This window comes from Bos indicus, chromosome X (genome assembly GCF_029378745.1).
Source record: "Bos indicus isolate NIAB-ARS_2022 breed Sahiwal x Tharparkar chromosome X, NIAB-ARS_B.indTharparkar_mat_pri_1.0, whole genome shotgun sequence".
Taxonomy (NCBI): Eukaryota; Metazoa; Chordata; class Mammalia; order Artiodactyla; family Bovidae; genus Bos; species Bos indicus.
In genome coordinates, this window is record NC_091789.1 from 13,497,398 (window position 1) to 13,630,073 (window position 132,676).

The 132,676-nt window shown below is 38.3% G+C and overlaps 1 protein-coding gene and 1 non-coding gene across 7 annotated transcripts; one reads left to right on the forward strand and one right to left on the reverse strand.

Moving 5' to 3' along the window:
- Positions 1-41,584: 41,584 nt before the first annotated feature.
- Positions 41,585-114,783, reverse strand: SMARCA1 (SNF2 related chromatin remodeling ATPase 1). Of its 6 annotated transcripts, none has more exons than XM_019955985.2 (25): positions 114,451-114,783; positions 109,726-109,812; positions 107,606-107,772; positions 107,197-107,297; positions 106,989-107,089; positions 103,894-104,073; positions 94,837-94,992; positions 93,582-93,713; positions 92,181-92,249; positions 88,515-88,624; positions 86,959-87,185; positions 85,721-85,842; positions 83,123-83,158; positions 82,040-82,192; positions 79,727-79,859; positions 78,814-78,962; positions 77,247-77,366; positions 71,124-71,234; positions 70,754-70,867; positions 62,116-62,238; positions 59,330-59,462; positions 56,793-56,911; positions 56,456-56,668; positions 43,427-43,537; positions 41,585-42,319 (listed from the first exon to the last, which is right to left on the reverse strand). In XM_019955985.2, the coding sequence occupies exons 1-25, from the start codon at positions 114,631-114,633 to the stop codon at positions 42,248-42,250; spliced, it is 3,222 nt and encodes a 1,073-aa protein (XP_019811544.2). In that variant the 5' UTR covers positions 114,634-114,783; the 3' UTR covers positions 41,585-42,247. The 6 variants fall into 6 exon arrangements, with proteins under 6 accessions (XP_019811544.2, XP_070639977.1, XP_070639976.1 ...); XM_070783876.1 differs by having other exon boundaries at positions 41,585-42,388; XM_070783875.1 differs by having other exon boundaries at positions 43,396-43,537.
- Positions 109,926-109,996, forward strand: LOC139181821 (small nucleolar RNA SNORD112). The gene has a single exon (XR_011565559.1). It is a non-coding gene; the product is annotated as a small nucleolar RNA SNORD112 (small nucleolar RNA).
- Positions 114,784-132,676: the final 17,893 nt, after the last annotated feature.

A 132,676-nucleotide genomic window follows, 5' to 3' on the forward strand; every position in this document is an offset into this window, starting at 1 on the left:
GCAGCATGTAGGATCTTCCCGGACCAGGGATCAAATCAGTGTCCCTTGCATTGGAAGGCAGATTCTTAAGCACTAGACCACCTGGGAAGCCCTACAACATATATCTTAACATAGTAAAATCTACTTACAGATTTTTAATAACTTAAATCTAGTAAAATATAGAAACTTTGCTCCAATAAGCTCACTTCTTCCCCACCTTTGTACCATTACTATTATATATTGTATATCTATACATGTTATGAACACAAAAATATTGAGTAATAATTATTTCTATATAAATATTTTTAAATAATTTAAGAGAATACAGGATAAAAATACAGAATCTTTTATATTCACCTTCCTATTTACCATTTCTAGCATTCTTCATTTCTTCTTACAGAAATGAGTTATTTATCTGGTGTCATTCCCCTGCCTCAGAATAGATCTACTCCTTCTCCCTTGCTTTGTGCTATTGTTGTTATATATGTTGCATCTTTATATAATTCAAACAATATTATTTTTAATTGGTATTTTATGCAATGATTTTTTTAAATCAGTTAAGAGAAAAAAAGAGAATATATGTTGGCCAATCCCATATTTATGGAGCCAGACTTCCTGGGTTTAAATCTCTCCTCTGCCACTTACTGGGGCTTTCTAGGTGGCACAGAAGTAAAGAATCCACCTGCCAATACAGGAAACGCAGGAGATGCAGGTTTGATCCCAGGTTTGGGAAGATTCTCCAGAGTAGGAAATGGCAACCCACGTCAGTATTCTTGCCTGGAAAATTCCATGGACAGAGGAGCCTGGTGGGCTACAGTCCATGCGATTGCAGAGTCGGACACTAATGAGCACAAGCAAACAACAGCCACTTATTAGCTGTGTGACCTTGGGCAAATTACATAGTTTATCTGTGCCTCAGTTCTTTTATCTGGAAAAAAAAAGATACAATAGTAGTACCTACTATATAAGGTTTCTCTGTTGGTATGAAATTAGTTATTTTTTTAAGTGTTTGGAAGGGGGCCTGACACCAAGTATCTACTATATATGTTTGTTAGACACATAAATTGCCAGCTGGGAAACTTACTAGCCATGTGATCTTAGGCATGGATGTGTTCATCTTGAATATAAGGACAGCAGTACCTACAAAATGTGGTTAAACTTATACATTCATGGTAGAAGTACAAATTGTAGCTAGGCTTTTGGAAAACAATTTGTCTCTATGTATAAAAATCTTTAACTTTTAAAATTGAACAACTAAGCAAATAAATTTCTATAGCACTAGAAGTAATCTGAAATATGGTGGTAGAGGGGTATTTTTCCCATGAGTGAAGTCATTGTGAAAGAATTTATAATAACAGAAAGATGGAAGCAACAAGAGAGGAACTGTTAAATAACTTATTGTACATTCATTCGGAAGAATATTTTACAACCATTAAAATGACAGTAATAAAGTGTTATTATAACATGGAAAAATGCTTATATAGCTATAACCAGATAATAAGCTATACATACAATATTATTCTAATTATGTTAGAAAATGATATTCCTGTTTTTTAAAAACGTACCAAAATTATAAGAATGATTGCGACAACCAAACTAAATTCTTCTTCTTCTCTAATTTCCAAGCTGTCTTTTATTTTTTTCAATGTAGGTTTAAATCATACTAACTTCTGCCTTGTCTTCATAACAGACTTCAGGTGAGGATTGAATGAGACACTGATAGGTATGAAAGTGCTTTGTAAACTCTCACATAACAATCTTATGTAAGGTGTTATTATTTCATAAAGAGTTACGTGCAATCTGAACAGACACACATCTGCACTCAATGGCATTTCTGGGCAGTGCTTTGCACATTTTCACATCAGGACACACATAGAACATGAACATGTTTGTTGGCATACTGAGGAGAATGGACCAGGTTGCTTGCAACCAGAGCAAGTGGTCAGGCTTCTGGCCAACGCTAACCCCACCTGAGGGTGAGAGGACCAACACCAGATGGAAATCTCTGCTCTGATGGCCTTACCCTTTTTTTAAGAGAGGCTAAGAATTGTAGAGTCCAAAGGTCCAACACTTTGCGCTCTTGCACACTTCACTTTACCTCTCCTTTACAAACAGAGATATCAATGTTCCTTTCCTTCCCAGTCTCAGAGGCTAAAGTGAGTATCGAGGGAGGTGGTGGATGTCAATGTGCTTTGTTTGAAAATAAAAAGGACAGGGACTTCCCTGGCAATCCAGTGACTAAGATTCCGTGCTCCCAATGCAGGGGGCCCAGGTTTGATCCCTGGTCAGGGTGCTAGATGCCGCAACGAAGACTTTGCATGCCACAACTAAAAGATCCCACACACCACACAAAGATTGAAGATCCCGCATACCATAACTAAGCCCCAGTGCAGCCTAAATAAATAATAATAATGTTTTTTTAAAAAGAGAGGACATGTGGTGGGCGCTATTATTCTTTCACATTTAAACCCCAGGGAGGGCTTCAACACTAGGGAGGCCAGTGTGTTTTTAAATGAGACACATACATTGCTCATTTATTCTACGAGTGCTCCCTGTTTGCAAAACACTGCGCTAGGTACTGAGAATCAAAATTCCCCATTCTCTTAAGAAAACACTGATTTGTTCTTTGGCCACAGCAACAAGGAACCCTTAGAGCCAGTTTTAAACCCATTTCTTTGGTCAGTGACATGGGGTACCAATAGTCAGGCTTCTGAAAGCCAACTGGTCAGTGATAAACCCATGCTTGAGAAAGTCAGCCAGCCCACAGCAGACACACTCCAGTTACCACATTGCTGCTGCTGCTACTGCTAAGTCACTTCAGTCGTGTCCGACTCTGTGTGACCCCATAGACGGCAGCCCACCAGGCCCCTCCGTCCATGGGATTTTCCAGGCAAGAGTACTGGAGTGGGTTGCCATTGCCTTCTCCGAGTTACTATGTTACTATAGCTAAAGATGCCAAGTTCCTAAGTATTCTTGCTTCTGAAGTCCACCAGTCCCTGAATTCTGTGCTTTCCAAAACTCTATACGAGGTAAACTCGCTGCTTCTCTTAGAGTATCTACACCTTACAAGTGAAGCTCTCCCTTAGTTAAGCAAGCAATAGACTCAGCTTTTGCTTTCAGTCTGAGTATTAGCCTTCAACATTACCAAAAGTACTAAAAGATGTTGTATAAATGATCCCAAAGTGGTCTCTATATATTAGCCCTATGATGTTGACTTCTTCATAGCAGGCTGGGATCTTTCGGTTCAAAAGCCAATAGGCATGGTGGGGGTGGGGGGATAAATTAGAAGTTTGGGATTAACATAAACATTACTATATATAAGATACACAACCAACAAGAACCTACTGTATAACACAGGAAACTCTACTCAATAGTTTGTAATAGCCTATAAAGGAAAAGAATATGTACATATAACTGAACCACTTTGCTATACACCTGAAATTAACACCATATTGTAAACCAAGTATACTTCAAAAAAAGCCAATAGGTAGAAAACTCAAAATTTTACACATCCAACTGTTTCAAATATAGCCCAAACAGGTAGATACTTAGCTATTTAGAGCCTACTTGCTTTGCATACCCTACAAAACCACACCTAACATCTGCTCCCACAAGTCAGATAAACCTTATCGCTATAAAAGACCACAAGCCACTGACCTGTTAAGAGCTCTCTGACTCAGAGGCTTCCCAGCAACATCACCTAGATCCCTTCAGGCTCCTCTGTTTATGGGATTTCCCAGGCAAGAATACTGGAGTGGATTGCCATTTCCTTCTCCAAGGGATCTCTGACCCAGGGATTGAACCTGAATCTCCTGGATTACAGGTGGATTGTTTACCCTCTGAGCCATCAGGGACCTCTACCATTTAAAGCTGTCAAATTAGCACCCAAATCAATCTCATTGTGTGTTACTGCCACCTTATGGTCATCCATTTTTCCTTAATCAGCCCAGACAGGCTCTCAAGCTCACTACAAGGAAACATCAGGCTGGCTTGGCTTTTTGCCCTCCAGGAGTTCTCAGGTTGATGGAGGAGTTATGACAAATCCATTCAGAAAGCTATAACAAACCTAGACAGCATATTAAAATGTAGAGACATCACTTTGTGATGAAGGTCCATCTAGTCAAAGCTATGGTTTTTCCAGTAGTCATGTACAGATGTGAGAGTTGGACCATAAAGAAGGCTGAGCACCAAAGAATTGATACTTTCAAACTGTGGTGCTGGAGAACACTCTTGAGAGTCCTTTGGACTATAAGGAGATCAAACCAAACAATCCTAAGGGAAATCAGCCCTGAATATCCATTGGAAGGACTAATGGTGAAGCTGAAGCTCCAATACTTTGGCCACCTGCTGCAAAGAGCTGAGTCATTAGAAAAGACCCTGATGGTGGGAAAGATTGAAGGCAGGAGGAGAAGGGGGCAACAGAGGATGAGATGGTCGGATGGTATCATAGACTCAATAGACATGAGTTTTAGCAAACTCCGGGAGGTAATAAAGGACAGGGAAGCCTGGTGTGCTGCATTCCATGGGGTAACAAAGAGTCAGATACAACTTAGCAACTGAACAACAACAAAGGTCAAACACAGCTAGTAAGTTTCCCAGCTGGCAATTTATGAGTCTAACAAACATAGATGGTAGATACTAGGTGCCAGGCCCTCTTCCAAACACCGTGGCCAACTGATGGATATAAACTATTGGTGATCAGATTTGGGAGGGGGAAAGAGGTCACCTAGGGCAGGAATGTGTCAGGACTGGCTTTCTGAAAGAGGCGGAAAAGGAATTGGACAGCACGATGACTAAGTAGAGAGAAAGTTTCTAGAAACCAAGGAAAAACAGGTCAAACCACTCATCAATGAGGCGATGTTCTAAAATTCTAAATCGTCTTGAAAGGCCTAGTAGACCTAGATTCCCTGCTGCTGCTAAGTCGCTTCAGTCCTGTCTGACTCTGTGTGACCCCATAGACGGCAGCCCACCAGCCTCCCCCATCCCTGGGACTCTCCAGGAAAGAACACTGGAGTGGGTTGCCATTTCCCTCTCCAAGGCATGAAATTGAAAAGTGAAAGTGAAGTCACTCAGTTGTGTCTGACCCTTCTCGACCCCATGGACTGCAGCCTACCAGGCTCTTCCTTCCATGAGATTTTCCAGGCAAGAGTACTGGGGGCCAAATACTGAAAGCTAGTTTCTACCAAGTGGATCTGTGTCTAAGTAGTATCTCAAAGGTTTTTTCCCCTCCAATGATCACTAGAGTACCCTGGTAGCTAGCTGGTAAAGTGAAAATGCTGCACATGAAAATGATCACAGGCTAAGTAATGTGTGGATCGTGATATAGAACAGCTTGATGACCCATCTGTCTTCCTGGGTCTAAGTAACCCCAGAGAGAAATAACCTTTATAAACATAGAAGAAAGATTACATCCCACCATGGCTTTTCAAACACAAAAGAAATGCTCATAAATATTCTTTGATTTCACTGGTAACAGCAGTTGCTCACAGGAAAATAAAACCGTCCTTCCCCTGCTGTCCCCAGTCTTCCAAAGGCATCCCACTGCCCTGATCAGGTTATCCTCCTTGAAACAAAGTAACTTTTAATAAAGTGGGTTGCTGGCAGGGAGAACCTGATATGATCACACACCTGTTATAATAGGATTTAATTCTGCTTCAGATGTGCTAGTTTTAATAAAAAGGGATTGAGCACATCGAAAATAAATTACATTGAAAGGTCAAGCTTATTGCTTGTACAGTTATGTTAACTCCCTCACCAACACTTTTAGAGACTATTTATGAGACCTTTTGATTTGGGAAAGAGCGGTATAAAATACATCTACAATTTCCCCATTATTTCCAGCAGTATTTCATTTTCAAGCATCAATTCCAAGCACTTAAGTATGGCATTCTTTAAAGGGAGTAAATCTAAAAAGTATGAGTTGTTTACAGAATGCTATTATTCAATATATTTAATAAAAAAAGCTTTCCTATCCAGTGGAAAGTTAGAAAAATCTTTCCAGAGTTTATGCAGCATGCTAATTCACTTGCGCACATGTGGAGTATTTATTAAGAATGTGTTGGCTCCCGATTTGAATGAATATATTCCTGTGACATAGTATCTCCTCTGCCAGAGGGAAGCCTGATTGATTTACTAACTAGGGATGATTTACTAACTAGGGACCAATGATCCACCCAAGATTGTTTTCCTGATCTTTTTAATGGGACATTCAAGTAGATATAGTGAATTTGTTTCTTTGCTCAGCTTCAGTTAAGCTATAATTGTTTCCATATGTGATTCCAAATGTCCTTCCCTGTTCCTAGGTTGATTTCATAATCCACCTATCAACCATAACAGAATGTTGAAAGGGACTTCTCCTAGTGCCCCCAAACTGGTGACTATTGTCCAAAACTGAAGATAAGTAATAAATAATAATAATAGCAAGTTTGCATGACATTTATTATGTACCAGGCACTGTGTACTAAGCAGTTTACAAAGCTTGATCCAATTAGTCCTCACAATGACCATAAGATATCTATAATATTATCTCATCATTATCCCCATTTTAGAGAAGAGGAAACTGAGGCACAGAAAATTTAAATAAGCTGCCCAGGGATACAGTTTGTAAATAGAAAATTCAGGATTTGAACTCAGGAGCTCTAGCTCCAGACTTGCAGTGCCTTGTAGCCTAGATTGTCTCAAAATCTAAAGAGAGCCACCAATAAATGAGGCCAGATATTTTCCCCAGAGCTTACTGGACATACTGTCATCTTCTATCCTCTACCACTCTCCACCTCCAGTCTACTCCCCTGAGGCCTGGAGAAAGCGAGAGAGCAATTTATTAGAGTTTTCAGCTTGGTGGAAAAGGAGAAAAGGTTTTTCTCTTCCCACCACCAAAACAAGTGAAATAGGGCATGGACCCCAAGAGCAGCTTTCATAGATTTGAGGAGAACCTGTAAGAACAGGAGACTGGGATCTTCAGACTGGTATCATCCAACAGGATGCTTGAAGAGTGATGGTAGACCCTGCATACTTACTCTTATACCTTTGGGTGCAACAGGGTGAGAATCCTTAAGATAGCGTGATATAGATTCTCTAAAGAAAGAAGTTGTGTGTGAATGTTGAGGCTAGCTCTGTTACTCACCTGGAGATTTCTGAAGGCAGGTGACTTGCTGGAATACTCCATCCCAGTAGGACATGAAAGGATTGCAGTGTAATGTAACTTGGAGGAGAACAAGATGATGCTCTGACCCCCAGATCTCCACTGTGCGTGAAAGTCACAGAAAAGGACCACAGTAGTTATGTGACTCCACCCGAAGGAGCCTGGAGTAGAAGAGAAGGAGCCTGAGTGCTACCCAGACAGCTTCAGGGCCATCAGTCATGGCAACCTATCTAGTGAAGGGGTTGGGCACATTTGCTTCTGGGAATGACTGTGAGAGACAAACTGCCCCTCTCTAAGTGAGTTCTTAGTCACAGAGGACACTTCAATAGAGCTAGCCACCCCTCCCATGGAAGTCACATATGCTGCCTCTGTTCACAGATGGTAGCCCAGCAGAGGAAGCTACCCACAAGAGCTAGAAGAAAATCTAACCAGGGTGAGGCCAGGGGCATCACCTCATGCCAACAAACAGCTAAAATAGAAAGCAAGAGCAAAGGAGCCAAAGGACAAACAGGAAGGGGAAGGAGACAGAGGAGGGAGACAAATAGCACCCCCTGCATCTACTCCTAGTTCTCCTATCCACCCATCTAGACAAAAATGTGGTAGAAACAGGGTATCTCTGATTCAGATATGAGATAGGAATTTTTAATAGACTAAATTTTACTCACTGACAAGGACTAGAAGATTATGAAATAAAAAAGGAAATCAACAGGGACTTCCATGATGGTCCAGTGGTTAAGACTCCACACTTCCAACACACAGGGCACAGGTTCAATCCCTGCTTGGGGAACTACGATCCCACATGCTGCATGACCAAATAAATATTATAAATGTTTTTTTAAAAGGAATGATAAGTAGCTATATAACACAGGGAGCCCAGCCTGGCACTCTGTGATAATCTAGAGGGGGTGGGGAGGGGAGGGAGACTTAACAGGGAAGGGATATATGTTTAATTATGGCTGATTTGCATTATTATACAGCAGAAAATCAACATAACATTATAAAGCAATTCTTCCCCAATTAAAAAATAAACTTTAAAAAAGGAACTCAACAAAGCAAGGTTGGAGTCAATGTTCAGCAAACTTGAAAACTTTACATGTTAATATTCTACTAACTTAATATTCCTGAGTGAACCAGTTACATCAGAATTGCATTGTGGGGGTGGACAGAAGAACGGGTGCCCCTTCCACAGGCTACTGTAGGAGTGTGGAAATTACTCTCCCAGCCCTTCACCTCAAAGATTACAGGTCTATGTAAACATTGTGACCTCCTGGGGTTCATTTTCAGTCTCCTGCTCCTGGATTTATGAGCAACAGGTGTTGTCCAGACCATCAACCTAGTGGAGAATACAGTCACCCAGAAAGCAACAGGAACAAATTCATCTGTCTCTGACTCAGTCCCTACTTGCAGAATTGGAGGAACTCTAGCCCCATCCACTACTTCCTTCTGGCTCAAGTTAGCTATGGTGAAGAACAGAAGAGGAAGCATCCTTGGAGTGTTTTGCAACTTCCACCTTAGACTGTATTTCCACATATTCCTGGAGACCAGGTCCCGAGCACTCTTTCTGGAACCTACCACGTGGTCACTGCCCAAAGAGCCTACTGCTATTTGCTATTTCAGTACTCCCCTCCATGGTACCGCTAGCGTCCTTGTCAGCACTGTGGCAGGGCTCTTCTGTATTGGCACTCTTAATCTCGCACAGAAACACTACACCAGAATGTGCTGCTACATTCCAGATACGATGTGGGAGCCCTCTCTCCTCAGACTCTGACATTAGTCCCAAAGGAATGTGCCAGCAGTTCATATGAGTGTCAGCCTACCATGATGCTCTTGCTAATCCCTCTCCACACCACAGCATTTTCCCCGCATTGTGTTTTATTCTGTTACTGAGGTGAGCTCCTAATAATATTACATATGTATTTAGCAAGTGCTCTGTGGTCAAATGCTGTGATAACTCTATTATCACACTCAATCCTCAAAACCACTCTATTATGCAATTCCTGGTTGGGATTAGTTTTGCCCAGAAAAAAAAAAAAAAAAAACAGAAATAAAAGGGAAGTAATAATGGTTTAAATAGCATGGTGCTTCATTTCCTCTCACATCCAGGTAAGACTGGTATGATACCCCCTGTGTCAGAGGCCTGGAATACCATTGCTCCATCTTGAGTCTTGCTTCCAGTTCCACTGTCATTTCACAGTCCTAGCTGGCTACTGAGACTTTAACTGTGATGATCCCATTCCATCCAACAGAAAGTGGAAAAGTAATGGGAAGCGTTTGCCCCTTCCCTTTAAGGACATTTCCTACAAGTTGCACATACTGGTTACAATGCATTGGCTAGAACTTACTCACATGGCCACACCAAACTGCAAGAGTCGCTGGAAAATGTAGTCCTCAGTCTTGATGACTATGTGACCAGCTAAAGAAGTGGGGTTCTATTGCTGATGCAGAAAGGGGAACATATTGGGGGAACAATTAAAAATATCTACCATAGGTAGGTACAAGTTTCCCACATATGATTGTGCACTTTGTGGATTTAGAAAAGCAGAAAGATGGGAGATGAAATTTAGCCAGTGCCCACTAACAAAATCAGGGAGCCATAGGTCAAGGTTCAGTGAATCTAGAAGGAGTGCCTTTTGTATTAGTTTAAGCCATATGAAATTATCATTCTCATAGATCAAAAACAATGGAGTAACAGCAATTTCATATAGTTCAACCTAATAATATAATCATACCACTGTTCTGCCTAATGGGGAAGGAGTCCTTATATCCCAATGGCTAATGGCTAAATGTTTTAGCAATCAGCTCTCTGGGGGCAAAAGCCCTTATTTGTAATATTTGCTGATTTCCATGAATAAAATATACTCCCATCTCAGTCAATCTCAAACCTCCAACTTGACATCACTGAAAACAGTCAGGAAGATATATGCAATAACACAAAATTATATAGCTATTTCCATATACAAATATGGAATATAATCTCAAGAGCATATAGAAGTAAAATGTAGTAAAACAATTAGGAATTGATGACTTTTGCATATTTGTTTTCAATTCAGTTTTTAATAAGTTGATATAATTTAATTTTTAGCAATGTGTATGTGCTCAGTCTCTCAGTAGTGTCTGAGTCTTTATGACCCCATAAACTGTAGCCCACCAGGCTCCACTGTCCATGGAATTTTCAAGGCAAGAATACTGGAGTGGGTTGCCATTTCCTACTCCAGGAGATCTTCCCAACCCAGAGATCAAACCTGAGTCTCTTGTGTCTCCTGCATTGGCAGGCAGATTCTTTACCACTGTGCCACCTGGAGAGCCCAATTTTCACCAATGGCTATGTTTAAAAATTGGCTTGCAAAATTTCCTGAAAAGTTAACATTGGTTCTTGTGAGCCAGAATGAGCCGGCTCCAGCATACACCCTTGACCAAAGATCATAGTCCAATCATTCAGTCATTTGACCTGCCCAGAAAATTCCTTGCTTTCTTCTGTGAACCAATACTAAGTCATCCACCCCTCCAGACTTCCAGACGTAGATGAGTTAACTGAATATTTATTGCTTGCCCTATACCCTGAGATCTCTGTCCATATATCAGCACTTATTTAACCTCTTTTATTTATCTTTTCAGCCTATATATCCCTTGGAGTACTAAAATCTGTTTTTCTCTATGTGGCTACAGGTTTTATGCAACATTGAAGTTTTCAGAACTATCTCTAAGCTTTAAATAAATGATTATACTTGCTTTAGTTTTAAATGATATTATGCCTCGATGGGTATAGCAGTGACTTTAATATAGTTTGAGATGCTTGAAGTTGAGCCTAGTGAATTTTTAATTAGGTATCAATCAAATAGAGAGACTGGTTATAAAGCATTATTTTCCAGTAAAGTCAGCAACATGGTAAATGATTTTATTGGTAAACCATGAGCTTTCTTTACATATTTATTATTATTATGTCAATACAGTTTTCCTCTATCTGCATATGTATAGCAGTTGACAGTATCAGCCACATTATTAGTTTGGTTTCCTCTGTTTAGCTAGCTTTGCAGTTGTGGTAAGTGAAGTCTGCATTCCCTATCTCAGCACTTTTGAAGAAGTGGCAGTTACAGTAAAACTTATATTAACTTGCACCCAAATAACAAGCCCTCTGTTAATTGAAAATTTTCTGCACTTTGCTCTTATGAAAAAAAAAAGAAGCAATTATGTAAGGATGGACTGACAAACATTTTCCCCCCAGAAATGTCTGGCACTAGTCTATTCAGTCCAATTTCCTGTACTATCTATTTCCATCTTGAGTTGCAGGAAGTAATGGGTGATCAGCACCTTGGCCCTTACAAAAAGCCTAGCTCTCTAGGTTCTGTGGGGTTTGAAAGAGGCCGGAAGAAATTGACATTTATTCAATGATCTCTGTGAGCATCCTTGGAAAAATCATCAAGAAACTGGTAACTATGATTCTCCTGGGAGGGAAACTGAGTCATGGCAGGGGTGGGGGACAGTAATAAAAGAAGGCTTATTTTGCACTATAGCCCCTTGTGTATGTTTTGAAATTTTGATCATGTACCCATATTACCTAATTGAAGAAATTAAACATTGTTTTAAATGTCCATCATGTTATTTGCATGATCTAATAAATTCCCATAATGAGCCTTTGAGATACGAATTGTTATCTCTATTTTTAGAGAGAGAAAACTAGAGCTCTGAGAATTTAGGTCACTTGCCTCAGCTCACACTAGTTAAGTAAGAGAACCAGAATCTGAACAAGGTTCGTGTTGCTGTTGTTCAGTTACTAAATTGTGTCTGGCTCTTTACAACCCCATGGACTGCAGCATCCCAGGCTCTCCTGTCCTTCACTGCCTCTCAGAGTATGCTCAGATTCATGTCCATTGAGTCAGTGATGCTATCTAACCATCTCATCCTCTGCCACCCGCTTCCCTTTTCGCCTTCAGTCTTTCCCAGGATCAGGGTCTTTTCCATTGAGTCAGCTCTTCTCATCAGGTGGCCAAAGTATTGGAGCTTCAGCTTCAACATCAGTCCTTCCAAAGAATATTCAGGGTCAATTTCCTGAACAAGGTTTTTATGTACGCTCAGTTGCTCAGTTGTATCAGACGTTTTGTGGCCCCATGGACTGCAACCTGCTAGGCTCCTCTGCCCATGGAATTTTCCAGGCAAGAATACTTGAGTGGGTTGCCATTTCCTACTCCAGGGAATCTTCCCAACCCAGGGATTAAACCCATGTCTCTTGAGTCTCCTGCATTGGCAAGCGGATTCTTTATCACTAGCGCCACTTGGGAAGCCACATGCCTCACTCCAAAACTGTTCCCCAAAGAAGATGAAAACCCAGTATTTATATTGAAGGACAATCTTGTTGGATAACTAATACATAAAACTCTGAAGAATTCATTACTGTATTTCATTGATTCTAAGAAATACATTTTTAATGTTCTGAAATTATTAAGATGTGTCTTCCAATGGATGGCATGCTGTCGTATATTTAGTGGTGTTTTATTTTTCTTAATGATTCAGTAGATAATGGCGTGTTTTTTCCACCAGTGGTATCTTGGAGTCAATGAAATATGGTTCCAATAGAATGTAGAGAATGAAAAAGTCAGTGGCTCCAAATGACAGCCGTTCCTCATGCCCAACTCCCTCCAAGTCCAGAGAGAGGTCCCCACCTCAGCAGATAAACTTTCGAAAGGACATGTGAATAACCTCCACTGGGATTCCAATTTGCACCCTAATAACATTTGCATAAATTTCTTCCCTGTGATATTGGTGGATAATTAACCACCTTGAGCTCTGAATCCACACTGAGGATATCCACAGCACTGAGAATTTTTCTTTTGAAAACAAAAGGGAAATCAATTTCAGCCAATTCAGTTGTTGCCATTTTATGAAGCTAAGGTGCTCAATGTAAATTAATGTTTTGAATGTATGCCTTTGATCAATAGGTGTAATTATCGATTGGAATCACACAGAGCCAAAAGAAAACCAATCATTGCTGGCACTGTAGGCTTTATACCATGCAGATAAATCCCAAACACATCGACTCTGAGCTTGAAGCTTAGTGCCCCCCCACCAACGGCCGCACAACATTACAAGTCAACTCTTAAAAAGAATGCAAACATGTTCACTCTTGGCCTCCCTTCCTATGCAAACTCTTCTGGATTTTTAATTAAAAGAATCCATATACCAGAGTGAGGCAGTTGTTCCTGACTGGTCACTTGTCCCGAAAGTGACTAATATAGTTCCTCATGCTTAGTAATGATATGGCTGCCAGGAAGTATATATTAAGCAGAATATATTGATGTAGAGCCCTCAGGCAAAGCTAGCCTGATTTTATTATTCTTGGAGGACCACGACTAAACAAAAACCAACTGCAGCCCCTACCCCCAATCAAAAAGATTAGCCTATGAGCTTATTATTTGTCATTGTCAGAGTACACAGAGGTCTTTTCCTTGTTAAGTCCCAGAATCCATTCTAAGTCCCAGGCCAGTTTTCCATGCTCTCAAGACGCTTTGCAACCCCATGAACTATCTCCATTTACAGATGAGGAAACTGAAGTCCAGAGGCGATACATAACCAGTCCAAGGTCACAAAGCTAGAAAGTGGTGACCAGTGTTCGAACCCAGATCACTGATTCCAGTGCCTATAGAAGTAAGATCTCTTTATTTTCTTTGCCACATATCTTAGGTGCCATGCTCTTATCCTCCCCAAATGTCACCTTCCATTCTCTTTCATGGAGTTCTTCTAACTCCTCAAGCCCAGCTGCTAGGTTGACACAAATACCTAGTTTCTTCCATCCAGAAGACCTCAAACAACCAGAAACAAATGATCATGGTGGGAAATTAAAACTGGATCATCTGGTAATAAAGGTACAGGATCCATGATTTCAAGATGTAAGACCTAATATTTGCAGCAATCTCTCAATCCAACACCAATACCATTGAAATATAGAGGAATCAAATTCATGTCCTTGAAAGACATGAAGCAGGTGGGATGGTGTTAGTGAAACCACAGCTCACGACACAGGCAATAAAACTCTGCTGTGGCAGATAAGAGCAGAGCAAAGGATGCTTCATGCACTCAGGTGGTGGAGTCAGGAAGGGCCGTCCCACCTTCTCCTTCCACAGGCCAGGTAGTAGGAACAGTAGTGTCTGTATCCAGGTGGGATCCATGAGTATGGGAGCTAGAATCCAAGAGACATCAATGCTTTAGGTATAAGATTGTCAGATGAATTACAGGACACCCAGTTCAATTTGAATTTCAGATAAGCAATGAACTTTCCCCCCCATAACTATGCCCCATAAATTGCATGGGACATACTTATACTAAAAAAGGTTCAGTATTTGTCTGAAATTCAGATTTAAAGTAAAAAATTCTAACATTATAAGATTTTAGCATGCAATATATGCATGCATGCATGCTCAGTCGCTCAGTCATGTCTAACTTTTTGAGACCCCATGGACTGTAGCCTGCCAGTCTCTTCTGTCCATGGAATTTCCCAGGCAGGAATACAGGAGTGGGTTTCCATGCTCTCCTCCAGTAAATCTTCCTGACCCAGGGATCAAACCCACATCTCTTATGTTTCCTGCATTGGCAGGTGGATTCTTTACCACTGAAGCCTGTACAAAAACATGATGCCCTGTAGGCCATGTTGATTATTCTCAATGCAATAAAATTGGACATCAGCTACAAAAAGATAGTTCCTTAAAATCTTTTACCTGGAAATTTTTAAAAAGCACAGTTTGAAATAACTCTTAGACTAAAATATCAGTAAAATGGCATTTATATTTAGAGTAGAACTAATCTCAAAACATTAGGAATGGGTGCTCAACTTCATTACTCATCATGGAAACACAAATCGTAACAATAACCATTATATAACCATATAAATATTCACCAGAATGGCCAAAGTGAAAAAAGAAAAACACCAAGTGAGTTATGCAGAGCAAATGAAAATCTCACATACTGCTAAAAGGAGTATAAATATTTAGTAAAATTGGAAATAAACACCTGAATACATACATACATACCCTAGGATCCAGCAATTCCACTCCTATTGTATATACCCAATGCATATGTTTACCTAAACACATATACGAGATGGTTCAGACCAGCTTTATTTGTTATTGCTAAAAACTGGATGGAAAAAATCCAAATATCATGAATAATAGAATCGAGTAAACTAATGTATTTGTACTCAGTCACTCAATCATGTCTGACTCTTTGCAGCCCCATGGACTGTAGCCCACCAGGCTTCTCTATCAATGGCATTATCCAGGCAAGAATACTGGAGTGAGTTGCCAAATGTAAATGGAGCTATGGACAGTAGAGGGCATGATAAGGCTCTTGGGTTCCTGGAAGACTCAGAATGTCTACTAAAAAGCAGGCCTCATTATTGTTGTTGTTCAGTTGCCCAATCATGTCTGACTCTTTACGACTCCATGCAGTGCAGCACACCAGGCCTGTCTGTTCCTCACCATTTCCCAAAGTTTGCCCGGGTTCATCGGTGATGCCATCCAGCCATCTCATCCTCTGACGCCCTCTTCTCCTTCTGCCCTCAATTTTTCTCAGCATCAGGGACTTTTCCAATGAAAAAGCAGGCCTGCTTACTGCCATTTTCCTTGTGCTTCCAACGATATTTTTTCTGGGTCTATCTGATGACTCCCTGGTGCCACATGATATATAACTTCTTCCTTTTTTGTGGTATTTTTTTGCTCATCTAAAGAGATCTCTTGGGAGTGGATAGGTGCCTAAGGAAAAGGAAGGCAGGTGCTCTCATTTGTAAGCACTCCAGTTTGGCATCATGAAGCACTACCTAGTGTTCAGCTCACATGTTGCTTAATAGGAGGCTGACTTTTGTCTTTTAAATTGGAGAAGGAAATGGCAACCCACTCCAGTATTCTTGCCTGGAGAATCCCAGGGACAGAGGAGCCTGATGAGCTGCAGTCCATGGGGTCGCGAAGAGTCAGACACGACTGAGCGACTTCACTTTCACTTTCATGCATTGGAGAAGGAAATGGCAACCCACTCCAGTGTTCTTGCCTGGAGAATCCCAGGGACGGGGGAGTCTGGTGGACTGCCGTCTATGGGGTCACACAGATTCAGACACGACTGAAGAGACTTAGCAGCAGCACCAGCAGGCTACCCCGAGTATTGGGTAGAAGCTTTGAAAACATGGCATTTGGAATGAGTTGGGATATTCAATCTGCCTTTCCCAGAAGGCTGGCAGCGGGGCCCACTTCTCTGTCAACCATGGTGTGATTTCCTTACTATAGACCTCAGGCTCAGAAATCCAGGAAGATCTTTGAGCCAGCAGCTGTTGTCAAAGAGCTGGAACTAAAACCACAGAGGCCTGACTAGAAAGCTACCTTGTAACCCTGCTGACCTGCCTAGTGGTTAAAAAGACAGGACTCTTTCTCCAGATCTTGAAATTGACATCCCCTTCTCATTAAAAATGAAATTCACAGAATTTTGAAGTTCATGAGGTTGGAATGTTCACTTGCTGAAACTGGCTCTTAATGTTCTCTCACTTCTCATCTGTGTCATCCTGTGTTCCAGCCTCCTGCCAGAGTGCCCATAATGCAAAAATAATAGCCCCTTCTCAGCAAAATATCTTGAGGTTCATGAATGACAAATAGCTGAAATAGGAGAGAACCCATATCTTAGTTGACTATGTAAGTTTAAAATGTGTCATCTTTTATTTTTAATTATCTTCTCTCTTTTAATTTCCCTAGTGGATTTTGCAGAATTTAGGTAACCATAATTAGAAATCAAAGGGAAGGTCTTCCCTAAAGAATAATTGGCAAGCTTTTCAACCATAATCATCTTGACCAACATCTAATCATCATAAATAATCATACCCTTGGCATTTGTAAAGATTTTCCAAGATCTAAAGGTATATCTCTTTAAGAAGACATTAAATAAAAATGTAAAATGAAGGAATTATGGCAAAGTTTTGCATTGACAGTATATTTTGTTAAGCCTTTTGAAACAGTATAAGCTCTGATGTATGGTATGATTCATTCACTTATGTATTCATTCAGCAGATTTTTTTAAAGAACTTACTAAATTTCAGGCAGCAGGTTACACACTGTGGTAGGCAAAATGGGCTCTGTCTGCACTGAGCTTATGGGTTAATTATGAAGATATATTAATACAACTAAAGCAGCAATTGCAATAATATGTGATGCATTCTGTAAAATGTTAACCCCTCAAGGAGCTGTGAGACTATGATAGAGGGACATTTCTCCTGGACTTGGGAGTAGGAATGGAGTTAGGAAGACTTCCCGGTAGTGGGGAAATTTCAGCTGAGACTAGAAGGATGAGTTAGTCTGGCAGTATATGGACAGATGGGAGTTCCAGTCTGTAAGAACCCATACAACAGGCTAAAGCTGTGAGGCTTTGAGTAGGGTATGTACCGGGAACTGAATTAAATTTGTTATGGTCGTTATTAGTGTAAAAGAGAGAGTGGTCTGATTTAAGCAAATGATGTTAAGTAAGCGGACAGAGACCTGGTCATGAAAGATTTTCTAAAATGTGTTAAGAATTTTAGACATTTTCTTTAGGCAATGGGAGAGCCACTGAAGGCTTTTGAGCAGGGAAGTGACATGATCAGATTTATGCTTTAAAAAGCATGCTCCAGCTTCAGTGTAGAGAACTGACTGGAGTGGGGGGAAAGAGTAGAGGCAGGAGACCAATGAAGGAATTGCAGTAGTCCAACAGAGAAAAGGCAGAGGGGAATGGTAGTCTATGGTACAGTGGTGGAAATGGAGAATAGTGGAGAGATTCAAGAGATATTTGGAAGATAAGATTGAATGAGTATGGAAGAGAGGAAAAAAGGTGTCAAGGATGAGTCCTTGATTTAGGGCACAGAACTCTGGGTGGTTGATGATGTCATTCACTGAGATACAGAACATAGGACAAGGTGTGAACTTGAAGGGCTATGGGGAGGTGAAGGAGATGAGTTTAGTACTGGGAATTCTGAGTTTTGCAGCACCAGTGGCATATCCAGATGGAGATGCCTAATCAGTAATAGAGGAGAGGCTTGGGCTAGAAATAAAACTTGAGAGTCACCATTATTTATATTATACTTGAAGTCATCAGATAAGATTGCCTGGGCAGGGAATGTAGAGCACCAAGTAAAAAGGGTTGAGGCTCAAGTCCTGAGATATCCAACATTTAAAAGTCTAGGTGTAGGAGAATGAGCACCCAAATGAGACTGAGAGGGAGAGTCCAGGAAGAGGAAAATTAGAAGAGCTGTATCATAGAAGACATAGGAAAGGAATGTGTTTAGCAAAAGCGAGTAGTGAACAATGTAGTAAGCTGCTGAGAAGCCAAGCAAGATGGGGACTAAGAAGTGTTCATTAGATTTAATGACAAGGAGATAATTACCTGCCCCCATATCTCAGGTGGGTTCATCTTGATCTTGCCTAAATTCAACCAAAGTATTTTCCCTCTTGTTTGCTTTACATACTGGGCTTCTTTACATAAGATTCCATTTTAAGAAAAAATTCCATGGATTTAAAAAAAAATCTAATGGAAACAACAGGAAGTAGACACTGGACTAGGAGCTCCAGGTTAAGCAGAAATATTAGCAATGCCTTTCCAACTCTAATATTCTGTGATTCTATCCTCTCAAGATACATTTCAGTCTAGACTTATCCTATTTCACTAACATTATCTTCAAAGAGTTCCTGGGCCTTTGACCCTATTAATCAGTCTCCTTTTATTGTCAACATCTTTTTTCTCTTCTCTGACAACCAAAATTCTTCCAAGTCAAACTCTTTCAAAGGTGAAAAAGTTCACCTTCTCTGTAAGGCCTTCCTTGACTTCAAGTGACACTGATGGTATGTTCCTCTGCCCTCACTTTAGCAATTACCACATACTACTTCTACCTAAACAGTTCTCTGTTTGAGATATGTCAGTCTTATCACCCTAGTAAGACTATAAATTCTTTTAGAGCAGCAACTATGTATTTACTTGCCTATCCACTCCTACATGCCAGACACAGGCTATGTGCTCACCAAGTACCTAATAAAAACTATTTTCTCCTGAAACTGGTATTCAGCCTTCCTTTTTAGCTATTAAGGCCATAAGACTAAGCCCCACTCTCTTATTGGTGGTATGCTTATTGCAAAGGATCTTCATTCCATGGCATTTCCCATAGTTAATGGGGTGAGGCAGGAAGATGTCAATACTTCAGTTGCAGTAAAGCACAAAAAACAGACAAATGCCATGGGGAAAAAACAACAGCAGATACTGTGCTCAGAAATCTGGGACCCTTATCAGACACACTCAAACCCCAGCATGGGCCTGGCCTTGAGAGTGAACATTTCTCACTGAGAGACACTGATTTTTAAAGGAGGTCATCTTTGAGGTCATAGCTACTGGACTTTGGCCCCATATTGCTTTAATGGGGCCAATATAAAAATCATACATTTTTTAAACAAGGGCTGTAGGAATAACTTTGCCTTGGTTTATGATGCATTTACTCTGGAAGAGAAGCAGGTAAATATGGTTGAGATTTTCATTAAGCTATAAAAATTGATGGAGCCAATTATCTCCCTCTAAAACTCAGCCAATATAAGGAGGAGAAGAGAGAGGCCTTGAAAATGGAAATGGGACACGGATAGAGCGATGAGTGGTACCAGGCAGCTCTGATCTTCCAAATGGCTCACAAAAAGAGGGGGTCCTTCTGAGAGAACTAAATTGGACTGAAGTCAGCTTTTACTAAGCATCTTTGGGCCCTAGAGGTCTTTGTGTCTAGTCCTTTGGGGATAATATTAAAATACAGCATTCTTGTTCCTTCCTCTGTAGAATGCTATAGTATAGTTGGTGGAGCCAAGATAAAGATAACTCAAATAACAAAAGAAAATTTACAAAGTGTTATTAGTGGAATCAAAATATAAATTAGCTTCAAGAACCTAGGAAATGGGGTCTCGAGGAATTACATGATGTGTGTGTGTCCAATGTGTTCCCTCTTGTGCCTGTTGGGGAGGTAGTAGTGTCATAGTCTTGGGAAATGGAGCTTCATCTTGAGGAAGTGCGTGAACTAGAATGTGGAGGAAATGGAGCATTTGCTGTAACTATATGAGCAGTGGGCACAAAGGCAAAAAATAAAATAGGGCATGTAAAGAAAAGGATTTTAAAAGTCAGGCTATTTAGACCAGTGGGTCTTTGTGAGCAAGGCTGGAACTGGGGAGTTGGGCAAATCGGCATGCAAAGGTTGATAGTGGGGGGAAATGTTGGATTGATCAGTTGAGACTAATGGAAGGAGAGCTTCAGAACTCATGGTTAACATCATCATAGTGAGAGACTGAAAGCTTTTCCTCTCAGGTCAGGAATGAGACAATGATGCTAACCAGCACCAATTCTATTCAACATTGTCCTGGTGGCTCTAACCCAGTCGATCAAGCAAGAAATAAAAGGCATCCAGATTGGAAAGAAGTAAAACTATTTCTAATTTAAGATGACATGATCTTCTACATAGAAAACACTAAAGAATCTACTAAAAAATCTATTATAACTAATAAACAAGTTCAGCAAGGCTGCAGGATGCAAGATGAATATACAAAACTCAACTGTATCTTGATGAACAAAGAATGAAATTAAGAAAATAGTTATATTTACAATAGCATAAAAAACAATAAAATATTTGGGAATAAATTTTGAAAGAAGTATACTCCAAAAACTACAAAGCATTGTTGTTGAAGGATATTAGAGATCTAAATAAATGGAAAAATATTCCATGTTCATGGATTGGAAGATTTCAGACTGTTAAGGTGTCAATATTCCACAAATTAATCTACATATTCAACAAAATTCCTATCAGAATCCAAGATGATTTCTTTATAGAAGTGTAAAAAATGATTCTAATATTAATGTATTAGAATTATAGTAAGGAATTGCAAACTTCCCAGAACAGCCAAAACAACCTTGAAAAGCAAGGACAAAGGAGGAGGAGTCAAACTTTCTGATTTCAAAACTTACTAAAAAATAATGGTAATCAGGACAGTCTGGTACAATATAGACATATTGGGCAACAACCACAATAAAATAGATAATTTGGACTTCATCAAAATTTAAAACATTTGTGCTTCTAAAGATGCCATGAAAAAAATGAACAGAGAATCAACAGAATGGGAGAAAATATTTGCAAATCATGTATCTGATAAGGAATTTGTATCCAGACTATTTAAAAACTCTTATACCTCAACAATAAAAAGTCAAAATAACTCAATTTAAAATATAGTCAAATGATCTGAATAGACTTTTCTCCAAAGAAGATATAAAATGGCCAATTAGCATATGAAAAAACACTCAACATCATTAGTCATTAGGGAAATGCAAATTAAAACCACAATATTAAAACCATTTCATACCCCTTAGGATATAATAAAAAAGATATAAACACTAACAAATGCTGGGAAAAATACAGAGAAATTGGAACCCTCATACTTTCTGGTGGGAATGTAAAATGGTACAGCCACTATGAAAAACCATCTGCCAATTCCTCAAATAGCTAAATATAGTTGTCATATGACCCAGCAATTCCACTCCTAATTATACATATCTAAGAGGAACCAAAACATATCTCCACACAAAAGTTTGAAGACAAATGTTCACAGAAGCATTATCCATATAACCCCAAAATGAAGTGAAAACTCAAATGTCCATCAACTGATGAATGGATAGATATCCATTCATCCATAATATCGTACAAAGGATATTATGCAGCTATAAAAAATAATGGAGTACTGATACATGGATCAACCTTGAAAACATTTTTCTAAGTGAAAGAACAGTAACATCAGACTACATATTTTATGACTCCTTTTACATGAAATGTCCAGAGGAGGCATATTTAGAGAGACAAAAGCAGATTAGTGAATGCTTAGGGATAGGGCAGGGAGAGGGAAAGTAGGGAATGGTCCCTAATGGGTATGGAGTTTCTTTTAGGGGGAATGGAAATTCTAAAATTAGATTGTGGTGATAATTACACAACTCCAAATATACTAACAACCATAGATTGTACACTTCAATTGGTGAATTATAAGACATGTGAGTGATATCTCAATAAAACTGATATTATGAGTTGAATTGTCTCTCGAAAAAGACATGATAAAATACTAAGCACTGGCACTTGTGAATATGACCTTATTTATACATAGGGTCTTCGCAGATTTAATCAAGTTAAGATGAAGTCATGGGGCTTTCCTGGTGGCTTCAGATCAGATCAGTCGCTCAGTCGTGTCCGACTCTTTGTGACCCCATGAATCGCAGCACGCCAGGCCTCCCTGTCCATCACCAACTCCCGGAGTTCACTCAGACTCACGTCCATCGAGTCAGTGATGCCATCCAGCCATCTCATCCTCTGTCTTCCCCTTCTCCTCCTGCCCCCAATCCCTCCCAGCATCAGAGTCTTTTCCAATGAGTCAACTCTTTGCATGAGGTGGCCAAAGTACTGGAGTTTCAGCTTTAGCATCATTCCTTCCAAAGAAATCCCAGGGCTGATCTCCTTCAGAATGGACTGGTTGGATCTCCTTGCAGTCCAAGGGACTCTCAAGTGGTAAAGAATCTGCCTGCCAGTGCAGGAGACATGGGTTCAATGCCTAATCTGGGAAGATCCCACATGATGCAGAGCAACAAAGCCCGTTTGTCACAACTACTGAGTCTGTGCTCTAGAGCCTGGGAGCTGCAACTGCTGAAGCCCAAGTGTCCTAGAGTGCATGCTTTGCAACAAGAGAAACCACCGCAATGAGAAGCCCGTGCACCACAATGAAGAGCAGCCCCAGCTTGCCCGTGCAGCAACAAAGACCCAGCACAACAAAAATAAAGTAAATAATTAAATCATTTAAAAAAAAAAGGTGACATCATTAGGTTGGTCCCTAATTCAACATGACTGGTATCCTTAAAAGAAGAAGGAAACCTGGACAAAGATAGATACATAGGGAAAATGCCACCTATGCCAAAGGTACAGATTGGAGTGACATAGCAGCCAGCCAAGGAACACCAAGGGTTGATGGCCACTACCAGAAGCTAGGAAGAGACAAAGGGTGATTCTACCTACAATCTCACAGGAAGCATGGCCTTGCTGACACCTTGACGTCAGGCTTCTAGCCTCCATAAATGAGAGACAATCAATTTCTGTCATTTTAAGCCATCTAGTTTGTGGTACTTTGTTCTAATAGTCCTAGCAAAATAATACAGCTATTTAGAGCATAAATAAATAAAATAACACAGAGTTTCAACTAGTATGGGATGAGAAATAATATTGGAGGAGTTCCCTGGTGGTCCAGTGGTTAGGATTCAGTGCTTTAACTGTTGTGACCTGGGTTCAAACCCTGGTTGGTGAGGTGTGAAAGAAAGAAGGGAAGGAAGGAAGAGAAGGAGGGAGGCAGGGAGTGAGGAAGGGAGAAATAACACTGGACTAAGAGTTGACCTCAGTTTTTGTCCCAGTTCTCTCCTGACTCACTCTGTGACATTAGGCAAGTCACTAACTCTGTGAGCATAAGTTTTCCCATTTATAAAATTCAGGGATTGGGCTGCATAACCATTAAGGTCCCCTTAAGGATGACATTCCCCACTATTAATAGAACTCATTCATTTTACAATTCCAAAAATGTTGGCATGAGGCTCCAAATTCATTTGAAACCAATAAAAAGTAGTGACATATTTTATAATCAAATTAACTCCTTCCATCTTGAAGCTCTTTTGCTCATCTTGAGATCTCACCAAAACTAAAATCACCCCCATTTTTTCATAGCTCCTACGGGATAATGAAATCATTCCCCAACCCTTGAGAGACATAATATATTAATAGTTTCTGAGACACAATTTAGTTGTAAATTAAACTCCATTTGTCCTTGTAAAGTTAGAACTTCCCTTCCAGCATTGTGTTTATATAAAACCTATGTGATACCCATAACTAAGCCTCATTTAACCAAAGAAAGAAAAGCAGCATTGTCCTAGTTCCTGTTCACCCTGTATTCAAAGGCACTTTATGTATTTTCTAAACCATTGGTTTTGATATACATTAAATAAATCTTGAGCTGATCTGCCTTTCATTATTAAAAATGTACAGAGTACTGTAGCACAGCATAGCATGTGTTCAAAATGACTTCTCCCTCACTTTTCTATATTTTAAAGGCTTGGAACATAATACTCCTTCCTTTACGTTTCCTTATAACTTCCTTTTATCTCTCCTGTGGTCTTTTCTCTTTGCAAAAAAAAAGTCTCTTGATACTCTTGACACTGGCAAATTCCACTGTAGCTCAAGAAATGGAGAATGCATCAGTTGCTGAATTGTCCACATGCCATAAAAATGTCTTTTCTTTAATACGTAGCTGCATGTGAAGTTTAAACTAACTTCCAAGATCACCACAAACCAGCAGAATGTTTTTTTCAGACTGAATATTCAGGAAGCAGTTTTATATTTCGCTTCAAAATAATGAACTCTAAGTGCCAATCACTGGTATTTTGACAACTCATGATGGTTTCTATTTAATATTTTGCCTGTTGCACTTATGATTACAACTTACTGTTGTTAAATTTGTATCAAAATCTTTTATCCTGCAGGTATTTATAAAATGGTATTTTCAATTTCATGCTACAGTAGTTTTGCATTCATTCATTCAGTCATTCAATCATTCAGTAAGTATTTGTTGGTTATGATGTGAAGTGTCACACAGATTGACCTTTTACAAATTAAAACTCATTTCAATACAATATACAAATGGCTATTTAGAAGAAATCCAGAGTGGATCCTTCTGTAAATAATCATTTGGTAAATGTGAGGTCAAGTGGGCTTTAGAAATCATCATTACAAACAAAGCTAGTGGAGGTGATGGAATTCCAGTTGAGCTATTTCAAATCCTAGAAGATGATGCTGTGAAAGTGCTGCACTCAATATGCCAGCAAATTTGGAAAACTCAGCAGTGGCCACAGGACTGGAAAAGGTCAGTTTTCATTCCAATCCCTAAGAAAGGCAATGCCAAAGAATGCTCCAATTACTGCACAATTGCACTCATCTCACATGTAATGTTCAAAATTCTCCAAGCCAGGCTTCAGCAGTACGTGAACTGTGAACTTCTACATGTTCAAGCTGGTTTGAGAAAAGGCAGAGGAACCAGAGATCAAATTGCCAACATTCACTGGATCATGGAAAAAGGAAGAGAGTTCCAGAGAACATCTATTTCTGCTTTATTGACTATGCCAAAGCCTTTGACTGTGTGGATCACAATAAACTGTGGAAAATTCTGAAATAGATGGGAATACCAGACCACCTGACCTGCCTCTTGAGAAACCTATATGCAGGTCAGGAAGCAACAGTTAGAACTGGACATGGAACAACAGATTGGTTCCAAATAGGAAAAGGAGTACGTCAAGGCTGTATATTGTCACCCTGCTTATTTAACTTATATGCAGAGTACATCATGAGAAACGCTGGGCTGGATGAAGCACAAGCTGGAATCAAGATTGCCAGGAGAAATATCAATAACCTCAGATATGCAGATAACACCACCCTTATGGCAGAAAGTGAAGAGGAACTAAAAAGCTTCTTGATGAAAGTGAAAAAGTTGGCTTAAAGCTCAACATTCAGAAAACTAAGATCATGGCATCTTGTCCAATCACTTCATGGGAAATAGATGGGGAAACAGTGGAAACAGTGGCTGACTTTATTTTGGGGGGCTCCAAAATCACTGCAGATGGTGACTGCAGTCATGAAATTAAAAGATTCTTGCTCCTTGGAAGAAAAGTTATGACCAACCTAGACAGCATACTAAAAAGCAAAGACATTACTTTGCCAACAAAGGTCCATCTAGTCAAGGCTGTTTTTCCAGTAGTCATGTATGGATGTGAGAGTTGGACTATAAAGAAAGCTGAGTGCCGAAGAATTGATGCTTTTGAACTGTGGTGTTGGAGAAGAGTCTTGAGAGTCCCTTGGACTGCAAGGAGATCAAACCAGTCCATCCTAAAGGAAATCAGTCCTGAATATTCATTGAAAGGACCGATGTTGAAGCGGAAACTCCAATACTTTGGCCACCTGATGTGAAGAAATGACTCACTGAAAAACCCTGTTGCTAGAAAAGATCGAAGGCAGGAGAAGAAGGGGACGACAGAGGATGAGATTTTTGGATGGCATCACCAACTCGATGGACATGAGTTTGTGTATACTCCAGGAGTTGGTGATGGACAACAGGGAGGCCTGGCATGCTGCAGTCCATGGGGTCTCAGAGTCGAACACGACTGAGTGACTGAACTGACTGACTGAACTGATTACATTAAATATCACCATATTGATCAAAATTAACCAGGATGCTGTGTACCATCTGAAAATCAACTTTGCCAGTCAATACTCTGTATTCAAAATGTTCATCAGTGCCTGCCAGGCCCGAGGCCCGTTGTGCAACTGCCCTATCCTTAGCCTCTGCTGCCCACACAGCCATGTTCTACACGATATTTCTCTGCTCTGCACTGGCCACAGTCAACAGGACTCAGGATGGACTCACAATCCAAAGGCTGAAAAATCCCTAGGCCAGCCAGCAACCCTTTTTGGCCTGACACAAAAAGATAACCTGGCCAGCCAATCCAATTCCTAGTATTAGCAATTGGAGTTAGGAAACACAAGTAGCTGTTGGTCCTTTCCTGGCAGGAATGGAGAATGGGAAAGGTGATAAGAAAAGGATCATGAAATACACAAGTGTCTGCAGTTCATCACAGAACTACATGTGGACATCACAACAGCCAGGTGCCAGGAGGGATGGGACACAGGGAGACCTCTGTTTGGAAATGACAAATATAGAGGTTCCCAGGCACACAAGTAACAGAAGACCTAGAGAAATTCTCCTGGATTGAGACTACCACCAAAACCCCACTTCTTTTTTTTTTTTTTAATTTTTACTATTTGGAAAAACAAAACCCACTTCTACTTGACCACCAGAGGCCTGATTCAAGCACCCTAAAATGGCGGGTTTCAAAGTGTGATTCCCCGACCAGCAGAATCATCATCACCTGAGAACTTATTAGAATGCACATTCCCATGAAAGCAAGAACTCTGAGGGTGAAGCTCAGCTATCTATGGTTTATAAGCCCTGCAGGTGATTCCAATCCAAGCTCCAGTTTGAGAGCCCAGCCCTCAAACTGCTTGGCCAAGAGTGCCAGCATTACCTGCAAATGCACTGCAGCTGCCCTCAGGGCATCTCAGGGGTAAGCCTCCCAGAGGCAGGTCTCCAGTGGGTCAGATTTGCTCATCAAGGAAGTCACTTCTTTGCAGTACATGTATGCCTACCAGTCCCAGTGTAAAACCCACCACTCCCAAGCACCTGCTGGATGCAGTATATACTCTGAACCAGGAGCCACAGACAGGCCCAGGAATTGAAGATTTGAAGATGTCACCTAAGAGTTCTAGACACTGAGTCTGATGAGCAGCTTTTAATGTGTTCTTTTCATATTGTGTGCGTGTGTGCTGAGTCACTTCAGTCATGTCTGACTCTTTATGACCGCATGGACTATAGCCTGCCAGGCTCCTCTGTCCATGGGATTCTCCAGGCAAGAATACTGGAGTGGGTTGCCATGCCCTCCTCTAGGGGATCTTCCTGACCCAGGAATAGAACTCGCATCTCTTGCATTGTCTCTTGCATTGCAGGCAGAGTCTTTACCACTGAGCCACTGGGGAAGCCTTTATTTCTAGATAAAATTGGGTTGTCTTTCTCCTGGAAGTGGGGGGAGCAGGTGTTTGTGGCTGAGGTGTGATAGGGAGACCCTTCTATGCAGAGAAACTTGGGTCCTGCATATAGGAGAAAGGTTGGTGGACCAACCACGCAGAAACCAACCAGAGGGACATGCCTGTTAGCCACAGCCTGCCTTTACTGTCTGCTGCTCGTGCCACCAAGTTTTTAATATCACGTGACCTTGTCCTCTAGCCACAGGGTATACCCCCGACCTGGGTGCAATCAGGTCAATCAAAACACTTACCTACAATGTGACCTGATGTAGAAGAGGATCAGTATACCTACTAGTCTCCCACTCAGAAATGTGAAGGCTGAAACAGTTAGAAATGACAGCTGAAGCTTCCCGAAAAGGCCCTGAAGAGAAGAATCTATGAAGAGTCACAGCAAGGCAAACCAACAACAAACACAGAACACTCCACATAGCACGGGCTTCTAAGACCTAAAATCTTAGTTGGCCATCCATTAAGGCATAATCACAGAAAGAAGCAGATACTGAGAATGACAGTACAGACATCATGGAGTCCTGGAGAGAGATGGAAAGCAGAAGTACCTGGATTCCTGATGGCTTGTGTCCTTACGATAGCCACCTTTTCATGGTGAGGTGGTCAGAATTACTGGAATGCCTGAGGAGGGGGAGGGCTGTTTAAATGAATTTGAGTGTAAAAGCAGGTGAAGGCAATTAACGGGATGGGCGAGACCCAGAGTCTATTAGAAAGACAAAGAAAATGAAAGAAAGAAACAAAGAAATACCTGCAGACCATCAGAGACAAAGTGCCTACAGATGCAAACCTTGAAAGGCTTTCTGTTGAGATCCTCATGGCCACAACCCCTTCTCCCAGGAGGTTAACCCGAACTCCAATTAAATGAAGAATGAATAAATGAATGTACCAATGAATAAATAATAGATAAACACATTTTAAATGAATGTGTAGGTAATGACATTTGTCAGGATAGAGAGAGAGGACTCTGGCCAAGGTCCAGTGACAGAAAGAGCAACAAAGCTTCTAAGATCAAATCACAATGAGAGTACAAAGAGCACTGTGGGTCAGACCTTGTCCAATAGAATCAAAGAGGATCTTCTGGCATCTTGAAGAAGAGTTAGTTAACGTTTTAAAGAGCTCATGTTCGGATTTCACATCATTTTTGACCTTTCCTCAGGAGTGGCCTGGGTGGGGATCTCGCTCGGGGCCCCTGGAAGTGATGGAGTGGGGACGTTCTGCCCTGGACACATCAGTTCAGTTATCACACTGAACAGTCCAGCACCAGCCATGGCCTCTGGGGCAATGAAGGAATCACAAACCTTGCCAAATTCAGTGGCTGCAAAAGTGGCATGGAAAAAAAAAGGAAAAAAAAAGTGGCATGGAAAGCCTGTTCTGAAGGAAACAATTTAGGGTAACAAAGGCGGAGGTTTCCAACCTCGAAAGGGTTTATGCAAATCTTGGCCTAGTTCCAAGGGACAGGCAGGAGACCAGACAGAGACCTTGGGAAACCCTGTGGGCCCTTGGGGCATTCCCAGATAGTGCAGGACATTTGCTCTGAAGGCCTCTATTCTGACCCTGCCATTTTTGACCCCCAGAACACTTTTGTTCTGAATTTTGTTCTTTCATCCACCCAGAATATGGACCATTCCGGTGAGAGGAATTCAATTTTACTAGGAGTTTAATACCTCTATTTCAACTTTTTTCCTTCTTAGAATGTACAAATAGGGCTTTAATGCCTTGAAATCAGCTGAGCCCAGGAGAGGTGTGCTAATCTTCCCACGAATAGAGGTGGCACATGTTGCATTAGGGTTTCTTCTCAGAGTACTCCTGCTTTACCAGTTTATAGCCATGATAACCTCAAGCGCAGTGACTGAGAAAGGAGAATAAAAAAAAAGACAGCCTCTGAAATCCAAAAGCTGATGGCCTGGTGCTCACAGTTAGGCCATGTTCTTCTTCCACTGGACATTTTAATAAGTTCACATAAAACTTCAAACAAGTATTGTTTGAATGAGAAACAAAGAAAGGACACTTCATAATTTTGTCTTAAGCACAAGGTCAAGGTCACTGTGCTCCAAACAAACTACCAAACACCGCTCCCTCTTAGCTAAATGAGGAACTGCTATTTCTCTACCAGTTAGACGTAGTGGTCCCCAATCTTTTTGGCACCAGGGACTGGCTTCATGCAAGACGATTTTTCCATGGACCAGAGTTGTGGGATGGTTTCGGGATGATTCAACATTACATTACTGCGCACTTTATTTCTACTATTATTACATCAATTCCACCTCAGATCATCAGGCGTTAGATCCTGGAAGTTGGGGACCCCTGATTAGAGCTTTATCCTTTCTCTAGCCTGCCCTCCCTGTAAGAAAGATTTCAATGAGATACCCAGTCATAGAATCGTCTCTGATTCCTGACAGCATCAATCTAGAAAGAACCTCCACTTCCTCAGACCCTTCCCCTACTTAACCAAAGCCCAAATCCTTTAATAAGTAGGTTCTTTCTACTTTCCTTTCACTGAGACCCCATGGCTTCCCAGGGTGTGCATTCAGCTTCTCTGTAGCAAGTAGTAAACCCAACTGGACCAACTACAGATGTGTTCCTGGTGGGCTTTAGCTGAAGGGCATTGCCTTGCCCCTAACATGCATTCTTTTAATTGATTTGTTTTTATTGCTTGTTTATGAGTGTGTGTGTGTCTGTGTGTGAATTTTGCACAGAAGGTGGAAAGACAGAAAGTTTCAGTATTATATTTATGATTTTGTAGAGGTAACAGAGTTGCATATTGAGTGTAAACTATGTACCAAAAGTTTAAGAAGAACAAATAACCAGTCATAATTATATTTGGAGGAACTGCCTGTTACGTGTTGTACTACGTATGATAAGTCATGTTACTTATAAACCACGTGAGTCCATTTTAATGATATTTTGGTGGTATTTTAACAAAATGGCTGTCAAGGTGGGGGCTCAGGGATGCATAACATTTTTTCCCACTTTAAGTAATGGTAATTGCAACTTTGATTCAGTAGCATTTGCACCAAAGGAGCAGAGAAGGCAGTGGCACCCCACTCCAGTACTCTTGCCTGGAAAATCCCATGGACGGAGGAGCCTGGTAGGCTGTAGTCTATGGGATCGCTAAGAATTAGACACGACGGAGAGACTTCACTTTCACTTTTCACCTTCATGCATTGGAGAAGGAAATGGCAATCCACTCCAGTATTCTTGCCTGGAGAATCTCAGGGATGGTGGAGCCTGGTGGGCTGCTGTCTATGGGGTCACACAGAGTCAGACATGACTTAGCAGCAGCAGCACCAAAGGAGAGTGCCAGGAACAAATCATGAGGAGAAAGATTGTATTCACAAGCCTTGATGTGCAATACCAGAGATCCATCCTTAAGAATGGGGAAATTCTGGGACACCTGAGGGGAGTTGCACACAATTTCCTTGTGGGATCACCAAGAAATTATCAATTTCCGAGTCTTAATAATAAATATAACTGGTAGAACTAACTAATCAACACAAAATAAAACGGTCAGTGTCTAAGACAGCACATGCTAAGATGTATTAGAAACAAAAAACTGAAAAAAATACATGTCATTTGTAATACTGGAAACTGAAAACTGACCTGAGAAAGTTTAGACTTGGTGGAAATAACCACCATAGAAAAACATGGCAACTTGTAAAACTGCACAAGATAAAATTTGTTATTTAATATAATTTTACAAATAAAAATTACAGGTTCTTAAAATTTTTTGACATGTAAACTTTGACCCAAGGAAACAGACTGATAAAAAATAACATCCACAGATTATAATTTACAAAGCAAATTTTACTATGAAAAATAGTTTATTGATAAAGCAAATCCTTACTGTGAACTTAAAATGAAACTAATGAATCCCAAAGAAAATATTGATACTTTCAGTAGAATAAAAATACAAATGGAAAAAAAAATCGGTACAGTTTAGAAAATCGATTAAGGACTTTAGTTGGCTTAAGGGAATTTGTTTCAATAAGAATTTGCTCAATTTAAAAAAATCTATGTTGGGGTATTAGTTAGGATATAGATACCTATGACAGTCCAGATACCAATGACAACAAAAATCAAAAAGAGTGGCTTAAACAGATGGAAAACTATTTCTCTCTCAAGATACAGTCTGGAAGTGGAAGCACCCAGTGGCTAGTTATGCAGTTCCACGGTCATCAGGGACCCAGGCTCCTTGTATCCAGCTGCTACACCATCCTTGACATGCCTCCACATCACTCAAGGTGGTTACTCAAACTTCAGCCATAATAGGCACATTCTAACCAGCAGGAAAGAGGAAAAGAGGAAGAAAACCTCTTCTTTTAAGGACACTTTCCAGGAGTTGTGATGTCACTTCTGTTTACATTTCACTGGCCAAACTTTAGTATGCAGCTATACCCAGCCACAAAGGGAACGGGCTAATGAAGTCTTTTAGACAACTGGCAATGTGAACAGCTGAAAATATAGTCTTATTACTAAGCAAGAAGTAAGAGATGTATGTGCTGTGTGTGCTCAGTTGCTAAGTCGTGTCTGACTCTTTGTGACCCTTTGGACTGTAGCCCACCAGTCTTCTCTGTCCATGGGATACTTCAGGCAAGAGTGGCTTGCCATTTCCTCCTCCACGGTATCTACCCAATCCAAGGACTGAACCAGCATCTCCTGTGTCTCCTGCATTACAGGCAGATTCTTTACCCACTGAGCCATTGCAGAAAGCCCCTTAAGAAATATATAGGGAAGCAATTAGCTTCCTATATGGTGACATATATACATCCTTGTACTCAGAAATGGGGGGTCCAAATGTTCTTGTAGCCAAATAGATAAGGGATCCAAACTAGGGGCTCAAAAAGACTACTAGTTCAAACGGCATAGTAAACAGGCAGGTGCAAAATATCTTGATGCCCTTCATGGACACATCAGGAAGGAAGGTTCTAAGTGATAGACTCTGGACTTTCCACTGAGCTGTGTGCAAGGGGATCCCATGTTATAATTTGGGATACTCCTAGAGGACTGTTTTTCGCACACTAACTATAAATCAGGACACCTCAACAGAAGCTTGTGGTAGATTCTTGTCCACCCACATCTTGTATTTAGACCTTTGGCCACGTAACTTTGCAGCACCTCTTATCAAGAAGTGGAGTCGTTTTCAGTATCCTGTAAATTTGGTCCGGCCTTGTGATATGCTTTGACCAGTAGTATCTAGTGTGGAATCCAAGACTGGGCCTCAAGAAAGCCTTCTAAACTCCTGCTCTTTCTTTTGGATCCCTGCCAAGCTGCCATGTGAACAAGCCCCAGCTAACCTACTGGATGATAAAGCTACCCCCATTGCCCAAGCTTAAAATCAGTCAATTCCCACAACCAGAGCTATTTAGCCAGTAGCTGACATAGATATGTGAGTGAACAGAGCCAAGACCAAAAGAACCACCCATCTGAGCCCAACCCAAACTGCCAACCGACAGAATTTTGAGTTCAAGGAATGGTTATTTTAAGCCATTAAGTTTTAAGAGTGGCTGGTAGGAAAAGCTAACTGATGCAGTGCCTAACTAAAGTAAAGCTAAACCAAGCTCAGTTACCCTCAAAGCCTGAAGCTAATTCTGAATATTCTTCTTAATGTATTAAGTCCAAATGCCTGCACCCTGGGAGGTACAGCCACTAGTTAGCAGGTCCAGGAGGCTCAGGAATCTTGCCATGTATCTTGCCATGTAGTAGTAGTATATCTTGCCATGCTCCAGCACCTAGCATTGTGGAAGATCTCCACATGAAGAAAATTACAGCATGCAAGTTATTCACACACAGTTTATCTTGCTTTTTTAACCATAAAAGTGAATCTTTCAAAAACCACAGTGTGTCCGTATTTAAATTTTAGCAGTAAATGTGCATTTATAATAGCATATTAAAGCAACACTTTTTTCTCCTACTATCATGACTGGCAACAGTTGCCATCTCCCAGAAGAGAAGACTCAAAATACTGTGATACTGTCACATCATGGGCCATTGTTCTCAAGGACTCAAGTTCACTGACAAACTGTCTCACCAATAATCACAAAATATGGTAAATAAGAAATCCCACTTAGGTGATATGATTCTCAAGAGAAGTTGTCAGGTTTGCATTCTGTAATGGTATTTCTTGTGACATTTTGTGGTTGTCAGTGTTCCAGCCATATATCAACATTCAATCAACCACAGACTATAGAAACAGACCTGGCTACAGAAACTGGGTATCTAAGCAGTGTCCATATTGGCCTCCAGGGGAAGGGGTTCAAGGCTCCTCTCTGATCCTCTTCCTATCCTCTTACACAAGTCATGGCAGAGTGTTCAACTGATGGGTTCAGTTCAGTTCAGTTCAGTCGCTCAGTCGTGTCCAACTCTTTGTGACACCATGAACCACAGCATGCCAGGCCTCCCTGTCCATCACCAACTTCCAGAGTTTACCCAAACTCATATCACTGAGTCGGTGATCCCATCTAACCATCTCATCCTCTGTCGTCCCCTTCTCCTCCTGCCCTCAATCTTTCTCAACATTAGGGTCTTTTCAAATGAGTCAGCTCTCTGTATTAGGTGGCCAAAATATTGGAGTTTCAGCTTCAACATCAGTCCTTCCAATGAACACCCAGGACTGATTTCTTTTAGGATGGACTGGTTGGATCTCCTTGGAGTCCAAGGGACTCTCAAGAGTCTTCTCCAACACCACAGTTCAAAAGCATCAATTCTTCAGCACTCAGCTTTCTTTACAGTTCAACTCTCACATCCATACATGACTACTGGAAAAACCACAGCCTTGACTAGACAGACCTTTGTTGACAAAGTAATGTTTCTGCTTTTTAATATGCTGTCTAGTTGGTCATAACTGTCCTTCCAAGGAGTAAGCATCTTTTAATTTCATGGCTGCAGTCACCATGTGCAGTGATTTTGGAGCCCCCCAAAATAAAGTTTGACACTGTTTCCACTGTTTCCCCATCTATTTCCCATGAAGTGGTGGGACCGGATGCCATGATCTTCGTTTTCTGAATGTTGAGCTTTAAGCCAACTTTTTCACTCTCCTCTTTCATCAAGAGGCTCTTTAGTTCTTCTTCACTTTCTGCCATAAGGGTGGTGTCATCTGCATACCTGAGGTTATTGATATTTCTCCCGGCAATCTTGATTCCAGCTTGCGCTTCATCCAGCCAAGCATCTCTCATGATGTACTCTGCATATAAGTTAAATAAGCAGGGTGACAATATACAGCCTTGACGTACTCCTTTTCCTATTTGGAACCAGTCTGTTGTTCCATGTCCAGTTCTAACTGTTGCTTCCTGACCTGCATATAGGTTTCTCAAGAGGCAGGTCAGGTGGTCTGGTATTCCCATCTCTTTCAGAATTTTCCACAGTTTGTTGTGATCCACACAGTCAAAGTCTTTGGCATAATCAATAAAGCAGAAATAGATGTTTTTCTGGAACTCTCTTGCTTTTTCAATGATCCAGTGAATGTTGGCAATTTGATCTCTGGTTCCTCTGCCTTTTCTAAAACCAGCTTGAACATCTGGAAGTTCACAGTTCACATACAACCGATGGGTAAAATTCCTGAACACCTGTTGAACCAGTTTCTAGTGGATGGAGCCTTAGGAATATAAACAATCCCATATGGATAGAAAGACTGTTTTTGGATTCATTCTAACTGGAGCTGGTAGCTGTGAGCTTTTTTCTCACTGGAGTGGCAAATTCTGAAGTTTGATTGTGGCTTACAGGAAATGCTAAGCCATTCACCCTGCTTTAGTTCTGAGTTGCAGGCTGCCTCTACCCTAAGCTGCCTTGTGATGGTTTTTCCAGTAGTCAAGTCCAGCTCAATAGAGTGCTGAACTAGGGTTTGGAGCCAATGTCTCAGTTAACAAAACGTTGCTTTGCATTCTTTTGACACTCTTTTAAGCATATGTATCCTCTGTAGAACAGCAAGAGTGGTAGGGCCAAGGCAAGATAAGTATTCCTGAGTTCCCTAGCCTACTACTGCTGTAATTCCATCCGTTAATAACACCTGGACCTTACCTCCATCCCTAATGCTAACATGGTCTCAGTAGACAGCAGAAATATGTCCTAGAAACTGATATTCAGAGGGCAAGGTCCCACAAAAGAGACTGAAGTTCAGTCCTCAAACTACAGAAGCAGCACTGCTTCTGTAAACCCAAGCTATAATCTCCCATGTGTAATAGGCAGGTGTTGGTATTAGGAGCTAGCCTTGTCCCTGACTGCCAAGTACGGGAGCAGGAATGTCTCGAACACAACCTAGGTCTCCCTATAAGAAGTGTGTGACATTTTTGGCCTATTAGATGGTTAGATCCAAATAATCATATGGCCAACTAGATGGCAGGTCCAGGGTTAAAGAGAAAATGATGAAGAAATGAAATTCTGGTGGTATCATGTGCCTTCTCGTAAGTTTTCTGAGTCCCTTCTCCATGCTATGTTCTCATGTTGACTCTGATTTGGGCATCCTCTAAATTCTAATCTACAAATTTATAGAAAGATAAAAGGATAGAGTAACAAAAAATAACCATTAGTGGTTTGCAAGGTTTGATCAGGAGACAGTATATTCCTTGCAATGGCTTTTCCGATCGGGTATCTTCAGTGAGCATTGGCCAAGTTCCAGTCATGGCTGTGGATTTCAGAGATTTCCAACGTGGGATGCAATCACTGCAGGGAGGTAGAGATCACTAGTACAAGAGAATCCAAGTCTTTACTGCCTGGGGAAGGTAGCCTCTTGCTCTGACTTTGAGAATTGAGGTGGGCTAGACATAGTGGAAGGCCCTCTACCAGGTAGCATGATTATAGGATATTTTAAATGAACTAAAATCTCTTGTCCAGGAGATAATTTGAGCTGTAGGAGTGATGGGAGGCAAACTAGGAAAGATGAAATTAAGAGAAAGAAGCAACATTGAAATCTCAGAAACCAGGATGGATATACATGAAAGGAAAAAAGGACACACCTACAAGGATACACCCAGACTGAATTGTAATCAGCTATCATGAATGGAAAAAGCCACCTATCCAATATATACTGGGAAACAGTAGATGGAATACCATGCAAATATTAACAGAAAATGGGTAAATTATATTTTGGTAATGCTCTTATATGGCCAGTACAAAAACTAAATGGTGTTTCGAGACTTCCAGTTGATTCTACAACAGAGACAAATAAGGTATCAATCCTAACTGATGATGACTGTCACACACCAAATACTTTAGCCAAGATGACACCTTATTTAAAGATATTTTCTGTCTCAGATATAGCAAATAGGCTTTAGTGTCTACCACTGAAGGAGATATGTTAGTTCAAAACTGTATTAATGATGGAAGGTAGACAGTTGACAGGTACAGTACTCACCATCACCCTCATAGGTATATGGAGACCCTAAAAAATAGGCCACACAATTCGATAGTCCGACACATGGACAAATCTAGTATCAGATCACAGAAAGATCAGAAATTAACTAAGCATGTCTTGGGGTCAATATGGAAGGCAAGGTTGAAAGTCAAGAGAAAGATATAGCTTGAGCCTGACTTAGAGTGGCCTAAATGAAAGTTCTCCCAGTGGGAAAGCAATGTATTGGGGAAGAACAAAATAATCAGGTCACTAGACAGACCAACAGATGGGAAAAAAAGCCTGTTATGACCAAGTTTCTGTAACGGCTATATGGAACAGCACAGTGAGAAAGGCCAACACTTAGTCCAGTTACCTCAATGAACCACAGGGAAGGGGCGCCAACCAGCATGGAGAAAGCTTGAGAGAGACAACAGCTGGATACCCGCTCTGGCCTTACCAAAAATTTGGGAAGCCTTTAACCTCTTCCTGGTAATTCCCAGGACCATAGCTACTGGTGAGATAAAAAAGTCTCATTCATTAATGGAGAGAAATGAGAATCCAATACTTTGTACCAGTGCAAAATATCCTGGGCCAGTCAAGTCACACACTAACTGTCCACAGAGGGTTAGATCTAGGAATCAATGATATAATATCGATCATTACTCTTCTTAAACACCCAACACCTTCTTGTGAAATAACTAAGGGCTAAGAACAGGGAGAAATATCAATAACCTCAGATACACAGATGATGCCACACTTACGGCAGAAAGTGAAGAACTAAAGAGCCTCTTGATGAAATGAAAGAGGAGAGTGAAAAAGTTGGCTTAAACCTCAACATTCAGAAAACTAAGATCATGGCATCTGGTCCCATCACTTCATGGCAAATAAATGGGGAAACAATGGAAACTTTATTTTGGGGGGCTCCAAAATCACTGCAGATGGTGACTGCAGCCATGAAATTAAAAGATGCTTGCTCCTTGGAAGAAAAGCTATGACCAACTTAGACAGCATATTAAAAAGCAGAAACATTACTTTACCAACAAAGGTCCATCTAGTCAAAGCTATGGTTTTTCCAGTAGTCATGTATGGATGTGAGAGTTGAACCATAAAGAAATATGAGCACTGAAGAATTGATGCTTTTGAATTGTGGTGTTGGAGAAGACTCTTGAGAGTCCCTTGGCCTGCAAGGAGATCAAACCTGTCCATCCTAAAGGAAATCAGTCTTGAATATTCATCGGAAGGACTGATGCTGAAGCCCAAACTCCAATACTTTGGCCACCTGATGCGAAGAACTGACTCATTGGAAAAGACCCTGATGCTGGGAAAGATTGAAGGCGGGAGGAGAAGGGGACAACAGAGGATGAGATGGTTGGATGGCATCACCGACTTGATGGACATGAGTTTGAGTAGGCTTTGGGAGTTGGTGACGGACATGGAAGCCTGGCATGCTAAAGTCCATGGGGTCGCAAAGAGTCAGACACAACTAAGTGACTGAACTGAAGAAGAGCTACACATACAAGGGGTTTTAATTTGGATTTCCTCGGAAGCAGACCCTGAGACAAAGATTCTAACGCAAGCAGTTTCTTTATGAGTTGGCCCCAGGAAACAGTCAAAAAGGAGCGAGGAAGTGAGAGAGGGAAATGAAAGCAGTCAGTATGGAGTTTGTTATCAACACAGCCACAACTGTGGCCGACTGGAGCTTCATGCCATTGGTAAACTCTGGGGAACAACTTTGTTTGAGATTTGGCAACTGGAGGATTTAAAAAAAAACACCTGGAGAAAAAGCATGCAGACCCTAGTCTCATCACTGACACCGGCCCAGTAATCTGAACAAGGTGCACAGCACCATAATGGACCACAGTGGAGAGCTTTGCCAATAATTGGGAAATAATAGCACTTTATTTGGGTGACAGTAGATACTACAGTTTCACCAGTTAGGTTTTCAAGCCAAACACCCAGCGACTAAGCTGCAAAGATTCTAGTTCAGTAACTTCTCTTAACTAGGTCTCACATAATGGACCTAATTTGGGGGCATTCTTCATGGGAGAATGTGTAATCTGACAAGAACCCGGGTTTTCCAGACAGCGTAAGCACTTGTAGGCTGGGGAGCCAGAAGGAATTGTGTGATAAAGACTGAGAGACAAGCGACTATGATGCAAATGAGAGACTGCTGAGCTTTCTATCTTTTTGTGATTTTAGAATATCCAACAGATCAAGATAGATGCTTTACAAAGGCCTCTGCAGAAGCCTGGGGGTTACTGGGAAACCAGAGTCCCTGGTTCCCTCCTTGCACATTCTCTAAACAAGCAATCAGGTTAGGTCAGATTCCAATACCATCTATTAGACCACTTTTACTGGTGGGCTGGAGCACTATGCATCTGTCAAATTGCATTCATGGATACAGCACTCTTCCACTGCTTCTGGCCTCTGAGCAGCTGACACAGTAACTAACTATCCTGTTCTTCCAATCCAACACGGCAGTCAGGTCCAGGGTTACTACCCCATCAGCCCAGGCCTCTGGTATGAAACAGGATTTATTTGTTGGGACTTTTAACTTTTCTACGACAGTTTAATTTCTCTGTGGGAAATTGACAATCAGAGGGGTTTCCTATGGAGACTTGGGGCATTCTGCATTCCCAACATCATATGGTTTGGACCATGCTATCATCTGCTTGTTCACTATGTGGACCTCCTTGGTAGGCTACATTCACCAGTGATGCTGCACATAATCTAGGAGAGCTGAATTTCCCATCTCTTGGGTCCAAGAAAGAGCCATATGGCCAGGAAAATGGTCCCATGAAAAAGCGTGGGAGAACTTACCTGCAGATTTTCTCTCCTAAAGTAGATACCACATACAGCTTAGTCATTAACCCCTTTGGGTTAACAGAAAAAGAACAAGAAGTAGAGATTGTTACATGTCCATGAAAGAAGTTCAAAGATCCTAATTGTACCTGCTCCCACCCTCCACCTTCATTTCTCCGCAAGAAATGCTGAACTGATTGATCAGAGTCCAAGACCCTAATTGGGATGTTTTTCAGTGCACAGAACTTGTGGGTATTAATAAGACCCTCTAATGTATAATTTTCTCCATCTCAGATGACTGGAACTTTTAATTTCATTGGAGTGGAAAATTCTGAGATTTTATTTTGGATCTAAGAGCTCTGGATTTAAGTTTGGAGCAAAGCACCAGCTAGTGAAGTATGACTTTGCTTACCTTTGCCTCTTTTGTGAACCTTACAGTAAGGGTGGTTAAGCCAAGGATAGATTTGGATATCTCTGGGTCCCTTGACCTAACATCATTGTAAACTCATCTCTTAATAGCAACCCAGTTTCATCCAAACCTCCAACAGAGTACCAGTCTCCTAATAGTGGAAACAGTAAAAAGAATCCAATCAGGAGCACGGCAGTAAGAAATATGAAATCTGGACAATGAACAAAGACTTGGAAGAGTCCAGCAGACGATGGGTTGTCATTCTAGAAGATCTATTCCTATGTTGCAGAACCCCAATGACAATGAGGATGTGAAAGATGCTGACTTGTACCAAGCTTTGCCAGTGGTACACTAAACAGAGTCGCAGAGGAAATGCAAAAAGATCTTGGGTCAGGAAGAGAGCAACTCTTTTGTCGTCCAAATTTTGTTTTAATAACAAACACCACCATCCCACATGCCCAGCTTTACTTAACTGCTATGCGTTTCACACTAGGTTCTGATCCATTTTCCCTGTTCCCTCATAACCTGACCTTGACTCTGATTAATCACACACTAACAGTTTCGTGTGACAGCCCCTGTGGCGGAGGCAGTACTGTAAGGCGTTCCATTTGTTCTCCTACATTTGCCAGTTCTCTGGCACATACACAAGACCATGTGACTAGTTTTGGACAATGAAATATAAATGGGTGTGACATCTGTCACTTCTGGACTGAGGCAATAAACAGCCTATATGTGATTCTCCAGACTCCTGTTCTCCTACGGCGGCAGCTGAATAACCCACATGTCCTAGATGGTGCAGATACGAAACAAGGGAGCCTCAGTCAGACTGGAGCCTGGAGTGACTGTGTGGAGCCGATCTCCTCCCATCTCACATCTCACTGGCCTGTGTGGGATCTGTGGTGTGGGAAAGATAGAAGCTCTTAGTATATAAAAACTCGGATACTCTGTCTTGTGAACTGAGCATACTTGCATTCCTATGGAAGACCTCCCCCTTTCTTTCGCATGCATGCTGCTTATTTCATACTCGCAACTGAGTTGTTAATAAATCTACGTGTTATACCCAGACTCCCCTGAACTGGCTGTATGTGATAAAAGATCAGGCACAAGTCAGCAAACAAAGCTTTAACTTTCAACCAAATACATAGTTGTGAACAATACAATTCAGTAAACACAACTATTTTCTACTGCACAAAACACAGGAAATAATTAAATTTCTTATAGACATTTCTTTATTATACTTTCCCACTTGAATATTTAGAGAATAATTTAAATGTAATGCATACTGACAGCAAGCACAGTATCAAATATTAGTTTTTTAATAATTTTCTGTTCTCACCCTTTATTCCTTTAGGAAAAAAATATTTAGATGACCTCAAAGAAACAATTATTATGCTAATCACAGTATGCAGTAACACGTACAAGCCCATAATCAATAGAAAAGAAAGCAACAAAGAAGTGAAAAAGTCTTTCTCCTCAAATCATTTTAATTCATTTTTCCACAGCCATATAAATTTAAAGTATGAAACAACAATAATACAGCTATAGAATCTAGGTTCTCTTTCAAAGCAGCGGCATATAAAACATAGAAAAGCTAAAACCTCAGCACAAGCTTCAAAAGAACAAGGACTGAGAGGATTTAGATGAAGACATGAAATACACAAAATACAGTACACAAAAATACTAGAATGCATAAAATATAAAGCTACACATTTCAGGTAGAAAGCATTGTAAAATATATAAAATATGCAAGAAATCAAAACCAAATTGATTTTTCTTAGAGTACCATGAATACACTGGAACTGGCAATTAGCATTTGAAGATGGGAACAAGAAAATAGCAGTTTCCCATTTAAAACTTTATTTCTAGGCTTTAGGATTTCACCTTCTTGACATCCTTCTTTCCAGAGCTCTCAGTAGCTGACTCTGCTTTTCTTTTCTGTGACTAAAATGGAAACAGATTTAATGTTCTGCTCCAATATGCACATTTTTAAATGGCCCAACAATGTTAAATCTAGGATGTAAATGCATCAAAAAAAAATTTTAACATGAATATTCACTTAAATGTTATACTCACAGTTAATGTTCTATATAGCCCAACAAACTATATAACCCAATGTAAAATAACCTCCAAACATGTTTTCTTGTTAAGAAAAGACATAAAATACCCATCAAAAATAGTCATCAAGTTTCTACTTACACATGGTACCAAAAATGTATGCTTAAAGAACTACTTAATACTTAAAGTTTTCTGGGAAAAATGTTATTTATGAGTGTATTACTTTTGAAATGTTATGATAGATGCTAAAATATCATATTTCATATATTCTATGATGCACACTTGTTTCCCACTTTAGCATCTCTGAAATCAGGATGCATCCTAGAATTGATGACAAATCAGAGTTACTTGGCAGCAGTTTTTCTTAGTAGCACATAAAATAATGCTTTGTCTTACAATAGAAGGCATCTTAGACTTGATGAAATATGGTAGTTTACTTAACCACACTCAAATAATATGTTAAAGAGTACTTGAAATTGTAACTGTACAAGGCAACCTGACTGAGTTAAAATCATCTTACTATGAACAGTTAACTTATTACCAAGTAAATCAAGTAAAGCTTTGCTGTCTCCTCAAAGTTCTTATTTGTATTCATAGTTCCACAAAGATCAGAAAACTTCTTTGATCAAATCAGAACTCTCAGTTTCAACCTCAGCCCCACCCCACCCCACCCCACCCCTCTTCTACTCCCCATGACAACTCCAGTCTCAGTTCAGAGGGTTTTACTTGCATTATACTTCTGCTTAAAAGTAATGAGAAATTTTTAAAAATACTGAGCCCTGTTACTAGGGAGTTCCTAACCATATACGCTACAAACAGATAGGAAACACGTGGTTGTAGTGTAATTCTTTTTCTGTCAAAAACAAATCAGCATTTCATAAAAACCAGTCTTTATAATAGGTATCACTATAGCATTAAACATAATATAGGCATTTTAATTATGTAAAAAAAATGGGATCTACCTAAAAGTTAGGAAAATGCTGAAAATTTTACCATTGGAGTTTTAGTTGCCCGTTTCTTCTTTTCTGCTCTCTCTCTTTCCTCAATTTCCATATTTTCTTTCTCAATCAATGAAATCAGAGTATTACAGCGTCTCTGGAATTCCTGAACCAAATAAAGAAGACTTTTAATTTCTGCAACCCAGGTACAACCTTCAAAAAGTGGTAATTCTTCGATTCTATCACTTCTGTGATAGAGAATTTTCTAAGCTGGTATTCTTCAGAACAATATTCATACAGGCAATATTCCACTAAATATATGATAAGTGGATAAATATCATTCAGTGGGACAATGAGTAAACTGTGGTACATCCATATCATGAAATACTGCTCAGCAGTAAAAAGGAAAGAACTATGGGTATATGTAGAAACCTAAATGAACCCTATCTGAGTGAAAAAAAGCCAATCTCAAAAGGTTACATAGCACAGTGTTCCATTTATATAACTTATTAAATGACAGAAGTTTAGAAATGGAGAACATGTCAACGGTTACCAGGGACTAGAAAAAGGGGGTGAGGGGGTGTGACTTTAAAGAGCCAGCATGAGTAAGTCTTCTGGTGGTGCTAGTTACATGTACCTATGTGTGATCAAATTGTATTGAACTACACACTCATGAGGAGGGCACGGCAACCCACTTCAGTATTCTTTCCTGGAGAATCCCATGAACAGAGGAGCCTGGCAGGCTACAGTCCATGGGGTCACAAAGAGTCGGACATGACTGAAGCAACTTAGCACACACATACACACTCATGCACGCACACACTCATGAGCACACACATCCACACACAAACATGAGTTCATCTATAACCAATGAAATCTGAATAAGCTCTTTGGATTGTACTAATGTCCATTTTCTGATGGTGACACTGTCCTGTGTTTATGGAAGATGTTGCCATCTGGGAAAACTTGATGAAGGGTGCATGGGCCCTCCCTGGACATTTCTTCACAGCTTCCTGTGAATCTATAAATATTTCAAAACAAAAAGTTAACAAAAATCACATTAAAAAAATAAGGGGATGTCCTCTTGTCAAAGTACGACTTGGAAGTACTCAGCTTACAAAAGTCAGATTTCTTTTCTACAGGGATGCTCAGAGCCTTTAAAGTTCTAATAAGCACTGTCAACCACTAGGGTAGGAGATGGAGAAAGCAAGCAATTCCCAAAGCCATTCAACCAGCAGAAGTCTCTTCTCAAAGGATACCTCGTGGGATCAGAGTTCTGAGGAAACACTACTGCAGTTGTTAATTCAAAGCAAACAATAGCTGGAAAGATTCCACATTAATCTTGCCACTACCTATATTTCACTGCCAGCAAATCAATGCATCCAAACTATCAACAGCTTTTATGAATGTATGGTGGGCGTTAAATATATGATTCATTAATATGGACACTCATATACATTAACCTTGTACATTTTGCTGTATTTTAAAGGTAAATAATGGCTTAATATCAAAGGATAAATAACATTTAAAACGGTTTCTTTTTGCATAAGCAAAAATATCTGATAAGATATAAAATAGCTAAATGCTCAAATAAAAATGTGGATTTATTAACAATTGAGCTGCTAAGTCACTTCAGTCGTGTCCGACTCTGTGTGACCCCACAGACTGCAGCCCACCAGGCCCTGCCGTCCCTGGGATTCTCCAGGCAAGAACACTGGAGTGGGTTGCCATTTCCTTGTCCAATGCATGAAAGTGAAAAGTAAAAGGGAAGTTGCTCAGTCGCGACCCCATGGACTGCAGCCCACCAGGCTCCTCCATCCATGGGATTTTCCAGGCAAGAGTACTGGAGTGGGGTGCCATTGCCTTCTCCTAACAATTGAGAACTCCAACCAAAAAGTGGTCAAAGTACAAGAATAGAAAACAAAATAATTTTAAGTGTCCAAATATTAAAAACTTTTTTTCACTCAAAGACATGCGAAGTAAAACAATGATATATATTTATCAAATCAGCAAAGACATGTTCATGTGCGTGTGATACGTGCATCCAGTGTTGGCAGTAAGATACTGAAATGGAAGTTCTCATTCACTGATGATGGGATGCCACTGTGAAAAAACTGTGTCCTCCCCAAATCTGTAAGTTGAAGCCTTAACACCCTCACAACGTGATTGCGTTTGGAGAGAGGGCCTTTAAAAGGAGGTAATTAAGGTTAACCAAAGGAAGAAGACACCATCTACAAGCCAGGGAGAAAGGCCTCACCAGAAACCAACCCGCCTGGAGCCAAACCCATGAGAAATTGTCACCTCATGTGGGTAGGGTGTTATGGCAGCCCAAGCAGACTAAAATACTATCTTTCTAGAAAGAAAATTTGGAATATCAATGATGTATCCTAAAAATTTCATATTCTTTGAATGAACAATTCCACTTCTAGATGCTTAATGTAAGGAAATAAATGTACACAAAGATTTACAAAAAATATGTAGAGCAGTGTGCTTTTTAGCAGTGGAGAAGGCAATGGCACCCCACTCCAGTACTCTTGCCTGGAAAATCACATGGAAGGAGGAGCCTGGTAGGCTACAGTCCATGCTAAGGGTTGGACACAACTGAGCGACTTCACTTTCACTTTTCACTTTCATGCATTGGAGAAGGAAATGGCAACCCACTCCAGTGTTCTTGCCTGGAGAATCCCAGGGACGGGGGAGCCTGGTGGGCTGCCGTCTATGGGGTCGCACAGAGTAGGACACGACTGAAGTGACTTAGCAGCAGCAGCAGCTTTTTAGCAGAGAAATACTGGGAACTAAATTTTTGCTAATTTGGAAATTATGATATACATATAAATACATCTTACTATATATACACATACACAATAGAAATAGCTGACAGAGAACTATGTGCAGAGTTACTGGTAGTTAATAGCAGCTATTTCTGAATATAGAACCAATGGGAACTTTTATTTTCTTCTTTATACTAGCATGTATTTTCTAAATTTTTTTGTAATGAATATTGCAATCTGTAACATTTTTAAGAAGTGGCAAATTTTTTAAATACAGTTTTATCTTTACAAATAAAAGCTAGAAAAATGGCACACAGAAATATTATCAATTATCCAAGCATTTTCTACTCTGTAAAATTCAAGCCCAAAAGAAGGCAGAAAACCAAAGACAGTCTAGCCAGAAAAAAATCCTTCATTAACAAATTATTGTTTAACTATTAAAAATAACCATCTTCAATTACTCAAGGTTAAATAATTTAGGAAAAGTAACATTGGAATTTTCCTTACTTACCAAAACAATAGCAGTATCTTTAATATGCAGACCAAACACTCTTCATAGCTTCATTCAATACCACACATACAAATTAAACAGCATGTTATTCAATTTATCTATTATAGAAAGGGCTAAGTTGACCCTGATGAGATTTGATTGTTGGTTTCTAGGGAGACTAGATAGAGTCTTTATGTGAAGCTGATTCTTGAATCATTAAGCTATACCCTCTGGCTATTATTATTCTCAATAAGTAATAGTTGCCTGTGACTGCAGATATCTTTAGATACATATTCATGGTTCATATGGGTGGTTCAGGAAAAAACTAATACTTTTGAGACAGTTTCATATGCAGGTAAGTAGAATATCTCAAGATGATTATAAATAGACTCTACAATAAGTTCTTACCTTCATTCCTTTTAACCTGTCACTAACTACAGACAGAAAAATAATCTCTCTGGAGAAAGGCATCAAGGAATGAGTGAGTCTGGATGCTACCTTCCTAGTGTAGGTAATGCCACTTCCTCTAAAGATACCAACCCCATCTTTTATTCACATGCTTAAAGACTGCCTAACTAAGCAGATGGTATCATAAACAGAACACTAGCTAACACCAGAAATTTCTACAAAGAAAGTGGCCAGATTACCAATAAAACAGTGATTCACTTTTTGAATAACTAAATGACAACAAAATGATTCTGAGAAATTTTATGATGTCTAAAGCAATTTTATCTTATATAATTTCTTCTTTCACATACATGTTCCCCCTAGATTCTTGTACCTTTTTATCTTCCTATTTTCCTTGGGGTTACAGGGAGTGGTTCACATGGTCTCGAACTGTTTTCACAGTTCTGTGGTCTAATTATCTCTTTCTTTCACAATTTCCCCATGCTGGATTTAGGAATGAAATTGAAGGGAGAAAAACACAACACAAGATGAAGACAGGAGACACAAAAACAAGAAAAACAACAGAAGAACATAGGAAAATGACAAATGGAAAACTGTTGTGCAGTGTTAATAGCTGTAGCCAAAGGAAAAAAAAAAAGCACTTTGTGTTCACACATGCTCAGGAAATGCTAGGTTTTTAAAAGGTTAAACAAATTTTGTCATGGCAGGATTTCACAGAGCTCTTAGCAGTCTAATGTAGATTGCAAGGGGAAAGGGCAGGCTTCGAAACCTTGTTTTGCATACTGTATATTTGCAAATCCTGGAACAATGCTTGGTAGAAACCAACTTGGGAAATGCTGTGCAGGTAAGAGTGATGGAGAAGACTAAGTTTGAATCAAAATACAAAGAACCTAGAAGCTAAAAACAAAGAACTAAGCAATTTTACTTAATTCAGTTGACAAAAGGATCTCACTGATGATTTTTAAGCAGGAGGAGTCATGTAATCAAAGGTATATTGTGTACTCTGAAATCTTCCCCTGATACAGAGTCTCAATAGGGGGAGCTCATAAAATTACAGACTCTCAAGATTGAAAAGGACCTTTAGGGTTCAGGATGGGGAACACATGTATACCTGTGGCGGATTCATTTTGATATTTGGCAAAACTAATACAATTATGTAAAGTTTAAAAATAAAATAAAATTAGAAAAAAAAATAAAAAAATAAAAATCACTCAAGTTGATGCTGAATCTCTTCTACTATGTCCTTGCTAATTAGCTGTCCAGCCTGTCTGAATTCTTCCCATGATGGAGTACTCATTACCTCACAAGATTGCCTAGCCCACCTCTGAATAAGTTTAAAATATTCCCTTATGCAAAGCTACAATGTGCTACCTTATCATTTCCAACAATTGGTTCTAGATCTAACCTTTGTAGTCAGATTGAACAAGCTGATTCTCTCTTCTGTACGACAATCTTTCAAATATTACAAGGCAGCTCTCATGCCTCCATCACAATCACCACAGTCACCACCAGACCTGCCAAACATCTCTCCTTTAGGCTCAATAGGCTCCCCTTTACCCATCCTTCATTTAACATGTTTCCTGAAGGACTGTATAATGCTTATGTCTACCTTGGTTATATTATTTCTTTCCTTCAAGTTTTCTTACATATTCTTTAAATCAGGGATCAGCACCTCTTTTCTGCGAAGAGCCAAACAGTAAATACTGTCGGCTCCGCAGACCACATGGTCTCTGTCACAACTACTCAGCTTTGCCACTGCAGCATGAAGGCGTGTGGCTGGGTTCCAACAAAACTGTACAGACACTAAAATCTGAACTTTGCATAATTTTCACATGTCACAAAATAGCCTTCTTTTGATTTTCTTTCAACCATTTGAAAATGTAAAAATCATTCTTGGCTTGCAGGCTGTACAAAAACAGGTAAAGGGCTGTAGTTTGCCAACCCCTGGTTTAAACTAGACTTTAGATTGACTTTAAGCAAACTGTCTGCCTTGGTTTTCCATGTCTTTTTAATGGTTTATGATTCTGTTCAATGCAAAATCACCCAAGTCCCAACTTTTGAGTACTAGGACATGGATCTCTACCTTTATTTAATAAATGATGGGATGTTTTCAGTAAGTGGCGCTGCCCTGTACTGTGTGGTGAATATCAATCATGCCAGGCACCAAGTTCAAACATCCTTTGCCCCAATACTCAGCTTCAAAGCATCAATTCAAAAGGAACAGAAAGCATCAGTAGACTTGAAGTGACTTATTGAAAGAGATTAAAGAGACTCCACATTACATTTCCTATGTACTAAAATCCTAGACACTAAGCCTGCCTAAGTCTGAATGACAGAAGGTCGGTGCCCGCTATTGGTTCAAAGTCAAAAGCAGGTGAATGAGCAGAAGCAAAAAAAATAAATAAATTGCACTCCACATTGGTGCCTCAAAATTTGTAGGTAGTTCTATAAAGTCAGAATTTTCTTCTATAGTTCTTAGTAAAACAAAACTGGGAGGTTTTTTCTCCTTTGCTGTTTTGTAAACTCCCTGTACTTTACCTTCAGAATCAACACCTTCAACTATATATTCTGTGGTATATTTCCCAGGTTCTTTGTCACCTTGGAACCCCTCTCATACTAACAAAAAGCAATGGCATTCTATGCCAGAATCTCAGGGCCCAAGCACACTGGCCATTAGATGGGAGTTATATATTCTAATAATAATAGTATAAAAATATCTTGTATTTCTTAAGCAAGTATCAAATGTTATGACAGTTTTACCTAATTGCTGCTACTTAAACATCATTATTTGTACAATGTCATGTCACTTCCTCACAGGATAGCTGATGCTGCTATGTAGTCGCTAAGTCAGGCCTGACTCTTTGCAACCCTATGGACTGTAGCCCGCCAGACTCCTCTGCCCATGGGATTTCCCAGGCAAGAATACTGAAGTGGGTTGCCAGGATAGCACATAAGCATAAATACGTAAAACAAACTCCTGTTAGTGCATGTATCATATTTCAGATTGTTAGAACAATTCAGTCTTAAATCAAACACTACAGTTACTAATAAAACACATGATGTTTACAACTGGCTATTCAAACCAAAGCTTCAGGGGTTATAGCCAACTAAAGTCCATCATTAGAGAAAGGGAGATGAAAAGAAAATAAAGGAAGAGGAAAAAAGAACTCAAACCCATTGCTACATTTCTTCACATTCTATCCAAATGTGATCCAATGATAGGGTCTATGAGACAGAAGCCAACTGAAGAACCAAAGTTCCATGCTCATTTATTCACTGAATGCCCACTTTGTGCGAAGTGTTATGCTGGTACCTTTAGATGTAACCATTTGCTCTTGAAGGTTAAGACAGCAGTAATAAAAAGTGACTCTGGGGCAGATGGTGATATATTAGCCAAGGCGGGGGTTGGGGGAAAAGAGAAGGAACAGAGAAGAGACAGAGATAGAAATTTGGGAATTATCAGCCTATATGGGAGTTGAGGTAGACATTTGCCCATTTCCACAGAGCAGTATTTCTATACAGTGAATCTGACCATGTCACCGCCCTCTTAAAATCTTTCAATGACTCCCCATTTCCTATGGAATAGTGATCAAAGTTCAACAGGGCCCCTGGTCATTTGGCTGCCAGCTCTTTCCTCATCTTCCGGGACTTTCCTATTCACACCCCAGCACACCAACCTACTTGCAGTTTGTGAATATGCTGTGCTTGTTTCTACCTTTGCACATGCCATTTCCATAGTCCCAGGGCCAATTCCTTCCTGGTCTTTCAAGGCTCATTTCCAAGACAGACCTCTTCTGTGAAGCCGTTCCTCTGACCTAACCCTTAAGGCAAAGTTAAGCACAACTCCTCCTGTACACACCTCTATATAGGATCTTTTGGAAAATTAAGGCTGAAGAGGACATTTTAGTCTTTCAAGCACATGGAGAAATAATACAGAGCTATAAGCATAAAAGAGTTGGACTGTGAAGAAAGCTGAGCACCAAAGAATTGATGCTTTTGAACTGTGGTGTTGGAGAAGACTCTTGAGAGTCCCTTGGACTGCAAGGAGATCCAACCAGTCCATTCTGAAGGAGATCAGCCCTGGGATTTCTTTGGAAGGAATGATGCTAAAGCTGAAACTCCAGTACTTTGGCCACCTCATGCGAAGAGGAAAAGACCTCTTTGGAAAAGGTCTTCCACCTCATTGGAAAAGACCCTGATGCTGGGAGGGATTGGGGGCAGGAGGAGAAGGGAATGACAGAGGATGAGATGGCTGGATGGCATCACCAACTCGATGGACGTGAGTCTGAGTGAACTCCGGGAGTTGGTGATGGACAGGGAGGCCTGGACATGAATCGCCTGCTGCGATTCATGGGGTCGCAAAGAGTCGGACAGGACTGAGTGACTGAACTAAACTGAACTGATAAGCATAAATATATTTTAACAATTCTATAGTCAAGAACTCATCAATAATTTTATATTTTACCAATTTTTTGAATAATGTATTAATTCATATCCTCACATTTCATTAAGAAAGTAATGCTCTAAGATACCAATATTAGCTGTTATCACACAATTTAAGTACTAGTACATAAAATGAAAAATCATGAGTGGCCTTCCTTATAAAATTTCCTAGGCTACACTGCATAAGCAACAAACAAAAGTGTCATTGTGACCACAGAATAGCTTTTAAGAAAGTAATGCTCTAAGATACCAATATTAGCTGTTATCACACAATTTAAGTACTAGTACATAAAATGAAAAATCATGAGTGGCCTTCCTTATAAAATTTCCTAGGCTACACTGCATAAGCAACAAACAAAAGTGTCATTGTGACCACAGAATAGCTTGGAAATTTTTTAACTTGACTTCTGTTTTTCTAAAGTATCTATAAAGAAAATTCTTCTCTGACTGGACAGATAATTTATCAAATATCCTGTGCTGAACTAATAACTTAATTAATGTTTACTATCACAGATAAACCTACAAAAAGGGAAGCAAGCTCATAAAAAGCTATAGCAATATTTTCTAAAAAGTCTTTTTTCTCCTACAACTCTAATGAGGAATGCCATGTTCTTAATTTTAAATAAGGAACACTTTCATTAATAATAAAGCTGTGATTTGAAAACAAACAGCAATAACATGAAATTTTTATTACATTGTACAACAGTGTGTAATTCTCTGAAATACTACCTAAAAAATTCATTTGAACTACCACAAAAGGCGAGGCAATTGTAATCACGAATTATTAATACTTTCATTCAACTCTAAGGTCCATGGCCACAGGATATGCACATAGAGCTTCTTGAGAGTCTAAGAGAGGAAAGAAAAAATTCCCTAGAGTCTAAAAATTAAGAATATTTTTTGGCTAAAATGAAGAGTCAGAGAAACCTTGCCAAGGAAGTATAGTCGCTATATCAAGAAATGTTCTTTATTTCAGAGAGCCAAATTCTGCTTTTTATCCTTTGAGTACTTCAAAGAACTTAAGAAGGAGCAAGGACTTACTGATTAAACTCTGGATACTTTCAATATGTCCTTTCCAGTAAACTGACTAATGTGCTAGATCTTTTAGACTTCTCAGATTCTTTTCAAATATCCCAGTCATATTAGTCTGTCACTAAATGAATGAAGATAGTGCCCTGAAATTCATTCAGTAAAAGGAATTAATGAGCTACTGTTGATAAAGGGATTGGCAACCTTATAATATAAAAGGTACTATACAAAGTATTATCTTTTCTTCTTATAGTCATCCGGCAAAGATACTTTTAATTCTGATAGTTTTAAATGTCCTAAGACTAAGACCTCACTATAATACATTTTTTTCTTAGAAGGAAAATGGTAGAGCAATTCATATGCTCTGAGCTTAAAAATCTAAATTGATCATATCCTTCCTACTTGTTTATGTAGTTCAATAGAGACTGATTACTTACTTAAAGACCACACAATTTCTCAGAGAAAGAAATCACAATCTTTTTAGCACAGAGAAATGGAACTAAAACTCATTTTCTCTTTTGTATAGCCAGCATTTTTAAATGGAAAAGAGCCTCAAAGAAATTTTCAACCTTTAGCTGAAGGCTTTCAAAATGTGGCATATTCAGAAGTGAAGGTTCATGCCTTTAAGCATTTTAAGACTGTTAGTTAAGTCAGAAGCCATGAATTCAGTAGTTTGAGATCTCTGAATAAAATATAACTACCAAAGTTTCTATTTTTTTCTAAGTATTTCACACTATTTATTGGTGTCTCTGGGAAAGTCATCTTTAAGCAAGACTGTTTTTAAAGACAGCTTCTTTAGTAAGCTAAGTTTAAGGTTTAATCATTAATAAAATGTTAATTTGAACACAGTGACACACTCACATAATGAATCAAGTTATATCCTCTGTATTTTGGGGTTTTTTAACGAAGCAAATTATTTTAATTTTGGAAATCACAACTGCCTCCTTCAAGGGGGAAGTTTCACTTCCTAGATTGTGAATGATCCACTATACAAGACCAATTGTTTAAAATGAGGGGAAAAGAGATCATCTAGAAATAACAGTAATCCATTTTTTAATTCCCTAATGATTTATATTATCATGAAACATTCTAAAAAGATGGTCTACATAGTCTAAATCCAGAAACATAAAAATTACCCATTAACTAGGAAGGAAAGGATATAGTGGAAAACGTAACAAAAACTCTGGATTAAAATATTTACTATGAAATAAGCTACTATATGTTTTTAAAGATTCTTTAGAAATCATAAATTTCCACCTTCCAGAACATAATTAAGGACAGAATTGTCTTCGTTTTTAAGACAAAAGTTTCATTTTTCAGTCACGTATGTAGTTAATATCTACTCTTTGAAAAACATACATTAAAGATTTAAACCTCTTGGTAAAGAAAGACATAAATGTTTTGTAGAAAGATGGAGGAAAAGATTCTTTACAAGGGAGTTCAGAGACATCTAGTGGTCGTTAACAATACACTTGGTTTTTTTCCTAGAAAATGAAATAAGGTTACATAGTTCTACAGTCATGTTCATATTACAAATAATGTAAGATTTCCCCTGCACTTCTGAATCTGTTTCACCCTACTGCTTTAGCTTAATGTTTCCAGAAACCGAAAACAGCATTAAACTCAACCTGTAAAAAGTAGTAAAATATCACTGAAATAATATACAAAACTCTGCAAATGTTCCATCACATAAAAGGGCATGTATGATTTAAAACATAATTCATCAACAAATGCAGGTGGGTATTCATCTTTTACAAGCTGTTAATGCTGCTGTAAATTAGATAACTATATGCATAAAACGCCAAATGGCTAAAAATTTTAAATGCCTGGCTTTTGAAAGGAGTTCTCTGCTAAACATGGTCATAGATGCATCAAGCTAGAAGGCACCTTAAAAGGCCAACAAGCTCACGGCCAAAGTCTTCAAAATAGAATCTAATTTTCAAAGCTAATAGAAAAGCTATTCTACACTGTTCTTCAATAGTCTATTTCAATGATCCAAAGAACCTGTCAAACAACTCTTCCCTCCAACATCAGTCCTTCATGCTACAGATTAATCCTCATCTTTTTTATTCTTTCCTCAGTTCTTTCTACTGTGTATTACTAACATTTATACCTCTTCCTATTCCTTTATACAAGTACAGCACTTTACATTCATCCCTATTACTGACATGCAGCAAGGGAGATTCAATCGATTCATCATTACAATTTCTCTAGTTCCTTTTGTATTCTGGCTTGATCCAAGCTTGATCCAAAGTATTTGCTACCTCTCTCAGTATTATGTATTCCATAAACTTGATAGACACAGTCTAATAACAATCCAGGAACACTCTAAATTTGTGTTAAGTTTTAACACAAAATATCTGATTTATAAAGCATCCACCAAAATTAGCACCTTCAATATAGCAAGTCATACTTTTCTTTTTATTCAATTTGAACTGAGAATATAAAATGGGTCAGACAAAATATCAAGCATAGCTTCACATCTCTATGAACTTTTGGCCCAGAAAACATTTATAATAGAAACTAAAGAAAAATGTCCATGGTTTGGATTGTTGGTTCTGGCTACTTTTAATGTTTTGTTGTTGTTCAGTCGCTCAGTCGTGTCCAACTCTTTTAGGCTATATGAATCTATTTTGTCTTAATTAACTCAACTAACAAAAGACTGACGTGCCAACATTAAAAACATGTTGCATTTATTTCCTGCTTCCCTGATAGCTCAGTTGGTAAAGAATCCACCTGCAATGCAGGAGACCCCAGTTCGATTCCTGGGTCAGGAAGATCTGCTGGAGAAGGGATAGGCTTCTGGCCTGGAGAATTCCATGGACTGTATAGTCCATGGGGTCGGATCGCAAAGAGTCGAACACGACTCTTTCCATACCAGCATTTATTTCCATACCAGCAAGAACACTACTAAGCGGCATTAGGATTTAACAGGAACACAATTCATGGCAGAAAGTAACAAGAAATTACATCAAGCTAAAATAAAATCTCTTCTTAATTATTCGGTCTCATGATACTCTTACAAAAACTCAGGCAACAATTCCTTCTCATTAAAAATAAATTAAGTTATTCACACAGTCTCAAATATCACCTGCCTCATTACAAAGGGGAAACTACCTTTAAAGTGGAGAGCTCTGATGGTCACCATATTAACCCTGTAATCAAACTCACCATCACCAAGAGTGTGACAACCTGACATAATGAGCCTCCTGATATGATGCAGTACACATCACTTAGGCAGCCGGTTGCCAAAAATGCTTAACTTAAATCTAACAGTGAGCAAACAATGAGATACATGTTGGGTATTCTACAAAATGAGCCTGGGTACCTTACAAAAGTCACTGTCGTGAAAAACAAAAGTTGTAGATTGAAGAGACTAAAGAGACTCAACCAAATGCAGTATGTGAACTGTGACTGGCTCATCAATTTAAAAGAACAGCTATAAGAGACACTTTGGGGACAAGTGGAAAATTTTGTACATGGACTGTATACGAGATGATACTACTGAATCAATGTTAATATTTTCAGGTAGGATGATGGTATTATGCTCATGGAGGAAAATATTTTTATTTAAGAGATAAACACTTATTTTTAGGTGATAAATGCTGAAGTATTTAGAGGTGAACACATGATGTCTGTGACCTACTTTCAAATGGTTTAGAAACATAGATCTGTATATTAATAAATAGAAAATACAGATCTAGATTTCTGAATATAGCTGTGTTTCTGAATTTCTGAGTATTATATATAGATTCTGTATGTATAGATAGATTCTATGTATGTAAGTATATATACACACACACACATACATATATACACACATATGCATATACTAGTAAGAGGAGAAAGCCAATGTGGTACAGAATCTAAGTGAAGGATATGTGATGCTTGAAATTTTTCAAAATAAAAAGTAGGAGGAAATAAACAAGAAAGGAATACATACCATGGCGGTTCTAGACTTGATAAACCAGTCAAATCTAAACTGAGGAGCATTCCGAACACACTGTCTCAATTCTTCATACACGTTTTCTCTATCAAAGCCCATTTTGTGTAACATACATATCAGGAATCTATCTTCTTCCTCAGTATAGTTCTTTCCTTTGCTAGTTCCATACTGAATACGTAACTGATGAAATGGAGCCTTGTATCTTGCAATCTATAGATTTAAACAAAATAGTGCTTTTAACTAAATATGCAGTAGTAAAAAGTCAAAGCTAATCACCATTTAATCATCAATTGAAGCAATCTATTGGTAATTTGACAATTAGGAAATATAGTACTTTAGCATCCAGGGCTTTCTTGATACTAATCCTTCGTTGAATTCTTGCTTCTCCACGTTCAATTTGAGCCATAATTTTCTCAATGTCCTGTAATTCATTGCAACGCTCCCAAAATACAGCTGAAAAAAACAAGAGTTATTATTTCACAATTCTGTCATCTTACATAAATGAATCCAAGGAACTATAGAATGAAGAATTAGCAGGAAAGGATGCAGTGAACTTATACTGTTTATACTTAAGATTCAGATTCATCAGTATATATAGACATATATATATATACATATATATGCATATATACAGGGCTTCTCTGGTGGCTCAGACGGTAAAGTGTCTGTCTGCAATGCAGGAGACCCAGGTTCGATCCCTGGGCTGGGAAGATCCCCTGGAGAAGGAAATGGCAGCCCACTCCAGTACTCTTGCCTGGAAAATCCCATGGATGGAGGAACCTGATAGGCTACAGTCCATGGGGTTGCAAAGAGTTGGACACAACTGAGCGACTTCACTTTCACATGCACATATATATATATGTTCAATTATTAAATACTCTTAAGGTGTAATAAATGAGGGGTATTAAATGCCTCTTTTCATTTACAAGTAAGACCTCAACAAGAAGATTTTAGGTTAGCAATTTTCCTTTCATAAAATATTATGAAGCTTTTTTTTCTATTTTATTTATTTTCATTTATTTGGCTGCACTAGGTCTTAGTTGCGGTAAGTGGGATATTCTATCTTAGTTACAGCATGTGGGATCCAGTTCCCTGACAAGGATTGAACCCAGGCCCCCTGCACTGGGAGGGTGGAGTCCTAGCCACTGGACCACCAGGGAAGTCCCTATTATGAAGTTTTTAATTATCCATCTCAGATGACTACAATTTCAAAAGATAATACAGATACTGATTTAAGCTATGCTTTTATTTGAACATTATATCCTCTAGCACAGCCCCAATTAAGCTGTCCTGAGTTAGTCATCCTACCTGGCCTGATGTCAACTTGAAGGAATATCTGACATAATATCTTCTCTAATCAACTTTTTTTTTCTCGCAACTTCATACACATTGATGCTTATTCCCCTTCTTGTCTTTTGAAGAAAATTCTACTTCAGAAAATTTCTCAGCACATATCTTTTTACACTATTTTCATTCAACTCTTGCTGCTAAAATTTAACTCTCTCCTCTATTTTACCCCTTTTTAAGTCTCCAAATACCCTAAACTTATGCGGCAAATGGTAACAGCAGTAGTAATGTTATGCTGGTATCAAAGTAAAGAACATTCATAGACTTGATGTTATACAATAACAACTCAATATAATCCATCTCTAAAGTCCCTGGAAATCACCAGAAGGCTCTTTCACATTTCCAAAAGAAAAATAAAGTATCTGCTCCCTAATTAAACATAGACTTATTCAAGCACTAGCACTAAAAATAAATAAAATGTTGTTCCTAGTCTGTATTAATCTTTGGCATATTTATTAGTATTTCAATGTTTCCTCCTTACTATTTTTCACAGCAAAAATATAGAATTTCACTTGTTAGGCTAAGTAGGCTTTGAGGGGCTAGCACAGAAACCTAAACCTACTTTGTAACATTTCTATGGGGAGAAATGTTCTAGGTTCTATACAGCTGCTGCTGCTGCTGCTAAGTCACTTCAGTCATGTCTGACTCTGTGTGACCCCATAGATGGCAGCCCACCAGGCTCCTCCGTCCCTGGGATTCTCCAGGCAAGAACACTAGAGTGGGTTGCCATTTCCTTCTCCAATGCATGAAAGTGAAAAATGAAAGTGAAGTGGCTAAATTTGAGAGCTCAACCTATTTGGACTTTAGAAACTTCCTATGTTCTACATAAAGAAAACTTACTACACATACTTGTCTATTTTAAAAGATTTGTTTTCAGAAGCCTGAGGTTGGCTGCACTGTGACATTGTAATCAGTATTTATTCCATATGCTTTGGCACATAATTTAGTTCTGGTCAAGACCAAAGACACAGCTGAGTAAGAGAGGGAGTTGGCACATAATTTAGTTCTGGTCAAGACCAAAGACACAGCTGAGTAAGAGAGGGAGTTGATTCTAGGACCTGTCAACAGATTTATTCAAGCAGTCTTTTCAGATCTACTCCAGCTTGCCTGGAGTTAATGGAATTCATATAACCTCCCTGGAGCAAACAGAAACCCTGAGAGTGCCTGAGGATCTAAAAGAACCTGATAGGAATCCTCTACTTCAAGGACAACCTAGAAAAACACTAATTCCATCCACTGAAACTGAAGTCCAGAACTTGACTTGCCCAGAAGATGATCATCCACTAGCTACCCTTGTTTTATCAGTGCTATACTTCGCTCTATTAGCTAACTAGCAGGGACAACAGCAATTTGTTTTTGTAAGTCTTATCATCTTTTCATAGAAATGCAATTATATTTTATACTTTCACCTACAGTTTATTCATAAAAGTTGAAAGGTCTTTGAACAAAGGTATAATTAAACTGACACAAAGAAATGCATAAGGTTACAAGTAAAACACCATTTTTGAAGTTATATATACAAACCTGAATATTCCATGACCTCCTCAGGGGATTTGCCCTCCACCTCTCGAGCTATATTATCAATGTCATCTCTTCCATATTTCTCATTAGCTTTAATGAACTGATTGAAATCTCGCTTAGTCCAGTTTGTGAATCCCTGTGAACAAGAAAGCAAGCATCATCAATAGAGGTTAAATTAACAAATCCAAATATTGTTCTATTTAGTTCTATACAACAATACATTAAAAACAGTTCAAAAGACTTAAAATTTTTCTTCTTATAAAATCCCAGGTTTTTTTATGTTGGAATCAAAAGTTGAATAGTGTTATTGCAAAAATAACTGCTTTTCTATCATAAAGAGAATATATTTCCCTCTAAGTACTAAAAACTGATTTATAGTTCCAAGATATTATATAGTTTTTAACTCCGTATTTTATAGATGCCTACTACATTAAAATACAAATGCATAAAATAAAAATGCTAATATAAATGCTGAAGTCCTGGATATTCCAGTACTTCATTTTTTTCACAGACATGTTCCCACGTAAATTAAGAAAAAAATTGTTGATGCTTTAAATCAAAAAAATACATAAAGAAAAAAAGACTGAAGAAAAATTTTTATAACTCTTTACATCATTCCAAACTACTATGAATAAATAATTTCTGTTCAAAATTATATTCATAAATAGGATTTCTATAAACGGTGTTATTGGGCCCACTCAGTTTCTTTCCTAAAAGAGAACAGTTTGACCAATCAGTGTTTTCAGTCTCTTTGGTATTTATTAGCATGTCTCTGAAGTCACAAGACTAAATTTCTGTCTTCCATTCCTCATGCCCCAACCCACATAAATGTGATAACCTCAACAAAGCAAAACTCTATCCTTAACCTCTAGTTGATAAAGTTTTCTGCCACATTTTGTTCCTTTGTACTCCTGTGATTTTTTGAAAGATTAATTATTTAGGGCAGTAGAGAAAAATGACTAAAAATGACTTCAAGTACTAAGAGGGACAAAAAATTGATTTTGTTTCTAATTACAAACAAAAGCAATTTCTCACTTGAGATTGCATGTTCACAATATGTTGTACATTTACAATATACTGCAAGCCAGGGAACATTCTAAGACCATAACTTTATTTTTGTGTTCAGGAAATAAATTTTGAAAATAAAACATGAATATTTAAATATTTTATTTTATTCTATGGTAAGTCCTAATATGATAGGGAAACAGTGTCAGACTTTATTCTTTTGGGCTCCAAAATCACTGCAGATGGTGACTGCAGCCATGAAATTAAAAGACGTTTACTCCTTGGAAGGAAAGTTATGACCAACCTAGATAGCATATTCAAAAGCAGAGACATTACTTTGCCAACAAAGGTCCGTCTAGTCAAGCCTATGGTTTTTCCAGTGGTCATGTATGGATGTGAGAATTGGACTGTGAAGAAAGCTGAGCACCAAAGAATTGATGCTTTTGAACTGTGGTATTGGGGAAGACTCTTGAGAGTCCCTTGGACTGCAAGGAGATCCAACCAGTCCATTCTAAAGGAGATCAGTCCTGGGTGTTCTTTGGAAGGACTGATGCTAAAGCTGAAACTCCAATACTTTGGCCACCTCATGCGAAGAGCTGACTCACTGGAAAAGACTCTGATGCTGGGAGGGATTGGGGGCAGGAGGAGAAGGGGACAACAGAGGATGAGATGGTTGGATGGCATCACCGACTCAATGGACATGAGTTTGAGTAAATTCTGAGAGTTGGTGATGGGCAGGGAGGCCTGGCGTGCTGCGATTCATGGGATCGCAAAGAGTCGGACACGACTGAGCGACTGAACTGAACTGAACTGAAGTCCTAATATTTAGCCAGTCGCAATTACATTTTCCAACTGAACTTTATGACTTCCAGGCATTTGGCTCAGAAACTTATGAATGTAATTTGTAAAAATTCATTCAATAAAATTACATGTTATAACAAAAAGACCTATATAAAAATAATATATAAATATAAAAATGAACTTTCAATAATTAATATGGAAAATTTCCTAGCACTGTGCTTTGCATATTGCTCAAAAAATCTGTTGAATAATAAATCTTTCTGGCTCTTTTCTATACTAAGGTAGAACACATTTTTATTTATTATTTTGTAAGTACCTTTTGCACTGTAATTCTTTTTATCTTCTACAGATTATTTTGGAAGTTATGTCACTCATAAAACTCATTAAAGCAACAATGACCAGAAAGCATCAATATATTGTTCAAATGAAAATGTTTATATTTAATTATTAGTAAATATAAATATTATTTAAATATTTAATAACTTTTAACTATACAATAAGTATCTTTAAAAGTTTCAGAAATTTCTCACCATTGTATTAAAATTCTTTTCAAGAAAGGATATGAGGCATTTTGAGGATTATGAAGTCATTCCATAAATAAAAGATTAGTAGAGTATAATTTCAGAAGACAGCTCATAATCAATAAAATAAATATTTTAAGAATATGCTAGTAATTATTGTCTATCAGGATTCATATGTGGGTTAAGTGACTTTAGTATAATTGATAAAATGTATGTCTTATTTCTAATAATTGACACATATTTTTCATTTATGTATCTTTTAGTATTTCCAAAACTGTTTTATATAAGAGATTAAAAAATAGGGATTGTTGATCTAAATATATGTCTACACTATGGCCCTGTGCTTTGCTGGTGTGTCTGATCAGGGTACCAGGCCCATACAATAAAAAAATAAGTGTGATCTATATTTTCTTTTCTTCTACTGGTTGACTAAAAGTATTTCAATCACTTAAAATATTTTACTTGTGTGAGAAGTTTTTCTTTTTCTTCAGTCTCTTCTGGTGTAAGAGGTTCAGCTCCATCAATCTTTTTTTGTTCCTCTCTTTGAGCAACAGCTGGATTTGGGATATCAGGATTCCTTGGGACCTAAAGATCGAGAGATGTGTTATGAGTAAACTGTTGAGAAAAATTAATTAAGGGTATACATACTTGTATCAATATGTAGAGTTATTTCAACAGTAAATTATCATACCATGACACATGATCCTCTCCACATTTCTCCTACCATGATATTACCAAAGTAAAATTGTTCTTAAATGTGCCATGTGGTATTTTATAGTTAAAAACCCATTGCTAAATGCCACATTATATTCTAGATTTAATCATACTGTGGAACGAAAAAAATCCCTATGATATTATTAATACATGGTAATAATATCATTATCCCCAACACCAACATTATACAATAAAATCTCAAGCCCAGAAACAAAGTTTGGTAGTACGGAAAGAGTCCATATTCACCTGGCAATATAGACCAGGGCATAGAAGTAGCAATGCACCTGAAGATTGCATCCAATGCTCTGATCAGTTCAGCGTGCAAAAAGAAAAGAGTGCTTTTACTGCCTGCCAGGGTATGGAGAGAGAGACCATCTTCACATAAAATGCCAAGACTGAAAGAATTGACAGAATAAAGAAGAAGCAAAAAAAAGAGAGAGAGAAAGAAAGAGACTATATATATATATATATATAAGAGGGAAGGGATAAGCAAAGCACACAAACAGCTGCGATGGGACCTGCAGTCAAGGGAAAAAGACTACAGCAGCCGTGACCAACAAAAAGTGTAGTGTATACTATACATCTCTGCATAGTATAGAGAATTGCAATACACTGACAACTGAGAAGAAGAGAGCTCAAGTTCAAAAGACTGAGGACAGAAGCTCAGCTCTACAAGGAAGCAAGCAGTCAGCCATCATCTGTATGTCAAAAATGTAGCCCCAGGGGCCTCAGTGTGGCCCCATGAACACAGACAACCCGTATAGTTCAGCAGTATGGAGCAGCATTCACTGTATGGAGTGATAAACTAAGTTACTCAGCGCAAAGCCTCACATCATTTTAAGTGCATCTGCAGTGACAATGCAGCACATTGATTTAGGAGGGCAGGTATATAACATATATAGTACATTATTTTTAGCATTCCATTAAATATGGCAAGAACAGGATTGATGGTAAGCCTTCCACTGTTTCGAATGCACACCTATCATAAATGACTCATCCTCCAGGGGTATCAGATAGTCACGGTTTTACTGTGATGTAATTTTAAATGCATATTAGGGTATATCTCTCTAATCATTATACATATTTCATAGCATTTCAACCACAGGGTTGTAACTTAAATGTTTTTAAAAACTATTGTATCCAGTAGTTGTTTAAATATGAAACCTACTAACTGGGCATTAAAAAGAAATACTGAAGGACCTTCCTGATGTGCTTCCAATGCAGAGGGCACAAGTTTGATCCCCTGTCAGGGAACCAAGATCCCACATGCATGCTGTGGCCAAAAGAAAAAATTTTAAGACATACTGAAAAAACAGATTCATTTGTAATCATCAGTACGAGACAATCAAATTAGTAAGTACTGACTAAATGTCTGTTTTATCCATAGCACTATGACAGGTGTTCACTGGAATATAAAAAGCAGCCAACACGGTCCTTGCCTACATAAGGAGCTCACAACCTAGTTGTGGAATTCTGAGCTGTACTCTAAGAATTCTAAAGATCTGGGGAGATGGAAAAGAGAGAAAGAATATTCTAGGCTGGAGCAGTAAAGCAAAAACAGTGACGGTAAAAACCAGAAGGAGCATATATGGAGTTTATGTTGAGAAGGGATAAGAAACAAGGCCAGGTGGAGACAGAATTAGAAGGCCTTCTCAAACCACACAGTAGGCAACAACAAGCCACCGGAGATTACAAGGGAGTAGTGTTATATCACCTGTAAACCTTGTGCTGGATGGACTGAAGTAGGGAAGCAACTAGAGGCAAGAGAACCAGCTAAACTAACCTAGAAATGAGGTACGGTCACCTGGCCTAGGATGATAGCAAATGGAAATGAAAAGGAAGCTGTAAATTAAAAATGAAGTGTAGTCCAGTGATATGTACGGTTTAACATAACTTTTTTCAATAGCTAAATCCCACTGTTAGATTACCGGCACACCAGCAATTTCACTCTGAACTGTTACAAAGACTTTTAGGAGAATGCTTACAACAGCTTTACTTACAAGAGCCAAAATCCAGAAAACAGTCCAGATGTCCGTCAACAAGAGACTAGATAAGCAAATTGTGCTATTTCCTTACAATGGGATAGTACTCAGCAATAAAAAAGAATGAACCATTGATAATGAGACAACATGGATGAATCTCAAAAACATTATGCTAAGTGAAAGAAGCCTTACAAATATTATATGATTCCATTTCTGTGAAACTCTAGAACAAAAAACCTGATCTACGGAGGAAAATAATATCAGAACAGTGAGTTTGTCTGGGGAGTGGGTTTGGGAATTGACTGGAAAGATGCACTTTCTGGGGGACAGTAATGTTCTATATTTTTGTAGGGACTTCAGTCATGTGGGCATACCATTTGTCAAAATTCATCAAATGATACACAAGATTTATATATTTCAATGTATATAAATTTTATCTTAAAAATCAAATAAATATTGAACTCTGGCTAATGATATGCATATTGAAGTGCTTTATATCTGTAACTTAGAAATGCATTAAAAAATAAGGATATTCATTTGATAGAAAGCTGGAGAAATGGTTAAATAGGTGATAAAGCAAATATAGTAAGATGTAAATTGGAGAATATATGTGGTGTTCACTGTATAATTATTTCAACATTTTTCTATATTTGAAATTTTTTCATAATAAAATGTTGAAAAAATTACAGACACAGCTTTAAAAGTTTAACAGACCCTTTAAATTGCTGATGAAGTTACTTTGGCCTCAAATTTTAATTTTAATTGAGGAAAATCTATTTAATCTTAAGATATTGCTCTACCAAATAGCTTCAAACTTTGCATATGCAAAAACCCTTACTTTAACAAAAAATTTCACAAATACCTCATTTTTATGATAGAAAATGGATAATATACCCACACAAAATAAACTGCTTATTCCTGTGTAGATATTCCCCAATACTAAAAATTCATCCCTTGAATTTTAATAAAGGCAAAATCAGAATATTACATTATACCCATTAAATTTTAGGATCCACTGCTCACATTTTTAATATAGCAAAACTTGAGAATGACATTTAATTTTACATTTACTATTTTAATTCTAAAAGTTACTCAAAAATAGCTGCTAGAATTTTTTAATTAGAAATGACTCAAATTTCCTAAATTCCTGTATCTCCTACAAATAATCTACTTCTTAATATTTATTATTTTTAAAAGGTATTCATTTTTCACCTCATGAGGTTTTATGAGCACTAAGCTTCCCTCGATCTCAAAGTGCTATAAAAGAATTAAATAGACAAATTATAGGCCAAAAGACTAAACAGATACCTAGATAGTATCTCAAGTACTCACATTGTATATATCTCACTGATGGTCCCCAGCAACACTTAACATACAAGAAGTTATCTTTCAAGAAAACAGCTCAATTATGATTTAGATTTCTAGTCAGATTGTAAGGAATTTGTGATTAAGAGCTATGTTCCATGGAAAAGTGAAAAACTTTTTGGAGGGTCATTTTTCTTAGGAGTTTCAGCAAGCATCTCATAGAAATATGGAGTACAGAATTAAATGTGACAACACACAAAATGAAAGTAGTAACCTGAAATCAACTCACGTATTTTAGTTCTACCACAGCACAACAGGTGGCCCACAATGACACATTACCAAAACTCACAAAGATCATAGAACTTCCTGCATTTGTCAAATGTTTATATCCACTTCTAAAGAATTTTTTTTTACTGAAGATATATGTTAGAATGTTCTACAGCCTTCTTCAGCTTCTACTACGGCAAAACTCTTTCACTGTAGGTCTTTAGACTCCATGGGACTTCTGGATACTCTGGATTTTTAAAATTCTGCAATTGAAATTTCAATTCAGTCACCTTCTTCCGACAGAAAGGTTTTAGTGAACAAGTAATTAAAAGCATTAGGGTAACTCCTTTAAGTCACAAGAGCAATGAAGCTTCTGAATATGTTTAACTTGGAACAAGGTCAAAACTTAGACAGCAGGGAAAACTGGCACATAATACACAGCTCTCCACCAAGTGGTGAGAGTAAAACAACTACTTCTCTCAGCTTCAAATAAAACAAAACTCTTCAATTCCAGATCTTATTATCAACAATACTGCTGTGACTTTGTCAAGCTGAGTATGGAGCGGAAAAAAACACAATAGGAAATAAAAATGCAAATAAGCAGGCCTTGGAGAAAAATGCTATTTACCAACTGCTTCAAACCTACTGAGTCCCTCACCAGCTCCACCCCAAGTCACTACAGAACGTGACTGTGGGGACTCAAAATGGGCAAAATGGAACCATGCACCACAGTGCCCCCAGCTTCACACAGAACCTGTAATCCCTGGGCTAACAATCATTTAAGCAAAAAAAAGGGAGAGAGGAGTCCCTTTTTGAGAGTTTAACTATGTACAGAATATCAGGAAACTCCATTACGACGGTCCCGTTTATCTGAGAACAAACTATTGCTCCATTCACTTTTGTGGCTTGGGTTGAGTTTTCTGGAGGTTTAGTAGGGGAAAAAAAATCAATGCTATATATCCTTGAGAAGATATGCCCAACACTTATCAATACCACATCGTCCTTAACAGGAAGCTTTTGCAGATGATTAACATGCCATGCTCATCTGTCCATACAGTCGGCCCTCTGTATCTGTGGGTTCTGCATCCGTGGATTCAAGCAACCTCAGATTAAAAAAATATTCGGGAAAAAAAATTCCAGAAAGTTCCAAAGAGCAAAATGTGAATTGGCTTTGGCTGCATGCAGGTAACTATTTACGTAGCATTCACATTGTATTTATACCTATTTACATAGCAATTACATTGGATTAGGTATTGTAAGTAATACAGACATGATGTAAAATATATGGTCACATTTGCATAGGTTACATGCAAATCCTACACCATTTTATTAAAGAGACTTGAGCATCCACGGATTGTGGTACCTGTGGGGGCTTCTGGAACTGATGCCCCGCAGATACTGAGGGACAACTGTACTCAAACACAAGATCCACCCAATTAAAGCACCCACCTTAGCTCAGGTCTGTAGCCCCTGGTAAAGAATGGAAGAGACAAGGTTCAGAAAGAACCAACATCCAGAATATTTTCTTCTTTGTTTTGTAAATCCTCAGCTAAGTATGCATATGGAGGACCAAGGGAAGTCTTAAGACAATACAAAGGAAATCCCAGATGGGGCTGAGGAGAGTTTGGGACTAGGAGTGGAGTGCCAGGGGATCATTCTCCTTCCACCTCCAACCCACCACCACACTCCCAGCCACCTCCATCTTTTCATCTTCACACTGTGGCAGCTTCCTGGCTGGGTTTCCCTGGAGAAACTCACCATTCTCTGTGTTGCAGCCAGAGTGGTTTTTAAAAATGTAAAGCTGATCATACTCTACCTCTTATAAGTGGTTTGACCTTGAGCAAATTACTCAGGGCAAATTACTCAACCTCTCTATGCCTCAGTTTCCCCATCTGTAAAATAGGTATGTAGTTCCAGGGCTCTTCTGAGAAGGATGAACTAATCATTTTAAACTGAGGAGAGTAAGCAACACAAGTAAGGACTAAATAAGCATCTGCTGTTATTATTCCATCACCCACCTACCCCTCTGCCTTAAAAAAACATCTCAAAGGCTTTCTTTTGCTCTAAAGTTCCACCTAATTAATATGACCTATAATTAATGTTCAATGCTCCACATGATCCAACTCAACCCACTCATCTGTCATTCTCCTTCTCACCACTCCCCAGCAACACTGGGGAGTGTTTCTAAAGGGGCACTCTTCCTTCCTACAACACCTCTGTACCTGTGGCTCCCCAACCTAGCGTTTATCTTCCACACTTCACTTGGCTAATTCCTATGCATCTCTCTGATCTCAGCTTAAATGCTGATCCTTAGAGACCACCTCCCTGACCTCCCAGTCCACGTTAGATACCCACGTTATGCTCCCTCGTAGCACCCTTTTTAAGCACTGAAACCAAATAAAGTTACTACTCTGTACTTTCAGCGTAATGTCTTCGTCTCCCATTAAAATGTTAAGTACCATGTGTGAGGAACCCCCTTGTCCTATTCACCAGTTTATCCTCAGAGCTTGGCATAGAATCTGGCACAGGGGAGCACTCGATGAATATGTCTTAAATGAAAAACAGCTCTCCTTTCACTCACACTCCCTTTCTTGTCACTTCTCTCCAGGAGGTGAGGAACAGAACCCAGGAAGGTGCCATAGCATGGATTCCACGCCCTTCCCTCTCATCACTCATCCCTTTCCTCTCCTCGCATCTTCCTCCCTATCACCCTTTAAAAGCTGTACTTTCATTCCCCTCTCTTCTAAAGTTTCCTCTCTCCTCCATCTCCTTCCAGCTGGCCACTGCCCAACTGTTCATGTAAGACCCCCAACCCCTAACCAGAATTGCCTGTAATGACAGGCACTGTTTACATTAAAACCAGAGCTGTGGTGAGAATGTGGTGGGCACTATATTATCACAGGGAACAGAATTGCAGTATCTCCAAAGAAGGAGTATAAACAGCTATATTAACAGAGGTGATTTTTTTATTGCTGCTACTTGACTACCACTTGGCTCACCTCCCAAACAACATGTCAAACCACTGTAAACACAGTCCTTATTTAGGGCTGCAGAAAGAAGCAGAGTTATGTCACATGCAGAAATAGCCCCGAATGTCTGAGTGGTAAGAGCATAGCATTAGACTGCTTAGAACCTGTGTTTGAGACCAGCACCTTTGGCAACTCTGTTAGCTACCTGACCTTAAATAAGTCATTTAACCTCTCCAAACTTGTTTCCTCACCTATTATATAGAGGTGATAACAAAACCTATCTCATAGCATTTCTTAGAAATCAAATGAAGTGGTAAAGCATTATCCAATTATCAGATGTTCTACACAGATATTTGGTTGATTACTAACTGAGGTCTAACATTTCAATTTGATTCTCCTCTCAAGTCTCACTAATAACAGTCAATAAAAGTAACAGAAAATAATGATCTAAAATGTTTAATAATCCCTAGTGGGATCATGTATATATATGCTTACCTCATAAAATCTTATTCACTACTTTATTAATTTTACTATTTTTATTTTACATTTTGAACCTATAACTTGCCTGTTTCTTCAAACGTATCACTGTTTTCACTTTCTTTGAAGCTGGTTTTATGCCTGATCTGATGTTCAACCATGAGTACTTTACTCTTCTACAACTTCCTAAGAAGGATTTTATCCAGTCCTGCTGGTTAAATACATTCAAATTTAATCACATTTCCCTAACCAGATTATAACTAGCCACTTTATTTATAAATGTTTACATTTATATTCACCCTAACTTTCTTGTTCCTATTTATATATACATTTCCACTTACATTCACCTTAAGTTTCTTATCCCTATTTAAATATATCTAAACTTCGGTACATAAACAGCAAGCAAAACTTTTCTGTTCTATTTCAAAAGACGGTGCTCTAACTCTGGACAAATAGTAGAAACATTCCAGAGAGTCATTCAGTTCCAAAATATGAACTAACTTATAAATATCTTATATATATGTATGGAGCTCTTCTAGGCACATGACAGTTACTAATCAAAATAATTGGTCATAGTTCCATTTATGATAAAGATTCACAATAAATTTTAAAACACAGTTTCAAATTCATAAAACAAAAATCTTCATAAAATTATTATTAGTGTTAATATCTGCATAATTTTGTTCATACTATTGATTATTATACCTTTGGTCATCTCTTTCCATTCACTAGGAAGCCAATTTCAACATATAGAAAATAGCCTGGAATGCTTAATCTCTCAATGTGATAGCTTTAGTATCACAAACTTTAAATTTCACTCACTGTAAATAGGTTCCTATCTACCCATATAAATAAGAAATTTGAATTCCAAAAGATCATTTTTAAATTCCACAATTCACTATCATATTTATCATTATTTTAACACCTAAGTGAACATAATCTACTAACCACCACCGGGGCTTCTATCAATCTATGAGCAATCAACAAGAAAACATTATTTCTTGGTCATTTTGAGGAAAATAATCAAAAATTTTTTATCATCTACCATACATTCACTTCTATCTAAATACATACCTATTACTTATTCTACATATTCTTTGAGCACTTGAACACTAGCATTATTAAAATGAAATTTTAATATTTTTAAATATTTTTAAAATATTAGAAAATTCTCCATTAATCTCATTTAGTGATGATCTCACTAGTGACTGGGTAGTTTGATACTTTACTTCTAGTAAAAACCTTCTCTTTGGTTTTAAAAACACCACTATTTTTATTTACTCTTAGGTTCTCTCACATTAAAATGGAACACTTTCTAGTCTAGCTTAATACATTACATTAGCTTAAAAGATTATATTGTGCTAATCTAAAAAACTGAAAAATTACCTTATAGCCTATTGTCTTCCTATAATAAAGGATTTCCTTTTCAAGGAGCTCAAATAAACGTGGTGGGAAAAATTGAAAATCCTGAACATTTGGCTGTTTTGGAGGTCGTGGAGCCTGTGGGGGAAAAAATGCATTACACACATATTTGTTTCAGTTCATGAAGTGAACTTATCTTTTATTATTTCTTTTATACATAGAAAAATAAATACAATGGAATCCATTCATAAGGCTGGGGCATATCAAGTACTTTTCTGTACTGTTATATTTTAGAGACTAAGATTTAGTACTAATATAAGTAAATCTGAATCAGAGACCATGCTACAAGAGAATTCTGCTATAGGACGTGAAACCTGGCCTCATACTGCTTTACCTTTGGAACCTTCGGCTCACTAACACGTAAAGCCTCTCTGAAGTAGGCATCCACAGCATAGTTTGCTTTGCGTTCTCGTTTGGGAGGTTCAATCCATTCCACCATTCCAAGCTGTACACAAAAACAAGAATGCAGAGTTTAATTACTCCAAATTGTTTTATAAATATCCAGTACATCAAGGCTGTAGAAGTGCGAGAAAACCAAAGCATTAGGAAGAATCAAAACTTGCTTTATAAAACTCTCAATGGAAGAGATACATGCACCCCCAAAAGAATCTGAAAAAATAACTAAATTACTATGCTGTACACTTGAAACTAACACGATATTGTAAATCAACTATACTTCAAAACAAAGCGTTTTTAAGTCACAGCTATACATCCCAAATTCCAAAACCTCATTCTATATAGCAAGTTCAGGTGCAAAGATGGTTTTGGTTTTTTTTTTTTTAAGTATGTTTGAAGCTTGCTGCTGCTGCTAAGTCACTTCAGTCGTGTCCGACTCTGTGTGACCCCATAGACGGCAGCCCACCAGGCTCCCTTGTCCCTGGGATTCTCCAGGCAAAAACACTGGAGTGGGTTGCCATTTCCTTGTCCAATGCATGCAAGTGAAAAGTGAAACTGAAGTTGCTCAGTCGTGTCCGACTCTTAGCGACCCCATGGACTGCAGCCTACCCGGCTCCTCTGTCCATGGGGTTTTCCAAGCAAGAGTACTGGAGTGGGGTGCCATTGCCTTCTGAAGCTTAGCTCTTCCTTATTAGTAATTGAGAAGAATTTGTACAATCTGGTTAATATTTTATGGCAAAATAAATAGTGACTTAATACTGGAGGAAGACTAACATTGGTTCTGGTAACTTTGTTAAGTGTATGAATTAGAAAACAGTTAAAAGCATAAAATACTGAATATCAACATGACAGCCATATATCCCTTCAAATCAAGAGAAATTTTAAAATGAGACCTCTTGGTAAGGTAGATGTGGGACAAGCCAGTGGAATCAGAAAGACTTGAAATTTGAAACAGGTTCTGCCACTTTATCAACTGTGTAACTTTGAAGAAATTATTTTTTCTATCTGTAAAATGGGAATAATAATAATACCTACCTGAGGATTACATGTGACCATATGTGAAAGCATTAGGTAGACTGTCAAGAGCTAAATGTAAGCTATTATTAAACATCCAAAGTGGGGTGATTTAGTAGCATTTGGTAGACAATGATTTGGTAGCATTACAAAACTTTACCCTGATATCAGCTAGAAAAAGTTATTTAAAAGTCAATATACAAACATGACAAAATGAAGTTCTAGAGTCTGAGGTGTGGTTTTCTAGCTCAGATATTTTTCTTGATTTCACAGTACCTAGCCTAGTGCCTTTACATAAAACTGGCCACTAATCTACAATTAATGGTCCCACTCTATTTGACCACATCTACAGGCTGAGTTTTAAGAGTGGATAATACATTTTAAGTATTTTTTAAGCTAATACATTTATTAGCTTAAAGATAATAATTTTTTAGTTTAGCTTAAAAATTAGCTTAAAAGAGTGGATAATAAACTAACATGACTAGAATGGTTAGAAATCTACAAATTCTCAGTGTCTAAAGAAGTAAAGGCTAAAGTCAAATAAAATGGCGGTATCCACATATGGAAACATCTGTGAGACAGAAAAAAACCAGTTCTTTGTTAGACTAAATGTCTCTTTTAACTCTGTAAGTTCGTAAGAGATGGAGAGTATAATGTGAGTTTATGTAAAATGAGAAATACTCACAACAGTGAAATGAGCTGTGTTTTGTCTTTCCCCTCAGATGGGCTAATGTGAGATGACAGTAATGGAAAGAAAAGACATTTTTCAATAACCAATATTTTATTTGTCTCAATTGGGGTTAAAATAAATCAATAATAACGACTTTCTAAAAGTAATGTATCTGGCCATTTAATCTATACTCGTGTGAAGGTTTAGGTACTCAAATTTGAAACAAGTATTAAAGGGCAATTCCTGTACTTTCAAAAACAGAACAAATATGCTAAATTAGTTTTAGATAAGAGTACATTAATACAAACTTATTTAGGTCAATTTATTCAGAATCAATGTCAGCCACTGTGACTTAATTCATCAAGTATGGCTATGAATTAATGCAACTAGTTCAACAAATCTTACATGAAAATCTCCCTTACTGTGCAATTTCCATGATATGTATGAACAACATTCTTGCAGGTTTTCAATTCTTTTCAAAGGATAGTATGAACCTATTTTAAGAACCTATCTAAAAAATAAGGAAACACATTATAATCTCAACTCAGAATATTCATAAAAATTCTGATTTAATCATTCAATTATAAAAGTATGTCATCATAATTGTTATTAAATTTTTTTGTATCTGCACATAATTATTTTCTTAGAAGCACAGGAAAATATGTTATATTAGAAATGACAAATATTTTATTAAGCCTAATTTTCCCTGAAGAATGTAGATAAGATGCACCAGTGATGGTTAGACTCTTCACTGTTTAATATTTTCTACTTTAAAAAACACTCTTAAAGCCAATAAGCCCACAGGAATGACTGCAAAATTAATTTTTAAAAAGTCACATAATGAGATCTAAAAAGCATATTAGGAAGGCAGTTTCTACACTGTGCATGCAGGCTATCACCTCCATCTCATCAGAGTAAACCATAAATGGTCTCAATTAAGGTTAGAGATGGAATAACCAGATAGATTTTGGTCAAGATACTAAAAACTAACCAGTAATAATGGTAGCAACAAAGTGTTATCACCATACTAGTTGCAATGTAAATTAAAATGACCCACCTCATTTTTCAATAAAATCAATACCCAAGAATAAGCTTTTTTTATTTTAAAAAATTCACTGTCAGTTAAAAAATATAACAGCTTTATAGAGCAATTTGAGTAACAAAATAAAAATGACAGAATTTTATTATAACTAAAAAAATAAACATTCTTAAGTCCATGGTGATATAAATAAATGAGTATATAAATAAATGGGTAGAAGGGACAGCTTTTCCTTACAGAAAAATCCCAGTTAATAAATATAGATGGAATGAAGGAAATACAAAATTACCTTTAGGTAAATGCCACAATAACTATTGTAAGCAAACTCCACCAAGAGATGCCAAAATCAGTGTGTAAAAGTTTGAGAAGTAGCTCCCCCCACCAAGATATTTATCAATTATAGAAGGAAAATTGGTAACTCTACAGTGGAAAAATCCAGCAGGCGCCACCTCAACAAAGTGACTAAGATTAATGTCCCCAGTAACACAACATAGTGACATCATGTTCCCTGGTATGACGTACTGAGAAAGACATAACATCCCTTCCAAGGCATTCTTGCCAAAAATGCACAATAGCAATCAAATCATGAAAAAAAAAAAAAAAACACCCAAAGTGAAAGACAAACTATAAGACAGCAGAAAAATACTGTTCAAAAGTGTCAAGCTCATGAAAAACAAAGAAAGACTGAGAACTATCACAGATTAGAAGAGACCAAGGAGACACAGCAACGAAATGCAATGTGAAGACAATGAGAAGACAAGCCACAGACTGAGAGAAGTGTTTGCAAAAGACCTATCTGACTAGCAACCAATGTTTCATGTAAACTCTGAGAAGAAATAAATCTTGCCTTATTTAAAAAAAAAAGCTGATAAAAGACTGTTATCCAAAATATACAAAGAACTCTTAAAACTCAATAATAGTCCATTTTGAATTTATTTTTGTGTATGGTGTTAGAAAGTGGTCTAGTTTCATTCTTTTACAAGTGGTTGACCAGATTTCCCAGCACCACTTGTTAAAGAGATTGTCTTTAATCCATTGTATATTCTTGCCTCCTTTGTCAATAAGAAAACAACCAATCAGATTTTTAAACGGGCAAAAGATCTGAACAGACACCTCCCTAATGAAATACACAGATGGCAAATAAGCAAGTGAAAATATGCCCCATATCATTCATCAGCGAAATACAAATTAAAACAAAGAGATACTACTACACTGCATGCTTGCTTAGTCGTGTCCCAGGTATCGAACCCACATCTCCTGCACTGGCAGGAAGTTTCTTTACCACTGTGCCACCTGGGAAGCCCCATTCACTGCCCATGAGAATGTAAACAGTATGGCCATTTTGGAGGACAGGTTGTCAGTTTCTTACAAAATTAAACATTCTTACCATACAATCAGGGCTCCCCTGGTGGCTCAGTTGGTAAAGAAACTACCTGCAATGCAGGAGACCTGGGTTCTATCCCTGGGTCGGGAAGATCCCCTGGAAAAGGAAATGGCAACCCACTCCAGTATTCTTGCCTGGGAAATCCCATGGGCAGAGGAGCCTAGTGGGCTACAGTCCATGGGGTCACAAGAGTCAGACTTGACTTAGCAACTACACCACCACTACTACCATACAATCCAATAATCGTGCTCCTTGGGATTTACCCAAAAGAGTTGAAAATCTATATTCCCACAAAAACCTGCACATGAATGTTTATGGCAGCTTTTATTCATAATACCAAAACTTGGAAGCAATCAAGATGTCCTTCAGTAGATAAATGCATAAATAAACTGTAGTACATCAGAAATGGATCTTAGCACTACAAAGAAATGAGCCATCAAGTCATGAAAAAACACAAAGGAATTTTAAATGCATATTACTAAGTGAAAGAAGCCAAGCAGAAAAGGCTACATACTGTATGATTCCAACAATATAATATTCTGGAAAGGGAAAAACTATGGCAATAGTATAAAGTGGCTGAGGGGAGGGTGGGATTACTAGGCAGCACACGGAGGGGTTTTAGGGCAATGAAACTATCCTGGATGATATTATAATGGTGGATATCAATCATTTATAAATTTATCCAAACCCATAGACTGTACAATTTCAAAAGTGAACCCTAATGTAAATGATGGACTTTGCATGATAATGATATGTCAACGTAGGTTGATAGTGTAGGAAGCTGTTGGGGGGGGTGCAGATAGGATATGGGAACTCTTTGTATTTTCCGCTCCTTTTTGCTATGAACCTAAAACTGCTCTTAAAAATAAAACTGTTTTTAGAAACTGCAAAGTGGGATCCTAGATTGTAAACCCTGCAACAGGGAAAGTATACTAGGGTACTGGGGGAAAAGGTTAACTTTCTATACTTGATCACTGTAATATGATTAGGTAAATTGTTAACATTACGGGAAGCTGAGTAAAGGATATATGTGAACTCTGTACTATTTTTTTGCAATAAAGTCTAAAGCCATTTCAAAATTAAAAGTTTTAAAAATTACAGCCATAATTTCAGTTTAAACAGAGACAATAAACAAATTTCCCATTTTTTTCAAGGGAACTTTGTGGCCCATGAAGAATATTAGAAGGCATTATTTTATGAGACCACCTGTAACAAAGTCCTTCCAGCATTTAACCAACTATATGTCAACGGTAATATTATTACTAATGTAATTAATACTAAATACTGCACATTTTGTTCTAATTGCTCTAAAATGTAATGATGACAACATCCATTTGACTGGTGAAAACACTGATTATCTAAAGTCACTTGATTATGGGGAAAGGGGAGGAGGGATAAATCAGGAGTTTGGGATTCACATATACACACTACTATATATAAAATAGATAACCAACAAGGGCCTACTGTACAGCACAGGGAACTATACTCAATATTTTGTAATGACCTATAAGGGAAAGGAATGTGAAAAAAATATATATGTACATGTAACTGAATTGCTTTGCTGTATACCTAAAACTAACACAACATTGTAAATCAACTATATTTAAACTAAAAAAAAATTTAAGTCACATAATTAGTAATAGAGTTGTGATTTCAGCTTCAGAATCCAGGAACTCAACCACAATCCTATACTACTTCTCAAAAACCAAAGTAGTGGTACAGTAATAGCAGCAACAGCAAAAATGATAATGATGATAGTGGTAATAATAATAACAATAAACAACCAGCAAAATATATTAAAGGTAGCCCGTGGATAAGATCATTTTGACCTACATCATTTTCACTCTATAGTAGAGTACTGTTAACAGGTAAATGCCAGTGTTTTGTTAAATATTTAATTGTTATGGGAAGAAATGCTAATCTGAGAATCTAACGGTTGACAGTAAAAAGTTACCTTCTGTTTTTCTCTATAATCTTCTCCTTCAAACTTGTACAAACTTTGTTCAATGTCCATTCTAAAATTTCTCAGAGAAGACTCTCCCATTTTCTGCAAGCGTTCATTCATCTCTGCGGTCTAAAGTTGAATGCATTGAAATTAGAAAATTATCACTGAATTACTTATAAAAATCTGTGAGTTCTCTGTCTCTTAAAGGCAATTATTGATATGAAATATACAATCTGTTCATTTACAAGGTAATAATGCAATGCTAACATCAAACTTGAATATAAATTTAATTTACCCTAAGTATTTTAAATATTTCAATGGTTCTTCTTAAGTGCTCTGACTAAGGCTTTCTCTAAAATCTTTCATCATTGAAAATGTATCCCTATTATAATTTCTGCTGCATAATTTTATGGGACACATGGTAATGATAAAACAAAGGCAAACTTGGACTAAACAACACATCTGCACACTAATATGAAACACAGTAATACAAGACTGCTCAAAATCCAACATATAACCTCAGATACCTGAAAAGGTGCTCAATATCACTAATTGTCAGGGAAATGCAAGTCAAAGCCACAAAGGTGTGATATCATCTCACACCTGTTAGAATGGCTATTATCAAAAAGACAAGAAATAGCAAGTGTTGGTGAGGATGTGGAAAAAGAGGAACCCTTGTGCACTATTGGTACTGGTACAGCCACCGTGGAAAACAGTATGAAGGTTGCTCTAAAAATTAAAAATAGAACTACCATATGATCCAGCAATTCTAAATTCCACTTCAGGGTATTTATTTGAAGGAAATGAACTCATTAATTCGAAAAGATACCTTCACCCCCATGTTTGTTGCAGCACTATTTACAATAGCCAAGACAGGAATACAACTTAAGTGTCCATCAATGGATGAATGGATAAAGAAAATGTGGTGTATATGGATACAATGGACTATTATTCAGCCATTAAAGAGAAGGAAATCCTGCCATTTGAGACAGGATGGATGGATCTTGAGGCTATTATGCTAAATGAAATAAGTCAGGGAAAGAATGGAGAGGGACATGGCGACCCACTCCAGTATTCTTCCCCAGAGAATTCCATGGACAGAGGAGCCTGGTGGGCTGTTTCAGTCGTGTCCGACTCTGTGCAACCCTATGGACAGCAGCCCACCAGGCTCCTCTGTCCACGGAATTCTCTAGGCAACAATACTGGAGTGGGTTGCCATTTCCTTCTCCAAGATAATTTCTAATCCCATGCAAAAAGAAAGGTCATAAAATGCAGTCCTGATACAAGTGATTAAACAAAAAATTTACTTGGCTTTTAAATACAGTAAATACCAATATTATAAGTATGAGGTATAAGGTCACTTGATTTTAAACTCTGGTTCTTAGTCTTTCTCACCAAAAATTAAACTAAAAAAATAAAAAATACTTAATTATCCCTAGATATAAATCTATAAATTCTTACAGAGAACATGTGTTATTTGAAACAGGCATTTGAAACAATGCAATAAAATAATTATGCTGAAGTATGTTGATTTTAAAGCAATTGATCAGGAAAACAAAAAGCCATTTTAACCTACCTTCTTTTCCCCTCTTTCCAGAAGAGTTGTAATGTCTTCATCTGTCAGCTCACTTTCTTTAGAAGCAAAAACATGGGTGGCTCCATGACGTATCATTTGCAACATTTCCTCTTTTGCCATCTTGTTAGACTGTTGATCAATGAGTCGCCCTAATAATAAAAATAAAAACTGTATATATTCAATGATATTTCAGAGAAAGCATAGCATAATAGTTCTAATCAGACACTACTACATTTAACCATGAGTCTTCCTGCAGTGCAGGAGACCTGGGTTCAATTCCTGGGTCGGGAAGATCTCCTGGAGAAGGAAATGGCAACCCAGTCCAGTATTCTTGCCTGGAGAATCCCATGGACAGTGGAACCCGGCAGGCTACAGTCTATGGGGTCACAAGAGTCGGACACGACTGAGTGACTAAGCACACATTTAACCATAAGTAAAGCTTTACAGCAGAAAATTAGTGAACTTTGAAGTAGTTTTTTAAATGAATAACCCTGCAAGTTTTTCTTCTACAATACCTTCTATTTCAATGAATTTCCTTCTATAAAATTCACTTAAAACACAGGAGGACAAAAACATTTTTTCATGTTCAAACTTCATTTCTCAGATCAAATTTCTCTGTATGAAAAGGCACCCTCTAATACATACTTAAAATTTTAAGCCAAACTTTTATCTGCTACATAATATCAAGTACTTCAAAAGACATGCCATTGACATTCAACTATAAGCTAGTGAGGTTCAACTACCTACCCCATATACTGAACACAAGGTTTCAAAATGGGGATTTATTTTTAATTTGACTTTCTTCTCTAAGATTGCAGATTTTGGTCAACTATCATTAAAAGCAATCTCCTTTGAAGAAAACTGCATGTGTTTTTCCAAAGAAACATCTAAGTAAGTTTACACATATAAATACCTTGTTGTATGACAATTGAATCCAGTCTCAGTTTTATCTCAGCTCTTTCAACAATCCTTTCTTCAACAGTGTTGTCAGTGATGAGACGAAACACACGTACTGGCTTCTTCTGACCAATACGATGTGCCCGATCCTAGTAGAAAAAATCCTAATATAAGACACTTGGTATTTTGGATAAAATGTATGGTATAGCTAGCTTATGCTATAAAATTCTGAAAATAAAATTAGTTCCTGATCTCTCTAGACCGGCCACTTCTGAAAGAAGGATAATAAATATTAAGATTATCTAGAGAACCCTGGGAACAAAGAAATCCACAAATATTCTGCTGTATAATTAATGGAAATTTCCAGAAGGACAAAAGACAAAAGCCCTTTAAGATAAGGTCTAAAAAGAGCTGAAAGCTTCTGGACTGAGTTACTGAGTAACTTTAAGCCATTAAATAAAAATATCTTCCACCCTAGCAAGGAGTTTTTTAAGTGAGGGGCAAAGTAGTTAACAAGGGTTGCTATGGTGGCAAAAGTCAGCCTTCTCTCATCAGCAAGCAGTTCTTTCTGCTTACTGAGGCAATTCAGCAATCTGCAGTAAAGGGTCATAAACATTAATGGGAGATTAATACCCTTACTGTATGGTCTAGAATTTGGTCCTGTGGTTTACAGTTGGTAAAGGTGACAGGTGGCAAGTTCTGATAACAGATAAACAGCTAGGGGGAGTATTTTCTAAAACCCCAGAAGTTCTCAGCAAATATGTGAAGGGAGAAGGGTAGCTGAGCAAAAAAGCAAAGAAACAAGTTTCAAACAGCCCTGTACTAAATATAAAAACACCAGCACCAGTAACAGTTTCAACACAGCACGCTGAAAGAGAATGCAACACCCCTACACACATTTACATTTCAAACTCAAATCAGTAAATTGTGAAAGATCAGCTATACTCTAACACTTTTAAGGAAATGAAGTGTTGTCAACAGGTTTTCCAGTTCACTAACACTAATTTACCAGGACTTACTCCTACCGAGTCAAATCAAACACGCTAAAGTAGTAATAACTGGTGCTAGTGGTAAAGAACCTGCCTCCCAATGCAGTAGACATAAGAGATGCAGGTAAGATTCCTGGGTTGGGAAGATCCCCTGCTGCTGCTGTTGCTGCTAAGTCACTTCAGTCATGTCCGACTCTGTGTGACCCCACAGACGGCAGCCCACCAGGCTCCCCCGTCCCTGGGATTCTCCAGGCAAGAATACTGGAGTGGGTTGCCATTTCCTTCTCCAATGCATGAAAGGGAAAAGTGAAAGTGAAGTCGCTCAGTCGTGTCCGACTCTTAGCGACCCCATGGACTGCAGCCCACCAGGCTCCTCCGTCCATGGGATTTTCCAGGCAAGAGTACTGGAGTGGGGTGCCATTGCCCTCTCCGGGGAAGATCCCCTAGAGGAGGGAATAGCAACCCATTCCATTATTCTTGCCTGGAGAATCCCATGGACAGAGGAGCCTGGTGGGCTACAGTCCAGGGTCACAGAGTCAGAGTCCAACTGAAGCAAGTTAGCACCAGCAGCAGCATGCCAAAGCATGTGAATTTTAAAATGTCCTAATGTAAGTATTTTCAATTCTCTATTACAAAAGAAAAGGGAGGACTTCTAAGCTCTGCCTCATTGGCATATGATTTTGTTTCCAAAGACAGTCAATTGTCCCCAAAATTCTGGGGATTTTGAATGCATAGCTATTTTGTATCTTTTTACTTCTGAAATTAAATTCACCTTAAAATTTGAGTCACAGTGACTGAAGTTGTAGCTCTAGTTCAATAAATGATAACATGATTAAAAGTAAGAAAAGCTCTTTGAATTTCTTAGGGTGGAATAGTTTCTGATAGTGTTTCTAGGTAGCAAATGTTTTCCTGGAATATATTCCTTTGTTACATTTTCACCTTCTTGCTCCAGTTGTTTTATTACAGAAGTTAAAATCCTATCTCTCCCAATTTTAGTGCTAAGGATTTTAATATATTTAGTTGTTGAGCAGAATAATACTTAGAGACTAATTTTTAATCCCTTATCATTCAAACATGAATGTACCCTCTTCAATATTTAGGAATGGGGAAAATTTTCATTTGCGTTTCATGATAAAAGCCAAAATCAACACAGAAATGCTGCAGTTGGATTTGGCATCTATCTGTTTTCATTTCGTTTTTGCAATTAGCATAGCAACTTTTTTTTCCAAACCTCCCAAAGATTGCTGTTACCCTTTCATCATAAATTGCCTTCATGCTGTATAAATCGCAATAGTTTTCTCAACTAAGATAAATATCTGATATCATTAAAGATAACTAACCATAGCTTGCAGATCCACCTGTGGATTCCAGTCTGAGTCATACAGTATAACCACATCAGCACTTGCCAAGTTAATTCCGAGACCTCCAGCCCTGGTACTCAGCATGAAGATGAATTTGCTACTATTAGGAATATTAAAGGCCTCTATTGCTTCCTTTTTTTAATTGATGGGAGATGGAAGAAAAAGAAAAATATAATTATATTACCAGAGTTCTTAAGAAATAAATAAACATTTTAACATGCATGCTCAAACCCCCACTTTGTAATATTCTTCCACCTTCAAAAATATTTAAGCATCTATCTATAAACTGCACTGTGTATACAGTAAAAAGTATATTAAATAATGTAACTAATCTTTAGACACTTACACCAGTAAAGACAAACAACAATCACAAAGACAAATTTAACTAAGCAAGTGATAAATTATTTTAAAATAAAAATAGTGAAAATGTTTTAATTGAGTGAGAGCTAAAATTTATTTAGGGGGCAAAATGTCAGATATCTCAACTTCATTCCCATTAATTTATGAAGGATTAATAAAGAAGATATAGTTTAGAAGACCAACCAAGAGAGAAAAAAAAGTTTAGAAATGGGAATGAGAGCAACAGATAAAGGGGGAGGTAGGTAGATTTACTACCGTATGGTGAAAAGGAGCAAACAGGGAAGTAATGAGGAAAATCAGGAAGGTAATCCATGGATATTTAGTAAAGAGTCTTAAAAATTAATAGGACATTAATATCCTTACTATATAAAGATTTCAATTAATTAGAGAAAAAAAAACACTAAGACCCCAGTAGAAAAATGAGGGGGAAAAAAAAAAAAAGAACAGACAGTACACAGAAGAACAAATACAAATGGCTAATAAACACAAGAATAATGTTCAGTCTTACTAGTCATCAAGTAAATGCAAATAAAAAAAACATAATACCATTTTTTGAAGATTAAAAGAATGATAATACTCAATGTTGACGAGGGGGCGATGAGACGGGCACTCTCATACATTGCTGCTGGGAGTGTAAATTGGTACAACCTTTCTGGAAAGCAATTTGGCAACATGCATCAAGAGTCTTAAATGTGTTCATACCCTTTGACCCAGTAATTCCACTTCTAGGAATTTATCCTAAGGAAATAATCAGAGATGGGCACAAAGATTTATGTAGAAGGACTTTTACTTAAGCATTATTTATAATAGTGAAAAATTGGAAACAACCTAAATGATCAACAACAGGGGGATAAATTATTTACTGTATGTCCATAGGATGAAACAGTACACTGAAATTATTTTTACGGTGATTTATTTTTTTTTACTAATATGGGGAAATACAACATAATGTTGAGTACAATGTATCAGGATACTGAACTTTATATGTAGCATATACAGTATAATATTAATTACTTATATATTATATATGCATAGAAAGATCCGCCAGAAATACTTTTATTTTCCAAATTTCCTTGGCAATCATATATCACTTTTATAATCATGAAATACAAGAAGTTCTATTTTCAAGGAATGGAATGGCATGGTCAAAAGCTGCAGGCAGAGAAGGCGACTCTGCTGCAGTCCATACAGCACGTAGAGGGGCAGTACAGAAAGCAGCATGGTGTAGTGAGAGGCAATTTGGTGTAGAGGAAATAGCAAAAACCTGGGCATGAGTCATAACTCTACCATTTATTACACATGTGGTTCTCAGCAAGCATTTAACCTCTCTGAGACACAGTTTCAAGTGGAGCAAATTATGCCAATACTTCACTGGGCTGCTAGGAGAATTCAACTGGAACTATAAAGTTGCCTCGCTTATAGCTGTTACTTGATAAATGTTAGCTCCTTTCCCTATAAAAGTGAGGTTAAAGTTAAGGTAAGTCAAGGTTACAGAAGCTAGCTGAATTTAGCTATATCTATGGCAAATCTGAGTGCTATTGAGAAAGAACTGCTTATGAACAGCTCGTGAACAATTTGAGTAAGGAATCCAAGGTGGATTTCCACTTCTTATTGGGAAAACAGATGAAATGCTTATCTGAACGATGACATAATGGGGAGGCAGGATGTTTCCAAAATAAAATGAACAGCTCTCACTGTGCTGCATCTAAAGTCAAAACATGTGATTCCAACTCTCTGAAGGGAGAACATTATTTAGCATTTTAAGAGACCAGATAATTGGGGCATAATTAGGTAAAGTCCATATTATTCATGAGCAGAGAGATCAGTCAGAAATGCAAACTGGCTATTTGAGATCAGAAAGCACCTACTCTTCTGCTTTAATACCAACTTCATTCCAGGAAGAAGGGCCATCTTGAATGGTACTATATGGCCTATGCTTCATGTGGATTGGCAGAAATCCATTCTCAGGAAGAAATCAGCAAAAGCCCAATAAAGTTTTGAGTTACCATTTCTGAGAGAGTCAGACTATAGAGCAGGGAACAGTGTAAGCTTTGAAACATCCTTATTTATAAATACTACCACAACCGTTTCCCCATAGTGGGTAGCAGGGAAACCCTTAATGTGAAAAGGGCCTGTGCTTCTGCTATAGGAGGCACACAAGGGACAGAGTGCCCCCTGCAGCTATGGAAGGACAAGGACATAGGCTGAGAGTCTCTGTGGCCTGAGAAGGGGTCCAAGAGCTGAGAAGTGCAAAGGCCTGTGTGCACTTTCATGACCTGTGATCTATACTGCACTGCACGGCACAAAAACTATGTTCATACCTATTCTATCCAGTGATCCTCACAACACTGTCAGGAAAACAAAAGCTTAGGCATTAAAGTACCCTTATAATATACAGTTAAAGATACTGAGGCTCAGAGGATTAAATAGCTTGCACACATAATGGTGGAGTTGATGTTAAATTCAAGTCTTCGGAAACCAAGTTCAATGCATTTTCCACTATACCATGAAATCACGGTCTCTGCCCACAGCATGAGTATAGACTTAAAACAGAGGCCAAAGACAGAGCCCTGAAGGATCACAGAAAAGAGAAGATAAATTAGCAAAGCCCTCCCTCAGAAAAAGTGCTTTAAAGGGTTTTATATACATTAGACCCCTGATATTCATGAAAAATAATCTTAAAATCTTTAAGAATTTCCAAGTTAAAATATACTGGGTGCTAGACTGGCTTCCTCATTAGCTAAGTGACTCATTCCTGCACACCAACCTTTTAGTCTTCCAAGATCCAACTGAATGATAAGCACCTGTACCTATGTCGTCCAATTTCAGTTTTACAAAATGTCTATTGAGATCATTTCCTTTACAAATTATTGTCTCATGAATCCTTACACTTGCTCATAAACTGAAAAAGTCTCAACTGTTCAACTCCATGAATGGCGAGGGTCTAATGTAGGAGGCAAATCAGGAAAAGAAAATGACATAGAATCAAGGGTCAAAGAGGAAGCGGAGAAACAGCAAGTCAAAAGGCCAAGGATAGCAGTGGTTAGAAGAGGTAAGGATGCGATGGTGCAGTGTCCTTTTGATAAGCGAGAATGTCTTTGAAAACCTTGGAAAGAATGATTTGTAAAGAGCCAGTGTAATGAAAGTCCAGCTGAAGATCTCAAGGAGCGAAAGATGGTAGTGAGCAATTCAATGCACCTAGCTAAAGAAAAGGCCAAAATTCAAAACTACCTAATGATGAAAAACATGGCGTAACTGAACTCTGATTTTTCAAGTCTTGTTTTATTTTCTCTTCCTCACCTCTCTTTCTTCATGTGGAGTTTGTCCATCCAGTCGACAATACTCGTAACCACGCCACATACAATAATCCTCCAAAATGTCCAGCAAGCGTGTCATCTGGCTAAAAATGAGAACCCTTGAACCTAAAACATTTCACAAACAAAAGGCAAGTTATTCAACTTGTGTAAAACTAACTTGAAAGTTAAAACATCATATGCAATATAAATATTTAACACGTGAACACTCATACCACTAATGAATACTAAGCACCCTACACACATCTCTTCAATGGATACTATACAGAAGTATGTATTTGTTGAGTTACACATTTTTAAGGTCTTCAAAATCATACACATTGAGATGATTTAAAGTCTGCCTTTACTTTGTCCTGAGGATGTTTCTAGTCTCTCAGGCTCAGGAGGTACACCCCCACATTGCTTTCAAGATTCTCTTCCTAACATACAAGTCTGATTGTGTCATTCTCCACAGGCAAATCTTCTGCAATTACCCACACCACCTTCAAAATAGCCCAAAACCCATAAAGCATGGTTTAAATGGCCTTTTGTAATAGCCCCAATTCATCTTCCCAGACTCATCCACTGCCACTCTATCCAAATACCATAAGCTCCACATTCCCTTCTTTCACACCTCTGCTTCATTGCAGAGATGGAAAACCCTTGCCCTCCTTTTTTTCCACTGTTTACTCCTACACATCCTGCAGTGCTCACCCTAAATGTTATCTTTGTGAAGACTCCCTCAACCCCTAATATCTTAGCATATCACAGCACTTATCGCAATGACTTGCAATTATGTCTCCTCACTGCACTGTGAGCATCTACAAGGCAAGGACTGTTGTCTTACGCATTCTTGTATACCCAGCCCATAGGGGCTTCCCAGGTGGCACAGTGGTAAAGAATTCACCTGCCAATGCAGGAGCCACAGGAGACGCGGGTTCTATCCCTGGGTTGGGAAGATCTCCTGAAGGAAGAAATGGCAACCCATTCCAGTCTTCCTGCCTGGGAAATCCCATGGACAAAGAAGCCTGATGGGCTACAGTCCACAGCAGCACAAAAGAGTCAGTCACAACTTATCAACTAAACAACAACATACACAGCCCACAGGACAATTCCTAACCAAAGAGTAAGTACTCAACAATGTGTGCTGAATAAGTGAATGAATGAATGATGAACAACTAAGCAAAATGTTATTCATATACAATATTACGTTATTCCACATTACTTTGAAGATCTGTAACTTACCCTGTTCTTTGAGTTTGGCCAATAGTTTATCGAGGACTACCATTTTACCACTGTTGCTAACAATGTGCTCATCAGTGGTATAGGGGGGACCAGGCTCAGCACCATCAAACAGGTAAGGGTGATTACAACACTTTCGAAGCTGCATCAGAATGTTTAAGAGTCGCATCTTGTCCATTTTGCCAGCAGAGTTTAAAATGTCAATATCTTTCATCAGGATTTTTGTATACCTAAAAATTTAAACTATAATTAATCATCAACTATTATACAGGCTTAACACCATCAAGAAATGTCTGTTTGGGAAAAAAAATGTCCTTTTGATAATCTGCTTAGATTCCTATTTAAAGAAGAACAAAAAGATCTGATTGGAGACTAAATCTGATGAGCAAAACCAAAAAACTAGCGAGGATTTGAGTATTTTAACTTGTGTGCTGCCTATAAACCGATTTCCTTCTGCTCTATCCTTTGCTAAAAATTGCCATCAGTTGATAACAATTCAGACAACTACATAAAATAATTATTTAATAACTACAATATTTTTTCAAAGTTGGCATCCAGCTTTTACTTGTTTGAGCTAAAAACAGTTGCAATTTCTTATACCTGTCTTCATAGGTCATTTTTTTCCGACCCTATAAACATTTTTATTGACTTTTCCAGACTTTCACCCAGGAAAAAAACAGATCTATGTATGCACCTGGGGAGTAGTAGTATTTAATTCTAACAATAGCCAACTTGTACTGAGTGCAAGTGCCAGGCATATGAATCATCTTGTTAAATCTTCACAACTCTGAGGTATGTACTAGGGTCGCCACCACTTTACTGATGGAAATTCAGGCAGCTAAAAGAAGTGAAACAATTTATTCAGAGCCACAGAAAGGGACAAAGCAAGGGTTTGATCTTACTTCTGAGTCTAGAGAAATATCCTCTTTATCACTACCCTATACTGGCTTCAATAATAGAGAAGTGTCTATATAGTATATGTTACCTAAATTTTATTTATATAAGCAACACTTTGCTTCTCTTACTAGCATTATTACATTACTAACATGTTCAATTTATATCAAATTTATGATTCTGTGTGACTCTTGTCAATTTCCTGTTCTGCTTGTATTTATCAAACCAATCCAGCGTCTATTTTTATAATATCTACAAGCACTGATATTTTCACTCATTATTATGGTTATTACTATTTTCATTGATGGAAAAAGCAAGAATAACAAATGTGCCAGTGACATTATCCCCTTTAACTCTGACATCATTCTTATAAGTATTATTATCGCCATTTTACAGAAGGGAAATTGAGGTTACATAACTTGTCCAAGCTAAACAGCCATTAAGAGGCAATGCATGGATTCAAACACAGGTCTACAGACTCCCTATATTCTTTCCTAAAGGTTAAATAAAATACTTATCAACTTTATATTAAAATATTTGAACTACTTAACTTGGCACTTGAACCTAAAATGTACTTTCTGAACTAAAGTCACAATTGAAACACTACAAAGCTGATTTTTAATAAATCTTTACACATAAATTCTAGCAGAAATAAAATAACTCACCATTCCCGCTGCATTTTACTCAGTCCCAAGTAAATCTTGATTTCCTTTTTAGGAGGCAGACTCTTCTCCACATCAGTTTTTATTCGACGTAACAAAAATGGTTTTAAAACCTAAAAAGTGAGAGTTTTTATAAACGTTTATAAAACATTCAATATTATAAACCATTTATTTCATTGACAACACTCTGAGGTGAAATTTACTTCCCACTGTATAATCTGAAAAACACTACCAACACCAGTTGCTAATTTTCTTGGTAAAAAAGAACCAAGTAATGGCCCATTAGCAAACCAGAATAGGGGACCTAAATTAGACATCCATGATTTGATGGCACAAAAGACAATAAAAATTAAGACAACAAGATTACTGAATATTGAAAAAGTACAAAAAAAAAACCTTTTTAAAATTATCTGCTGTCATATAAGATTTGTAAACCTGAGAGGAAATCTGAAATCAGAGTATGAATCAGAGTGTCTCTAAAAATGAAATAAAAATTCAAGCCATTTAAAAATGGCTTTAAATATATGAATGAGAAGAAAATGGTTCAATGAAAAAGAAGATCAGAACAAAAAGAAAAAAACATGAAATTATCCATGTATACCTGCAAGGCAGATTCTATTACAAGAAAAGAACATCTGTGGGGCACCTGAATGTGCCAGACAATGTACCATGAACTTTAGATAGAGTATTAAATCCTTATAATAAGTCTTTGAGGGAAAGACATTTATTTCAATTTTAGTAACATCACCAAAGTCACTCTGCTAGTAAATGGTAGAAACAGTAATCAAACCCACATCAGGCTGATTTACATTTAGCTCAGTCCCTGATTAGCGGTTGTAAACTGGGCAAGTTCTTTAACTTTTCCAAGCCTGTTTCCTCATTCATTCATCCAAAACATATAGATTTATGGTATATATCTATGCTAAGCATTTTAAATGGGGGAAAAGATAGCTATTTCCAAGGCTGCTGTGACAATCTGTGGCAGTACATAAGTAGAGTTTAACCACAACAGACATCAGTAAACTGTAGCTATTATTACTAGAGATCCATGGGAGGTAAGGAAAAGGGAAGTGCAAAAGAAGACTTCTGGTTTCCTGTTTGGGCCTCTTAAATTTGCCTAAGTTGCATTTTTAAGAGTTTAAACTGTCTGTGAGACATTCAGCAGAACACGCAGATGGCAGTGGGATATGTAAGTCTTGAGCTTAGGAGAGCGATAAGGAGAGAGAAATTTGGGAGTTATAAGTATAGAGGTATAGCTGAAACTATGGGAGTGATCCTCCAGGAGAGCACATATGAAAAAGGAAATCAAAGACAAAGCCCTGCAACACTGAACTTTCAGGGACAAAGAAAGAAAAGCCCATGATGGAAACAGAAAAGAACCGCCAAAGAGATAAGACAAAATGTATCCCATCCCCAGACACTAAGCAGGAAAGCACTTCAAGCACGCATGGTTAGAGGTACTAAGTATTACAGAGAACTGAGGGCACTGACCAAAAGGTACAATGAAAAATCACAAATACTTGTGAGGTTAAGTTTCAGTTGTATTTAATGGTCAGTGGATTCAGAAATGAATAGGACCCATCAGAAACAGAGTAGCCATTCCTCAGAGCTGACCGAGTTCCTGCTATGAGAGGCCCAGCTGTACTGCAACTTGTATGACAGGATTCTTCGAAGATTTGTCTTCTACGCCTCTGCATTCTTACAATAAGTTCCCTATTACATAAGGTCACTGGTTTCTGACTTGTTCTGTTTAACTCTAAATAAATATTTACATAACACATGATGACTGGTGGGGCTTCGAGTCAATAAATAAATTTAATGAGCAGTTACTCTGGACCAGGCACACGGGGCACAATGTGGTGGAAAACAGACAGGATCCCTGCCACATTAAGTTTACATTTTTCTGGGGGAGGGGGAGAGAAGGAGAGATGAGCAATACATGTTTTTTTTTTTTTAATTTATAAACAAAGACTGAGATTCTCATTAAAAACAGCAGACAAAAAAAAAAAAAACACATCTATACCATCTTACAAAACTCCACTGAGTCAATTAAAATTTAGTTGTACATTTTTTAAAAAAGTGAATACTGACTTCCCTGATAGTCCAGTGGTTAAGACTCGACACTTCCAATTCAGGGGGCGCAGTTTCAATGCCCGGTCAGTCGGGGAACTAAGATTCCCACATGCCACAGGCGTCACGGCCAATAAAAAAGAAGCGTGAATAGACGATTTGGTGGTGGATGAAGAGGGGAGAAACTAAACTTTCAAATAGCTTAGCCATCAAGGGAATAAACCAGAATCACAGCTCGAGAGGGACAGAGTGTTGAAGGAGTACTGTTCTGTGGATGTAGGGAGGAGAGTCTAAGTGTGGGTTAGGATTTAATGAGGGAGATACTTGAGCATGTTTACATGTTGAGGGAGAAGAGCCAACATGGAGAGAGAGGTAGAAAATTCAGCCAATAAAAAGGAAAAATCAAAGAGAAAAGTCCCTAAGGAAACAGGAAAAGATGAGATCCAGGGTTCATGTTGGAAGAATTAGCCACTGCTCATGAATTTGAGCAAATTCTGGGAGATGGTGGAGGATAGAGGAGTCTGGCGTGCAGCAGTCCATGGGGTTGTAAAGAGTTAGACACGACTTAGTGACTGAACAACTATCAAAAAGAGAAAAAAAACCTCTTCCACTCAAACAGAAGGTAATACAGATGCAGATATTCTTAGAAGATGGATATCCTTCAAGAGTTCCTGCCTAATGACTTTTATTTCCTCTTTGAGAAAGGAATGACGTTACTTGCTGAGAAAGGAGGACAGGGAACACATGCGTTAGAGGTCTCGGGGAGACTGTGGAAAGTCTGAAATAGCTCTTACAGGAAGTGAGAGAGAATGCTAAAGAAGGCTACGAAGAAGGATCACCAACATCGTCAAATCCCAGAAGGGGAAGGTATTAAGGGAAAGGTATTAAAGGAAATCAAATCATGTCAGCAAACATGAAAATGTAGTGGTTCCAACCTGTACAGTGGGTGTCATCTTCTTTATCAGTCAGTATTGAGCAGCCTGAGTACAGAGCAGGTCACTCTGCTAGTAAGTGGTAGAAGCTGAATTCAAACCCAGAGGATAGCAGACACAGTTACATAATTGGTTTAGGGCTTTTAGGGCAGAAATGGCAGATCAAGAGAGCAAGAGAGTTTGAGATATTGGCCCCCAAAAAAGTGGTTCAAGTGATAGAGAACTTCCTCCTTGCTGGATACAGAAAATGTAACAACAGAAATGGGCTGACAGATGGGGGTAAAGCAGGGGTCCAGGCACTGGATGTCCTTGTGAGATAACAGGACAAGTACAAAAGGAGTAACATGAGTGAAAGAAGGATACAAGAAGGGAAAACTGATGTTCAATGAATGCGATCTCAAGGATCCATGGAATAGGGGAGAGTGAACAGCCTCTACGGGAGAGCACGACATTGTCCATGGGACAGCGCCAAAGCAAAAGAGCTGTTCCACAGAGAGGCTGAGGATACAGTGGGAGCGCACCTCCCAAAGAGGCTGTCAGAAAGGTTGAGAGAGAAAAACACTGAGACTGAGCTCAGAGGCCCATCCACAGGTTCCAACAGATTCAGTATGTTTTCCAGCTCAGTTACACATGTAATTACTAAGTTTTCCTGTCTTCTATTACTTACTGTGTGAAGTCTTTCCACAAGTTTTTGATCACCAAGACAATTTTTAGTATCAAACCAAGAATCAAAGTCCTGTGGAGGGCGAAAATTCTGCAGTAAGTGTGTAGTTTTTTTAAATAAATGTAACATTCTATAAATTCTTACACAACTCATATAGCAATAATCCATTTTAAAAGCACTGTCAAAATTATGTTAACTGTTATGGCCAATATTATTTACTTCTGAAAATAAATACTGGAGCAGTTAACAAAATTTGAACACCATTATACAAGTACTCCATCAGCAGTTTTTCTTTAAAAGGCTTTTATTAGGCTTCCCCATACCATAGCGGAGAAGGTAATGGCACCCCACTCCAGTACTCTTGCCTGGAAAATCCCATGGACGGAGGAGCCTGGTGGGCTGCAGTCCATGGGGTCACTAGGAGTCGGACACAACTGAGCGACTTCACTTTCACTTTTCACTTTCGTGCATTGGAGAAGGACATGGCAACCCACTCCAGTGTTCTTGCCTGGAGAATCCCAGGGACAGGGGAGCCTGGTGGGCTGCCCTCTATGGGGTCGCACAGAGTCTGACACGACTGAAGCGACTTAGCAGTAGCAGCAGCAGCATACCACAGCAGAATTATAACCAGTTAAGAGGAGTAGGAATAAGAATATAAAATGGAAGACATGCTAATGAAAATGTTAATCAAACAGTAAAAATTAACAAAAGCAAAGTAAGGTATACAAATAGGTAGATGAACTTGATACTTTTTTATTATCAATTAATATCAATAAGGAAAATCAAGCTCCAAAGTCCTTAAATCATTCAATTCTGTTTGCTGCACTAGCATAACCTTGTGTCAATGATAAAAACAGTATAAATCATATTCATAAAATATGTTGCTTTTCAAATCACATATTATAAGCTCTTTAGTACTCACCAAATGTTAATACCTGCAATAACTCAAGATTATTTCAATGACTCTACTTGCTAAACTAGTATGCAGAAAGCCCTTCCAATTTAATTAAAAGAAAATGTAGAAAGCACTATTCTGAACTCAGCCTACCTCATGTCATAAGTTGTGGTAGCAATGTGATACAGGCAAACCTTAATAGGATAATCTCAAAGCAAAGAAACTTATTTCTCTAAATACCCCCATTTGAAAAAATTTCTATTCAAGAGCTAAACCACAAAGAATCACAAATAAAAAAGAACTATCAATTTCCATCCATGGAAACCCACTCCAGTATTCTTGCCTAGAGAATCCCATGGACCAAGGAGCCTGGTGGGCTACAGTCCACAAGGTCGCAAAGAGTCGGACACAACTGAAGCAACTTAGCACGCAGGCATACATTTTGTGTTTTGAAAACAGATGTCGTGAACATAAGAAAAGTATACTTCAAATGCACTACTTAAACTTACTTCTGCAGAATTAAAGACATCAGGCAATAAAAAGTTGAGTAGTGCCCAGAGTTCATGCAGGTTATTCTGCAAAGGTGTTCCAGTCAGGAGCAAGCGGTTAGTTGACTTGAAGTCACGAACAATCTCTGAGAGCTAGAAAAATAAGTTATGTTAACATTGTTTTATTTATTAGAATGTTGAACATTCAGATCTTCATCCAACCCAAAACATTTTTTGAATGAAAGTTGAAATAACTATTAATCCTAGTTCACGTGACATTGCCACAGTGAAGCACAGCTAAACAAAATATTATAGGCATTTCTACACTTACAAGAATGTAGATCACAGTCACATCTGAGACCCTTCCCCCACTGTAAAAAATTTATTTTCTTCTATTTTCGGTCCACAGAAACAGTCAGAACTCTATGGAATCCAGGCTGGTCACTTTACAGCATAGAATCACCTTCTCCATGCCAATCATGTTCATCCACCACACCTCACCAACTTCTAACTTGGCCTGGTCACAATTTTTAAGCACCACACCTGAGCCCGTCTTCCCCGAATATCTTATGTTAACTTTCTAAATATAAAACCACAAAAATTAAAGCACAAAAAGTAGAAATAACAGTAATCTTATCAATAAAAAGGCTCGTTTTATATTGCTCTTAAATTAACAATTATTCTCTAACATGTATCCTCTTACTGAGTATTAACTACAAAAAGCACCACCTGGTGATTTTGCTTCAGTTCTGTCTCTGGTTCTCCCAAAGCAGACCAATGACCCAAAGAGAGGTTCATCATCCTAACTGAGGCTTTTTCTACTATTGATGGAGTGTAATGGCAAGAAATATTGGTATTTTTCAATGTTAACACCACACTCTAATACACACAAGTCAGGTAATTCTAGAAAACGAGTTTTTTTTCTAATCCATATGAATACACATAAGTTAGCTCCTCAATAAAAAATAAACCAAAGCAAATGACATTTGTACACCAAATATTGCAAAAATATTAAACCACTGTAGCATAACAGAGTTATTTAGACTGCAACAGGTATAGTAAATGAATTTTCTTTACATTAAAAACTGAGTTCAATTTTCATTTATCTTATATTCAATTATTTAAACTCCAAAATCATTTTTAAAAACTGATTTTCATTCACATTCTGTGAATAAAATCACAATCTATCACTTTTCAAATTCTGAATACAGAGGAGTAAACCAATAGATGTGGTAGTTAACAGAAACTTTAATACAGATATTCAGAACTAGCTTACCTTAGATTTTTCATTCTTTATTCTGTGAGCCTCATCAATGACAAGGTATCGCCAGTGAAACTTTTTGAATACAGATTTTTCTTTAATTACCATCTCATAAGAAGTAACACAAACATCCCACTCTCCTGGCATCATTTCATCACGAATAAAAGCAGCCTGATGCAAAACAAAGTTCCTTATATTAGAATATGCTGACAAGATGTCACAGAATTAAAGCATCAAGAGACTATTCTAGAATCATTTGGTCTCATTCATTTTAGAGATAGGAATGCTAAAGCCCAAAGGTACTTTTATGGTCAATTATCTGGATGACATGCTAATACTTCCATTAACGAAAGAGAAGCAGAGGTTTCCATTAAACAAGTACAGTATATTCAATGAACTGGAGAAGTTCGTATCACCAAAAGATGACAATTATTCTTCATACCACAAGGGATCAAAAGGACATGGGCAAAAGGAACTAGTTTCTGAATACCATACTCTTACCAAGATCCAAGCACTAACCAACATGATATCATTTTGATAAATGCTGCTGCTGCTAAGTCGCTTCAGTCGTGTCTGACTCTGTGCGACCCCATAGATGGCAGCCCATCAGGCTCCCCCGTCCCTGGGATTCTCTAGGCAAGAACACTGGAGTGGGTTGCCATGTCCTTCTCCAATGCACGAAAGTGAAAAGTGAAAGTGAAATCGCTCAGTTGTGTCCGACTCTTCGCGACCCCATGGACTGCAACCCACCAGGCTCCTCCATCCATGGGATTTTCCAGGCAAGAGTACTGGAGTGGGGTGCCATCTCCTTCTCTGTTTGATAAACGAAAAAAGCTCAATATTCATGAGTGATTCCAACCTTTTGAGATCTCTCCTATGTTTCCTTCACTTTCTAGCAGGGATGAGTCATAAACTCTGTTAAAGGGTCATGAGAGCCCATTAGTGTTTTTGTGAAAGTCCTGATGTTATAAGGCTACAAATGCAATTTTATAAAGGAGGCTTGCTCTATATACTACAGGAATCTATTTTTAAAAAAAGTGAGACTGCTTAAAACTATTTTTAAATCTTCATGTGGCCAATGTGCAATGTGACTGAAAGCACTTCTAATGTGTATTAACTGAATTCCAGATCATCTCTATTATGGGTTAAAATAAAACCAAAAAGGTTAACAAGGAGCAGCAAAATCTACACTGAGAAGGGGCTGATTAGTACTGTAAATCTGAAATGACAGTGCTCAAACATAACCGACTGTTCATCTCAAAGTCGTTATTTCATAAATTCAGTCGTGCACCAAACACACCAGGGACACTCTTAACAAATATTCAATGAGTGCCCACTATGTATAAAAGGACTGCCTGGACTGAAGGAGAGGACAGGAAAAAAGTCCTCTGTAGATCTCAGCCTCACCCTGGGACGTGGTCGTAGTCAAAAAGTTAAGACATTAGGGAGTTAGAGGCAAAATAAAAAGAACCAGGGCGCCAGACCCCATCTGGTCCTGCAAATACTTTATCCTTATTAGAGTTTGTGAAATACTCAGTTTAATGGTTCCTCCTACAGTTTCACAGAACATACACATTTTAATTTAAATTACCTCTGCTTTGAAACTTGTGTAACTATTTGATAGTTTCAGAGTTAAATGTCGACAGAACATTCAATATCACATAATTCAAAAGTTCTCATAGGTGACAAAAATTAAGGCCCTTTGAGATTCATTCAACATCACAGTCAGTAGCAAACCTAGAACTAAAACCAGATCTGTTTCCGTGTCCATGACCTTTGATGCCTCTAGAGTAGGACAGGAAGGTGTCAAAAACTATGTTTGGAGGACTCCCCTGGTGGTCCAGTGGCTAAGACTCTAAGCTCCCACTGCAGAGGACCCATTTTCAATCCCTGGTCAAGGAGCTAGATTCCACATGCCTGCAACTAAAGATCCCACATGCCTGCGACTAAGATCCTGCTTGCCACAGCTAAGACCCAGTGCAGCCAAATAAATAAAACATTTTTAAAGAAAAGAATTACATTTAGGAATCATACCTCTAAATACTTCAGAACTACATTAGCTTCAAATAGGATCATAATTTTCTCAAATAATTTCCTACCTCTATTAAATACTTACTGTAGCCTACATCAAATACTTTGTTACCAAACTGACCTCATAAAATGTTTACAGGAGGCCAGGAAAGTAAAAAGACCCAATATATCTATCCTGTGCAGTACAAACGTTCAAATCTGTCTATAAGTAATGTTCCAGATGTTCTCTATACATAACGACATCAATCTTTAAGTGTTGCATATGGCACATTAATTATTTATGTAATTAACAATTACTGGTTCTCAAACTCTTTGACCATGGCCGAGTAAAATTGTGTTTTAGGTTGCAATTCAGTATACATATGTGTTTGAGGACATGTTTTTAGAAAGAAACAATACATATTACATATTCTCACTCCTGTTTTCTATTCTATCCTATCTCAGTGTTTCAAAAAATTGTTGTCACCACCCACAAAGCTGAATCCCAACACATTAATGAGTGGTAATTTGCAAAACACCAACTTCGAAGGTTAGTTTTCATGATTAAGAAGTTTTTGAAGTCTCTAGAAGAATTTCAACCTCCCATGGGGTAGAGGTAGGGCGTGCTAAGTCTCTTCAGTCATGTCCGACTCTATGCAACTCTATGGGCTGTAGCCTGCTAGGCTCCTCTGTCTGTGGGATTCTCCAGGCAAGAATACTGGAGTAGATTCCCATGCCCTACTCCAGGGGGTCTTCCCAACCCAGGGATCAAACTCGTGTCTCTTAATCTCTTGCACCATCCTGCATTCTTTACCACTAGCGCCACCTGGGAAGTCCAGGAGCGGTAAAGATATAGGGCACACTCTCCGACATAAATCACAGCAGGCTCCTCTATGACCCAGCTCCCAGAGTATGGGAAATAAAAGCAAAAATAAACAAATGGGACCTAATTAAATTTAAAAGCTTTTGCACAACAAAGGAAACTGTAAGCAAGGTGAAAAGACAGCCTTCAGAACGGGAGAAAATAATAGCAAAAGAGGCAACTGACAAAGAATTAATCTCAAAAATATACCAGCAACTCCTGCAGCTCAATTCCAGAAAAATAAATGACCCAATCAAAAAATGGGCCAAAGAACTAAACAGACATTTCTCCAAAGAAGACATACAGATGGCTAACAAACACATGAAAAGATGCTCAACATCACTCATTATCAGAGAAATGCAAATCAAAACCACTATGAGGTACCATTTCACGCCAGTCAGAATGGTTGTGATCCAAAAGTCTACAAGCAATAAATGCTGGAGAGGGTGTGGAGAGAAGGGAACCCTCTTACACTGTTGGTGGGAATGCAAACTAGTACAGCCACTATGGAGAACAGTGTGGAGATTCCTCAAAAAAACTGGAAATAGAACTGCCATACAACCCAGCAATCCCACTGCTGGGCATACACACCGAGGAAATCAGAATTGAAAGAGACACATGCGCCCCAATGTTCATCGTAGCACTGCTTATAATAGCCAGGACATGGAAGCAACCTACATGTCCATCAGCAGATGAATGGATAAGAAAGCTGTGGTACATATACACAATGGAATATTACTCAGCCATTAAAAAGAATACATTTGAATCAGTTCTAATGAGGTGGATGAAACTGGAGCCTATTATACAGAGTGAAGTAAGCCAGAAAGAAAAACATCAATACAGTATACTAACACATATATATGGAATTTAGAAAGATGGTAACGATAACCCTATATGCGAGACAGCAAAAGAGACACAGATGTATAGAACAGTTTTTTGGACTCTGTGGGAGAGGGCGAAGATGGGATGATTTGGGAGAATGGTATTGAAACATGTATATTATCATATATAAGACAAATCACCAGTCCAGGTTCGATGCATGAGAGAGGGTGCTTGGGGCTGGTGCACTGGGATGATCCAGAGGGATGAGATGGGGAGGGAGGGGGAAGGGGGGTTCAGGATGGGGAACAACACATGTACTCCCGTGGTGGATTCATGTCAATGTATGGCAAAACCACTACAATACTGTAAAGTAATTAGCCTCCAATTAAAATAAATAAATTTATATTTTTTAAAAAAAGAGATAGGGAAGTAACCAATTAAATCCACTCTTTCTTGAAAACTCCCAGCGACACTTCATGGAGCCCATGGATTCCATATAGTAAAATCGAAAACCACTGGCATACATGTCGGTGATGGACAGGAAAGCCTGGTGTGCTACAGTCCATGGGGTCACAAAGAGTCAGATACAACTGAGTGACTGAACTGACTGAAGACATAATGAAAACACAGCCCAGATATTTCTCAATATCTATGATCGTCAAGAAAATTACAGCAAAACAAATCAGTAATTTGGAAATACAAAATTTTTATAAGGAATGGTATTACATTTAAATAATGGCAGTGATCAGAAAGAATTCTAAGTGACTAATTTGCTACTGGGAAATATGAGGCATAGGGAAGAATCAAGCCTGTAATTCTAAATTTATGAGCTCAGTATTTCAATATTTAAATTATTTATAAGTTAAATTTAAATAAATTTAAGTAATTTTTCTTCAAGCAAAATGATAAGAATAAAATTACATAATTCATTATGTTACCACTCTTTTGAGAATATCTTTTGATAACCTATCTAAATATGTAAAATAGAATAAATCTTTACTCCAAACTATGTTCTCTGGAGGCAAATAAAGACCAAGTTTAATAATATGCTTTCTAAGCTGATTATTCATTTTGGTATTTTTGCATAATTCATTATTTTTAGATTAATTCAACAGTCCTAAAATAATTGTAGCCTTCTAGATTGACAAATAGTTAATTTAAACAAGAACCCTTAATTTCGAATATTATCTAAGAATGTATGCAGACACCTATTTTTCTATTCAAAGATCAAAATTGAAAGCTGTCTGTGCATAAACACAAAACACAAGGTTCTCTGTACAAGGATAAAAGGTTCCATTCATGTGAGTCTGCATGTGCATGTGTGCATGTAAACAAGTCAAAGTCAAAAGTAAAAAAATTAAACAAACTGAAATGCAAATTTATACACTTTTGGCATCAAAATAGCACAAATGATAGAATCACTGATAAGATAGATGGTCAACAACTAGAAAAGTAAGAAATGAAGAACCCCAGGGTTAGTAGAAGGAAAGAAATCTTAAAAATTAGGGCAGAAATAAATGCAAAAGAAACAAAAGAGACCATAGCAAAAATCAACAAAGCCAAAAGCTGGTTCTTTGAAAGGATAAATAAAATTGACAAACCATTAGCCAGACTCATCAAGAAACAAAGGGAGAAAAATCAAATCAATAAAATTAGAAATGAAAATGGAGAGATCACAACAGACAACACAGAAATACAAAGGATCATAAGAGATTACTATCAGCAATTTTATGCCAATAAAATGGACAACATGGAAGAAATGGACAAATTCTTAGAAAAATACAACTTTCCAAAACTGGACCAGAAAGAGAGAATCTTAACAGACCCATCACAAGCACGGAAATTGAAACTGTAATGAGAAATCTTCCAGCAAACAAAAGCCCAGGTCCAGACAGCTTCACAGCTGAATTCTACCAAAAATTTAGAGAAGAGCTAACACCTATCCTACTCAAACTCTTCCAGAAAATTGCAGAGGAAGGTAAACTTCCAAACTCATTCTATGAGGCCACCATCACCCTAATACCAAAACCTGACAAAGATCCCACAAAAAAAGAAAACTACAGGCCAATATCACTGATGAACATAGATGCAAAAATCCTCAACAAAATTCTAGCAATCAGAATCCAACAACACATTAAAAAGATCATACACCTTGACCAAGTGGGCTTTATCCCAGGGATGCAAGGATTCTTCAATATCCGCAAATCAATCAATGTAATACACCACGTTAACAAATTGAAAAATAAAAACCATATGATTATCTCAATAGATGCAGAGAAAGCCTTTGACAAAATTCAACACCCATTTATGATAAAAACTCTCCAGAAAGCAGGAATAGAAGGAACATACCTCAACATAATAAAAGCTATATATGACAAACCCACAGCAAACATTATCCTCAATGGTGAAAAACTGAAAGCATTTCCCCTGAAGTCAGGAACAAGACAAGGGTGCCCACTTTCACCACTACTATTCAACATAGTTTTGGAAGTTTTGGCCACAGCAATCAGAGCAGAAAAAGAAATAAAAGGAATCCAAATTGGAAAAGAAGTAAAACTCTCACTGTTTGCAGATGACATGATCCTCTACATAGAAAACCCTAAAGACTCCACCAGAAAATTACTAGAGCTAATCAATGACTATAGTAAAGTTGCATGATATAAAATCAACACACAGAAATCCCTTGCATTCCTATACACTAATAATGAGAAAACAGAAAAAGAAATTAAGGAAACAATTCCATTCACCATTGCAACGAAAAGAATAAAATACTTAGGAATATATCTACCTAAAGAAACTAAAGACCTATATATAGAAAACTATAAAACACTGGTGAAAGAAATCAAAGAGGACACTAATAGATGGAGAAATATACCATGTTCATGGATCGGAAGAATCAATATAGTGAAAATGAGTATACTACCCAAAGCAATTTATAGATTCAATGCAATCCCTATCAAGCTACCAAAGGTATTTTTCACAGAGCTAGAACAAATAATTTCACAATTTGTATGGAAATACAAAAAACCTCAAATAGCCAAAGCAATCTTGAGAAAGAAGAATGGAACTGGAGGAATCAACCTGCCTGACTTCAGGCTCTACTACAAAGCCACAGTCATCAAGACAGTATGGTACTGGCACAAAGACAGAAATATAGATCAATGGAACAAAATAGAAAGCCCAGAGATAAATCCACGCACCTATGGACACCTTATCTTTGACAAAGGAGGCAAGAATATACAAAGGATTAAAGACAATCTCTTTAACAAGTGGTACTGGGAAAACTGGTCAACCACTGGTAAAAGAATGAAACTAGAACACTTTCTAACACCATACACAAAAATAAACTCAAAATGCATTAAAGATCTCAACGTAAGACCAGAAACTATAAAACTCCTAGAGGAGAACATAGGCAAAACACTCTCCGACATACATCACAGCAGGATCCTCTATGACCCACCTCCCAGAATATTGGAAATAAAAGCAAAAATAAACAAATGGGACCTAATTAAACTTAAAAGCTTCTGCACAACAAAGGAAACTATAAGCAAGGTGAAAAGACAGCCTTCAGAATGGGAGAAAATAATAGGAAATGAAGCAACTGACAAATAACTGATCTTAAAAATATACAAGCAACTCCTACAGCTCAATTCCAGATAAATAAATGACCCAATCAAAAAATGGGCCAAAGAACTAAATAGACATTTCTCCAAAGAAGACATACAGATGGTTAACAAACACATGAAAAGATGCTCAACATCATTCATTATCAGAGAAATGCAAATCAAAACCACAATGAGGTACCATATCACACCAGTCAGAATGGCTGCAATCCAAAAGTCTACAAGCAATAAATGCTGGAGAGGGTGTGGAGAAAAGGGAACCCTCTAACACTGTTGATGGGAATGCAAACTAGTACAACCATTATGCAGAACGGTGTGGAGATTCCTTAAAAAACTGGAAATAGAACTGCCTTATGACCCAGCAATCCCACTGCTGGGCATACACACCGAGGAAACCAGAATTGAAAAAGACACGTGTACCCCAATGTTCATCGCAGTACTGCTTATAATAGCCAGGACATGGAAGCAACCTACATGTCCATCAGCAGATGAATGGATAAGAAAGCTGTGGTACATATACACAATGGAGTATTACTCAGCCATTAAAAAGAATACATTTGAATCAGTTCTAATGAAGTGGATGAAACTGGAGCCTATTATACAGAGTGAAGTAAGCCAGAAAGAAAAACACCAATACAGTATACTAACGCACATATACGGAATTTAGAAAGATGGTAACAATAACCCTGTATACGAGACAGCAAAAGAGACACTGATGTACAGAACAGTCTTTTGGACTCTGTGGGAGAGGGAGAGGGTGGGATGATTTGGGAGAATGGCATTGAAACATGTATAATATCATATATGAAACAAGTCGCCAGTCCAGGTTCGATGCACGATACTGGATGCTTGGGGCTGGTGCACTGGGACGACCCAGAGGGATAGTATGGGGAGGGAGGAGGGAGGAGGGGTCAGGATGGGGAACACGTATATACCTGTGGCAGATTCATGTTGATATATGGCAAAACCAATACAATATTGTAAAGTTAAATAATAAAATTTAAAAAAAGTAAAAAAAAGATAGATGGTCAATAAAATAAGATTTTTTTAAAAACAGAAAGTTACTCAGTGCAACTCAAAAGTGCTTAGATTAATGAGCTGGTTAAAAGTAAATGCAAATAAGCATAATAACGGATTTTCTGTTATGAATAGGTAATACATCTACCTCAGAAGAGTGTTGTGAGAATTAGCTCAATTAATATATTAAAAGTACTTACCTGGTACAGATGAACTTATCTGAAAGCAGAAATTGAGACACAAATGTAGAGAACAAACATATGGATACCAAGGAGGGAAGCGGGGGTGGGATGAGTTGGGATATTGGGATTGACATATATACACCCCTATGTACAAAATAGATAACTAATGAGAACCTACTATATAGCACAGGGAACTCTACTCAGTGCTGTGTGGTGACCTAAATGGGAAGGAAATTTTAAACAAAGAGAGGGGATATATGTATACATATAACCGATTCACTCTGCTGTACAGCAGAAACACAACACTGTAAAGCAACTATATTCCAATTTTTTAAAAATGTATAAGTACATTGACAGAGATACACACAAAAGTCAATAATAAGGAATAAATGTGGTATTTAAAAAAAGCACTTACAAAAGAATCTAACACAGAATAAGCACAACTTAAGTGTTATTTAGTAGTAGTAGTCAATTCAAATGTCTTTTATAGCAACAAAATTTAACCCCAGAAATGTTGTTATTCTTGATTGCCTTTTAAAACCTGTTTCTCACTTACTCTCGCATCCTTGTCTCCAACGAAACAAATAACACGAAGAGATGGGACCCATCGCTTAAACTCGTTCATCCAGTTGTGTAAAGTCGATTTTGGAACTAAAACCATGTGAGGTCCAGGAATGTTTCGGTAATGTTTCAGATAACCAAGCAAAGCAATCGTCTGTAAAGTCTTACCAAGACCCTGCATTATCATCACAGAGAAAAAAATCCATAATCATTTTTTATTTAATGAAACATTTGTTAGTAGCAACATTACAAAAGATATCTGCCAAGTATCTCACATTGGGAAAAGTTAAAAGACTTTTTTTAAAGTGAATAACCATTCCAATTCAATACTTAGGCTGAGCACAAAAAGAAGCCAAGAACTTGCAGTTAGAAAGTTGCTCAACAAAGCAATTTTCTATTTAGGAGACTTTTACTCCTAAAGGAGTGAGCAACCCCTATCATTTTTTCTACTAGTTTGCAAAATTAGGAACTTTGTGTATTTCACAAAGACACATTTCCTTTATCAGCCTGCTTGGTGTTAGTGGTGGTGGTTTAGTCACAAAATGTCGGACACCCATAGCCCTCCAGGCTCCTCTGTCCATGGGATTTCCCAGGCAAGAATACTGGGATGGGTTGCCATTTCCTTCTCCAGGGGATCTTCCCAACCCAAGGATCAAACCCGCATCTCCTAGATCTCTTGCCCTGCAGGCTAATTCTTTACAGACTAAGCCACCAGGGAAGCCCAGTCAGCCTGCTTAGATACCACTCTTTCTTTCCCATTGCCCTCAACATTATTACAGCCCAGGTTTGAAATATTCAGACTCTGCATCTCAAGGAGTCTATAGCTCTATAGACTCTCATACCCTTGAGACCTCATACCCTCTATAGCATCTCATACCCTTGAGACCTAAGGAATTATAAGGGAACAAAACATAAAAGAACTTTGCAGCCAGAAAGGAACCTAGAAATCACTTAGTCCAGGTGACTTTAAAAAGAAAAATAATATACTAACACCCATGAACCCACTACCTAACCTACGGGAAAAGGAACTATGTCCTATGTCACATGACCTTTTAAAACACTTTCTGACTTTGTCTCTAGTCAAGGTATATATTTCTTTTATAAACCTAAGCTAAAAGCTATTTTTGTAGGCTTTATCCTGCCTGACATTTCACTTATGAGATGGGTTTTATGGATGTTATGCATTAAAATCTTAAAATGAAAAAAAAAACTTAAAATGTTTATACTCCTCAACCAAGTAATTCCGCTTCTAGAAATACTATGGAAATAATCTGAGAGGTGCAGAAAACTGAATTACAAGGGTTTTCATAATAGTATTATTAGACATCAAGTAGATACATATATATGAACCAATATATACTATATACATATATGTTATATATACTATATGTATATATTATGCATCAACCAATCCATATGAAATGAATAAAATTATGTTACCTCCCTATAATTAATTATTATGCAGTAATTAACAATTATTTTTACCAAAATGTTTTAATTATGTGGAAAATATGTATGAAGGTGAAGAAATCAGAATACCAAATCATATATACAATACAACCTCAAATATGAAAAATAAATAAAACCAGAGGAAAAAGACTAAAAAGAAATATGCAAACTGTTATATATTGTTGTTTCTAAGTAATAAAAATAAAACTTGCTTTAAATTTTTTGCTGAGTTTTTCCCAAATTTTCTAGCATCATTAAACTTTCTCCTTTTTAATAATTAAAACATAACTGGTATCAGCACAAATTCAATATGAAATATCTTTAGTTAATTCCTGTTTAGACAGACTGCAGCCAAGAGGAGTTTGGGGCAAATAATCCTAGTCTTTCCGTTGTCCTGGAGAAGGAAATGGCACCCCCTTCAGGTATACTTGCTTGGGAAATCCCATGGAAAGAGAAGCCTGGGGAGCTACAATCCATGGAGTTGCAAACAATTAACTAAGCTCCTTCCTGCCTGAGCTGACTGCAGTTTTCAAGGACCTGCCACACACCTACCAGTTGCTTAGCCAGGGATGAGTACTTATGGAACCAACTACCACACTACAAGCTATGGAGCATAAATAGTCATGTTGCCCATATGGACAAGTGATTGCAAATATGGCTCCAGAGTCATATATAGTAGTATCACTACCCTCTCTTAACCCCCACCATATACATTTGGTCTTAAAATGTCAAACCAAGTCTTCATATACTCCTCTGACCTGCTGAATTAGCATCTTAAATGGCCTTACTTTTTCTCTTTGGTCATTTTTTTTTTTAACACAGTGTGCCCTCAGAATCCACAGGTTTCACATCCAGGTATTCAACCAACCGCAGATCAAAATCCACAGAGGGCCCAACTGTGCTATGCCATTCTACATGAGGACTTGAGCTTCCACAGATTTTGGTATCCACGGGGAGTCCCTGAACCAATCTCCCCCATATATGGAGGGAAGACTATATCTCCCAACAATGCTCAGCTCATTTCCTGACCCAGCTGGCACTCTACTATCAAGACTCAATACTGCTCTTCACTTTTTTGTTCTTTATTCCATCTATTCACACTTGGTTTGATCACACACAAAGGCATTTACATTCACTCATGCATGCATTCATTCATTTAGCATTTGGCTTTTAGCCCCACCTCAGTCCCAAAAGGATTTCAGGTAGCCTACAATGAAAACATGGAACATAAATTAATGGTCAAAGAGAAATAAAGAGGGCCAAGGAAAGTAAAAGGTAAAGAATAGGAAAAGGCACAAAGAACACAATGGGCAGACCATTAAAAGTTACACAGATGTTCCATTTCGGCGTTCACTATAGCTCTGAGCTCTTTGGAAGCCAAAGTGCAAATATCGACAAAAGTACAGGAGGTTTTTTTTTAATACCATTTGAGGAAATTTCAATAACAAATTTAGGGGCCTGTAAAAGCATATGTTCCAGAGGTTAAACAATTCTAGACTTTACAAATACCTTGTATGTTACAGCTAAATAAAACATCTAGCCTCTGAACTCCAGGGCTGGTGGGAATTTCAGCTCAGGTATTTCAAATTTACATAAAATTATTGATAAGTGAGAATGTATTTTTAGCTACCAACGCCTTACCATTTCATCAGCCAAAATACCGTTGACTCCATTTTCATACAAAGAGATCAACCAGTTCAGTCCTCGAATCTGATAATCTCTCAGTGGTCCTCCTTTCACATCTGAAAAAAAAAAAATCAAGACTCACATACTTTCATTAGTACAACCAAGTAAAATTTTTCTAAAACTAAACTGAAAACAAAAAACACCAACATGATGAGGTACTTACACGAAGGTGACACTTCAAATCTAACACATACATTAGATGTTTTCCGACTCTCTGAGAGGAGCTCTTCATCTTCTTCCTGTTCTGTGCGCCTGTGACGGTAGCTGAAACAGAAAAAGACATATCTTCATATTCAATTCAAATGCTAAGGTGTCAATTAAGTCAGTATATTCTGTTAATATCTTTTACGAAAAAAAAGTTATCTAGAGTCTTGCATAAAAGTTGATAAAACCAGCTGACATTTTTATTGGTTGACTTCTATTGAGAAAAAAAGTATTGTCTCTAAAACATATTTACACAGGCGATAACCTTGTTTTTTAGACATAAAATCACACTAAATACATGAAGAAGGAAGGTAAATATGAAGGGCAGGAGGAAAGGAGGGAAGAAAGTTAGAGAGATGCCAACATACTCTCCAACAGAAATTAAGCTCTGCTTGTCATCTTTCTTTATTCGAGGGCGTCCCAATTTCATGTTCAGAGGAGATGTTGGAGATTTCTGTGCTGAAGGTTGAATGAAATGTGCAAAAAGCTCTGTCTGCTTCAGTAAAAATTCAAATCTCTTTGCTCGATCTGCTTTCTAATTTACAAGACAAAAGAAAAAGTAATGATTTCCTTTTCTGTTCTTTCAAAATTCAACAAATACACACATTGCACTTAATTTGTACTACACTCTAAGTACTTTAAACATACTAACTCATTTAATTCTTTTAATAAATCTATGAGGTAGGTACTAGTATCATCCCTGGTTTGATGCAGGATACAGGATGCTTGGGGCTGGTGCACTAGGATGACCCAGAGGGATGGTATGGGAAGGGAGGTGGGAGGGGGGTTCAGGACTGGGGACACGTGTACACCCAGGGCAGATTCATGTTGATGTATGGCAAAACCAATACAATATTGTAAAATAATTAGCCTCCAATTAAAATAAAAATTAATAAATAAAAATAAAACTGAGGCACACAAAGGGTAAGTAACTTGCCCAAGCTCCCACAGCTAATAAGGAGAATTTGGAAATGGTATTTTCAGATTGTTTGAATAGAAGCCAAGTGATCTGACAGGCTTAATAAATGCCTCAATAATAAGTATTCTGCTTAAAGTATTGGGGTCAAAAAGCAAATTCTGAATGGTTTGGAAAGCCAAGAATTTTCATCTAGAAATAATTTAAAACTCAGAATACAGTGTCATCTTCTCTCAAAATATTTTCAATGCTTTGGTACAATCCTTTTCTCTGTTCAAGTACAGTGATCTGCAGAATTGTGGTTTATGCTAAGAGTATATAAAGTTTCTCCTGAAAGTGAGGATTTAGAGAAAAAATACACACACACACATATAAGTGAAACAGTTAATACACATTAGCAATTCAGAAGTGTATGTTATAAATTCTAAATACATTTTAAAAGGTCATATAGCTTATAAAAATAAACGCAATAAAATTTTTTCACTAAAAACATCTTAAAAGATCAAAAGACTATTATTCCAGATAAAAAAAAACAAAGGTGATTTTTTAATTCCCAGTCACTTTCTAACCACAGGGTAGACAATATTTGATTACCAATGAAGAATGCATAATTAATAACATAAGAATCTTCCAAGAATTCATTACCATAAATACAAGAATTAGACAAATACATTCAAACCAGTAGCTGGAAGGAGGCCAAAATCTTTCCATTTTATGTTATCCTCACTGGAATGTTGTTTCTAGAGTTGTTAAAACATTAACTTGTCCATGTTAGATGTGGCCTTAAGCGTTAAGGCACTGAGTTCTGTAAAATCACTACAAATGACCGAAAAATGTACTTCATCTCTACTTACTTTCAAAAACAACCCCTTGACAAAAAAAAAAAAAAAATCCAGTTCCAGCTACCCATTTATTTCTCTTTTCAGTTAACCAAGTTCACTGGTTTTGAAAGATCCCAAGGCATAAAAGTCCAGTTAAAATTAAAGCTAAAATATGAGTTTTGGTGAGTAAAAATTAAATAATGAAATGTACAGCAAAGCACTAGGTAGGTGTATCTAAGGTTATATTGCTTAAATGTGTAATATTTTCATGCACTGGGCAAATAGCCTTCCCTCAAAAACATGTATTACATGTTTCATAATATGAAGCATTCATTCACATATCCAGAGCAAAGAGAGAGAGAGGAAAAGAAATACCAGGCTGGTTTTGTGACCTGCTTTCTCTCAGCCATACTGATATTGCCACTTATATTTTCACTTTGTGGATAAAATATTTCTAGCATAAAACATCCTATTATGGGGTAAAGAGGGCTAAACAAAAATGAAGAGATGTGGCTTCTGGTCTCAACTATTCCATATCATTTCTCTGATACTCTATTTCCTCATCTGAAAATGAGGAGATTCATTTATCCAACAAAAATCTATTATGATGGATTATATATTAAATTACTTTTGAATTCTAAAGCCTATAATTCTGTATTCATCATATACACACATGTATTTTTTAATCTTTCACATCTCCTCTATAAAAATCAACTACTGTATTCACTCTTCTACCCAAGAACATATTTACCATTTTCTCTTCATATTCTGGATCCATTTCCTTTTCAGATTTAGAAGCTTTAACAGCAAGTTTGAGTTGAAATGGAGAAACGTTTTTCTAGAATTTCAAAGAAAATAAATCATCAAATTGCAAAGCAAGGTCAGCATTCTCATTTGAAGAAAATAAAAAGTAATTAAATACTAAATAAATAAATCCACATGGGCCATGCATGGACCAATGATGAGAGCATGTCATGAACAGGGCTTATGATTAATCCAGTTCTGTGCACCTGAGGTCCAATTAAAAAAAATCCAAAGAATTGTAAAGCCAGAGAAATAATACTAATTAAAAACCAAAAGGTGGGAAAATGAGCCTTTTCACCTATTGTGTAAAGTAAAAGAAGTGCATAACCACTCAAGAGGAGATTCAAAAGCTAGGATATTTTCAACCACAAACCAAAGAATTCAAAGAAAGTAAATATTAATTCTCAAAGGTACTTCTTTATGTAATGGAAAGAAGCCAAACTTTCATGAGAAAAGACTGTGGTTTCTGCTCCTGAAAAGATGTAATTTTTTAATAGTTTTTATATTTTAATTAGAACATTAAAACTTTTATGTACTGCAGTGTGATCATTTATATTTGAAACAATCAAACAGTAGCTTCAAACTTCTGGTTTATGTTAATTTTCTCCAACTGGACAGAAAACCTTTTAAAAGTATATACATGAATATCTTGTAGAAGCAGTTTCTCAGGGCTATTAATTGTTAACCTTTGATATTTAAAACACTGTAATTTAGTGAATAGTAACATAAATCAGCTACTTTAGAATACTGAAATTATCGAGAGGGTTATGTCATGTACCCTATCCTTTTGAAAGACAAGCTTGTACTTATAAACAGATATGTAGAATACACCTCCATCCCTGTAAGAAATCAAGAAATAAAATGATACAAATATAAATCTACCCATTAGTACCAAATTAGAGGGCATTCAAGTTTTAACACAGACTGCAAATTCAAAATACAAATCTGTGAAAACTAAAGAAATTATGTCCATTTGAGCATTACTTTTTTTTTTTTCCAAGAACATACTGTTCCTGAAAGCTTGGGTCATAAATCAATAGAAGAATGTGATCTTAAACAAGAAAAATCTGGCTCGGGTAGTTAATAAATGTTTTCCAACATTTATTAAAATTTCTATTTTGAGGAAATCCAAACTAAGATTATGGAATTTGACCCTGATCAGGGTTCTCCTTTGGAGCACTGATTAGATACTGTCCAGTTATTCTTAGCCCAAATAACAGCCGTCTTGATTTACAGCATCTCATATGTATATATGTGGGATGTTTTGAATGTAATTCTGGATGGATGAGAATAAAAACTACTAAAATGCCCTTAATAACACACTTTCAAACTGTCACATATGCTAGAAACTCTCTTTTATTTTCTAAGCAAAAAGTAAAAAAAAAAAATGGATAAGAAAATCCTTTATCATTCCTTGAAAAGCTAAATAAAATCTACAAGTTTCAAAAATTACCTCTCAAATACACAAGTATATATCTAATAATGTGGAATGCAAATTTCATTTACAGAAAACTAAAACTTTAATATTAGAAAAACACTTGTTACTTTTCTCCTTGCCTTGTAGTAGAGTATCATAAAATTTTAATTATATGATAATTAAAATTCCTAATTGTGAGCACTGCCATTTAAAGCAGTAGGCAATTACTTAATTGGCACTATCTTTCACAACAAATTTTAAAATACCTACCTTCAAAACCTTTCCATTTTTGTATGTGTATGTTTTTGCAAATATACCTCTCATCCTAGGAAATATAAAAGGTGACTAAGATATTCTAATGAATTCCTTATGGGTTTTCTCATTTGGTAGTCTAGATGCTATAAGAATGCAGCACAAGGTCACCAAGATGTCCTGTTTAAAGACCATGACCTTTTTTTTGACATTTTCATTACCAAAAATACCAACTCCAATTGTCATGGCATTGGGTTATCCAACTGCTACTTAGAAAAAGAAGTTCAAGAACCAGAAGGTTAAAAAAAAAAAAAAAGAACCAGAAGGTAAGCAAAAATACCCTTCTTAGCTAAATGTCAGAAGACAATCCACTCTCATCTATTTTATGCATCATGAAAATGCTCTCATTCAGAGCCTATTTTCTTTTATTTAATATATACACAATTCCAGCGTGATTGATAATCTGGCTTCCTATTCTACAGAGAGTAAAAGCAGCAGCAAACGACTTGGGAACCACCATTTGAAGAAGACACCCTGGCAACAGCAAGAGGAATGGCCGAAGCCCAGGACTGAAACTTCAGTTCCACTGCAGGAATAGCCCTTCTGCTGGGTGTTCAGGTGATTTCCCTCTCCCTTTTGGATCACTTGTAATTTTGTACATTACATTTGTTTTATTTGAAATGTTGTGTTACATCTATGTCCTTTATCATAACAGAGGATGAGATGGTTGGACGGCATCACCAACTCAATGGACATGAGTTTGAGCAAACTCCGGGAGATGGTGAAAGACAGGGAAGTCTGGCATGCTGCAGTCCATGGGGTCGCAAAGAGTTGGACACCACTGAGTGACTGAACAACAACAGTCTGACAATTGAGGGAGGAGACTGAAACATTATGAAAAAAATCAACACAATATTGAAGTGTCTGGGAGATGGTTATTTAATTGAGGGGAAACAACCTCCTAGGTCTTAAATGCCTTTGTATCACTGTCAGAATACAATAACTGACACACGTAAGAAAAAGGCATTTAATCTGCACTTTTAGGACACCAGTTAAGGCGTCAAGGCAGCATGTAAATATTTAGAATGGGGGTAGGTACCAGATTACTTTATTTGAAGGAATGGTACAAATGAAAGCACTTAAGCAGATGTTTTGGCTATTCAGATTTTCAAGGAAAAATTAAAAATAAAAAAGCAGCAGTGACTAAAGTAGTAAACTTCAGATATCCAGGAAGTAAGTTCCAGGCAGCATCTCATTTCCCTGTGCTGAACGGACAGATGAGGTACTATTCGGGCAATTTCTGATGAGGCCACCGAGTTATAGCAATATCTATGCCTCAATTCAGTGATTATACACGTTTTCTATTGATTCCCAATCTCTTCACAATCCAAAAAATTTAATCCACCCTGGAAATTCGACAACCTTGATTGCCGTTCAAAAGACGGGTGAGCACTTACATTCGTCCAGTCTAGGGAATAAAAGGCACCTAGACACACTGCTGAATTTCCCAACATTGATTTATATTGATGCTTGGTATTTGGCCCAGCTTTAATCACTGATATTGTCTTACCGATCCAAGTACCACACAGATCTTGAAATGCGTGTGTTTTCTATGGTTTTCACTTAGCACTACAACTGTCTTTCTGTTTAGTCAACCTTGTAATAGTAAAATATGTCACTTAAGCAACTGCTGAATTTAAAATTACTCTAATTCAGGGTGAAAGGTGTCAATTTCCCTCAAAAGCTTTTCATTTGGTCGTATAATATCATATAATGATTCAGACAAAGCCACTGGAGATCGCTAAAGCATAATTCTAATTACCTACCTTTTTTAAAAATTGCAATACGTCTACTCGTAAATGGAAAAAAATCCAGCCATAAGCAATTTTATTATACATGAAAAATCCTTATTCCCCATCCTATTCATTATCTTAATTTTTTCAGCGAGTTTCCTAGTTTTCATTTGCACGTCTCGGTCCATACGACATATGCCTTACGGAGATAATACATATTTTTCTGGATCTGGCTTTAATAGGTGTCAGAGCGGTCCCCTTATGTACAGTAGCAGCAGTTCATCCTGGCGACGCTGGGTTTAAAAAAAAATTAAAAAAAAAAAAAAAACCTGCCTGTGTCCAGGAGCCAGCAGCGCCCACTAGGAAAGAGAGGCGGAAGCCTGGAAGGCTTGGGGCCGGATTGGGGGACCATTTGGGTGGCCCTGGAGTGAAACACTATACCGTCGGGGGCGGGGCAGGAGAGGGTGAGGGTGCACACGTTGGAAATTTTCCTAAGTCAGCGTCCACGGTGCCTCAGTTTGGGGTTTGGATTGGAAGGGGGCGGGGGTACAACGCCGAGAGCTCATTTTCTCGGGGTGACACCCCCGCCTCACTCAGCAGGCGGGGACCAAACGAACAAGAGATGATTTTTTTTCTCTTTTTCCCCTGCCACCCAAGAGGCCGACACTGCCAATCAAAGATGTAAAAGTCTCTCCTCTCGTCCTCCGCCTCCCCACCACCGGCACCTGGAAATTCAAATTTTAAAAAAATAAGCCTCCGGCAAACCCCCTTTTGCGCGAGTGTGGGATTGAAGGGCCCAGATTTCCCAGGCAGAGGCCGACGGGAAGGGGGGGAGAGAGAGCGAGAGGAGAGGGAGAGGCGGAGGCTTTTTCCTGCACGGCCCCATCCCCCACCCCGTTACCCCAGTTCCGGGAACGCGAAGGGGGCCGGGGGCTGTCGGGGGGCTCCCCAGCACCCCAGCCACGGGATAACGGGAACCAGTCACCCCGCGCTGCACCCGCGCCCCGCCCCCGCCCTCCCGGCGGCGAGAAGGGAAGGGGGAGGGGAGCGAAGCCCAGACTGTTCCGCCGCCCCCACCCCGCACGCCCGCAGCCCCCAGCCCCGCCGAGCTCTGCGGGTACCTGTCGGCGCCCAAAGGTCAAGGTTTGGGCCCCTCGGAGGGGCCCGGCGCGGGATTTGTCCACCGCATACACACCCCCTTCCTATTTACCTCCTTCTTCTTCTCGCCCTTCTCCGTGGCCACGGTGGCTTCGGTGGCCGCGGTGGCCGCGGCGGCCGCTCCCTCCTCCTTAGAGGTGGACGGCCCCGGCTGATCGTCCTCTATGAGCACGATCGCGGCGGTAGCATCAGAGGCTGCCACGGTGCCTGCCACTGCGGCGGTGTCCGGCTCCATGGCGTTGGAGCGGGAACGAGGAGGGGGACGAACAAGGGGACGAGGGCTCCGGGGCGGCGGCAGTGTCTGCACTGGAACGAGCTGGATGGAGCAGGGGTGGGGAATCACTCGCTTCCAACCCCTTCGCTCGGGCCCCCCTTCTTTAAATAACCCTCAACCCTGCCCCACTTCCGTCCACCCACCCTACGTCATGGCCTCCCCCCGTCACCCTCCCCCCTTCCTCCACCCCCCCCCCCAACGATCGCGAGACTCCCCCTCCCCACTCGGAGCCCGGGCGGCCCCGCACGACCAACTGTTGCCTGAGCGTGGGGCGCGGACAGGGGTGGAGGCGGGAACCCACAGCCCGCGGCCCCCTGAAAATCTCGCTCCCCACACGCCCCCAACAGTCAGCCCGAGCTCCCCTCGCAGATGTGTGCAGAAGGAATCCTCTTCCCCTTAAATCTGCTCTTTGTACCTCGGGGCGCTCTCCTCTTCTTGCACAAAGAACTTTTCCTCTGCTTATAACTGTACTGTAGAAGGTCTGTCTCACCATTTGCAAGCCCAGAACCCCTCAGGGGACTGCCCTTTCCGAGGTCCCCAAAGAGGGACTGGTGGTGCCTTTCCCACCTTCGTAAATTCTGCAAAAGAAGCATTCCTTGAATCTCTTGATTGCAGCTGCAGACGTTCACTTTCAAGGCAAAGCGTGACTCGATCTGTTTTCAACTCTGCTATCTCTCAGATGGCCAGTGTACAGAAGCCCTTCTTTTGCATTCACCCCTGAATTTTAAAAGTCCTGGGGGGCAAAGTTAAGGTCCGCACAGAACCTGGGGCAATTCATGTTAGGTGCCTAATATTAATAATTAGATTGAGTTATTGTGGGTTTTTTTGTTTTATTCATATCCCTGTTGTTATTTAATAGTAAGTCAACACCGATCATGCATGATTGTGGATACAAAGGAATTTTGTAAAGGGTATGCAAATATTGTTATTAAATATTATTGTTTCTGTTTCTCCCCACGCATTTATTTTGATCAATAATGGGAAGATTTACATCTTAGTCTTAAAATTCAGTCATTAGGGGAAAAAAAAGGTAGCAAAACATATAGAACACAGTATACCAAGCAACAATCACAAACCTAAAATTTCCAAAAAGAAGCAAGTGTTTTCCAAAGTGGAAAGAAGTCACAATTAATTTCCCTCAACACACCTTTCTAAATTATGAACCTGAAGTCAAGTGTGATTTCCGCAAAAAGAGGGAAAGCACACAATTGCCCCCTAAATACATCCCTTTTTCCTTGGGATAGTACCCTAAATTCATTTTTTGTTTTAAAGCTGTGACTCGTTAATGTCCAAAGACCATGTGACATTTCGGCTATTATTGATCATTTACACCTTAGTGTGAAGGAGTGTGAGATCCTGTCCTGGGACTGGTTTTGAACAGAGAAAAGGAAAGAGCAAAACACAGAAGATGGAAGGAGTGTGCCACTGAGAAGAAAGGAGAGGCTGGTGGTGCTAGCTTTTCTCTGATTTTACTTTCATTATGTTCTTCTCATTTACTTTAGATTTTGCCCCCAGTGCCTACATTTCTCACCCTGAAGTACACATGTGTACTATCCAACAGGTATATGGAGTCTCAATATTAAAAATCGTTCCTATTTCTGAAGCATCAACTGCAATCCAAAAGTGGGATGGAATTAATTTACTTGACAGGTCATTCTAAACACGACTTTTTAAAATTAAAATGTGCAAATGTATTAAAGAATGAACTGCAGAGTTTGAAGTGTCTCCAAATGATAGCTTGAAACTTCTAATTAAATATCCTACCCCTTCCCCACTAGCTGTTCAGTCTCCTCAGTCACTAAGAGTTGTCTGGTGGGAAAGTTCAAGAAGCACTGAAAGAGAAGGATGCTATAGTACATGCATCCACCTGACTTGAGAAAGACCCTTCCAGACAAGGGCAATGGAAGAGTTCTTTATCACCAAATTGCAGCTATGGGAGGATAGAATGCCCCTTTTCATTGCCTGGGGCATCCACAAAGAAAGTCTCAAGAAATATTCCTTGTGTATTGATGTATTCCTGCTTGCAAGGGTACTTTATTCGATTGATTTTCTCATTTCCAGTGTATGGTATTTCAGTTAAAGAAGTGGTCTAAATGTACTTTTGTGAGGAGATGTGGGAAACTCACATACTTTCATAACACCTTTTCTGTGGGAACATGTGTTCCCAGTTTCAAGAAAAAAGAATTTAGAAATTAATTTGGGGGAACAAAGCATATTTGTATTTGGCAATTTTCCATGTATGTATTATGTGATCCTTCCTTTGCAAGATGACGTGGCTGAAAGTGCTAGCAAGTATAAGTTTGGCTGGAAAGGTCAAGGCTTGGTCCACAGACCTTGCCACCGGATTCATGTAAATATTGCCCTTTGGCTTGTGGCAACAACTGCTATTTACAGAGCATGTACTATCCTTATTTGCAAATCTGCCTAAAATTCATTATCTGTAGACTTTGTTCTCGAGTCACCTTGTTTCTGATCCTACTCAGCACCTTGCCCTGTCTGTTTCTACTTTCCCCTATTATGTCTTTTCATTTGAAATGGTCTTAAATTGTTCTTCCCTGTTGAGGCTGTAGAGCAAGGAAAGTTTTTATAGAGAACCGTGGAGTCATCTTTGAGAACCTCAAAATGAATCCTAGTCCATAGGACAGGACAATATGTCCATTTTGGCCAAGTGTGAACATTGTAGAAGTTATCCAATAGTCATTTTCACATAGCCAAAGCTTGTTTACTAGCTATCAGAATGCGTGTCCAGTGGTGCTTTTAAATACTTTCATAAAGTTCATAAAGGCAAGGTCAAGGGCTTGGTGTTCCTTCTCTATCCTATATCTGAAATTCATCACTGAAACCACAGTATGCCGAGAACCACATTATGATCCCATTGCTCAGTGTTCTTCAGAAGCTGGAACAAACACTTCTGGTAACAGTATCTTGCTTACCACTCTAGTGATCATTCTGTTCTTATCAGCAAGCTACTTCACGATTCTTATCAAAGACATTTAAGCTAGTGACATTTTTGAAAATATGCAGTTTCCTTGGTACGTTAAGGAAAAGGTAAAATAGTAAAATAGCTAGTATGCCTATGGTATACTCTTGTATCAGGCACTGTGTTAGGCTCTTTACGTATGATACTGGTAATCCTCCTGGTAATTTATGAAATAAATATTTTACCCCTATTTTACATATCAGAAAACAAAGACTTAGGCTAAACAACTCCTCTGAATTCCCCCAGATAGTGAGTGACAGAAACCAGATTCAAAGCCAGACTGTCTGGCTCCAAACCTCATCTTTCCACTTCACCTTTACTAAGTTCTCTGTTTTTTTACAAGGCTTCCTCGTTGACAGTAGAAATTATGTTGAGAAAATAACTGAAAAATATTTCTGCCAATTGTCTCCATGGTGTTCACTCTCTGTTTATTAGGAGAAACTGTCACTTTTAAGGCTTTGGTATTATATCAACCCAGATAATTTCTTTAGCTACACATAGAAGTTGTTGTAAGGTGGAAGTTAAAGAATAATTTCAGATTCTTCTTGTATCCAAATTAAATTCTTGGAACAGTAATGGACTCAGGACAGTTGGAATTAAGGGACGGGGTAAATCTAACAACTTAGATGTCTGAGAAGAAGCGTTTGGCAAAATATCATATAGTATATTCATAAATGGAATACTAAATGATTATTTTGAATGATTATGTAAATATATATCTGATGATGTGGGAATGTGCTTCTAATGTATTGCTGAGTGAAAAAAGGCAAGCAAGAAAACAGAGTGACCCATTTTTGCAAAAAGAGAGAAAGAAATTGTTTACATAAATAGATTTGCACAAAAGAAAGGTCTGAAAGGTACCACGCTAAATGTTAATAGTAGTTACAGCAAGATGGTGGGATTAAGTGTGACTTTTTCTTATTTTTGCTTTTCTAATCTAACTTTCCTCTGTGAATGTATTCATACTTATATAATAAATAACATCATATGAATAAATCGCTCTACTGTACACCTGAAACTTAACACAATATTGTAAATCAACTATACTTCAGAAAAAAAAATACTGAAAATAAAAAAAAAAACATTTTTCTCAGGTGAATCAAAAAATATTGCTGAAACCTGGGCAGGTTGAAATCATCCCTAATGGACGGAGTAGGAAATAGTAGACAGGGTAAGTAAAAAAAACAGAACAATTTCACACTGAAGAGACAATGCAGTTATTTCATGTGTAATATAACAGAAGAAATATAAATTACTATGCTGTTTACAGTAATGCTACCTGGTTAAGGAACTGGTTTTTGTTGACAATATTTTAAGTTGCATGTAAAAGAATTAGTTTTACTTCTAAAAGTTATCACACAAAACCTAGCTCAGGAAAAAATACAGCCAGATTTTTTAAATAGTGAAAGAATTTTTTTACTTCTAAAAGTTATCACGCAAAACCTAGCTCAGGAAAAAATATAGCCAAATTTTTTGAATACTTCCCAACCTGAAATTCTACACACCCATGTATGCCCTAAAACATGAAACACAGGCTAAGTAATCTGAATTGGGTTTGCTAAAAAACAAATGGTGAATATTAGAGGCAGAATAGCACAGTTATCACCAGCTTGGTCTCTATAGTCGAAAAGACTTGTAGTTCGAATTCTACCAAACAATTTAACCTTTCTAAGCCTCCAATTTGCAGCTGTAAAATGGATATAATAAAAGTCTACTTGAAATGAAGTGGAGGGAAGGGGGCCCAGGGAATGGCTCCCCAGTGATTTCCCCGCTCCACACATACCCTTCAGGTGTTATGATGCCCTCTGTGATTTCTCCCACTTTTCTTCTTTTAATTTTGTCTTTGGTATCCATTTTGGACAGATTTTATATGCATAATAATGGATTTATAGAACACTTTTCAAGGCTTTTTACAGCTTACCCACTCTGTGTGGAACAGTATGCCAAGGATTATGATGACTGGCATAGAAAATGGATTATGTCCGTTCCCAGAGCCTAGACCAGTGGTCTCAAAATTTAACATGCCAGCATTACTTGGAGGGCTTGTTGAACACAGATGGCTGGACCCACTCCCAGACTTTCAGAATTGATAGGCTTGGGGTGTGGCTAGGAATTTGCCTTTCTAGCAGATTCCCAGGTGATACTGATGCTGCTGGTCCAAGGACCACACTTTAGAGCCAGCAACCTAGAACAGAGCTCAGCCAACTCTTTCTGTGAAGGACCAGATTATGAATATTTCAGGCTTTCTGGGCCAAAAGGTCTTTGTTGTAAGCACTAAACTCTGGGGTATAGCATGAAAGCGACATAGACAACAGGATAATGGTGAGGGGCCAAAAAATCTTTACTTGTGGACACTGAAATTTGAATTTCATGTGATGACATATTATTCCTTTTTATACTTTCTCAACAATTAAAAAACATAAAAACCATTCTTAGGTCAAGTAAATTAAAGTCGTTCATTTGTGACCCTATGGACTATACAGCCCATGGAATTCTCCAGGCCAGAATACTGGAGTGGGTAGCCTTTCCCTTCTCCAGAGGATCTTTCCAACCCAGGAATCGAACCCAAGTCTCCCACATTGCAGGTGGATTCTTTACCAACTGAGCCACCAGGGAAGCCCAAGAATACTGGAGTGGATAGCCTATCTTTTCTCCAGAGGATCTTCCCAACCCAGGAATCAAACCTGGGTCTCCTACATTGCAAACGGATTCTTTACCAGCTGAGCTACCGGTCCTTAGGTCGAGGGTCATATAAAAATGGGCATCTGGCTGTGTTTGCTGACCCCTACCTGAAAAAGACTCATTGTCTAAGGAAGATAAAGCAAACACAAGCGGACAAGTGGGGAAAAGAGGCATAACAAAGCAATAAACATGTAAGTAGGTGTTTAACCTTGATAGTAACCAGGGAAATGCAGATTAAAACAGCAAAGAGATACTGCTATACATCCAATAGAATGGCTAAAAATTTTTAAAGATTAACAATACCAAGAGTTGGTGAGCATGAGAAGCAATGGGAACCCTCATGTAGTATGGGTTGAGTGCGTACTTTGTGCAACCACTTTGGAAACCAGTTTGGCATTATTTACCAGCCCTGAACGCACATGCACCCTTGCATGATAGAGAAAGAGATTGCCACCCAGATTCTCCTTCAAGGAAGGACATTCTGTGCAGATATTAGGAATGCCATCAACAGATAGCCTCCAGCTGCCAACTCCTTGAAGGTCTACTTTAGCTGCAAAGAGTTGCTTTGCCCCAGGGTCATGCTCTTCCTAAGATGAATGAACAAGATCAGAGTGTCAATGAGCCAGGCCAGATGCAGAGCACACTAATGGGCACTACTTGTTCCAAAGCTCCACACCAGGTTGGCTCAAGCTTTGTCAGACTTGTGTCACAGGTCACCTTCCCCCTCAGCCCAATCCTCCTTCCTCTGCCTTCCTTTCACAGGTGTTGGTCCTAATAAACATCTTGCATTCAACACTCCATCTCAGCTTTTGCTTCTGGATAGCCCAACCTATGACACCTCGGACCTAGAAATTCCACTACAATAATATATCTTAGAAAATATCATTCTTACGTAATCATCAAAATCCGTGTACAGGAATATTCATAGCAACTTTTGTTTATGAGAGCCAAATATTGGAGACCATGCAAATGCCCATCAACAGGGGAATGGATGTGATATATTCATTGATGGAATATTATACTAATGAAAATGGCAGCTATATACATCTACATGCATGACACAATATTGAGTGAAATAAGCAAGTTATAAAAGCATGCATACTGTATGATGCCATGCATATAAAGTTCAAAAATAAGTGAAAGTATTTATGGTTACATTCATAATTGACAACTATAAAGAAAAGCAAATAAAATGATTAGCATGAAAAAAAAAGATAGTAGTTATATCCAGGAATGATCTTCAAAATTTTTAATGATTGTTATGATTCAAATCCTATTGGATAGATGCTTTTATATCTCATGAGAGTATGCTGGCTCAGTACTAACACTGGTTTAATTCTAGGTGGGGAAAGAAGGGGTGGTCAGAAAGAGAGGCACTTGGTTTGGAGGTGCCTTCCAAAATGCTAGCAGTGCTTGGTTTCTTGATCTGGCTAGAGGTTACATGGGCATTCACTTGGTAGTAATTTATTAAATTGTATACACACATTAAAAGCAGAAAAAATAGACATATTTTATAGGAAAGTATGAATGCTTTATAAACGTTTACTTTTAAAAGTATAATATGGATGATTTGCATTGATGTAGGGCAGAAACCAACACAATATTATTTAAACAATTTTTTAATAAAAAATAAAACAAAGCCCCTGTAAAGCACTGAGGAGAGGGTGCGGGGAGTTAAGATAAGAATGATGAGAGCTCATGCTTTGTTACTTCATTGTGTGCTTATTTGTTCTGTAACAATATGATACAAAGCAGACCTTGAGAAATTCCAATATGGTCTATAAGAGGTACACAGAGAGAAACATTGTTGTTCAGAAGAAGCAATATTCTTTTCCAGCTGAGAGGTAACAGGAGGAAAGCCTCAAAGAAGGACTATTTGAGGTGAGCATTGAAGAGTAGTGAGGATTCCAGCAGGTACAGCTGCAAGGGAGGTTGGAGGGAAGGGCAGCTTTCATGAGATGGAAGATGTGATTAAGAAATTAGTCAGACTGATAAGAGCAGCATTTCCCAACTTGTTTTGATGTTTAATATTCTTAGATGTTACAAAATGTAAAAAATTCTAAATCACACATTATTTTTTGCAAGAGATACCTATATTGAATAACTACTGTGCTAAGTGCTAGATATACAGCCAAAGCAAGACAGACACAGTCATGGAGTTTACACTGACTATATCAGGACTTAATTTCTTTCTACAGGCACTATTCTTCCGGAGAGCAGAAAACGATCTAGACTTTTCCATGTAAGTTCAATGTGTGTGTGTGTGTGTGTGTTCCTCTGTGTGTGTGTGTCACTTCATGTTTAAACTGTCAGATTTAGGTGTAGCTCCCCCCCTCCTTCAGGACCTTCAAGTTGATTTTGAACTCTAGAGTTTATGTAAGACTAAAATAGCAGTGGTGAGGAGGCGCATCCACTTCTTGGGCTCTTGACATATTCTGCACTGGCCTTCCCTGAGATGAACAGTCACCCTGCCATCCATTCCTTCTGCCATCTCTGAAGGTAGCCAGCTCCCCATCAGGCTTCTAATGACCCCCATCCATGCAACCACCCAACACTGCTTCCCCTGGTCATAACCACAAGACTCCAGCTTCTGTTTTCTTTTCAAACTCACCTTCTTCTCAGTTCTGGGGCTCTCGTCTTAGGATGGAAGGACGGATGGAATGAGTAACATAACATGTCTTTCCCAGCAAGGATTCTTTCCAAATCTTTATGTCTTATATCCTGGACTGAGACATAAAACAATCTAAAAACCAAGAGTATGTTCTGCCCTTCTTTTGTGACATCTGCCTTGGAATGGAAACCATCCTCATGTGTCACCTCCTGCCTCAAAAGGTCACAGCGTTGGGACTTCCCTGGTGGCCCAGTAGCTAAGACTCTATGCTCCCAATGCAGCAGGCCCAGGTTCGATCCCTCAGGAAACTAGATCTCATGTGCCACAATGAAGTTTGAAGATCCTGTGTGCTGCAACTAAGACCCAGTGCACCCTAATACATAAACAGTGTTTTTTAACTTAAAAAAAAAAAGGTCACAGGGTTGAGGTTAGAAGAGAGCTTGGGTAATCTTTAGAGATCATCCTATTGGATCCATCAAAGTGTAGATTAAATGCCACAAATAGAAAAAAACTACTTTCAAAACCTGATTGGAATCCTTGAATTTTGTGCTTTAAAATATATCAGCTTGCTTATTGCTTTAGTAGTTTTTGTGTTTAATCTTTGAATGATGACATTGTAAAGATGGTTCTACTTGGCAGATGTAGATATTTTTATTTCTGATAAGCAAAAAACTGAGTTGAATTCAGCCATAACTCTATTTTTTCTTTTAGGGTTTTCAAATTACTAGAGAAATCTTTAGGTGCCATGAAAGAATTTTGATCAGATAAATGCAGCCTATGGGTCTGATGAGTATCATCTTGAGAATTTGTAGAATTTTAATCATTTTTACAGTCTGTATTTCAACATCAGCATCCCTTTGATTTTTTGCAGATATGTGTTAAACAGCTTATAGCCAGTAAGAAAAAATAATAATTTAATACTCTAAAAACGTCAAGACCAAGATGGCAAGTTAGAAGTATTCAGCTGGATGATCAAAGGAGCACCTGAATCATGAACACACCCATCTGACTGCCACTAACCACTGCACTTGTTCAGTTCCTAAGGGAAATACTGGGTAGAGCACAACATTTGTGAAAAGTGGATTTGGGAGGTAACTATGGAAAGATGTGTTCAGGATAGAATCCTTTCTGATAATTTTTAACTCCAATTTCTGAGAGAAAGGAGACTGGACAATGTCAGACCTGGCTATGGGATTTGTGAAGCAGAAAGGAGATCCTATTCAAGCAAAGCGAAATAGGGGAGGAGGGTGAAGGGAATTAGGAAACTAACTAAGGCATGGAAAATCCCTGGTTGCCTAGTGGTTAGGATTCCAGGCTTTCACTGCCATGGGCTGGGTTAAATCCGATGCACTGAGAATTGCATACACGGTCCGGGAACTGAGATGCATGATAAAAAAAAAAAAAAAAAAAAAGGAAAGAAAGAAAGAAGAAACTAAACAGGGCAGGAAGTGAAGTGAAGTGAAAGTCACTCAGTCATGTCCAACTCTTTGCAACCCCATGGACTATATAGTCCATGGAATTCTCCAGACCAGAATACTGGAGTGGATAGCCTTTCCAAAATCACTGTAGATGGTGACTGCAGCCATGAAATTAAAAGATGCTTACTCCTTGGAAGGAAAGTTATGACCAACCTAGACAGCATATTAAAAAGCAGAGACATTACTTTGCCAACAAAAATCCGTCTAGTCAAGGCTATGGTTTTTCCAGTGGTCATGTATGGATGTGAGAGTTGGACTATAAAGAAAGCTGAGTACTGAAGAATTGATGCTTTTGAACTGTGTTGTTGGAGAAGACTTTTGAGAGTCCCTCGGACTGCAAGAAGATCCAACCAGACCATCCTAAAGGAGATCAGTCCTGAGTGCTCATTGGAGGGACTGATGCTGAAGCTTAAACTTCAATACTTTGGCTACATGTTGCGAAGGACTGACTGATTGGAAAAGACCCTGATGCTGGGAAAGATTGAAGGTGGGAGGAGAAGGGGACGACTGAGGATGAGATGGTTGGATGGCATCACTGACTCAATGGAGATGAGTTTGGGTAAACTCCAGGTGTTGGTGATGGACAGGGAGGCCTGGTGTGCAGTCCTTGGGGTTGCAAAGATTCAGACACAACTGAGCGACTGAACTGAACTGAGCCTTTCCCCTTCTCCAGGGGATCTTCCCAACCCAGGGATTGAACCCAGGTCTCCCACATTTCAGGCGTATTCTTTACCAGCTGAGCCACAAGGGAAGCCCAAACAGGGCAGTAATAGAGTAGCAAAGGGAAGGTGAGATGTAGAGAGTTGGAGGAGGCCTTTTCAGGGCCTCGTGTGTCAAAGGAGACTAGCTGTGCCTATTCCCTTCACATGAGTCTTTTTCACCCCACATTCTATAAGGAATGAAAAGTATAAATGGAGATACATAAATAAAAATGAGCTCTTTGTTATGCTGCTCTGCATGGAGCACAATATCTATGTTGGATTTGTGTATTTGAAAATCGAGGCTTTTCAAGTAGTGATGATTTAAAAATCAATGAATCATTTATGCCTCTGCTCAGTCTGTCTTCCAGCCTCTGGCTGCTGACTCACCTACGAGAATCTTCTTCCCCAGCCTCATCTATGTTAGGCAGGCTTGTTTTTGCCTTTGCAGGCCCTACACACTCTTTCTGGTGAAGGCTTCAGCCGGCATCATATTAAACATATTAAAATGCGTCCTCATCCTGCATTAAAAATTTATATTTTTGCTATAAATTTTTGAAAGGGCTTTTGTAATTTTGCTCTTGAAATTATGTGTCTGTGCATAACTAATTTAATTTATAATGGCTGTGATTTCTCCATAATCATTGTGCATACTTGGAAATTCTTGGGAAGTCAGAAGATCTAACCTAAAAATTGCTTTCAAAGACAATAAACTTTTTTAATAAATGTAAAATTAAATAATTAATGAACTTGATAGAATGTTATATTTTGTGTCCTTTTAATTGAAATTATTTTTGAGTTTTTTTTAAGTATTTTATAGTCTATGTTAAAGATCTCACTTTTTTATTTTGAGAAAGCCCAGAAGTCCTAAGCACTTAGTTATAGTTGTTTGATAGATAAAGGCAGGCACTGAACACACATTTATTCATGTGTATGTGTGTTGAGGGGATGGTTGTGGTGATGAATGTGAGACTTGAAGCCAGAGTTTCATTTCTTTGAATTTTGTTCAATGACCATTTAATTCTTTGAACTGGATGCCTCTTGTATGTAAATACAAGTATAGGACATAAGACCTTTATTCAGTTAGACAAAATGCCATCTGATGATAGATGAGAATGATCAGAGCTATACATATTAAGGAATGTACTACAGAATTGACAAAATTTGAATTGTTAGCTATCAGAGATGAAGGAGATGCAGAGTTCAGGGATAAATCTGGTTTCAAACTTGGTGACTAGATAAATAGTAGTATCATTAACAACCATAAGTAAGTCAGAGGGCAGTTATGGATAATATAATGATTTTAGCCATCTTACAGAAATGCTTAACATATACAGAAGCCCATAACTAAGTGGGGTACTTGAAGTGATCCTAAAAAAAAGATGTACAATACTTTGCTACAGTAGTAGGCCTAGAGATCAGAGATCAGATCAGTCGATCAGTCGTGTCCGACTCTTGACGACCCCATGAATCGCAGCATGCCAGGCCTCCCTGTCCATCACCAACTCCTGGAGTTCACTCAGACTCACGTTCATCGAGTCAGTGATGCCATACAGCCATCTCATCCTCTGTCCTCCCCTTCTCCTCTTGCCCCCAATCCCTCCCAGCATCAGAGTCTTTTCCAATGAGTCAACTCTTCGCATGAGGTGGTCAAAGTACTGGAATTTCAGCTTTAGCATAATTCCTTCCGAAGAAATCCCAGGGCTGATCTCCTTCAGAATGGACTGGTTGGATCTCCTTGCAGTCCAAGGGACTCTCAAGAGTCTTCTCCAACACCACAGCTCAAAAGCATCAATTCTTCGGTGCTCAGCCTTCTTCACAGTCCAACTCTCACATCCATACATGACCACATAGCCTTGACCAAACGAACCTTTGTTGGCAAAGTAATGTCTCTGCTTTTGAATATGCTATCTAGGTTGGTCATAACTTTCCTTCCAAGGAGTAAGCGTCTTTTAATTTCATGGCTGCAGTCACCATCTGCAGTGATTTTGGAGCCCCAAAAAATAAAGTCTGACACTGTTTCCACTGTTTCCCCATCTATTTCCCATGAAGTGATGGGACCGGATGCCATGATCTTCGTTTTCTGAATGTTGAGCTTTAAGCCAACTTTTTCACTCTCCACTTTCACTTTGATCAAGAGGCTTTTTAGTTCCTCTTCACTTTCTGCCATAAGGGTGGTGTCATCTGCATACCTGAGGTTATTGATATTTCTCCTGGCAATCTTGATTCCAGCTTGTGTTTCTTCCAGTCCAGTGTTTCTCATGATGTACTCTGCATATAAGTTAAATAAACAAGGTGACAATATACAGCCTTGACGTACTCCTTTTCCTATTTGGAACCAGTCTGTTGTTCCATGTCCAGTTCTAACTGTTGCTTCCTGACCTGCATACAGATTTCTCAAGAGGCAGGTCAGGTGGTCTGGTATTCCCGTCTCTTTCAGAATTTTCCACAGTTTATTGTGATCCACACAGTCAAAGGCTTTGGCATGAGTCCAGCTTGCCTTTATCCCCCTCTGCTGGCCCTAGGCTGAGTAGATAAAAATTTTTACCCAACTTTGAATACATCCTAAACACCACTTCAGACTCCCTCACCCCATGGCCTCTGCCTACTATACTAATCCCCAAGCCTAAGCACCATCTTGGGATATTTTCCCTACTCCTGCTTTCCATCTGCCAAGCATTGTAAGAGACAGTTACAGACTCATACTGCTTTGGACCACTGTGGTAGTCCATGCCATCTGCCTCCAACTGGGCTCTCTCTGTCGCTCTAAAACCTTCATTAACTTTTCTGGTTCACTATCACTCTCTACCACTAACTGTTCCCTCCTCTACCTTGGTCATGTTCCTAAACCCTCTACTCTCAACTTCAATCTCATCAGAAATTACATCAGATTAAATGTGATCATTCAGGCAGAGCAGTTACCATAGTGCCTGGCACATAGAAGTTTCTAAATAAAACACTTACTGTTATGACTGTGAACATCGAATGAATGCTGTAATGTGTTGGATTAAAAGCTCAGACTTTGGAGTCAGACAAACCTAAGTTTGAATCCTGATTCTGACATCAACTAGTTAATGAGTAAGTTGCTAAACCTCTCTGACTCTCAGTTTTCTAATCTTGAAGATGGAAACAATATTTAGTATTAGTATTATCCAAAGTAGTATAATGTAATATTATACTATAGTATAAAATATTATACAGAGTAATATAATAATATACTACAGTATAAAAAATACTATACAAAAGTGTATAATATATAATATAATATTATACAAAGTAGCATAATGTTACTACTTTACAGGAATTTCATGAGAATTAAATGAAAATATGTATGTGAAGCCATGTAAAGAATGCCTGTCATAGGAATTCAGTGTTAAGCCACCAGGATTATTATTTTGTTATTTCTATTAAAATATCCACTTATTACTTTTTTTAAAAAAATCATCATCTCCCTTGTAAGAGACCACAGTTTTTAGTGTCATCACCTCAGTAGATTTCCATTTCTTCACAACCTCTTATTCTTGGTTTTTGTTTTGTTTTGTTTTGTTTTGTTTTGCCACCTCTAGGCTTTTGGGATCCTAGTTACCCTACCGGTGATTGAACTTGTGTCCCCCTCTTCAATGACTCCTCCTTTGCTTTAAGGAGGCTTCACATTTTGGCAAGAATTTTTGTTCAACCCTTCAAACTAATTATATTAAAATTATATTTCGTTCCTTTTTATTTCCAAACTCCTTCAATACATAGTCTTTTGCCTCCATTTTCTCTGAATATAGTCTCTCCTCAATTTCCTGTAAACTTGTTGCTACCCTCTCATGCATGCTGCATGCTCAGTTGCTTTAATCATGTTTGACTCTTGGCAACACCATAGACTGTAGCCTGCCGGGCTCCTGAGTCCATGGGATTCTTCAGGCAAGAATACTGGAGTGGTTTGCCATTTCCTTCTCCAGGGGATCTTCCCAACCCAGGGATCAAACCTGAGCGTCCTGTGACTGCTGCACTGAAGGCAGATTCTTTATCACTTAGCCACCAGGGAAGCCTGCTACCCTCTTATTGACCACTTATTGAAATTACTTATTTCATGGTCTCCAATGAACTCCTTGACATATCCAAAGAGACTCTTTCAATTCTCATTTTCTTTGTCCTGTTTTCAGTGTTTGACACTGATAACCCTAAGCTCCATATTATTTCTTTATTTTTCATCTTCATTGATTGCATACATTTTCAAATGTAGAAAAGTACATGGAATGACATAACCAACATATGTATCCTCCATTTAGTTCTATCAAATCTGGCCAGATCAACTTTCAGATTGTGTTTGAAAAAATAAGTATTTCAGATTATAGTTGATATTTCTTTTATGCCCTTCCCCAGTCTCAACCCTCTCCCTTTCTTGAATTTAACAATGATCATGCTCTTTCATATTTATATCTTATTACTATTACACGTATGTAGCCATAAGCAATATATAATCTTTTCAAGCTTTATATAAATGGTATACTGTACATGTTTTATAATTTTTTCTTTATGCTCAATATCATATTCTTGAGATTTAACTCTGTTTATACATGTTGCTTGAGTTATTCATTTTAATTCCAAAATAATATTCAGTTTCATGAATACCAGGGTTCATTTTTTCATTCAACTCCTGATGGACATTTAATTTGTTTCCTTTTTTTTTTTTTTTGAGATTGCCAATCATGCTGCAATGAGCATTATTTTACATGTATCCTTATGCACAAAGGTTAGAATTTTGCCCAGGTCTATAGCTAGAAATAGAATTTCTGGGTTGAAGGGTATTATACAATGTCAAATGGCTCTTCATAGCAGTTCTATCAGCCTCAGAGTTCTATCTGTTCTACATTCTCAACAACACTTGGTGTTGTCTGAATTTTTACATTTTTGTCAAACCAATGATTGTGTAATAGTATCTCATAGCTTAAAATTAAAAAAAAAAAACTTATTGGGTTATAATTGATTTATAATATTGTGTTACTTTCAGGTGTACAATGAAGTGAATCTGTTATACAAATACATATATCCACTCTTTTTTAGATTCTTTTCCAATATAGGCCATTACAGAGTATTGAGTAGAGTTCCCTGTGCTCTACAGTAGGTCCTTATTAGCTAGCTGTGTTATGTATAGTAGTGTGTATGTATCAATCCCAATCTTCCGATTTATCCTTACTGGCCCCCCCATAACAATAAGTTTATTTTCTATACCTGTAACTCTATTTTCTATACCTGTAACTCTATCTATTTTTGTAGATAACTTCATTTGCAGCTTTCTTCTGGATTCCACATATAAACATATCATACGACATTTGCCTTTCTCTGTCTGACTCACTTCACTTGGTATGAGAATCTCTAGGTCCATCCATGTTGCTGTAATGGTTTGAATTTTTAATTTCCCTGAGTAGTAATGAGGTGAATCATCCTTTCATTTCTTTTTGTCCTTTCATATCCTTTGGATATCCTTGATTATGAATTGCTTAGTCATTTATTCATTTATTTATTTTGGGCTGTGTCGGGTCTTCGTTGCTGCATGAGCTTTTCTCTAGCTTTGGCAAGTTAGGGCTACACTCCAGCGGCAGTGTGCAGGCTTCTCACTGAGGTGGCTTCTCTTGTCTCAGGGCATGGGTTTTAGGGCGCAAGGGCTTCAGTAGTTGCAGCTCCTGGGCTCTAGATCACAGGCTCAGTAGGTGTGGCACAGACTTAGTTGCTCCACAGCGTGTGGAATCTTCTTTGACCAAGGATCGAACCTGAGTCTCTAGCATTGGCAAGTAGATTCTTTACCACTGAACCACCAGGGAAGCCCCTTTATTCATATATTTTGTCAGTTTTTGTTTGTCTTGTTTTTCTGGGGGAGGGCATGCCCCATGCAAGGCATTTGTGATCTTAGTTCCCCAGCCAGGGAGCAAACCCATGCGCCCTGCACTGAAAGCGTGGAGTCTCAACTACGGGCTCTCCAGGGAAGTCCCTGTCAGTTTTTCTACAAGGTTTCTTTCTTTTTTCCTCACTGATTTGTAGAGGTTCTTATACATTCAAGATACAAATTCATTTATTCATTTAATCAATATTTTTCTAGGATCTACTTTGTTCTAGGAATGGTTCTAGGTGCTGGGAATTCAAAAATGTAAGAACTCCTGCCCTTCCAGAACTCACATTCTGATAGGGGAAGGTAAACAATAAATGAAATTGATAAGTAAAATAAATTAATGAATAGTGAAAAATCTTCAGGAGAAAAAATAAACAGGAAGGAGAGATAGGGAGTATGTGTGTATGGAAATGGGAAAGGAAATTGTTGAACTGCAATTTTTAAAAAACCTTTATAAAATTTAAAATGTCTCTGCAAGGATTTAGACACCAGCTAGGGTCTAAAGCCGGAGAAGGCAATGGCACCCCACTCCAGTACTCTTGCCTGGAAAATCCCATGGATGGAGGAGCCTGGTAGGCTGCAGTCCATGGGGTCGCTAAGAGTCCGACACGACTGAGCAACTTCACTTTCACTTTTCACTTTCATGCATTGGAGAAGGAAATGGCAACCTACTCCAGTGTTCTTGCCTGGAGAATCCCAGGGACGGGGGAGCCTGGTGGGCTTCCGTCTATGGGCTCGCACAGAGTCGGACACGACTGAAGTGACTTAGCAGCAGCAGCAGCAGCAGTAGCATAGGGTCTTGAACAAAAGAATCAGTTCAGTTCAATTCAGTCGCTCAGTTGTGTCCGACTCTTTGCGACCCCATGAATCACAGCAGGCCAGGCCTCCCTGTCCATCACCAACTCCTGGAGTTTACTGAAACTCATGTCCATCGAGTCAGTGATGCCATCCAGCCATCTCATCCTCTGCCGTCCCCTTCTCCTCCTGCCCCTAATCCCTCCCAGCATCAGGGTCTTTTCCAATGAGTCAACACTTTACATGAGGTGGTCAAAGTACTGGAGTTTCAGCTTTAGCATCATTCCTTCCAAAGAAATCCCAGGGCTGATCTCCTTCAGAATGGACTTGTTGGATCTCCTTGCAGTCCAAGGGACTCTCAAGAGTCTTCTCCAACACCACAGTTCAAAAGCATCAATTCTTCGGCGCTCAGCTTTCTTCACAGTCCAACTCTCACATCCATAGGTGACCACTGAACAAAAGAATAACACAACTGAAACATTACTCTAGGAAGAATATTCTTATGCCTGTCAACAGAGTAAAATGGTCAAATGAGATATCACAAGGGCTTACACTCCAGTGATGGCAGTGTGAATGGCAAGAAAACAAAGAATCTAAAAGTAATTCCAAAGAACATATTAATAAGACTTGTTGGCTGATTGGATACGGAGCAATCAGGAGAGAGGAAGCAAGCATATGGGGCTTCCCAAGTGCATGCGTGCTAAGTCACTTCAGTAGTGTCCGACTCTCTGCAACCCTATGGACTCTAGCTTGCCAGGCTTCTCTGTCCACTGGGATTCTCCAGGCAAGAATACTGGATTGGGTTGCCATGCCCTTCTCCAGGGGATCTTCTCGACCCAGGGATCAAACCCCCGTCTCTTACATCTTCTGCTTTCGCAGGTGGGT

Excerpts from the sequence above, each read along its gene's own strand:
- SMARCA1 (XM_019955985.2), bottom strand. The coding sequence starts at position 114,633 with ATGGAGCCGGACACCGCCGCAGTGGCAGGCACCGTGGCAGCCTCTGAT. Across the intron at positions 71,235-77,246 it reads ATTATAGAGAAAAACAGAAG|CTTGGAATGGTGGAATGGAT; the intron begins GTAACTTTTTAC and ends TTTTGTGTACAG. Across the intron at positions 56,912-59,329 it reads GGAGGTCATGGAATATTCAG|CTGTATTTTGGGAGCGTTGC; the intron begins GTTTGTATATAT and ends TGTTTTTTTCAG.